At 37.3% G+C, this 144,179-nt stretch overlaps 1 protein-coding gene across 1 annotated transcript; it reads left to right on the forward strand.

The window, feature by feature from the left end:
* Window positions 1–31,796: 31,796 nt before the first annotated feature.
* Window positions 31,797–97,221, forward strand: LOC145679799 (uncharacterized). Its single transcript, XM_081750339.1, has 6 exons — window positions 31,797–32,252; window positions 68,877–69,019; window positions 71,974–72,177; window positions 85,569–85,761; window positions 89,178–89,258; window positions 96,936–97,221. Exons 1-6 carry the CDS (start codon window positions 32,050–32,052, stop codon window positions 97,204–97,206), a joined length of 1,095 nt encoding a protein of 364 aa, XP_081606465.1. The 5' UTR covers window positions 31,797–32,049; the 3' UTR covers window positions 97,207–97,221.
* The last annotated feature ends 46,958 nt before the right edge of the window (window positions 97,222–144,179 follow it).

Raw genomic sequence — 144,179 nt, forward strand, 5'->3', positions numbered from 1 at the left:
ATTCTAATAGTAATGGGAAAAAGATAGTATCCCACGGAAAACATGCATTTTCTTATGTGACAGAGAATATATCACTTGGTAGCAGGGGCGTAGCCAGGATTTGAATTCAGGAGGACCGCTGGCTAAATGTTCATTTGGGATGTGTCCGGGGGTTCACCCCGGGAAAAAGTTTAAATAAAACCGCAATCTTAGGCCTTATATTAACAACTTCTACAAATGTCGGGCGTTCGAGACCTCCTGCAGGCACGTAGCCAGGATTTCGTGAAGGGGGGGTCCGTGACATGAAATATTGTGGTCATCACAAAAGGGTCTCGATCATTCTAAACTATTTTACTGGAACATATATTGGTTCGTTAAGCCAGGATTTCGTAACGGGGGGGGGGGGGAGTGACATGAAATTCTGAAGGCCCACAAGCTCGATCAATCTAAATTACTTTACTATCAACATATATTGGATTGTTAGCACAATAAAATGAGGATATGTTGGCAAGTATTTTAAGAACAAACTATGAAGAAATTTCGAGCAAAATAATAAAAAAAAGTATTGAAAAAGATTTTACAATATTTACGTCCTTCTCCTGTTTATTCAAATATAACAATTTTTCTTTCGTTATGACCTCAATTTAGAAAAAGTACATACTCAATACTGTCTTGTAAACTATCTTCTAATATAAATAAAATAAAGAGTTTGTTTGTGTGTTTGTCTGTCTGTGTGCGCCCTGGGGACCAGACGAGTGGACCGAGAGTTACCAAATTTTAGTCACGAATACCTTGCTCCAGGCTCCAGACCAGAGTTAAACGTTTTTGTCGAAATTCGAACCAGGCGGGGTCTCAGGGGGGCGTTTACCGGGACATGTAAAAGTAGTAGAAAATGACCTATATTTATTTATTTAAGAATCACCACATACAGCTCAGAGGCCATTTTACACTGGATATCCAACAACATTAACAATGGAAAGAATTTAGGAATTTATCGGCCAGGGCTTGTTTAGTAGGTGCCATCCCGGCATTTGCCTGGTAGGACTGAGGGAAACCCTGGAAAATCTCACTCAGGATGGTCGGCAGCGGGATTCGAAGCCACGACCTCCCGAATGCGAAACCAACGCTCTACCACTTGAGCTATTTGGGTCGAATTCATATTTTCGCGGTCGCTGAAATCAATGGTGAAACTCGGATCGCATTAACTTCCAAATTCACGCTATTCGGCTCCGGGCTTTGGGTCACCGGAGGGGGTGAGATACCAAGACATATAAAAGTAATCCAAAATGACCTATATTAGTGTCAAATCCATAGTTTTCGCGGTCGCAGAAATCAATGGTGACACTTCCATTAGCGATGACTTGCAAGTTTAGTTACAATTGTATACGGGCCAGGAGTCAGCGGGGGGTGGATACCGAGACATGTAAAAATTGCCCAAAATGACCGATATTAGTATCAAATTCATAGTTTTCGCCGTCGCTGAGATCCATGGTGATACTCCCACAGGCGTTGACTTCCAAATACAGCCCCTGTGCGAAGCATGTGTATGTTCAACTAGTTTTACAATATATATGTTCCTTTCTCTGTTGAATCAAATGCTAACAGAACTTTCTTTCAACATAAATTTTTGTTTTTATTATTCCGTGAACTATTGTCGGCTCCAAATGACAGGTTAAAGGAGCAATAGAAAATTGTCCTTGAAATAACATGTTTGATACTGCAAGGATGCGATGACGAAAAATTATGATTTAAAATGTCCACGCTGTTACACAACGGCACTTATGCTTTCATAAGCTTGAAATCTCCCTGGCTAGTAGCAGAAATTCTGAGAATTCCATAACTTTTCTTGAAATTTCAAATTCCCTGACTCTTCCAGAATATCTCGCTTACTTCGTCACCATATTGCAAGTAATACAAATCTCCTCATAAGAAAGAGTAAGCACAAGCTTCGTGTAGTTTTCTTTTTAATTTTTAACGCTGATCCTTCTTTTCGTCATTTCATTATGTTTTATCCTTCCTTAATTTTTTTCATTTCTGGTCTCGAAGGGAGGGTCCGAACCCCCGGACCCCCCCCCTTGGCTACGTGCCTGCCTCCTGGCTACGCCATTGCTTGGTAGCGTCCATTGTTCCTGATCATAATCAGTCTGATGATCAGTGATCATGATCATAATCACTTCCACCTTCAGCCATAATTTTATTCTTCCAAACAAAAAAGAATGCCTTCGTTCTACGCATTTGGAGTTCTTAAAAGTAAAATTATAGCATAATTAAACGTGTGATTTTGCCATTTGAATGTAAATTTATGTCCCTTACTGACCAAAACAAATCTTATGGGCGCAATCTGCTTCCTAAGCCCCGCGTGTGTGCTTCTCCCTGTTCCCAATAGAAAATTTAGTTTAGGTATTTTCTGCAAAACTATTCGCGAGATATAGAATTTCATACTCAGTTCTTCTGTTTACTTGGTACGGGAATTCATAGAATTGGAAATAATTCCTTTGTGTAAGTATAATTATGCAGAACAGCGATGAATAAATGTTTTGTGTTGCTTAAAATGTATGCAAATTGTTAGGAAATTTTCTAGAGAGGTGGAAAATATTCTTCTCAGGCTGGGACAACAGTAATTAAGTTAGTGCCAAGGAAAGAAAAACTAGAGACGGAGAATTTCCCTAGCTTCCCCCTACAAATAAATCACTGGTCATAACGAACACTTTTCCTGACGTATGACCGTCTCTCACTCTGTGTGGCTCCGTGGATGAGTGAGCAAAGGCGTGGCATGGTAATCATGTGGTTTAGGGTTCGAGTCCGGTTGAGGCCAGTTGGTATTTTTTTCCATTGTTCGTTCCCCATATCTTAAGATGTTTCTCTTCCTCCCTAATCATCTGATGCTCTCAACTGACAAGTAAACCTTACGTTTGGGTGAATCGAGTTGCTGACTGAGACACATATGAAAAAGTAGTACTAAATGTGGTCAGTATTTCAGTGAAGTTTTAGGTGCGAAGCTCCAGGGGTTTAGGAGATACAGCTACCAGAAGATCACATAGAAGTACAGAATAGTCTTCATACAGTTGGAGGTAAAAGCTCTGTAAGACCTCTTGTAACGACAAAAGATGAATAACAAATATATGGGTACATATTAGGACTAGGGGGAAGTCATATAGTAAGGGTATACCTGACGGCGGCCATCTTGAAATCCGCCATTTTGAATTAAGGTTAAGTTTTTAAAATAGGAATAGGGTCATGTGATACATGATTTTAGGCGCAAATTTAATCAGAAGAACAATGGTGACGTTAATTTTGATTTACGCGCAATTGGTAAAAAGTTACAGGGAAATTAAATATTGTTGCAGCATATGTATTAGTCCCCTTTTACCCCACCTTGTAAATTTTGTGTTAATGATAATAATTAAATAAAAAGCAGATGGATAAATATTAGGTCTATTGTAAGAGTTGCCTTGATGGCGGCCATGTTCAAATCCGCCATTTTCAATCAGACAAAAGTTTTAAACAAAACGCATAACAGTGACACCTTATTAATAGCAAATTTTACCATAACTCCAACGGTATAACCATTTTTGCTCTATCATTAACCAGCACAAAATTAAATGGATCGCTCCTTACGACTACTGCTTTGACGGAATTGTTAACGACAAATGTGTCAAGTGTAACTCGATTGCCTTTGTCAGGTGTGCTCACTGTGAGCAGAGCATTTGTGCAAGTCATGCACTCTTTTCTGAACTACATATTGATTGTACTAATTGAGGACTTTCCTGGAAGAAAGACCCAAGTTCAATTATGACTCAATTCCACTTTGGTCATTTTTCCATAAATTAGCAACTTGTTTATGCGATAACAAGTGCTGGTTAATGATAAAGCAAAAATGATTATACCGTTGGATCTATGGTAAAAATTGCTATTAATAAGGTGTCACTGTTATGCGTTTTGTTTAAAACTTTTGTCTGATTCAAAATGTCGGATTTGAACAGGGCCGCCATCAAGGCAACTCTTACCATAGACCTAATATTTATCCATCTGCTTTTTATTTAATTATTATCATTAACACAAAATTTACAAGGTGGGGTAAAAGGGGACTAATACATATGCTGCAACAATATTTAATTTCCCTGTAACTTTTTACCAATTGCGCGTAAATCAAAATTAACGTCACCATTGTTCTTCTGATTAAATTTGCGCCTAAAATCATGTATCACATGACCCTATTCCTATTTTAAAAACTTAACCTTAATTCAAAATGGCGGATTTCAAGATGGCCGCCGTCAGGTATACCCTTACTATATGACTTCCCCCTAGTCCTAATATGTACCCATATATTTGTTATTCATCTTTTGTCGTTATTAGAGGTCTTACAGAGCGTTTACCTCCAACTGTATGAAGACTATTCTGTACTTCTTTGTGATGTTCTGGTAGCTGTATCTCCTAAACCCCTGGAGCTTCGCACCTAAAACTTCACTGAAATACTGGCTACATTTAGTACTACTGTTTCATATGTGTCTCAGTCAGCAACTCGATTCACCCAAACGTAAGGTTTACTTGTGAGTTCTCCACTTGAATTCAACAACTGGTAATGGGATGCTCTCAAGTTCGGGTGAGCTTTTACATGTCTACTTACAAAATCAAAATTTTCGACAAAATATGGATGCTATCCGAACATTTTGTCTCCAATTCTGAATTGTGCACATGTGAGTGTATTTCTCCTTCATCATATTTGCATCTCCCGTTCTCCTATGTTGTCAGTTATGAGAAAAGATGGCTTGGGAGCAAGATTTCAAATCATAAAAGCGCTATACCAATGGGCTCATTCTCGCTAAGCATTTGATTAAAAGTATATGTTTTTATACTGTAGGAGGGGAGCATTCGCTCTTCCTACCCCCCCCCTCCTGAAGTGACAGAATATTTATTTAGGTTCTGCAAAGTCATTTCAGATCAAACGACTTAAAGAGAGTTCATTCCAACAGCAACAGGATTGGGCTTTCATTTGTTGTTGCACTTTATCTTCACAAATAGGACAAATATCAAGTAGTATGTTTGGAATAAGAACTAAACGTCTAAGATTCATCTCATTTTGGAAAAATGATGCTGTAGACGGTAGTGGGAATTTCACCCAAGTGTATGGGAATTTTCAGTGTCTGGCGATTATGCCACCCGTCTTCTTTTTAAGTTAATTCGGTTGCAATACTTCCCGGCAAATACTTTGGACTCAACTGGTGGAGCACTCTTGCCGTAAATCTCCATATGGCTGTACCATCCAGAAGTGTCCCCCGCTGTACAACCTGGGGTTTAAAACCGTTAACAGTACTTCATACATATAAAGCATTTATGCGCAGTACATTAACATACGGTCACACTGCCTGGACATCTGCACCGCCCAAATTCTATCAGAAGTTGGCTATCCTAGAGCGCCATGCTCTACGCCTAGCACATCGCATCAGCTTACCGCATCCGACACGGTTACTTTACGAGCTGATTGACTTTCCACCTTTATTGCACCATCTCGAACAGCTTCGTACTCGGTACGTTTGCAAGCGAATTGACCAGCAGCATCCCATGTTACTTGATATCCTACGGTACGATCGGGATCACGACGCACCCTCAGCTTACGTTGATACTCCCCTACAGTACTTCATGACTCTTTATCATTTGCAACTCGATGATGGTGTAGTGGCTCCCGAAATCTTTCACATCTACGAACCACGTGAGCTTTCATCATTCATATATCCATCACACGCACCGTAACCACCTATTAACATGGGCTTCCTCTGTCTCCATCAGTTCTTGAATCGCCCCAGGAACAGAACATAACTCGCATTCGTCTGTACTACCAAATACCTTGTGATGTGGCGTTCAGAGCACTTCATTTCATCTTCATCTACTTCTCTCAATATTGCCTCCTGTACCATATTCATTCCAGTTTTGCACTCGTCTTAACTCCGCACTACATGGTAATAAACTTATTATTTTCAACAATATTGCTGTCTCATGCTTATAGTATGCTTGTACTTCATTAGATGTTATTGTCACCCTTCCATCTCCTCTCTGTTTATATGTATTTAATAAATAAATAAATATTATATACTTGTGCACCTCTTAGACCGACCACATTAAACTGCAAACTACATTTTATATAAAGCACTTACCCGAAGAAAGGGCAAAACCCTTTAGCGGGACGACGGACATAAAAAAAGGAGCTTTTAACCGAACTGGCCACCTGGAATCTCTAACCAGGTAAAAAAAAATAGGGTATCCGTAGCTGGCGGAGAAAAATAAGCAAGTCCTTTAGTATTTCCATTCCCTTTGGTTAAATCGCGAACATCTATATACGGTTGGATTACTTGCCTCTTTGAGGTCAAGGAAACAACCGTCGAGTTGATTTGAAGCCTCCACGGAAGCTAACACGCCTAACTGATATTACCTATAGACGACTTTGCTATCCTTCTTGGTTTTACGGTTTATTTGGTATCATCTCATACTTGGGCTTAGCCCACCAGGCAGTTTTCACTATGGCGGACAATGGCATCGATCATGGCAAACGCACAATCAGCAAACACGCTTTACCAAGTATCATCCCTGGTCCTCCAGGTTGCTCCACTAAGGTGGAAAAACGCAAGGTACAGTCACAAACCACTTCTGGTCGTACCAGAAGCTCATCTCAAAGCTCTATTGCGTCTGTGGCTTCCCGGTCTTCGATAAAGCAAAGTTATTCTAACCGCTTGCAATTCTCACCACCTGCAAAGAAAGCACACACTACACAAGATAGAGTAGACAACCCTACGGACATGGAAACAGATTCTACTGCGGCTCCAGCTTTATCTCAATCAATTTACTCGTTTCTGTTGACCAATTTCGATTCACGCTTCTCGACTGAGAAACAAGTTGCTCTACAACTACGCAAGTACCTTCCTCGTGCCTCACTCAAAGAAATAGTCAAGACTAGGAACGGCTTTATTTTCAAAACAGAAGATGCAAACTTGCTCAGTACTATAAGGAACAAAGTACATATAGATACCTTTGGCAAAGATGCTAAACTCACCAATCTCAATGCATCTTAACGCAAGCAAATACCACCACCTCGACGTCCTCCTCTCCTTTCCGTGGTGATTCGCGGTGTTGATCCTTCTTATAGCGATGAAGAGATTCAGGAGGAACTTACATGCGAAGGACACACACTCCAGAAGGTTATACGAATTAGAAATGCTGCAGGCCCCACGTACATTGTTCGAGTACTAACACCTTCTCAAACCACCATTGATTCTCTTCTGACTAATGGGGCATACATTTATAACAGAAGACACAGAGTTGAACCTTCACGGTCACCAGCACCCCTACCACTTCGATGCAAAAAATGCCAGACATATAATCAACACTCTACCGCAACATGCCCAAATACCACTATCTGCGGCTACTGTTCTGGTGATCACTCAACTTGTTCATGTCCCAATCTACAACAACCACCGAATTGTCACACTTGCCATGAACAACACCCGACATATAGTTACAAGTGCAAGGGCAAACCCGCCCCTACCGAAGCTCACCCTGAGTACGTGGCACCACTACGTATATATAACTATTCTACAGACGTTCCACATTCACTGGACTCTCCTATAACAGTGCGCAATATGCTTGCCTTTCTAACGCTTACTCTTCAAGATATTCAACCACTTCATCGTTCGCATGTCTTAAAGCAAATCACCCATGCAGCAAAAGAAATATTCCATGTTACATTTCATGCTACTTATTCTGGTCAAAATGTCTATTTTCATACAGCACCTTTGGAAACTACTGTCTAACCTACTGATTATGGATATAGTATTTATATTTCTCAATATTAGATCCATTCGTCAGAATAAAGCTTTATTCGAAGCGCTGTTACTGGAAGAAAGAGCGGCAGCGTTTATCCTTAACGAAACCTTCCTCACTCCCTCCCTCACTTGTCATTTTTCTGGATATACACTAATTAGACAGGATAGCACCCTTCCTAGGAGGCGCGCAAATGGAGGAACAGCCGTCGGATTTTCTCCACGTATTCCATCACGTTGACACTTTTGTAGGCTGCCAGATTTTCCTGAATATCTCATCATTACTTTATACTTCCGTAATATAGCCATAACCGTTGCTACAGTTTATATCAGACCTGGAAAGCCTCTACCTAGTGCATTCGTGCAACACATTTCCGATAATTATAAGAGATTCATAATTATGGCCGACTTCAACATGCACAGCAGATCAGAAAGAGACAGGTCTACCTTTCAAACCTTTGTCACAACTCACACGACTGGTATCATTCATGATCTTCCAAAACCCACTAGGCCTGTATCACAAAGCACACCAGATATTGTCATTACTTCTGCTAATCTCGTTTCACAAATCCATATTGATGTTCTCGATCCATTAGGAAGTGACCATGTTCCGATCAAATTACAACTCAGTAATCGTCATACGTCTTAATCTACAGAATTTCAAAGAACTAGCCTCCGTTTTGACAAAGCCAACTGGGAACAATCCAGAACATATCTCTCGGCAGCAGTAGAGCCTTTGCAACCTCCTACATCAGAGGACGAACTGTATCATGACATCCATACCATCACAACTTCAATCCAAGAAGCTAGTTCACTTTACATACCAGTAACTACATCAACGCCTTATCGACCAACATTGCCACCAGAATATCTCACATTTATCACTCGCTCTCGACAGTTTTATCGTGACTATCAACGTACAAAAAATCCAGAATCACTCCGTCATCACCGGCAACTTCAGAGGATGGTCAAGAATTACATTCGTGCTTACAAGCTACGGTGTTGGGTTAAAACCTGTAATTCACTCTATGACGTCACTCATCCTAGCAAGTACTGGAAACGTTTTAATGCTCTGTGCGGTAAACATACTAAAACACCATATCCATTATTAAATGGTTACTTACCTATACAAACAGACTCCGCCAAAGCTGACGCTTTTGCTGATTTTCTCCAAGACATCTTCACACCACTCAGTTCCACATATTTATATAGACATCCAGCTGACACAGTCAATCCATCTCTCCTTCATTACAACCTCATGCCCTTCATACTCTTCCGCAAAATGAACCTCTAACAGAGTCAATCACAGTTCAAGATATCAGTACAGTTGTTCGCAAGAAAAGAAATAGTGCACCTGGCTTTGATACAATAACCTATCGCCATATAAAAGAAAGCCCGCTTATATTGCTTAATTTGTTAGCCACGATTTTTACTTTTATTCTGCGAACTGGCTGTCACCTGGAAAACTTCTAAGACGTTAATGTTTCCAAAACCAAAGAAACCTCCTGCCAACTTATCATCCTACCGCCCAATTCAATTAACCTCTACTTTTAGTAAAATCCTAGAACGTATTCTAGTAAGACGACTACGTGCATACATAGAAAGACGCCAGATACTTCCCATACACCAAGCAGGATTTCGCCCAGGTTATTCGATCAACGATCAACTACTTCGTTTAACCACCATGGTTACACAACACTATAACTCGGTCAAACCATCATGTCTTGTATTATTTGACCTCGAGAAAGCATTTGACAGGGTATGGCACATCGCACTTATATAAAAATTAACTCATCTTCGATTTCCTGTTCCATATATAAGACTGATATACAACTTTTTAATCGGCCGTCTGTCATATGTGTCAATAAATAACTGCCTCTCACATCCTATTTTCCTTCACTGTGGAGTACCTCAAGGATCGGCTCTGTCACCACTCCTCTATCTTCTCTATATTGCCGATATGCCTCCACTTCCTGATAAAATTCACCTCTTTCAATATGCCGACGACACTGCCTTTCTTGCCCTAGGATCTACTATCCAATCCATCAACACTGCTCTACAGTTAGCAATTAACAATTTTCTTCGCTGGTGCGGCAAATGGCAGCTAACGATCAACGCCACAAAAACGCAGGCAATTGTCTTCATTCCACCGAAACGAACATCAAGAGTCAGAAGAAATCCTAACCACCTTTCACTACAAGTAGACCAAACTCCCATCCAGGCACGTTCAACTGTAACTTACTTGGGGCTCACATTCGATAAACATCTCACTTGGAAACAACATCTTCAAACAGTCACAGCTAAAGCTTACAATAGACTTAACTTATTAAAAAGGCTCACCGGAACGTCCTGGGGACTAAAACCAAACACAATTCTGAACACATACAAGGCCTTTCTACGGCCTGTGCTGACTTACGGACACGTTGCGTGGATTGCGGCCACCCGAAAAATTTACGAAAAGTTACTAGTGTTAGAACGACATGCTTTCCGCATTGCATATCGAGTCAAACTGCCTAGTCCCACAGCAGATTTGTACGACCGGATTCAGTTTCCTACACTTCAGTTTCATCTTGAAACTTTACGTCTGACATACATATGCTCTCGTTATAAAACCCAACACCCTTTACTTCTGAATACTATGCACCACTTAGCTCTCCATCCTTCTCTATCTCGATATTACCCCCCACCGCTATCGTTACTCTATACTCTCTACTGTTACACTCTACCCCCTGACGCATTAGACCAGGAGCTCCTCACAGACTATCAAGTTCATGATCATCTTCCACTCATATTTCCATCATTTGCACGCTGAATCCATCTGCTACCAACAGGGCTCCCATTATCTACGTCGAAACCTCGATAAGCCCATAGGCGAGAAGATATCTTCGTCTGTCTGACCAACACTTATAGTGTTGCGATGTGAAGACACACCTCGCCTCATTCTTCATGCTCATCATTCACACTCTGTATAAATATGATATGCCTTGCCACTAGGTACCCATTCTTACTATCATATTCTAGGAGACCGTCACAAAATCCCTCAAATCGTCCATTTACGTAATACTCTTCCCTAAGAGAGGGCGTAACCCTCTAAAAAGGTGTTAGTCATTATGACTAGCTAAGAACGAACGAACGAACGAACGAGCTTTTAACAACTGAAATTAATGCAGCAATTCAAACTTTTCTCACCTGGTGTACGAAGTGGCGTCTGAAACTCAACCCAGATAAAACACAAGCAATAGTCTTTCTCCCGCCAAAACGCAGATCACGGGTACATCGAAATCCTTCACTTCTGAATATCCAAGTAGATAACATGCGGGTTCATCCAGCTAAACATGTAACGTATCTGGGAATTATTTTTGACCACCACCTCACTTGGCGCCCTCACCTTCAGAATGTAATACAGAAAGCATATAACAGGATTAACCTCCTCAAACGCCTCACGGGTACTACTTGGGGACCACGAGCAAATACCATTCTTAATACCTACAAAGTATTCTTACGATCAGTCCTGACCTACGGATTCACTGCATGGATAGCCACATTCCAGCGTCATTATGAAAAACTGAAAATACTAGAACGACATGCCATACGAATAGCCTACAGAATAAAACCTCCTAGTCCTACTCAAGATCTTTACGACATTATGTCCTTTCCACATCTTCTGTTCCATCTTGAAGCTTTACGGACGAAGTATATTACTAACCGATTCGAGTCCCGGCATCCGTTACTCCTCACCACAATGCAAGCAGACATCCCGTTCAATCCACCTCGCCAATTACAGGATATACTTTTGTCGCTACTCTTTGCACTTTACCGCTATACCCTACCTCCTGATCATCCGGATTTAGACGCAGTTGCAGCTTTTTCATCATCCGTCGTTCCTCATTACATAGCCCCTTCATCCTCTGCACAATAACAACCTCATGTCTTACCAGGGCACCGTTGGTCTTCATCACGTCCAAAGTTGGACAGAACATAACATTCATCTGGTACACTATCACGTCTGTGTTGTGTTGAGACAGTGCACTTCATGTTCCTCTTTTCATTTACTTTTTCTACTTTTCTTTTTTACCATGATCAAATAAAATAGAACCTGAATAAAAAGATGATTAACTCCCCGTGTAACCAAATTGCACTTAGACCATCTATTGTACTTGTATTAGCAACACCAATACGTATTGTAACCTATGCCAAAGAGAGGGCGTAGCCCTCTAATGGCTGGGAGTAGTAACTTATATTATAAGGATAAAACAATCAGATGAATAAAGATTTCAATATTACCCTATTCCCGTAACAAAAAAAAAGCTTTTAACATACTTTCCCAGAGCTTAGCTTTGCTCTGCTCTGAAGCGCCACTAGAGCATAGTGACGATTTTTGTAAGCTCCTCTCCTCTATCCTGGTCACTGAAGCTTGATATCTGTGTGTATCGGTTGAGAGACTGATCTAGCCCAACTCATCAGATACCCACGCAGGTTGATAGCCTCTTTGGCCCACCTAGACCACTATCCAAACGGGTGGTCTTCAAACCTGTAACCTAGACGACCTTCGCTATGGCTTCTGGACAAGGTACTGGTCATACTGGACTACCTCCTTTTGTTGCTCAGGGTCCTTCTCTGACGGCGGCAAAGATCGACAAACGTAAAGCCCGCCAAGAGTCAGAGCCGAGCAGGCCGATAGCTCACTCTACAACAGCTGCTACCTTTTCTGCTGCACTCCAGATGACGCCTCCAACAAAACGTCATCATACACTGAGTGAGTCCTCGTCTGCGTCTACTAATATGGATATCGAGATTCAAGGAAAATCATCCAAACCAGTAGTCCATTCTTTTCTTCTTACCAACTACGACGCTAAATACCATGATTTAAAGCAGATTTACTTACGTCTACTCAAGTACGTGCCACGATCGGATGTCAAGCAGCTAATACCTACCAAGAATGGTATTATCATCCGATCGACAGATCCTAACATGGCAGCCACTCTCCGTAACACCTACTCCTTCGAGATCTTTGGCACCTCGGCAAACCTACAAAAGCTTTCATCCAACCAGGCGAAGCAGCCTCCACCTCCTCGCTAGCCTCCAGCTCTATCTGTTGTAATACGAGGAGTAGATCCCCAGTTCACGGATGCCGAGGTCGCTGATGAACTTAAACTGGAGGGTCATTCAATCCTGAAATGTCTTCGTATAAAGAACGCATCCGGACCCACTTATATGTTCCGAGTTCTCACAAACAGTCAAGAGACCGTGGATGACCTTCTTAGCAATGGGGCCTACATATACCTGAAACGACATCGGGTGGAACCGTCTCACTCACCTTCGCCTCTTACTGTACGTTGTGAGCGATGTCAAACTTATAACTCCCATCACACTAACGACTGCAGGAACCCTTTCAAATGCGGGTACTGTGCAGGTCCCAATCTACCAAGTCTTGCCCCAATCTCAGTAATCCACCGCAATGCTCGACCTGCCCAGATCAGCATCCTACATACAGCTATAAATGTAAGGCCAAACCCGCTGCAGAGATGCTTAAACCAGAGCTCACTGTACCTATCCGCATTCATAAAACCGATTCTACTACTCCGCCTCCTAGTTCTGCACAACAACCCATCACCATCGACAAATTTTTGTCATTTCTCACTGTTACCCTGCAGAACATACATCCATTTCTTCCTCAACATATCCTCCAACAAGTACAACTCGCTGCTAAAACTATCCTGCATGTCAACTTCACCGGCACTTATTCCAACAACTACGCTCATTTTCATTCTACAGTCCATGAATCTGCAATCTAACTTCTCTCTCCATCTATTCTCGTTATTTTTCATTATGGCAGTTCATTTTCTCTTTCTGAACATTCGATCTCTACAAAAAAACAAGCCTTTGTTTGAGCAGCTACTTCTGGAGGAACACGTTCATTGTTTTCTTCTCAACGAAACATTTCTTACTCCTAAAATTTCATGCAAACTCTCACCTTATCTCCTTCTTCGACACGATAATACCATTCCCACTCGACGTGCTAATGGTGGCGTCGCTATTGGTTTCCCACACTCTATTTCACATAGAGTACACGCTACTGGAGATACATCGCTGCCTGAACATCTTATCGCTACTTTATATTTCAAACAATGCTACGTCACTGTTGCTACCATTTATGTACGACCAGGCCATCCTATTCCTCTACGTTTCTTTCAATATATTTCTGACAATTTCCGGACCTACATCATAATGGCCGATATTAATTACCATAGCCGCTCAGATAATCAAAAACGCACCTTTTGCAATTATATTCAGACTCAAACGACGGGATTCATACATCCCATTCCTAAACCAACTCGACCGGCTTCGAATACAACTCCCGATATAGTCATAACATCGCCCAATATTCTCTCCAAGCTAACTCTTTCTGTGCTTGACCCGCTTGAGAGTGATCATATCCCAATTAAAGCTACTCTTCAAAATCCAGGTACATCTCAACCCGCTCCGCCTACAACTCCTCGCACAGTGGCTCGTTTCGACCCTGCCCGTTGGCCTAACTATAGGGAATACCTTTCCAACAGGTTAACACCTTTATCAGCTCCAACTTCAGTCTGAACTATACGACACTATTGATGAGATCACTGATAGTATTCATCAGGCGTCCTCGCAGTATATTCCTCAGACTACAATTGATCCCTATAGACCAACATTTCCACCACAATACTTACCTTTAATACGTCGTTCCCGTCAGCTGTATCGTGATTTTACTCGCACGGGCAATCTGGAATCTCTTCGGCAACATCGGCAATACCAGCGGGCGGTGCATAACTATCTCGTTGCCTATAAGACCAGAAGCTGGATTAAAACCTGTAACACTCTCTCTGATACAGCACATCCCACTAAGTACTGGAAACGCTTTCATCAGCTCACTGGTAAAACTTCTCGCCCTTCATATCCACTCATTCTCAACGATACGCCCTTACACACTGACATGGACAAAGCCAATGCCTTTGCTGATCAACTTCAAGATGTCTTCACTCCACTTGGACCTGCTCTATCTGCTCGCACTCATCCTACTAACCGGCTCAATCTCAACTCGCCTTCATCTTCTACCCGCCAATTCTCCTTTGACAGCTCCTGTCACCGTTACAGAAATCGCCTCCACCGTCTCTGGTAAACGCAACACCGCTCCAGGACTAGATTCCATTACGTATCACCATATCAAGGAAGGACCATACATTCTCCATTATCTTCTGTCTCTCATCTTCACGTTCATCCTCCGTACTGGTTTTATCCCTAGCGATTGGAAAACATCCAAAACTTTAATGTTCCTGAAACCGAACAAACCGGCTTCGTATGTGTCTTCCTATCGTCCAATTCAACTCACCCTCGTCTTCAGTAAGATACTTGAACGGATACTGGTCTCTCGCCTCCACACACATCTTGCCGATCACAACCTAATTCCACTTCATCAGGCTGGATTCCGCCCAAACTACAGTATCAATGATCAACTTCTCCGTCTGACCACGTACATCACTGCTCAGTTTAATCAATCTAAGCCTTCCTGTCTCGTCCTTTTCGATTTAGAAAAGGCTTTCGATAAAGTGTGGCATCTTGGCCTTCTGTACAAACTCTTTTCTTTCCGACTTCCAATCTGTTACATTCGCTTCATTTACCACTTTCTCTCTAGCCGCCTGACCTACGTTTCTATCAATAATGTTCTATCTCACCCTGTGTTTATCCACTCTGGAGTTCCTCAAGGCTCTGCCCTGTCCCCGCTTCTTTACTTATTGTATGTTGCTGACTTTCCTGCTCTTCCTCCAAACGTCAGTCTTTTTCAGTATGCGGACGATACGGCATTCTTGGCAACGGCGACAACTATTCATAATATCAACCACATCCTTCAAACTGCCATCGACGCAATCATCCAATTGTGTGATATGTGGCGCCTTAAACTTAACGCCAATAAAACTCAACCAATTATCTTTCTACCACCAGGGAAACGAAGTCGTGTCCATCGCAATCCGGCCAACCTCAGAATCGAGATTGCAGGTACTCCCCTTGCTGCAAGTCCCACTGTGACATACCTGGGCATTGTCTTCGACTCCCACCTAAAATGGTCTGCTCATCTTAAGAGTCTTGCTCTTAAAGCGACAAACCGTCTGAACCTACTCCGAGGCCTAACTGGGACTAGCTGGGGATTAAAACCTCACACCCTTCTTAACACCTACAAAGCCTTTTTACGACCTGTCTTAACATATGGATTTACAGCTTGGCTTTCTGCACCCGAATCATACTACCGGAGACTCCAAATTCTTGAGCGCCACGCCCTCCGCCTCGCCTTCCGCATTAGATTACCAAGCCCAACCAGAGACTTGTACGAGCAAACGCCTTTTCCGCATATCCTTTACCACCTGGAAGATCTCAGACTCCGATGCGTTACGAAGCTATTCCAGACTCACCATCCGCTACTGTTTGATGCTATGCACCACGAATTCACTCTCAGCAAACCCTCTTCTATTATACAGCCTTCCCCACTTTCTCTACTGTTGACTCTATACCATTACGTTCTTTCGCCAAATAGCCCGGACATGCAACTTCTTGATGATTTTCTCATTGCCATCCCCCCACCATACATCACTCCATCTTATGTTGCACAGTAACCCTACCGTACTAATTGGGCTCCCGTCGTCCTCATTGCGTCCAGAGCAGCCCCTGGACAGAAGATAACACTCATTCGTCTCTCTAACTTCCTATCTGTGTTGTGTTGTGATGTGAAGTGCACCTCATAGTTTCATTTTATCACCATTATTCAGCTCTTATCACTCTCCTGATGTATTGTTAAATAGTGTTCCTATCCTTACCTATGCTTATGATTATGATTAAAGGCCATAATGTCCTGCAATATGGAAAACATGGTTATAATAAAGTTTATGAAATCTCCTTTGCCTCCCGACAATTGCCTTCCACATATAGTTCCTCCTTCATTCTCCTCCCAAATAAAGGGCGTAACCCTTTGGGTGGGTGCTAGCCTCGGCTAGCAAAAAAAAGAGCTTTTAACATACTTCGCTGGTTTCCAGCTTTCTCACTGGAGGCACTGCTTGCATTGTCAAGTCTAGGCTAGGATTATTACGTGCTTGTGGACGCAAGCACGGCATGTCTTAGTTACGGGCGAGAGAGTGAGAGAGACTAAGGGTTTTACCCAAGTGGATACTGCCTTACCGTACACACCAGTGTACAAGATTTTTGGAAGCTTAGCTTCATCATTCATACATCATTTCGTCATCATCATCATCATTATCATCATAATTTCCACTACACCTTACTACAGTACGAAGATTATCATCAACCGAGACGTGCCTTATGGCATCTCAACCTGTGAGTGGCCAACACTCCGATTTTCCACCAGTTGTACCGCAACCCTCTTGTTCTTCCGGGAAATCGGTGCGCCGGAGATGTCATTCATTGGAACGAATCTCTACTAGCCAGGGCTCTTCAGCTCGCTCCCGTTCACCAATAGCTTCAACAAAACTGCCGCCTGCTAAACGACAGCATAAAATCAGTGACTCCAGTTCTGAATCTTCCATGAATATTGATATTCGAGACGATAACCAGTTTCCTAATCTACCTCCCCCGGGTCGACGTACTATCTATTCTTATTTACTTCAGAACTTTGACCCGAAATTCACAAATACAAAACTTCTTTTCGTTCAGATTACTAAATACCTGCCTCGTGTCAATATCACTCAAATGATAAAGACCAGGAACGGAATGATTATCAAGACACCTGATCCAGAGTTTCTCCCTACAATTCGGAACAAGTTCAGTTTCGAGATTTTCGGAAAACAATCTACAATGACCAAGCTCAGTGACCAACGTACCAAACAGCCACCTCCGCCGAAGAAATCACCTACTCTTTCTGTAGTTATTCGCGGGGTAGATCCGAGTTATACCGACGATGAGATCCTCGAAGAACTCAAGTTAGAGGGCTACCTTATCATCAAATGCATCCGGATCAAAGGCGACCATGGTCCGACATACATGGTGCGGGTACTTACAAATTCACAGCAGACCATTGATGACCTGCTAACTCGTGGTGCATATATCTACAAACAGCGCCATCGCGTGGAACCATCCAGGACTTCTTCTCCATTACCTCTTCGCTGTGAGCGCTGTCAGGTCTATGGACAACACTCTACATCTCAGTGCAGAAACCCATTTAAGTGTGGTTACTGTTCCGGCCCACATCCTACACGTAGTTGTACTAATTTGAAATCACCTCCGACGTGCTCCACATGTCAAGAAAATTCACACCCAACATATAGTTACAAATGCCGATCCAAACCAGCTCCTCAGCCATCAAAACCAGAGACAGTAGTGCCACTGCGCATACCTGAACAAATCCAACCACCTACAAATCCCGCTCTTCAACAGCCTGTAACTGTCCATCAGATTTTAACATTTCTTACTCTGTCTTTACAAAACATTCACCCATTGTTACGTAACCACATCGCTCAACAAATTCAGTATGCAGCCAAGGCAATTTTCAACGTTAACATCTCTCTCACATATTCTGGCAATAATGCTTACTATCATTCAAATATACTGGAAACCGAGGTTTAAAAGCCACCATGTCTCTCTTCATTGCATTATGGCGCTCTCCTTCTTGTTTTTGAACATACGTTCTCTGTCACAGCACAAGCCGCTCTTTGAAGCGCTTTTGCTTGAAGAAAAGATCCATGCCTCTCTGCTTAATGAGACTCATCTCTCACACAACATGACATGTCGCATACCTCGATTTCAATTGTTACGGCAGGATAGCACCATAGCAGCCAGGCGAGCCAACGGGGAAGTAGCGATTGGGTTTTCTCCTTCCATCTCATTTCGCAGTCATTTACCCGTTTTACAAAATATTCCTGAACATCTTATCACATCTTTATACTATAAAGAACTCTATGTAACAGTTGCAACTTTGTATATCCGTCCTGGTCATGATATTCCATACAGTTTCTTCCAATACATCTCTAATAATTTTCGCACCTATATAATCATGGCAGACGTGAATTTACATAGCCGTCCGGCGACTCAGCGAGACCAGTTTCTCAATTATATCACTAGCCATACTACCGGTGTGACACTACCACTGCCGAAACCTACCAGGCCTTCTAGCTAGACTACCCCGGATATAGTTATTGTGTCGAGCAACATCTTTCATCGTAGCTCTGTTGAGGTACTTGATCTCATTGGCAGCGACCATGCTCCTATCAAACTCCTTATTACAACTCGTTCAGCTACTTCTAAGGATATACCTCCACGAACTACCTATCGTTATGATAAGGCAAATTGGACTGCATACCGATCGCATCTCACAGAAAATCTTTCTGATCTATCGCCACCAAGTACCGAATCAGACCTCTATCATTGTCTCGAATCTCTGACTACTGTCATGCAAAATGTTACTGCCAAATACATTCCTACATCTACTACTTCAGCCTTTCGACCATCTTTGCCTCCACAATACCTGCCGTTGATAAAACGTTCTCGTCAGTTTTACAGGGATTTCGTCGCTACTGGCAACCTCGACTCCCTGCATCACCACCGACAACTTCAACGCACCGTTCACAACTATCTCAGAGCTTACAAACTACGGAGCTGGATCAAAACTTGCAACCATCTCGGTTCTCTTTCTCATCCAACGCAGTATTGGAAGCGTTTTCGGCAACTCACTGGGCAAAATACTCGAACAACTTACCCTCTTATTGACAATAATGCGCCTCTTCATACCGATACTGACAAGGCTAATGCTTTTGCACAGTACCTTCAGGAAATATTTACACCACTGACACCTGATTTACCTCATCGTCCTCATCCCGTCGACAGACTCTATCTGGACTCTCCACATTTACAACCAAATATTCAACATACCCTTCCCGAGAACAACTCTCTTACTGAGCCAGTCTTGATATCTGACATTACTTCTATTGTTGCTCATAGGCGTAACACAGCTCCTGGTATAGACTCTATTACATACAGGCACGTTCGAGAAAGCCCCTATACTGTTTTATATTTGCTTTATCTTATATATACATTTATTCTTCGTACTGGCTATGTCCCTGTCGACTGGAAAACATCCAAGACTCTCATGTTTCTCAAACCAGGCAAACCTGCTCACACTGTCAGCTCTTATCGTCCCATTCAATTAACATCAACATTTTGCGAAATTCTAGAGCGTATCATTGTCAAACGTCTTCACTGTTATCTGGCACTACACAACAGCCTTCCTCTTGAACAAGCTGGGTTAAGACCCTCTTTCAGCATCAACGACCAACTACTTCGCCTTACTAATTCCATCTACAACCATTTTAACACAGGACATCCATCTTACTTGGTCCTGTTTGACTTGGAAAAGGCATTCGATAAGGTCTGGCATCCAGCTCTTATTTATAAACTGAAGCAACTCAGATTGCCTATTGCCTATCTCCGCTTCATTTTTAATTTTCTCACTTGTCGCCTGGCCTACGTCTATATTAATTTCAGTTACTCCTTTCCATTTTTTCTTCATTCTGGGGTTCCACAAGGATCGGCTTTGTCACTCTTACTGTACATTCTATATGTTGCCGACTTTCCTGCTGTTCCAGCTACAATACAATTCTTTCAGTATGCAGACGACACTGCACTGCTCGCCACTGGTAAAACTATCCACCAACTTAATTTGGCCTTACAAGATGCTATCAATACCTTTGTCGATTGGTGCTCTCACTGGCGCTTGAAAATAAATCCGACGAAAACGCAAGCTATTGTATTCCTATCACCGAAATGCCGTTCTCGTATTCACCGTAATCCTCGTCTCTTGAATCTTACTGTTCAAGATGTACCTCTCAAACCTTCTCGCACTGTCAAATATCTTGGCCTTACTTTCGATCACCGCCTTACGTGGTCGGCCCATTTACAAGCTATCGCGAAAAAGGCATATGGTCGTCTCAATTTGCTGAAAAGTCTTACTGGAACAACCTGGGGACTCTCTGTGACTACTATCCTGAACACCTATAAAGTTTTTCTGCGACCTATACTTGTTTATGGTTTCACCGCCTGGTTATCTGCACCACCATCATACTATGAGAAACTACGAATTCTTGAACGACATGCCTTGCGCATAGCTTTTCGAATTAAGTTGCCCAGTAAAACTCGGGACCTCTATGCTCGGCTTACATTTCCACACATCCTCTATCATCTGGAAACACTTCGCACAAAATATATTACCCGCCGTCTGCAGTCCAACCATCCACTTTTACAGCAAACATTTGAAGAACACGCCCGTAATCTCTCCCCCTCTGCTGCTTTCATTCCTCCGCTTTCATTACTGCTTACTCTCTACCGCTACACTATTCCACCTGACCACCCAGACAGTCGTTACTACGAACCATATTCTTCAGATGCTCATCTCCCACATATCTGGCCATCATATGCACCGTAACACCTACCGTTTTAACAGGGCACCCTTGTTTTCATCAATGCCTAGCGTCGCCCCTAGGCAAGAAGATAACACGCATTTGTCATACTAACAAAACCTATGTGTTGTGATGTGAACTGCACTTCAATCTCATCTGCTCTCATCCATCTGCTTTGATGCTCTTTCACATCTAAACCTTAAACCAACCTCATGATTATGGTTATTAAAACCATAATGACCTGAATTGCTTGTTAATAAAAATGCTTCTTTAACCACCCATAGCCCATCTATTGTTTCCATATTTTGCAATAGTACAACTACCTCTCTTCCTCTACAGAGGGCGTAACCCTCTTAGCAGGCAAAAAAAAGCTTTTAACATCCCTACTACCAAGCTTACTTCTCCATGCCGTCCTCCGTTACCTCCGCAATACTTACCTCTCATACGACGTTCCAGAGCCCTTTACAACGAATATATCCATACCAGAAACGAAGAAGCTCTTCGTCATCATCGTCAACTTCAACGCACCGTCTCCAATTACCTTAAAGCTTATAAATTACGCAACTGGATAAAAGCCTGTAATTCCTTAGCCGAAACAGCTCATCCAACATAATACTGGAAGCGCTTCCATAAGCTCACAGGACAATCCACTCGTACTTCATATCCGTTAATAGATAAAGATTCCCCACTACAAGGTGACAAGGATAAAGCCGACGCTTTTGCAACATATCTCCAGGGAATCTTTACTCCGTTACCACCTGCATACTCTCAGCGTCTTCATCCGGTTGAGAAAGTTAATTTCGACACCTTTCGTCTTCAACCTAACATCTATCACACTCTCTCGCACAAGGCTGCTCTTACACAACCAATTACAGTAACGGATATAACTCGAACTGTCCAGAACAAGAAAAATACTGCACCTGGTTTCGATGGGATTACTTATCGACATATTAAAGAAGCGCCTTATCAGTTGCTTTACCTTCTTTCTCTCATTTATACATTCATCCTTCGGACAGGCTTTGTTCCTTGTAAGTGGAAGACTTCCAAAACACTGATGTTCCTAAAACCACACAAACCACCTAATACTGTTTCTTCTTACCGGCCTATTCAACTTACTTCTGTGTATTGCAAAATTCTTGAAAGAATCCTTGTTCGACGCCTTCATTCTTATCTAACAGAACGTAATATAATCCCTCTGCATCAGGCTGGTTTCCGCCCCGGTTTTAGTATCAATGATCAGTTGCTTCGTCTGTCTAATATTATTACCAATCAGTTTAATACACAATTTCCATCTTGTATAGTGCTCTTCGACCTGGAAAAGGCATTCGATAAGATATGGCATGAAGCTCTCATATATAAACTTATCCGTCTGACACTTCCCATATCATATATCAGGTTTATCTATAATTTTCTTCACAACCGTATTGCTTATGTTGCTCTTAATGACACTCTCTCGCACCCGATATTTATTCTCTCTGGAGTACCACAAGGGTCTGCCTTATCACCTTTGCTGTATCTTCTATATGTAGCAGATATGCCACCATTGCCGCCAAACACACATATCTTTCAGTATGCAGACGACACTGCATTTCTTACATTAGGCCGGACTATTCACCGTATAAGTACTGAAATTAATGCAGCAATTCAAACTTTCCTCACCTGGTGTACGAAGTGGCGTCTGAAACTCAACCCAGATAAAACACAAGCAATAGTCTTTCTCCCGCCAAAACGCAGATCACGGGTACATCGAAATCCTTCACTTCTGAATATCCAAGTAGATAACATGCGGGTTCATCCAGCTAAACATGTAACGTATCTGGGAATTATTTTTGACCACCACCTCACTTGGCGCCCTCACCTTCAAATGTAATACAGAAAGGATATAACAGGATTAACCTCCTCAAACGCCTCACGGGTACTATTTGGGGACCACGAGCAAATACCATTCTTAATACCTACAAAGTATTCTTACGACCAGTCCTGACCTACGGATTCACTGCATGGATAGCCACATTCCAGCGTCATTATGAAAAACTGAAAATACTAGAACGACATGCCATACGAATAGCCTACAGAATAAAACCTCCTAGTCCTACTCAAGATCTTTACGACATTATGTCTTTTCCACATCTTCTGTTCCATCTTGAAGCTTTACGGACGAAGTATATTACTAACCGATTCGAGTCCCGGCATCCGTTACTCCTCACCACAATGCAAGCAGACATCACGTTCAATCCACCTCGCCAATTACAGGATATACTTTTGTCGCTACTCTTTGCACTTTACCGCTATACCCTACCTCCTGATCATCCGGATTTAGACGCAGTTGCAGCTTTTTCATCATCCGTCGTTCCTCATTACATAGCCCCTTCATCCTCTGCACAATAACAACCTCATGTCTTACCAGGGCACCGTTGGTCTTCATCACGTCCAAAGTTGGACAGAACATAACATTCATCTGGTACACTATCACGTCTGTGTTGTGTTGAGACAGTGCACTTCATGTTCCTCTTTTCATTTACTTTTTCTACTTTTCTTTTTTACCATGATCAAATAAAATAGAACCTGAATAAAAAGATGATTAACTCCCCGTGTAACCAAATTGCACTTAGACCATCTATTAAACGTAATAGACAATATTTGGCTGACCTTGTCAGTGCCTAAGGCAGAAGACAAAATCTATGAAAATGTTTTCAACATAACATTTTCGATTTATGTTTATCTCCTATCCAATTTTATTACGACTGCCTCCTTTAGAAATTACAGCTCTCTGTTTTGGTCCGTATCAAGGAATTCTATTCCTGTTTCTTCAACGTTCAATATTTTTGGCAAAATTAACACTTTCCAATAAAGCTAAACAAGCATCTGTTTCACAGAGAAAACAATATGTAAAGTTCTACTTTCCAGTTTAAAATTTAATATATTTTTCCACTGCTATGCGTGCTATACAGTCAGGGGCGTAACTACTATGGCGCGAAACCCTCCAATGCGGGGGGGCCATACTCGAAGGGGGCCCTTCTAATAGACCGAATCAACATGCTTTTCAGTTTTGTAGTAGTCTACAATATTCTTCCACCCTTCCCTTTTTCGGGATGGGCCAAAATAGATTAAGTAATCTAGCACTATTTTCAATAAATGCGGACAAAGCTGAAAAGATGGATGTACGGGAGTTAGTACAGGATTTTGCTGACATGAAAGCAAGAAAGAAACCATTCAATTAATTCCTCCTACTTTTTCATGAAGACTGACGTCACTGACTGCAAAGAAGTGAGTCCATCTTCCATTCTGAAGCTTATTGAATAAATTATATGTATAACAAAGTGGTTTGCATTTATGAATATTTAGGCTTAGTAGTTGCATGCATTTAACTCATTATTTAGAGATACAGGGAAATGTGGTTATTTATTATGTTATCTATTATTCCACAAAAAAAAATTGTTAAGGCGGGGGCCCTGGGTGTTACCCTTGTGGGGAGCCCATAAAACGTAGCTACGATACTGAATACACTGCTTTAAATTTATTTGTAGAGGGTAAGAGGAATTCACGTAATTACTGCTTTCGCAGGGTGGGAAGAGTAATTTCCACAACTTTAGAAACCTAACAATTCTGATAGGGATTTTCAGTTAGGCAACATTCTGCAACTATAGTTTGCATCTCAAGTAATATGTAACATAATAATAATAATAATAATAATAATAATAATAATAATAATAATAATAATAATAATAATAATAATAATAATAATAATAATAATAATATCTTAGTATCAGACTTTAAGGGATTTTTATTTGATGCATATATTCATGAAAATAGTCACTACTTGATAGGTAATCATTTGGTGCTCCCCTAGGGTTACTAGCAATTGAAATCAGGATCTCTCACTCCGCAGTCCAATATGCTAACCGTATGAGCACAGAGCACGGGTCTGACAAACCACACTTTCATAACATTTTGGTACCCCTCCTTTTCCCGTATCGATTAAAGTGCCATCCGTGAAGGAATTGTTTTAAATTCTGGGTGAATCAGTCACTTTTTTCTGGAGAATCCAAATGTGCAATAAGAAATGGGGGTCCCACTTTAAATTTTAAAGTTACACCCAACGCCGAAGGGATGCGGATAGGGGGTTGAGTTTGGTATCATTGAACTATACATTTAAAGCAGAAACATATATTCTCATTTTAGGCGTGTGGTATCAATTTGATATTAACTTGGAAATCTATTTGAACTTTGGTAGTGCTAGCATTTCCATAGCGTCATCTTCGTATACAAACAGATGGTGAATAAAAGTGACAGAGGTTTGAAAGCTAATAGACTGATTTTGTTTTTATAACCAGTTCAAATGTTAACAATATAACGTTATATTTAGAAAAAATCAAATATTCTTACATGAAAAAAAAACGGACTGAGAACCGAACCGTCAATCATCATTACTGTAATTTCAAGCGCCTCGCTAATCCCACTTATATTATTTTTAAGTTACGTCGCGAAAGCCGGCCCTGAAATTCACTTACCAAAGTCTGCTTTTCCCTTGTCAGTAATTTATGTATATTTCGTACTCGATTATACACGTTTTAGTTATTTCCAGTAACCTTGAATGACAGGGCACAAACATAGACACATCGAGAACATTTAAAATTCCAAAAGTTCTCCCACTGGGAATCGAACCCGAGACCCTGTATACCACAGACGCACATACTAGACCACATAGCCAAGTTGTAAAGTTAGTGCGTTTTGATAATTCTACTGGAAATGCTCGAGATATGCACTTGTAATACATTGAGTGATTTATTCGAGAGAGGCAAAGCACTTTACTTTGAATCCTTTTCCTTGTTTCGTTTTTATTGTGTTAATTTTTGTATTTTTCGTACAGTGCTTGAAAAAGCAAATACATTTTTCGCTACGGTGTCCAGAAATGCTATTTTAACTGATCATAAAACAGAAATCGGTCGGTGAAGTAATATGGGGGTAATGTGTGGTATTTTAGTTTCATACCGAGTTCCTTCGTAGCTAAGCGGTTAGCGTACGCACCTTTGGCATAAGAGAGCTGGTTCGATTCCCGGTGTGAGTTCATGTGGTTCAGATTCCACGCTAATAAGTAGGTAAACGTCTCATATAGCTTGCTGCTGGAAGGGATGTTCAAATCAACTCAACATTATTTTTATACCATCAATAGAAGCAAAAGGTAGACGATACTATCCTGCTAGAAACATGCATTTATTTCTTTGGCACATATTACAAAGTATCGGACTATTTGCGACATTAATTACAAAAATTTCAAGAAAAAGAAGCTTTATGAACATTAAGTCGCTTCAAGCGTTCAAATCGCTTTATAAAAATCTAGATTATGAATTACAATAACTTTTACGTTGTAATTAAAAAGGGTAACACCCAGGGCCCCCGCCTTAACAATTTTTTTGTGGAATAATAGATAACATAATAAATAACCACATTTCCCTGTATCTCTAAATAATGAGTTAAATGCATGCAACTACTAAGCCTAAATATTCATAAATGCAAACCACTTTGTTATACATATAATTTATTCAATAAGCTTCAGAATGGAAGATGGACTCACTTCTTTGCAGTCAGTGACGTCAGTCTTCATGAAAAAGTAGGAGGAATTAATTGAATGGTTTCTTTCTTGCTTTCATGTCAGCAAAATCCTGTACTAACTCCCGTACATCCATCTTTTCAGCTTTGTCCGCATTTATTGAAAATAGTGCTAGATTACTTAATCTATTTTGGCCCATCCCGAAAAAGGGAAGGGTGGAAGAATATTGTAGACTACTACAAAACTGAAAAGCATGTTGATTCGGTCTATTAGAAGGGCCCCCTTCGAGTATGGGCCCCCCGCATTGGAGGGTTTCGCGCCATAGTAGTTACGCCCCTGACTGTATAGCACGCATAGCAGTGGAAAAATATATTAAATTTTAAACTGGAAAGTAGAACTTTACATATTGTTTTCTCTGTGAAACAGATGCTTGTTTAGCTTTATTGGAAAGTGTTAATTTTGCCAAAAATATTGAACGTTGAAGAAACAGCAATAGAATTCCCTGATACGGACCAAAACAGAGAGCTGTAATTTCTAAAGGAGGCAGTCGTAATAAAATTGGATAGGAGATAAACATAAATCGAAAATGTTATGTTGAAAACATTTTCATAGATTTTGTCTTCTGCCTTAGGCACTGACAAGGTCAGCCAAATATTGTCTATTACGTTTAAAATTGCCTGAAGGAAAGTTGAACAGAATACCACGGATCTAACACTCAGTAAAGTGCTCGCTTGAAGTCAAACAACATATATCGAAATAAGAAGTGTTTTCTGACTGATGGCAAATAAAAACTACTATCTTACTAGCTCTTGGGGCAACCAACTGCGCATGCCGTTTGATAGCTTCAACTAAGAAGAGGACTCATTCAACGTGCAGCTCGTGAAAAGGGTAGAAGTCAGAAATGGCTGAGAATAGAAAAGAGCGTGTTCTCGCTTTAGTGCAAGAAGGCTATTGCGCTTCACAAGCCGCTGAAAGGTGTGAAGTTTTACCAAGAACAGCACAGAAGTGGATAAAGCGTTTTCGAGAGACTGGAGAAACTATGCGGCGCCGAGGTAGTGGTAGGCGTCGTGTGACGACACCAGAAAGGACGCGCAGCTTGTTGCTGCAGAGCGATTTAATCCCAACATGACCACCAGACAATTTCGGCACGCATCAGCTTTTCCAGGCTCTCGAGATACTGCTGTACGGCGTCTTAGGGAAGCTAATCTTCACTCCCGTCGTGCTGCTGTGAAAGAATTCCTCTCGGAAGAGCATATAAGACGACGGCTTCAATTTACGGAAGAAAATGTGAATCGTGATTGGAGAAATGTTGACTTCACAGACAAATGCACATTTTCTTCCTCAAATAACGGCCCAGTAGTCGTGTATCGTCCGAGAGGCTCCAGGCATGATCCCAGATACGTTTTCCACAAACGTCACTGTGGACGCATATCTGTATCTGCTTGGGGTTTCATGACATCACAGTACCTTGGAGTACTCCATAGGGTAGAAGGACGTCTTACAGGTGAGTAATATTTACATATCCTTCGAGATGTTATGTTGCCATCTGTACGTTTTCTCTACCCCGATAGAGTAATCAAATTTCAGCAAGACAAGTCTCCGGTTCATGTGTGTCAATTAGTTCAGAATTGGCTCTCGCAGCAGGCTGATTTAGAGGTCTAAATTGACCACCGCGTGGAGCCGATATGAATATAATTGAGACAGTATGGGCAGAGGTCAAAAGGGTGATGAAGGAGAACTGGCCTAATCCGCCTCCATCCACAAAAAATGGACTATGGGAAATCGTTGCAGACACCTGAGAGGAAGTCGTCGCCCTTAGTGAACGCTTTCTCCGCAGACTTGCAGAGAGCATACCCAGAAGGCTCCAGGCAGTCGTCGATGAAGTAGGTTATTGGACCTCCGATTAAATACTTAGACTATATACAAAGAGCCCTTTTCAGGGCTACGTATTCACCTCCATGTTTTTTTTTTCTGAATGCCAATGGAAATGTATCTACGTCACTTTCACCGTTAAACAATGAAAATGGAAAAAACATAATAACAGTGGACAAGACTCGATCTTGAGCTCCTTCGTGGCTAAGCGGTTAGCGTACGCGCCTTTGGCGTGGGAGACCCGGGTTCGATTCCCGGCGGGAGCTCATGTGGTTCGGATTCCACGTTAATCAGTAGGTCCACGTCTCATATAGCCTCGCTGCTGAACGGGACGCTAAACTAAAATCAACAACAACAACAAGACTCGATCTTGCGAATTTGTGTATTATAATCTCTCACTTATCCCCTGAGCCGCGGAGTAATACGTGGAAATCTTTCTTGCAGAAGATATTAGTAGTTCATAACAACACACTCTCTTTTATATAATTCCTATGCTATCAATGGCGTGGAAAAAAATGCTACACATTACCCCATATCATTTCATCAGTAGATTGCTGTTTTTCTGATCAGTTAAAACGGTATTCCTGGATACCTAAGCAAAAAACATTTCTTTTTCATGTATTCTACGAAAAACTTAATGAGCAAAGAAAATAAAAACGGAACAAGCAAAAAGATTCGATGTAAAGAGCTTTACCTTTTTCGAACAAACCATTCAATGTATCAGTGTCATTGCAAACAATGTCCCCTTGATGTAATGAATAACAACATGTAGTAAAGATCATGAGGTCTCCAGATCGAATCCGGCTTGTCATATGTTTTTTTAATTATTCAGTCATGTGAGAAAAGTAAATTTTGCAGAAATATAACATTTTGTTTTGACAGGTATATTAGCACGAAGAAATAGTTTTATTTCTTGCAACCCAAACCGTGAAGAATGAGGTAATGAATAGCGTTTATGGTCTTCCGATAAGCACCATCCACGGTGTTCTCGTCGGCAACGTTACGGATTTTTATTATTATTTATTTATTTTATTCGTTTGCGCGCATCACATTCTGTTTTTCAATGACTTCTAATGCTAAATTTTAATCCGCTATTACTTCTTTCGTCGTGTTCACTTTCACCTGCAATGTTAGATTTAGGCATAGTTGACTATCCTCTAGATTGTAATCCCATTTCCCCCTCAAAAGTAGATTTTTAAGGACAACGGAAGATGGGCTCACATATTTTAAAATAAGATGTTTATGTTCATCTTTTCCTCTTATGATATATGTGTTATTGAATGATAAAAACCCGACTGGACCAAATGCTAAATAACGTATATTAAAAAGGTAATTTCAAGTGCTTCATCCGTTTCGCTGTGAAGACAAGACACAAACTCGATGTCATCATTCTTAAATATTGAGCAAAAATTATACAAATTGCCCCTCTTCTCCACTTAGTAGGCCTACCGAAATTTCTAAATACGGTCGGACACGTGCACACTGGTTTTAAATAAGGAATTTATGGATCAAATTTCATCTTACAAACGTGAGAGATTCTATTTTTGGCATACATTTTTAACCCCCTCTTCTCTGTTAGGATACGTATTTCAATAAAAATGGCGTGACAACAACCCAGTCCGAGGTAGGTGTTCACTATGTTAGGGTCTGTTCGAACCCGAACGGATAAAAACTGACTGTGTGGTCAGATACATTTTTTTCTAAAAACGGAGTTCGATTTTCGGCGGGAGTCCATGCGTTTCGGATCCCACGTTCAGCTGTAAGTCTATGTCTCATACGGCTTCGCTGCTGAATGGGACGCTAAAATCAAGTCAGCTACTACAACTAATAACAGACATTCTAAAAAGACCTCTGCAGACCATTTTCTTCATGAATTTTCTTTTCATATCAAACAGAACAAACATATATGTATAATAACAAACATTGTATAAAACCTTCCGAAGTATTCAAACACCCCAAAAAACATGATATAGGAACTTCCACCAAAAATATGTTCTTGTAAGCAAAGTAGGCTATTTTTGGCATTATTCAATTTGATCAGTTGCTACATTTGCTAGTGAAATGTTGACGTTAATGTTCTCACTGAAATATATGCAAAGGAAACATACAGTATCTTTTCACAAAAAATTCATTATTAGATACGTTAATTTATTTTTAAAAAATCGGAAAACAGGAGCTACGAAATAGGAACATTGGAAGATTTTACAACTGATTTGAATATTTCTATTGGTTTAATTAATTATAATTAATTATTATCCCGTGTAAAAACATGCATTTTTATGTGACAGTAATACGCGCCTTTGGCGTGGGAGACCCGGGGGTCATTCCCGATGTGAGCTCATATGGTTCGGATTCCACGTTAATTAGTAGGCCCACGTCTCATATAGTCTCCCTCTTGAAAGGGACGTTAAACTCAAAATCAACTCAATACTATTTTTATACCACCAATAGCAGCAAGGAGCAGAGGATACTATCCCGAAAAACATGCATTTATTTCTTTGACACACATTACAAAGCATCCGACGATTTGCAACATTAATTACAAAAGCTTGAAGAGAGAGAATCTTTATGGACAATAAGTTTCTTACATACAATATTCAATTATATAGGGCCTACTACTTATATTTCTTATTTAATTTGTGGGGTCCAATGAGTCACTGGTAGAGCGCCTACCTTTGGTGAGTGCGGTCTCTGGTTTTATTCCGTCCAAGTAAGTTTGTGGTGGACAACATCATGTTCGTGAGTTTTCTCAAAGCATTTCCTTTTCTTCCCTCTTTCTCATTCCACCAATTCTTATATCATTATTCTTACTTTAATCATCTCCCTTAGCCTAAAGTGGCAGGGTTCTAGAACAGAGGTCCGTATACCAATTGAGTAGTCGCAAAGAAAGCAATCAACCTGGTTAGTAATATGCCTTCACTCGCTATCGCTCGTTCGGTATTACTATATACACTGTGTATTGAGAGTTGATAAAAAAAAAAGAACCAAACTGGTATTTTCGAGTGCATATTATGTTGTAGTGGTGAAGTACAGGAAGATGTTAAGTTCAACCTTCTTCACATATACACTACTCACGTCTCTCTTCTTTGAACATTTTCTCGTTTATAATTTACTTTTTTTTTTTTTTTGCACTTTTTCATTCCAAAAAATCTCAATTTTTCCGACCCTTTTGGTCATGTCCATCCGAGTATTAAGTCCGACTTCACTGTCTGAACTTCTATCTTAATTTTGCCCTTTTCCCAATATTAACGTTCCATTCCTGATTGTGATTTGTAGTTTTCAATTTAAAAATTCTTTTTATTACACATAAGACAATTTTAAGTTTGTAGTCTACAGAAATTATAACCGAGGCACAATTTTACCAATATTGGTTTCGGAGCAGAAGAGTGTAACAGGTGATTTTGTGAACATGGAACATAAAACAATATCATTGTGCAAATTTGAGCCAGAATTGAAAACTATCTCATGTAACTGTTCAGTGTATATATCACCAAATTTAAGAAGCTTATGTATTCTAACAGAGACAAAGCAAGTATATTATTATATTTTGTCAAGTGATGTTAATTCTGGAGAAAGAAGAATAGATACATCGGAATTACCGACTGTAAACAGGTACAATACACATTATAATACGCTTATTACTAAATGACGAGCAATTATGATAAAATACACTATAAGAAGTTGTAATTGACAAAGTACATACTATCTTATTTCAGTATAACATAGTGACAGTTATGAAATACGACATTCTGTCATTACGAAACGGGTACTAATTAAGAATAGTCCATCGTCATAGAAATGGTAATTTTGCGGTTAAAATGAGTGAGTGCACAAGGAAGAGGATTGTTTAGGATATTAAATTCAGATGGTATATAGTACCTTCCCCAAAACGTTTCATAGCTTTAGAACCGAGTACCTTGTATTTGTCTAAATTGTGATAAAAGGAGAAAAAACGCGCCCCCTTTGCTCGCTCAGCTATATTTTGTGAAGTAATTGACACTGGAAATTTTATATGTGAAAGATTGGAGGAGATACTTAATGTCAGCCTTAATTTCCACTAGCGGAGGATTTTTCTTCACAATGTAGGAATCCAGTATTTCACGTTTACAAACTATTACAAGAGCAGTACTACGGTTATAATAAATAAGACAGCTGACAACATACTAATTATTTGGGTTAGTGCTATATCGCAGAATCAATTTTAGGAAATTTACCGTTTTTTTCCGTTTGTGACGGAGAGTGAGTGAAAATCAGATTAAGGGGATTGTTGAAGTTAAGATAGTGGTTGTTGTTTATTGTTTTTAATGTTGGGGTAAACTTTACAAAACACGCTCCAGCTGCGCATCGATCAGTAAGGCCCTTTTAAAAAGTATAGTAGAGTAGGGTAGGGTAAAGTAGAGTAAGAAATAAATCAGTAGGATAGGACTTAGGAACGGGTTAGCTTAAGGTTAAGTAAGTTTTGATCCATTTTCATAAAATTATTAGTGTGTAATTTCTCGTTTCTGAGTGAGTATAAATGCTGGAGCGGGCGTTGTAAAGTTAACCCTAATGTTGTAAGTAGCACTGTATGTGGAGGCGGAGAGGTACGCTTACATGTCAAGGTTGTGACATAGCATGTTTGAATTCTATAGAATTATACAAAAATAACGAGCGTGTACCCTAACAAACCTAACCTGGTAGGTGGCCACTATGGCGGTGTATTTCTGTACAGTATATGGAAGATGTATTTCCAAGTGGATCGTTTCTAGTATGATACCTTAGAAGTGCTGTTGAAAATCGTTTCATTGCCAAAACCCACTTGCTTTCACCACCCTCGCTACGTACATACCCATCGTCGCTAACGTGTCTGCTCCCTTCAGGTGCAACCCTGCGCTTTTTTTTTTCTTTCTTCGATTTTATTGTCTGGCGATACAGCACAAATGTCCTGATTTTCGTAAATATTTCCGCACGATGTAGTAAACGTATATTTTATGTTTACAAGTATAGTTATATGTGTGAAAACATTAGACGTCTCTAACGTACGTAATTTTACGTATTATCGATTTTTTCTCCACAATTCTAGTTTTTGCATCTTCGCTTGCAGACACGGTGTCGCACGTGACCCTGATACGCTCCTGCCCTAAGTCGATTAGATAGCATAAGTTCGTTTGTGTTCCTTGCACATTCTTTTAAGGCACGTTCGAACGCGTATTTATACACGTAGGGGGAGTAGAGGGACTTGTTAAGTGAATCTGCATACATCAATGCAACATCTACTCTAAGAAACAACTTCTAAGTCACAGTGAGTGAATGTCAGGCTTGGGGGACTCCCTTGCGCGAGAATGTCAGGCTTGCTGCATAGGCATACTTTGCCGTCTTAGCTCTGCATTCAGGATAGTGGAGATATGGGGCTCTCAAGTTACTATTCCCAATTTTCGGCGCCCTGTTGTGCCCAAATTATTGATCGGCTAGCATCTGCTCCCAAGACTTTTTACTCGTACAGGTGTCCGGAATCACCTGCTGAAGTTTGTCCACGTAGTTATCATTCACCGTATGTATATATGTCAATCCCATAAATTCTGATTTTTATTAGTGTGATTAGTACCATACAGTGGTACATTCCCTGAAATAGAGAATTTTCGCGTTTAAGTTCAACAGAGTTTGAAAACAAAAATGTTGCTATATATTAAGCCTGTTTCCGTTACCACATTCTCAGATGTTGATCTCATGAAAACAAAATATAATCTTTGACATGACATTTTAATTCTGCATATAGATAAGTAACAGACACAACTCTTAAACATATTACGGATTTCAAAGTATGCAACTTCTGTACACACTGCTTAGAATTGAAATTACCAATTCAAAGAACAAAAATGTGTTCAACTACATCAGTATCTTTCTTTGATATTGAATAATGTGTTTCTGTCGGACCAATTGAAACTATGCAATCTACAATATTTAAAACATCGCGGATTGGAATTGAGCACTTGTTTGCATGTGGAAATCTATATATAACAGCCAGTCCTTGTGGTAGCATAAAGATCACGACTTAAGTTTACCCTGTAGCAAAGGGTGATAGTTTCGAGAGGGTAGGCCCAATGTTCTACAGTGAAACCTGTTAACTTGGCCACCTCTCTAAGTTGACCACCTGCTTATCTTGGCCTAGTTCGTCTTGAACCTGCATTTTCCCATAAGACATTCGTTACTTAGTACTCTATAAGTTGGCCACCTGTCTATCCTGGAAGTTGGCCACGCTAAAGCAATGTTTATCCTATGATAATGATAAATTTACCTTCGTATCTTGGCCACTCAAAACACAGTTTTATTATTTTTCTTAACTCTTTCGAATTTCCATATGAGAGGCAGATGTTCTGTATTTGTGACTGGAGAAAAGAACCAAGGATTCCTGCGATTTGCTCTCGGAGGTCAAAAGCCAGAATACTACCCTGTTAAAGGGGTGGTGAAGGAAAATGTGAATAAGAAATAGCACGTACAGGAATTCAGGAAATGATTGTACGTATTTGTTTACCCTGTCTGTTTTGGTAAAAACTATTAGCTATATCAGCTCCTCTCATCAGTGGGGAGCTTTAGTAATTCCGGAAAATTCTCAAGGTTAAAACTAACCATCTCAATTGTCAACTATTGACACCTGTCAGCTTGTCAAAAGATAGCGGAGTTTTTGAGATATGAATTCCCTCAAGATTTCCTCAAAACATCTTTTGCTCCGATGGAAACACTTGTAGCTCATTAATAAGAGGTACTTACGTACAATATTAGAATGTGCATATCTGCCAAAAAGAATAAAACAAATACGTCTAGAATAAACCACCATTCAGTAATAACTGAAAAGAAGTCATATAAATTGCATATGAAATTCTCAATTTATAACTTAGCTTTTCTTGTTTTCAATCTGAATAACTCAGTGTGCTATAATATCAATTTCAATAAACTGCATACATACATTTCTATTTCATGGTTGTTTGTGTTATTGTGTTCTCAATCCGAATAATCCAATGTACCAGACTAGTTTTCAGGAAGAGAAAGGTATGCATATATATTAAACATACTATCAAGAGAGCCGATCCTGGGGGGACCGAGGGGGCCAGGACCCCCAAAGCTCATGTGGCCCCTCTTTTACTTATGAGTATACAATATTTGGTATAACTTGAGTGCAATTTGTCTTAAAATCTTCATATATATACCTTCTGCATCTGAATGCACCCCCCCCCCCCAAAATTTACAGAGAAATCGGCGCTCTTGCATACTATAGTAATATTTTCTAGTACTGTATATTTTTATGATTACTCTATATACATTATTTATAAGTAGCTGTCGTGCCACTGCTTATTTTCTGTAAGTTGGCCACCTGTCTAAGTTCGAGTGGGGAAGATGGACTATCATATTATCTGCACTTCACAAGAAAAATATGTTGTATAGTCTACTTGTACCGAAACAAACTCTGCTTGTAATATTTCGTCTTTAATTATATTATTCAAAACACGTGACAAGCATTCAATCAAGTTATTTTGTGTGTCACTTAATTCCCCTTTAAAAAAGAATCAGACTTAAATATTTTTTCATACGCTGCTCTTTATTTCAAACTACTATTTTTTTTTTTTTTTTTTTAATCAATGCATGCAGAACTCTCTCTTGCCTTCTGTTTGTTCTATTTTCAACATAGGAGTTGGTCTTCGTTTCTTAATAACACATTAATCTTCAAGACCACTGACATAGATGATTCTTTAATAGGAATTATATTATGTTCATATTCTCCACTTACTGACATTTTTTCTCATTTACTTTTGCAAATGTAAGAAAAAAATGCCACAATATCTCAAAAACACACATTCTCTACTCAATTGTAATTAACTCAGAGTCTGATTTCGTACAGGTTTGTGCCAACGTAACGGAATAATACCGGAATAAAGGGGCATTAGTTTGCGATAATAGGCGTAGCACCTTTAGAATAGCTTGTTCCAGCTTTTGCGTTGCGTTAGAGTCTGCAAAATTAAGCAAAATTGGTACAGAATGGGGTCCTACGTTCTCTTGCTTTTTATTTGTTTGACATATCGAATCGAAATCGAAGGTGTCGAGAGAAACGCTTTATGTAGAAACGAAAGTCGATAAGCGCTGAGGTCTCCTTCGCAGGTTATTACCAACACGTTCTTTCGCGGGATTTTCTGAGTAGCTTGGCAGTAGTTCTACTGTCGCTTGAGACACTGCTCGGTGAGCCTCCCAGCAGTGGTGCGAATCACTATTTCTTTATGGAACAATTTTTTTTTCAACTTAGAAACTATCATACATTCTGTGCAAGGAAAGTGAATTAATTATAAATTATAATTTTTGAAAATAAATGTTTAGGCCAGGCCTCAGGGCCTCTTACTACCCTTCGCCACTGCTCACAACTGTTATCTATAACGTCCGCGAGCCACTAGTCATAGTCATACACACAGACCGCAAACGTCCCTCTTTGTAGGTTATGAATATGACTATTATCCTGCCGCTTCTGAGATCTTGGTTGGACAAATGGAATTTCTTCTTTCTTGCTCTTTATAGTTAGTGCAATATGAGTTCATTATGAATTGAAACATGTGACTCCTGAATTCCTTTCACAGGGAAGTTTGCTTTAATCCAGGGTGGAAAAAAATCATGTTTTTTTTTTTAAAAAAAAATCATTTTTGTTGATTTTTTTTTGGATTTAAATCGATTTTTTTGATTTAAATAAAATCTTTCTCCTCGTAAATTACAAGTCGCGAACTGAAGAAAAAGCATTAGGAATTAGTATTAAATGCTATTTATGCCATTTAAGTGAAAGTATTAGGGTTGAATTTTGAATTAATCCCCAATTGTTAATCTCTGTTAATCCCAAACAATGTTTCTTAACCCTTTTAAATTATGACTTTTTTAAAAAGGAAAATTATGGACTTTCAGTCAAGCAGCTATATCATCATCCCTATTTATCCTAGGATCACGGTTCATACCTCATTCTCTTCAGAATAGAACAGCCTTTGAAACGGTAACATTCACATTTCCCTATCATGTCCTTGAAGCGGGAAGTTTTGAGAAAAAATGGGATTTTTCTGATTTTTTTTTTTTTTCAAATTTTGATCCCCTCTGGATTCCCTTGTGTGAACGCACATATCTCAAAATCAACTGAGAAATACTAAGGGGTGTACTAAATCTGTGTATAAAATTTCAAGCTATCTTGAATAGTAAGGGCGGGGAAATATTTAACAATGAGCTAAGAACATCCCCACAATGCCCCAGATAACCCGCATGTAATATAAAAATTTCCTCAGATATCTCTATTTATCCTAGGGTTGTCATTTGTATATTATTCTCTTCAGAATAAAAAAAGATTTTCAAATCGTATTATTAAAATGTCTCCATCGTGTATCTGGGGCGGAAAAATCACGAAAAAAGGGATTTTCTGTTAAAAATACCATTTCTTACTTTCTACCCCTCTGGACCAACCCCGTGTTTTAAGGTAGAGATCTGAAACACTGAAGAATACTAAGGGGTACATTAAATAAATCTGCAAAATTTCAATCTTCTAGGTGCAAAAGTAAGCCCGCGAAAAACAATATCCCCCAAATACCCCAGATTCCCTTATAAAACAGTATCTCAGGTAACAGTTTCCTGAAACATCCCTATTTATCCTAGGATCATGGCTCGTACGTCATTCTCTTCAGAATAGAGCAGCCTTTCAAACGGTACCATTCATATGTCTCCATCTGAATCGTGGAAAAAGCTATTTCGTTAAAAATATCTCTTTTTACATTTTCCCTTCTGGACCCCCGTTTTCACGCAGAGATCTGAAAACATCTAAAAAGAAAAAACACTAAGGGATGCACTGAACGAGTGTGCAAAATTTCAGTCTTTTGAATGCAAAATGTAAGCCTGCCAAATAATAATAATAATTATAATAATAATAGGCATAACAAAAAATATCTTTTTAAATTTATGATGTCATCACACACTATGTCTCGACGCAGAAAGGCGTGAAAGCATATGTAACATGTTCTACAATGCCTTCAGTCCTGAAAAAAAAAAACGAAGTAAAGAGGTTTATTGGTACTTTTTTAATCGAATAATGAAGATTCGATTTTTAATAGAATAAAAACAGGTAATATAATTTTAAAAAATTAAGCATTAAGGAAAAAGTATAGCAACGTTTATCAAAATGTCACTTTTTTCACAAAAGTTACTGATATTTGGTAGGGGCATATTTTTAAAAAATTGGAACTAGCTTGAGGCAGGAAATACATAAATTTCGCCTAAAGTTATAAATCTTAAAAAAAAAATCTCAGAGGGGATAGGACCCCTCTATATACGCCCTATTATCCGGGAACAAACAAGCAGACGCGCACGCGAAAGAATTTTCGTCTTAAATGTCGATGGTGATTTCCCCGTTGGAATAGTTCTGATTTGAAAGCCCAAACCCATTGTTACGAAGAGAAGAAAGCAGCATTGCTCCGTTACCCGTTGAAAACGGGATTTTCCCTAATCATCCAGTGCATGGCACTTGTTTTCATACTATGCTGTACATACTGTACATTTGAGTCTCATTGTATTATGATTATTAACTTCCGTAACCGAAATAACAGAACAGAAACGGGATTTTACTTATTTTCACTTTAAATTATTTTATTTCGGAATTTTGATTTAAATCACCGATTTTTATTTAAAAAATCAAGTGATTTAAATCAGACTGATTTAAATCAATCCACCCTGCTTTAATCATTGTTCTGTTTTCTGTTGGCGGAATTCTGCAGCTTCCTGTTTTGGCAACAGGACGAGGGATGTTGATGTGTATGATTTTACCACTCTTATAAAATACTCGGTACTCTGCATTGCAGTTCTACCTGGGCTAGAAAGACTGCAGGCCCCCAACACCATCGCAAAGTCCGTCCTATGATCGGTACTTTCCTATACCGACTCCATTGACGCAAGCGACTTCGTCAATTCAGCGATTTATGAAGTGACTAGGGGCACCATCAGAAATAATGATAATCTTTTTTGTGTATGATTGCAGCTATTAAAGAAGTTTGCATATTGCCAATAATTCATGCGCTGAGCCATGTTCTCGTCATCACTTGTAACTGCGATACTTGTGGTCTTGTTTTGAAAATAAGTGGCTCCTGTACTTATTGTGGCAGAATGACGGACCGGTTTTCAGCAGAACTACAGTGAAACACTAAACATAGTTGTTCAGACCTACACCTCTCTTTACTTTTGCAGTGTGTTGTCGCAATTTCTTAAGGTGTTGGTGTGTTACTGCTTTCACTGTCCATTTCCCAAGTTCGTCAATGAAAGTATCAATGGCAAATGTTTTGCTAATGATTTTATTTTCCTTTCATGTTACATATGTAACCTCAGAAGAGTTATCTGCCTTGTTTTCCAGACCAATTGTCTGTAAGATGAGTTCTTCCTTTTCAGGGCAGTCAGCGGATACCTGAAACATACAGGTCTCACGTTGTACATTCCGCATCAAAAAAATTTCGATAGCTAACACCGTGCAGCTAGGCCACCCAATATACACCTTATCCCATACTCGTGTCTGGTAAAGAGACCCCCTCTCTCTCCTCCTTTCTGCTTTCCCGTACTAAAATTAGCCAACAACATGAACGCAATTCTAATTCAAACTACACATATATTAGTATCGATAAAATGAAATAAAACCGAGACGAAACAAGATTCATAAGTTGATTTACGGATAAACTGAAACACACACAATGGAAAATTGAAACCAATGGATGTCTATTACACACAGGTTCAGAAATGAGGCAGAGAGAGAGAGAGAGAGAGAAGGCGAGAGAAGAAGAAAAAGAAAAGGAAGAACAGATAAAAATGTGGAATTTTAAACTTAGTAAGGAAAGAACCTAACATTATAAAATTCCGTTACCAGAAATCCAACAGTAATATAGAAATAACGTTTGTTTTTGTATGTTTTTTTCAGGACTGTTCGAATATATAGAGGATGCTTGAAACATTCATCAAGTCTCTTTCATAAAAAATAGCATACTCAATTTCCAGTAGAATTGTAGATCTCACAGACACATCTAAGATAATGTCAACAGTTTAACACACATGCTTTGTTTTCGCGTGGTTCGGTTGTAAATTCGGTAGTGTTCATTGGACGTACTGATGCAAACTACTAATAAACCCAGTAGGTAGCGTAGGTCATATCTTCCATTCCAGACTACTAATGCAAAAGGAACAAAAAGAAAAGAAAAAGGAAGAAAGAAAAAATTGAATGAATGCTATTTTACTGGTAAATATCAGAAATATCTTATATTAAAAGTCCAAACCGTATCATAATGAAAAGTTACAAACGTTCAAATGAAAAATTGGATGTTCCTTATAGATGTAGCAGACCTTGCATGTTTCAAATTTGAACATGAATAAACATATTGAACTAGTATAAATAAAATTTTGTTTCCAAATAACCAAAGAGGTTGCCATTTTCTAGTCTTTTCCGAAGATTTATCTGTACCGAACATCAAGCATCACTTTCATCTCTTGCGAATTTAAGGTTGTAATTTGCACAGATAGAATGAACACGCTAGAGCTCAAACGGATCATAGTGTTAGTCGGATGTTGTTGGTTAGCTTATGGACCACCACTGGGTCGAGGATTCAAACCGGTAGTGACCGGTAATTCGACTGAGACTCGGTAACTCAGATAATAAAAAAGATGTTTTGCTTATTCCGTTGCGTTTAAACAGTATTTCTTTCAGAGATCACCAAGACTGGAGATGTTATCCTCAGAGCACGAAAAACTCGACGCTGAAGTTGCCAGTTAATTACATTCTCCAGACCAGGTCTATCGCTCTCTTGCTCCGTTTTAACTTTGGAACATGCACATGCACATGAAATGCGTGTGTACTTGAGAGAGATGGGGGAGAAGTGAAAGATGCAACGACAGGATAGGGAAACGTCAAGAAACAGAGAGACAGAGAGAGAGACGAATATAAATATGAAACATACTTATTATTACAGTGTATGATGAAGAACGCACACACTGTTTATTCGAATTCTCGCCAGTGATGATTTGTAACTTCTCCAACAGAAGATTAATCTCTGTTTGCAGCCATTATTTTATGCGAAGAAGTTATATTACCTGGCGGGGAATCGAACCGAGATTTTCCGCTTGGAAGTCTGGTACTTTACCACTACACCACCGATTGCTTTACCCAAACTTTGTTCAACAAATGCTGTAACATTTCTTTCTGAGAACGATAACACGAAAAGTGTTTACTGCAGATCAATTATGTGTTTCGAATATCCTGGTAAATCCCTTGCCCTTTCCCAACCAACATTCATGATAAAGGTGTTTGCTTCCACATTCTTAAGCATTGCATGTCGAATATTAGAAATCGATTCGTCACTATCACTTTGTAATAGAAGGTGTCCTGGTTTGTTTTTAGTAATCTTCGAAATAATTCAAACGTTTTATCACTTTCTTAGCTGATTTTTAATACTCAACCATGAAAAGCGTACATAATCAACTTTCTGCATATCCAACAAGATGTCTACCTACCTACACACTTATTTATTCAACGAGATGTCTACATACATGCACAGTTATTTACTACGTTGCCATAGCAACAACTCTCTTTTTAGTTAACGATTACAAAATAATCTCTCGATATCTGTATGTGTCTTTCTTTTCTTTATACATAATACTGCTCAAATAATTCGCCTCTGATCCCTTTTTATAAACTGGCACAGATTGCTAATATTATATACAACGTTATCGTTGTAGATGTCGTCCGGACGGGACTTCCGTAATAGTTCTACTATGAAGGAAAGAACCCTGGGTTGAAGATTATAAAGCATCTACCTTTTGAATAGCCCTCGTGTATATTTAATATTACCTTTAATACAAATATTTTTACTCTTCCACTTGTATATAATATATTATAACGTTACACATTTTTATATTTATCAATTTATCTCAATACTAAGAACGACGATTTACAATTATCATGGATGAGGCTATTCAAAAATTAAACCTAACTGATAGTTTCCTTCATGTTCAAATTACAAATAAAGATCTTTATAATATTAAATATTAGTAGGATCAGAAGGCAACAAAATTAGAACATATAAACACATTGAGGATTATCATTTAATACATTAATTAACCTTGAAAAATTAAGAGATTCGATATTCATTATTCTTATTCGTTCCATATTATAAATTGCACCTATTTTATATAAATCTGTCATTACCTTCATACGTTTACATTAAAATTATGATCTTTTATTTTTAAATATTTATAATATTCGCATGAAATTCGCATAGAATAAAAACACGAAAACAAGAATAGCTTAAATATATGTTTCTTGGAGAAAACATAAATTGCCAAATTCAGTATATTCTTGTATTACAATAAAGCTTTTAGATAATTTCTTATCATGAAACACAAATTAACATTTCCTCAATTAAAGCTATAAAAGGAAATTGCAACAAAACTATAAGGAACAAATTCAATAATATTTTCAGTTGTCTGCCATAAATTAACTTCGTCAATATTCCGTAAATGATTTTCTTTTTACATAAACAAGATATTTCATAATTACATATGCTTTCAACATACTTTTTTATAATAAATCGACTGAAGAACATATTAACCATAGACGTAAGCAAAGGTCAATTTAATACAAATCCATCGGACGCCTTTTTGACAGTTCAAGTTATACGTTCGAAGGGTTCATTTAAGCAACATTGTATAGCACTATCTTGTGTACATGCTTGTCTTTCATAGGATGATGCCATATTTTGATTCCTATTTACAAAATTCCTGCCATCTGCAAATTCATTTAGTGAAAATCGGCGATAATTATTACTTGTATTGAAATTCCTGTTGCTATTTCTAAAATTCCTAGCTCCATTTCTGTGATTAGGTTGCGTTTGATTTCCGGTACCATTATAACTATTCATTCTATTATTAAAACTACGGACATTAGAATCATTTCCAGGTTGTATATTTACACTACGAACAGAAGCATATTGTGTCTGATTACGTGCATAATTACCCTGACCTCTATCATGCATTTTATTATTATTCTGTATTGCCGACTGACTTTCATAATTCTGAATAAGCATAATTAAATGGTTGAAGTTAATGCACTGCGCCGACATTAACAACTGCTGTAGTCGAAATGGCAATAAGATTCTAATGGAAGCTATAATTCGGGATTCCGGATGATTTGGATTTAGTGATCTTAACTCATTATATGTAGATACTACAAATTCTGTAATACTCCTGTGTAATTTTGGATTAAAATGTTTCGTTCGCAGGACGGCATCTCTATTCGCTATCATAAAATCATTTTCATAATTTGATAGGAGAGCATTCTTAAAATCTGAATATGTACGAAGACTACCTCTGATAGTTTTGAACCATGTTAAGCAGGGTGGTAATAAGATATGGGGCAACAATTTTAAAAACTGAGACTCATCTACACCCATGAGCTCACGTTCATCCTGAAATTTTTCGAGAAATGCCCTAGCGGAGATATCTTCCGGCACACCACTAAATTTAGTAAGCGACTTAACTTCGCTGAATCGCAACTGTTTACCTGTATTTGTCTTCATACCTCTATTGGAGATGTGTTTACGCCTGGATGTTTGCCTCACTCTTCTTTCTCTTTCAGTACTCTCTTCACAACTCGAAGATCCGTCAAGTTCCAAAATTGGTCTGGGAGGACGATTAGGTACCCAACCTCTAGATGTAGGGTGATTCATGCATCCATTATCCTGAAATGGAGTTTCGGGAATACATCTCTCCTTGATAAAATTTACTTCGTCTTGCAGTAATTTGATGTGATTTTCATGAGCATTAATCGTTGACTCTAGAACATCTATTGACTCTTGAATTTCCGTGCTCCTTTGTGTTACTTTTTCCATTTTCTCATCGTACTGCTCAAATTTTTCTACTACATGTTGGTTCATCTGACTTAATTGACGTTGAACAAGATCCCATCTGTTTTCATTGCATTGTTCCAACCTCGCTATCTTTTCATCAAAATCATTAGCTAGCTGGGTTATTTTCTGGTCCAATTGTTCATCAAAGTGTTGAATTTGCTCAGACTGGTTCCTAATTTCCTCAGACTGGTTCCTTATTTGTTGGGCTAATTCATCACTTTTTCGTACTTGATCCTTAGTTTGCTCGGACTGGTTCCTTATTTGTTGGGCTAATTCATCACTTTTTCGTACTTGATCCTTAATTTGCTGAGATTGGTTCCTTATTTGTTGGGCTAAGTCTTTTAAAATGTCAGTCAAATTTTCATTAGGATTCATTTCTGGATACACACTCTGATCACCGGTTATATTACTACTTGTACTCATAGCCATATTTCGGTGAATCACTTTGCCACTTCTCAATATGGTAACACTAAGGTCACGTTGAAAGCTTACAGTTTTTACTATTCTTCAAAACGATACTTTTATATTTCCCGGCGTTGAGGCACCAATTTGTAGAAGGAGGTGTCTGGTTCGTTTTTAGTAATCTTCGAAATAATTCAAACGTTTTATCACTTTCTTAGCTGATTTTTAATACTCAACCATGAGAAGCGTACATAATCAACTTTCTGCATATCCAACAAGATGTCTACCTACCTACACACTTATTTACTCAATGAGATGTCTACATACATGCACAGTTATTTACTACGTTGCCATAGCAACAACTCTCTTTTTAGTTAACGATTACAAAATAATCTCTCGATATCTGTATGTGTCTTTCTTTTCTTTATACATAATACTGCTCAAATAATTCGCCACTGATCCCTTTATATAAGCTGGCACAGATTGCTAATATTATATACAACGTTATCGTTGTAGTAAAAATGCAACTTTGTCGTGAACAGGATTTGAACCTATGCTGGACAGCTTTATTAATCATAACTCCATTACGTTACCTCTACACTATCATGCCACCTGAAACTAGAACCCAAATATTACTTACTTTAGCCTTGATCATCGGAACGATCAAGCTTCTTCCTGTCAGGTTATTTGCATGTAAGTGCACAACGAAATTCATTTATTCGAGGACCTAGAGATAAATTAGTGCCCACTAATAAAGGAAACCACATTCAATCCAGGAAAAATTACAGAATTAAAACCATTATGAGTTAATTTCGCCCTGCAAGTTCAAAAGTACGCCAATAATAATAATAATAATAATAATAATAATAATTATTATTATTATTATTATTATTAGTAGTAGTAGTAGTAGTAGTAGCATTAATTGGCCGCTTTGCTGGGAAATTGAAAAAAAAATAATATGCTCTGTTATTCAGTCACTTTTTACTACTACTAAAGCGCTCTTTGATATCGGTCATTTTGAGTTTTATATATCGCCTCCCCATCCTATGTTGTGGAGCACGGCATATTCAGTGTCATTGTTCATCTCAGCCACCCGGAAAGCTATGAATTCAACAATGATATTGGTTATTTTGATCATTTTTATGTCTCCCCCTCCTCCATGTTGCGGGCTGAATTGGATTTAAACGGCATCAGATGCGTCACTGTTCATGTCAGCGACTCCAAAAATTATAGATTCGATACTAATATCGGTCATTTTTCGTTCTCTTTTAAATGTTGCCATCCTTCCTCCTTCCTTTAGTTACACCATCAAAATGATATGAGGAAAACCATCTCGAATTCGAACTTCATCTAGGTTGAAAATTTTATCGAGATTGGTACGGTGGTTCGAGACTTATTAAATTTTATTTATGTTTATATATATATATATATATATATTCCTTTCCCATTCCCCTTCTCTAAGTTCTAGCGTCAAAGTGAAATAATAAAAACCATATCATGCCCGAACCTCATCTATGTTAAAAATTTGATCGAGATAGATCGCGTGGTTCAAGAGTTATTAAGTTTTATTTATTTTATATATCTTTCCCCTCCTCTCCACTCTCCTAAGTTTTACCATCAAAGTGATATGATGAAGACCACTCCAGGCTCGAACTTCATCCATGTTGAAAATTTGATGCAGATCTGTCCGGCGGTTCAAGACTTATTAACTCATTAACATAGTCACTTTTATTTTTATTTATTAACTCATTAACATAGTCACTTTTATTTTTATTCACATTGATTTTTGTATATCTCCCCGTCCTCCCCCAACCCTACATTCCACCATCAAAGTGAAATAATTAAAAGCATTCCACTGCACAAACGTTATCTGTTTTGAAAATTTCATCCAGATTGGTCATTTGATTCAAGACTTATTAAGTTTTCTTTACTTTTTATATTTTTCCATCCTCCCCCTCCACTAAGTAACACCAAAACGAATAGATAAAACAAATCCCAGGTACGAACATTATCAATGTTGAATATTTGATCGAGATCGGTCGGGTGGTTCAAGAGACTATAAGTCAGTCACTTTCAATTTTATAATATAGGTTATTATTATTATTATTATTATTATTATTATTATTATTATTATTATTATTATTATTATTATTATTATTATTATTATTCGCGTACTTTTGAATTTGCAGGGCCAAATTACTGCATAATATGTTCTTATTTCCGTATTTTTTCCTGGATTGAATGTGGTTTCCTTTATTAGTGGGCACTAATTTATCTCTGGGTCGTCGAATAAATGAATTTCGTTGTGCACTTAGGTGCAAATAACCTTAGGAGTGGAGGGGAGGAGAAAGATATATAAAATAAATAAAACTTAATAACTCTTGAACCACGCGATCTATCTCGATCAAATTTTTAACATAGATGAGGTTCGGGCATGATATGGTTTTTATTATTTCACTTTGACGCTAGAACTTAGAGAAGGGGAATGGGAAATGAATATATATATATATATAAACATAAATAAAATTTAATAAGTCTCGAACCACCGTACCAATCTCGATAAAATTTTCAACCTAGATGAAGTTCGAATTCGAGATGGTTTTCCTCATATCATTTTGATGGTGTAACTAAAGGAAGGGGGAAGGATGGCAACATTTAAAAGAGAACGAAAAATGACCGATATTAGTATCGAATCTATAATTTTTGGAGTCGCTGACATGAACAGTGACGCATCTGATGCCGTTTAAATCCAATTCAGCCTGCAACATGGAGGAGGGGGAGACATAAAAATGATCAAAATAACCAATATCATTGTTGAATTCATAGCTTTCCGGGTGGCTGAAATGAACAATGACACTGAATATGCCGTGCTCCACAACATAGGATGGGGAGGCGATATATAAAACTCAAAATGACCGATATCAAAGAGCGCTTTAGTAATAGTAAAAAGTGACTGAATAACAGAGCATATTATTTTTTTTTTCAATTTCCCAGCAAAGCGGCCAATTAATGCTACTACTACTACTACTACTACTACAACAACAACAACAACAACAACAACAACAACAACAACAACAACAACAACAACAACAACTACTACTACTACTACTACTACTACTACTACTACTACTACTACTACTACTAATAATAATAATAATAATAATAATAATAATAATAATAATAATAATTATTATTATTATTATTATTATTATTATTATTATTATTGGCGTACTTTTGAACTTGCAGGGCGAAATTAACTCATAATGGTTTTAATTCTGTAATTTTTCCTGGATTGAATGTGGTTTCCTTTATTAGTGGGCACTAATTTATCTCTAGGTCCTCGAATAAATGAATTTCATTGTGCACTTAGGTGCAAATAACCTTACAGGAAGAAGCTTGATCGTTCCGATGATCAAGGCTAAAGTAAGTAATATTTGGGTTCTAGTTTCAGGTGGCATGATAGTGTAGAGGTAAAGTAATGGAGCTATGATTAATAAAGCTGTCCAGCATAGGTTCAAATCCTGTTCACGCCAAAGTTGCATTTTTACAAAGTGATAGTGAAGAATCGATTTCTAATATTCGAAATGCAATGCTTAAGAATGTGGAAGCAAACACCTTTATCATGAATGTTGGTTGGGAAAGGGCAAGGGATTTACCAGGATATTCGAAACACATAAGTGATCTGCAGTAAACACTTTTCGTGTTATCGTTCTCAGAAAGAAATGTTACAGCATTTGTTGAACAAAGTTTGGGTAAAGCAATCGGTGGTGTAGTGGTAAAGTACCAGACTTCCAAGCGGAAAATCTCGGTTTGATTCCCCGCCAGGTAATATAACTTCTTCGCATAAAATAATGGCTGCAAACAGAGATTAATCTTCTGTTGGAGAAGTTACAAATCATCATTGGCGAGAATTCGAATAAACAGTGTGTGCGTTCTTCATCATACACTGTAATAATAAGTATGTTTCATATTTATATTCGTCTCTCTCTCTCTCTCTCTCTGTTTCTTGACGTTTCCCTATCCTGTAGTTGCATCTTTCACTTCTCCCTCATCTCTCAAAAGTACACACGCATTTCATGTGCATGTGCATGTTCCAAAGTTAAAACGGAGCAAGAGAGCGATAGACCTGGTCTGGAGAATGTAATTAACTGGCAACTTCAGCGTCGAGTTTTTCGTGCTCTGAGGATAACATCTCCAGTCTTGGTGATCTCTGAAAAAATACTGTTTAAACGCAACGGAATAAGCAAAATATCTTTTTAATCAACTGAGTTACCGAGTCTCAGTCGAATTACCGGGTCACGACGGATTTGAATCCTCGACCCAGTGGTGGTCCATAAGCTAACCAACATCATCCGACTGACACTATGATCCGTTTGAGCTCTAGCGTGTTCATTCCATCTGTGCAAATTACAACGTTATATTCGCAAGAGATGAAAGTGATGCTTGATGTTCGGAACAGATAAATCTTCGGAAAAGACTAGAAAATTGCAACCTCTTTGGTTATTTGGAAACAAAAATTTATTTATACTAGTTCGACACAAATTTGTTTCCATCTTACAATTCAATGTGATTTATTCACGTTGAAATTTGAAACATGCAAGGTCTGCTACATCTATAAGGAACATCTAATTTTCCATTTGAACGTTTGTAACTTTTCATTATGATACCTTTTGGACTTTTAATATATGATATTTCTTATAAATATTTACCAGTAAAATAGCACTCATTCAATTTTTTCTTTCTTCCTTTTTCTTTTCTTTTTGTTCCTTTTGCATTAGTAGTCTGGAATGGAAGATATGACCTACGCTGCCTACTGGGTTTATTAGTAGTTTGCATCAGTACGTCCAATGAACACTACCGAATTTACAACCGAACCACGCGAAAACAAAGCATGTGTTAAGCTGTTGACATTATCTTAGATGTGTCTGTGAGATTACAGTTTTACTGGAAATTGAGTATGCTATCTTTTTTGAAAGTGACATAATGAATGTTTCAAGCATCCTCTATATATTCGAACAGTCCTGGAAAAATATATAAAAACAAATGTTATTTCTATATTACTGTTGGATTTCTGGTAACGGAACTTTATAATGTTAGGTTCTTTTCTTACTAACAAGCAAGGGGCGCGATATCGAGACTCGAATTTCGCAATAAGAGTTACATATACTGAAAGAGCATCAGGTAGTTAGTAAGTTACCAAATTATTAGCTGCAGTCCGCCAGTAGGGGAAAAGTTATGGGAATGTAAAGTTCAGAGCCTGGCGTACGAAAACCACACAAAATGTAGCATTTGGCTTGTTCCTCTTTGTATTGACAAGAGATAATGAACTCTAACGTATTCCCATCACAGAACATGATGTTTGACATAAGAAAATCTGTATGAGAAAAATTGTCAGTGTTGCCATCCATAGAAATTACAGTGTTGCCCAAATAAGAATACCGCGAAAACCTTGGTTTGCAGCGAATGAAAGAGTGAACACAACGGTGTTTTGTGACATCATGTTTTCGTGGTTCGCACGGAACTACGTTTTACATAATTCGTTATTTAGTTTGTAAGAATCAAAGTAGTTATAATATACTTGTATTAACATTCCAGAATATTATTTAAACAGAAGTGCAAAAGCTACCAAGATAATATGTCGAAAGCGCAGATGTCGGAGTTTTATAACAAAGTGTTCTGGAATAGCATTCCCAAAAACAGGGAGAACATCTATCTCTTGCTGGGCTCGAGGAACCCAAGTTCGTCACTGACACAATTGTCTTGTCGCAGGAAACGAACATCTGGAAAAGTGACAATTTCCTGCGTCTCCAGTCGTTCACGCTGTACCAATTCTGTGCTCCCCTGTTCCGCAACATAATTCGCTTTGCTTTCTATAAAGCGGGATATCTGAACATCGCACCGGAAGCATTCCAGACACCAATTCAGTACTGTTTTGATTCCCTTACCACAGAAATAAGTTATCACTGCGCGTCGCTGGCTATCGTCCGATGTGCATATTGTACTAACTGTTTTTGTTTGGATCACTCCATACTTTCTGCTCTTCATATCAATTATGTGGCTTAACACTGTCATTTACATAGCTATCTCCCCTTCCCAAACAAATACCATTTGCTATTGCACAGACAAACAGGTTATTCCTTCTGTCTGTCATAGTTTCTCATGTTCACTTTGCAGCCCCATAATTATGCCCTACTGGCGGACTGCAGCTAATAACGTGGTCACTTCATGATTGATGCTCTTTCAGAATATACTTTATAACCCGTATTGTGCAACGCAAGTCCCGATCACGTATTATTTGCTTGCAAGCTTTTCGAGGTATTCTTATTTGGGCAACACTGTAATTTCTATGGATGGCAACACTGACAATTCTTCTCATACAGATTTTCTTATGTCAAACATCATATTCTGTGATGGGAATACGTTAAAGTTCATTATATCTTGTCAATACAAAGAAGAATAAGCAAAATGCTACGTTTTGTGTGGTTTTCGTACGCCAGGCTTTGAACTTCACAGTCCCATAACTTTTCCCCTACTGGCGGACTGCAGCTAATAATTTAATAACTTACTAACTACCTGATGCTCTTTCAGTATATGTAACTCTTATTGCGAAATTCGAGTCTCGATATCGCGCCCCTTGCTTGTAAGTTTAAAATTCCACATTTTTATCTTTTTTCCCCTTTCTTTTTTTTCTTCTCACACCTTCTCTCTGTCTCTCTCTCTCTCTCTGCCTCATTTCTGAACCTCTGTGTAATAGACATCCATTAGTTTCAATTTTTTAGTGTGTGTGTTTCAATTTCTCCCTATATTAACTTATGAATCTTGTTTCGTCTCGGTTTTGTTATTCCATTTTAACGATACTAATACATGTGTAGTTTGAAATTAGAATTGCGTTCATTTTGTTAGCTAATTTTAGTATGGGAGAGAGAAAGGAGGAGAGAGAGGGAGTCTCTTTACCAGACACGATTATGGAATAAGAAGGTGTGTATTGGGTGGCCTAGCTGCACGGCGTTAGCTGTCGCAATTTTTTTGATGCGGATTGTACATCACAGATGATTGACAACTTCACACGTCTAATCAAAAATGAACAGAGATCATTTAGGTCGCAGAGCATAAGATTTTGATGTTCAGTTTAAAATAGTGAATATTTCTTCTTATGTATGGTGAAAGTTTCTTTAATAATGCCGGTCATGTATCTTTTCACTTTCACCACTTTTTCTCCCGCAACTGTTGTAGTGAGTATGTCTTTTTTGTTGGCGCTCTGGCGACAACAGTTCCAATTATTTTTCAGATTAAATGAGTGTGCATTTTTAACATGTACTTAATTCACAGGATAACTATAATAGGGATTTGGGTTCTATCGCACACCTTACATTTCTTGTTTTGTCTACCATGTATTTTATTGCAGATAGAATGTGATGCAAAATTGAACCTTTGAAAGGAACTCTGGGATAATTGTTAGAACTCAAAGCCTTTTGTTGTAGGATTCATGCGTTTCAACAGCTGAATTGATGTTTGGTATAAGTTCCCGACAAGTTACATGAGCTTCTTTTGGTTCTCTTTTTTCTGAAGATGGAATTTCTACTTTGAAGAGTTTGGTCGGTTTTGATTTAGTGTACTCACTCATAGTTGCGTTAATTTCACTGTGCTTTCTTGATACATACAGTTTACTTGACTTGACTTCAGTAATCATGGTCCCTTAAAAGGACTATCACCAACCTTTACAGCTGTCTGATTCAGGGAATGTAATTGGGGCCGCGGTGGCTCAGTGGTAGAGCGTTCACCTCTGGTTCTAGGGGTCTCGGGTTCAAACCCTGCTACCGCCAAGTGAACTTTGTGCTGGACAAACACCGTGTGCGTGGGTTTTCTTGGGGCTCTCCCGTTTCCTCCCACTTTCTTCATTCCACCATTTCATTCATATCTCATCATCACCGTCTCCTTTAGCCTAACCGGCATACCCGTGGGACGTAAAACTCAAAAATTTAATTTTTCAGGGAATGTAATTCTTCTGCAGGTACAATATCTTTACCATCCATGGCATGAGAGGCTTCTTGTTCAGTTGGTGTCAGTTAATATTCTGTCAAAGCATTTAGAACACAGAAAGTCACTACTGGGAACATCTTGACTTTGAAATAAAGTCTTGAAATGAGCACTCCTATTCTCAGCCTGAATATTTTTCCCGCTACTCTTTTATATATATATATACAGACTGTCCCATATAATTCGTGTGTAAACTTTAATTTCATAGTACTCAGAACTCGTGAAAGCTAGAACTGTGAAATTTGCAGGAATTTTAGAGGAAGGTCAGAAGATTTGTTTGATAATAAAACGATATCACGGGTGTTATTGTGTGCAGAGTTACAGGGTCAAAGGTCAAAATGCGATTTTTTCCTTATGGGATTTCAATGTTAAATAGTAGTCTCACATGCCATTTTTTGAATATCCATCTCCGGCAGCAAAAATTGGTATATCGACATAAACTCTGATCCGAAACAATGTAATAACGAGAAATGTGGGTAATCGTGACCCGATGACCTCTAGCAGGTCATCTGTGACCCTTGAGGAAAAAGCTCCCTTTTCAACAGCTTATTGTACACAACTGATTCAGGTGAAGATAATGTTAAAAAAAAGATATGCACAAAGGATCTACAGAACATCCTTTTTAGCAAAACGAAGAGGTCAACAATATCATCAGAGGTCAAAGGTCACATAGTTAAAATGTCATATTTGATGTGTTAGCAAATAAGAAACTGTGACATTCGAAGTAATGTTTTGAAGTGCCATAGAATACATGCATAAAGGTCCTTCCAACGAGTGTGTATGGGCTTAGGGAAAAGGTCATCATAAGAGGTCAAAGGTCACGCAGTTAAAATTTCATGTTTGATGTGTTAGCAACTATGAAACTGCGACGTTTGAAAAATGATTTGAGCTACCATGGAACACATGTATATAGGTCCTTTGAGTTGGTGTGTATGGGCATAGAAAAAGGTCAATGATGTCATATAAGGTCAAAGGTCACGCAGTTAAAATGTCATATTTGAAGTGTTAACAAGTGTGAAACTGCGATTTTGGAAATAAGGATTTAAGCTGCCACTGGACACATGCAGAAAGGATCTTCCAATTGGTGTGTTTGAGGTCAACAATATCGTAAAAGGTCAAAGGTCACACAGGTAAAATTTCATGTTTGATGAGTTAGCAAGTATGAAACTGAGACGTTTGAAAAGATGATTTGAGCTGTCGCAGGACACAGGTCCTTCCAATTGGTGTGTATGGGGATAGGAAAAAGGTCAACAATGTTCTAAAAGTTCAAAGGTCACGTAGTTAAAATATCATTGTTTGATGTGTTAGAAAATATGGAACGGCGACGTGTAAAAAATGATTTGACGTGCCACAGAATACATCCAGAAAGGTCCTTCCAACGGATGTGTATGGGGAAAGGAGAAAGATCCAGAATGTCCTTAAAGGTCAAATGTCACTCAGTTAAAACATTAGAGTTGATGTATTAGCAAATATGAAAGTGTGACGTTTGAAAAATGATTTGACCTGCTATAGAATACATACAGAAAGGTGGCCATGGTATATATGCATAATTAATGGTCAACAATGTCATAAAAGGTCAAAGGTCATGAAATAAGAAGTTCATTGTTCGTATATTATCAAATATGAAACGGCAATTTTGAGAACTAATTTAGTTGTTATGGCATTTAAAATTAAGAATGTTTATTTGGGCTCTCGGAAATATTTTCTTTTAAATAACAAGAATACTTAATTTTAGGAAGTCATTATAGAATGCGCACTATTGTGTGCAGGACATTCTAGGGCATAGCGGCATAGTGGGTGCACGATTTTCTTTCGTCTAATAGATTCTAACAAAACATATTATTTGGGTAGCATTTTCTAATGAAAATGTCACATATAAATCCAAATCACTCAGGAGACCCCCCACAAAAAAAATCCTGAGAACAGACTGTACTACAGATTGTTCGTTATTTCTTTGTATCCATATCAAAAAGAAAAATGCATTGAAAATAAACTGTTTCCAAGCAATGCATTGTGTTGTGAAGTTTGAGGAGAAAACAAAGATGTCCCGTATTCTCATGAAAAATAAATATGGCAGCCTTAATATTGCCTTGATGCTTACCCAGGAAATTGAGAAGAAAATAAAAATAATTCCACTGGAAAAAAATTGCTTCCCCATATGTAGAAAGAGACGCACTCTTATCGTTTATTTATACACTTTCGTGACTGAAACATAAACACAATTTGTTTATGTTTTGGGCTCACGTCAAATAATCAGTATGTTTCGTTCACAAGTGTGTCTTGGTGTTACTAGAATGATAATCTGGTTGGACAGAGACAGTGTGGCAGTAGTGTGAAGTTGAGCTTAAAATTAAATGAGTTTGTGAATCTTGTGTGTTTGTAAGTGTGTAAGAAAATAAAAACTGTTGTATTTCTTATTTTCCCTATACTCATAGGCCTACCTGTTTGGAAGTGTGTGGGTATGTGTGTGTGTGTAATTGTGTAAGTCACAATGGATATTCTAACAAAGGAACAACGTGCCGATTTGCCTCAGTTCTTAGTAGGAAGTAGGTTACAAAAACGCGGAGAAAGGCGTTTGCACAGTGGAGTGTGAAAGTAAGCAATACCCAAATTCTTCATCTTTACAAACAGTATCGGAACTGTTTTAGCAAGGAACATCTTTCTCAGCGACAACGAAAGGCAGGACCACCTGTAAGGATCTCTACCGAGGATACTAAACGCAAAGTGGTTCGTTCTGTGCTTAGTTCACAAAGAAAATCAATCCGTCGCCGGAGTGTTGTACCCAACGATAAAAGAAGTTCGCTGAGTAGGATATTGCGTGTGCTTGAGGTTAAGGCGTCCAGTATGAAGATTGTACATAAATTTCGGTGCCAGAATTTTATTTTGTAACTGGTTGATGGACAAATTAAATGAAAGTTTTTATTTCCAATTATAATGTCAGATGAAGCTGTTTTTTTTAATGGAATGGTGTCTTCGTCACATGAACGGTTCTTGGGACCCAGTCCACCGGCGGAAAGAATTGAAAGCTGTGCAGATCAAAGGGATATTATGGTGTGGATGGGACTAACAGCAACTGGTGTAATAGGGCCGTTTTTCTTCGAAGGAAATGTTAATCAACTTACATACCAAAATATGTTGAGAGAATTTCTTTTCCCTGAACTTGATCGCTTAAATCTTGATCCACACAATGATATGTGGTTTCAACAGGATGGTGCTCCAGCACATCGTACTAGGGCAACATTACAAATTTTAAGAGGGAGGTTTGGAAACCGTTTAATAAGTATGGTTTCTGATTTGAGTGGCCAGCTAGAAGTCCTGATCTAACCCCATACGACTTCTTTCTATAGGGCTTTCTTAAGCAAGAAGTTGATAAAAATCCTTTAACAACACTTGAAGAACTTCGACAATCGATACAGCGTGCCATTGAACAGATAACTCCAGACAGTCTTGAAAAAATCTTCACAAAGACCCTTATACATAGAGTGAACTTACATTTAGCACATCACGGAGGTCACGTGGAATAAATTGCAATATACTAAAAATATTTATAGTCTACAAGGACGTCAGCGTTTCTTGTACAGGTAAGACAATATATTTCTAATATTTCTTTCTAGTAAATAGCTATTAATATATTTCAATAAGAAAAACACATTTTGAATGCAGTTTTGCAAAACTAAGTAATTAACAAAAGATAGAACTCACACTATTTTCTATTCATTGTTTTAAACATCACAGAAAGAGATACATACCATTGTCTGCAGTACCTGAATTAGGCTTCTTCACCTTATGGTAATGTTGACCTTTTCTTTATGGTCATGTGCACCCCTTGAAAGGACCTTTCTGCATGTGTTCTATGGAATCTCAAATCCTTATTTAAAACGTCACAGGTTCATATTTGCTAACACATCAAACATGAAATTTTAACTGCGTGACCTTTGAACTTTTAGTACATTGTTGACCTTTTTCCTATCCCCATACACACCAATTGGAAGGACCTGTGTCCTGTGACAGCTCAAATCATCTTTTCAAACGTCTCAGTTTCATACTTGCTAACTCATCAAACATGAAATTTTACCTGTGTGACCTTTGACCTTTTACGATATTGTTGACCTCAGACACAAACCAATTGGAAGATCCTTTCTGCATGTGTCCAGTGGCAGCTCAAATCCTTATTTCCAAAATCGCAGTTTCACACTTGTTAACACTTCAAATATGACATTTTAACTGCGTGACCTTTGACCTTATATGACATCGTTGACCTTTTTCTATGCCCATACACACCAATTCAAAGGACCTATATACATGTGTTCCATGGTAGCTCAAATCATTTTTCAAACGTCGCAGTTTCATAGTTGCTAACACATCAAACATGAAATTTTAACTGCGTGACCTTTGACCTCTTATGATGACCTTTTCCCTAAGCCCATACACACTCGTTGGAAGGATCTTTATGCATGTGTTCTATGGCACTTCAAAACATTATTTCGAATGTCACAGTTTCTTATTTGCTAACACATCAAATATGACATTTTAACTACGTGACCTTTGACCTCTGATGATATTGTTGACCTCTTCGTTTTGCTAAAAAGGATGTTCTGTAGATCCTTTGTGCATATCTTTTTTTAACATTATCTTCACCTGAATCAGTTGTGTACAATAAGCTGTTGAAAAGGGAGCTTTTTCCTCAAGGGTCACAGATGACCTGCTAGAGGTCATCGGGTCACGATTACCCACATTTCTCGTTATTACATTGTTTCGGATCAGAGTTTATGTCGATATACCAATTTTTGCTGCCGGAGATGGATATTCAAAAAATGGCATGTGAGACTACTATTTAACACTGAAATCCCATAAGGAAAAAATCGCATTTTGACCTTTGACCCTGTAACTCCGCACACAATAACACCCGTGTTGTCGTTTTATTATCAAACAAATCTTCTGACCTTCCTCTAAAATTCCTGCAAATTTCACAGTTCTAGCTTTTACGAGTTCTGAGTACTATGAAATTAAAGTTTACACACGAATTATGGGACAGTCTGTATATATATATATATATATATATATATATATATATATATATATATATATAGTCATCAAACTTCACTCTCCTATGGCTCCAGTCAGAAGACATTTCAAACTCAGTTCTTTCCATGAAACATCCTACAACTCAATCAGCATGAATCATCCTTCAACTCACAAAAGGTTCTGTTGGACTGCAAATTTGTGAATTATTCTGTTTGTTTACCTGTTGACAATTGAACTGTGAATTCATGTATTCTCCCTTTTATATGCTGGTCCAAACACAGAATTATGTAGGTTAGTCCAGAATGTTCTGGAAGGTTCTGTTACATTCTGGAATAATGTAACATTATTCCATACTAGTAGATGTTTCCACATTTTTCCAGAAGACCCTTAATGATTTAGAAGATTCTGGGTAAAGGAAATCCAGAAGAATGTAATACCTTTAGAGGTACAACTCTTGTACAGTTCTCAGAACTCTTGAGGTTGGTGTTTCTGAGAGAGAGAGAGAGAAATTTTCAATTAAGACATTAGTAAGGAAGTTAAATCATGAACATTGTTTATAGAACCTGTTAATCTTAAAAAATCAAATTTCTCCTTTTGAAATGATATAGTACAGTATGGCACTGATCAACCTTTAAAAAGGATTATCATGTTTTTTTTTTTTAAAAAAAAAAGTATATTTTATTTTTAATCACAAGGCTACAGCAAGAGAACTTGAATATATATTTCCAAACGGATGATACCATTTGAATCAATAAATTACCTTTCATATAAAACAAAAAGCAACAAAATATCATGAACAGTTTCTGAGATATAGCATTTTAATATTTTGTCGAAACTCGCATGTGAGAAATAGCGCTCGAGGTGCCATCTTTGGCTGTCTGTATCTCGTGCCAGAATTTTTTTTTTCTGGACAAAACAAGACTATAGTCTTCTTATTTCGTCCTGAATTTTAACATTTGTTAAACTCAATACCATCCAAGGCTATCAAGGTAACGCTCCTACCTGAATTGTAACGTCCGTAGCGAGAGGTTTGGGTACATGACCCCAGTAAATATTTTCACTGTTGATACTTCAAGCTGTAGCTAAAACGTTTCACTACTAACGTTCTACAGGTGGAAGAGTAGGGGTGAACCCCTAACAGTAATACATTTCCTTCCTTAAGTGTACTTTACGTAAGGTAGCTTTTGTTAATTTTGTTTAACTATAGCTTAGGTTAGTTTCACGTATTTAGGTTTAGCTTCGCTTCTCGCATACCACAGACATTCCTCAGTCGTCCAAGGGATGTCCATATTTTAATTATACCTTACTTAAACTTGGCTTATATAAGCGAAGCTTTCGTAATTATAGGTTACGTTCGTTTCCCTTGCGTAAGTGGAGTTCAGGTTAGGTTTAACTTTCCTTCTCTTCCAATATATCACAAACGTCCAAGGAATTTACTTCTATGTATAACGGATGTCCATGAATCATCCCAGGTACGTCCATTTCTACTAGTGGACATCCTTTGGAAATCCATACGTCTGGTTTTGCTCAGGTAATGTGACTTTTAGTGGGATTCTGTGGGACATTTCTTGGTTCTTTGTAGAATAACCCAAGGATAGCTTTGGATATCCTAATATTGTCCCATGAGAGGCATATTTCATTGCATCATAGTAAAGTAAATCTAAACCATACTTAGTATCGTGTCACTATTTTCTACTTTGCAAGTATCGCACTTCCACTGTTCTCCTCTAGTTCCCAGTTTACTAATGTTTTCGGCTAATTTTGATATAGTACACTTTGTAGGTGTGTTCCGGATTCCGGAATACTTCGGAATGAAAATCTTAATTCCGGAATCGGAATTAAAAATTTAGTTATTCCGGAATTCCGAAATCTCGGAATTCCGTAATTTCGGAATCTCGGAATTCCGTAATTTCGGAATCTCGGAATTCCGTAATTTCGGAATCTCGGAATTCCGTAATTTCGGAATCTCGGAATTCCGTAATTTCGGAATCTCGGAATTCCGTAATCTCGGAATTTCGTAATTTCGGAATCCAGGAAGTTCATTCCGAAATTTCGAAATCTCTAAATTTCGGAATTCCGAAAGTTCACCTCGAAATATCGGAATTCAGGAATCTCGGAATTCCGGAACTTCAGTCAGAAATTTCGGAATTTCCAAAACTCGGAATTCCGGAATCTCGAAACTTCAGCTAGAAATTTATGAATTCCAGAATATGAGGACTTCGGTTCAGCACTTCTGAATCTTTGAAATTCGAAATTCCCAATAACGGTACGTCGATCCAGCATATCGGAATCTCGGAATGCTGAAATGTCAGCATCTGAAATCTTCAAGTAACATGATTATGAGATAGACATCAACACTCAGACAATGTAATGATGAAACTTACTCTTGTTTACTCATTGTCAGTGGCGGCAATACTCCGTCTTTCTGCAGAACGAAAAGAGCTGAGCAGAAGGACTCATTGAACAAAGTGTAAAGACTTCATTTACTGGTTCTTGTCTTGTTCTAATGTTCTACCCAAAGGCAGGCTCTAACATGTTTATACATCGTTGCTAGCTGGGTCACTAGTGCAATACGGATAGAGTATCGACCAGTTTCTTCCCTGCGTGGCTTCAAAATGACATATAGAAAATGAAAAACTTAGAAACAGGGTGAAGCCATAGATTGCGAGTTTCGTATTCATTACTTATATATTTACTTGCACACTTGAGCCGATATTCACCCTCGTACTCCTTAATGTTTAGAAGCCAGGTTCTGGATACCTAGCTGAAATGCTCGTTCTGCGCACGAAGAGATTTTAGATTTTAGAAAGGCATACGACTCGGTTAGGAGACATATTATACACCGTTCTTACAGAACTTGGAATACCGAGAAAGCTAATTAGATTAATTAAGATATGTTTATATGAATCCCAAAGTAAAGTCCGGGCAGGAAAATTTTTGTCCACGAGCTTTCACGTCAAAAATGGCCTGAAACAAGGAGATGCGTTGTCGCCATTATTATTTAACTTTGTTCTGGAATACGCTATAAGGAAAATCAAAGATAGCAACCAGGGCCTACAGTTAAACGGTATTCACCAGGTTATGGCATATGCTGATGATGTAAATTTAATAGAGGATGATAAGAGAACAATAGAAAGAAATGCAGAGATCTTATTAAACGCTTACAGGGACATTGATTTAGAAGTAAATGCAGAGAAAACTAAATACATGGAAGTGTGTCGGGACCGTAATACGGAAAATTGTGGATGCGTTAAAATATTAAATAATACTTTTGATAAAGTGGATAGTTTCAAATATCTAGGATCAATATTAACCGAGGAAAATCATATTCACGAAGACATTAAATGTCGACTAAAAGCAGGGAATTCGTGTTACTATTCGGCGCAAAGTCTCTTGTCCTCGCGAATTCTGTGGAGGAATTTGAAGCTTAAAATATATAAATCGATAATCATCCCTGTTGTTCTGAAAGTATTTGAGAACAAGATCGTGAGACGAATATTCGGACCCAAGAGGAATGGGAATGGGGAATGGCGGAAACTTCATAACGAGGAACTACATAGTTTATATGGTCTACCCAACATTGTTAGGGTCGTCAAGTCTAGGAGGCTTAGGTGGGCAGGTCATGTAGCTAGAATGGTAGAAAGTAGAAACGCTTTCAAAATCTTGACTGGAAGACCAATCGGAAAACGACCATTAGGAAGACTTAGGCGCAGATGGGAGGACACTATTAAGGTGGATCTCGCAGAGATAGGAATACAAAGTAGAAACTGGATGCAGTTAGCTAAGGATAGAAGTCAGTGGAGAGCTTTTGTGAACGCGGCATTGAACCTCCGGGTTCCATAGGCCATAGAATTAGTTAGTTAGTTTAGTCATATGTGTACCAAGTTTGGTTGAAATTGCTTCAGGTGTTCCAGAATTATGCTGGAACAAACATACATCCATTTTTATAAGACAAAGCATCTAGCTCTTCTCCCTCATAGTTTTCTTAGTTTTTATTTTCTTGTATTAGGAATACAACTTTTCAACGAAAACATGTGGTTCGGAGCTCTCATACGTAATCGGTCCCGTAACTAGCTGATAGCAAATAGTTTTTCATAACGTAGGTTTTGCATAATGCTATAACATAATTATATAATTTTTGTAGATAGCATGGCACAAAAATTAATTCAATTATACCATGATACCTTTTTTAATAGACAAAATGAAAACTTTCCTTAATGTCAAATGTATTTTTCGTTAATATAAAGAAAAAATAAAAATATGATAGATCTGAACTGCGGAAGTTCGGAAATACAATGTAATATATTTGTAATAACTGTATTTAATATTTGTAAAAGCAGTGGAAAAATATACAATCAATCTAGCTTTCAACATAAAGTAATAATGAAATGCCATATCAATAGAATGTTAATCCTCTCAAATTTCTTTAATTTAAAGGAAACCTATAATTTTAGTTTCTACCGTAATTTTTTCTATCAGAGCTTTACATAATAGCGGATTCTTACTCTTATAAGTTTGTCTACCTGTTCATAAGATCAATAAAATAAACAAACAAAAAAATACCTTATTATGTTTAAAGATGTTGGTTGATGCAATATAAATTTCGTATAAATTTTCATAGATTAGAATATACATTATTACAATTAATTTACAAAAACTAAAAAAATACACATTACCTCAAATCCAATACTATCATTGTACAACATTTTAATACTTTTCTGAACACTGTACGCGCGGTTATAGAACAAACTTTATTTCGTCGGACTCTGATGTATAAAATCAGTTCTTCGATCCCGACTCGTGAGAGGATAGTTATGTTCGCGACAATTTTCAAAAGAATAAATGTTTTAAAAATTAGAAATAATATCCTATATATTTGATGGATGCCATTAAACCTGATTGTATCTGTAAATTATTTCTACTACAAAATGTTACTTTTGAAAATTCTTTTATCCTTTCATAGCGTTTTCAGTCTGGTTAGTTTTACCTAGGACATATGTAAAAGGCAGAATGGAAATGTACATTAACTACAAATTAAAATAAAAAGTACTTATCATGATGAAACATAAGGAAATGTTATACAAATAACATAATAACAATATATATTACGCATATTTAATACGTAACACTAGAAAACTAAGAAAATGTTATGCTGTACAAACAACATTTTAAATACGAAATATTATGAAACTTAAGAAATATATTAATTGAAATATTATATTGAAATAATGTATTAACATTATGAAATCAAAGGGAATGTTATTTGAATAATATACAGATACATCTATGCAGTGATAATGACACTGGTAGCTATGCCCTTCTCAATAGCTTAAATTTACCGTACCTTTGAAAATAAGAAAAAACAGATACAGAGACCGACAGAAGTATTGGAATAATATAATTATTACTTTATTTACATTGTATGAATTATAAACAACATACATCATATTTGCTTAGTAGTGTTGAATTTGTAAACATATAAACGTTACCATTATGTGTCTCCGAAACTATATTTAAAATATCATAATGCATGTATTTAGCACACAATATATAGAGTCTACTATATTTCTCCTGCAGTCTCACTTATAGGACGACATAACGTCTCCAAACGAGTAGACACATGACTGGATGCATGTTTTATGCCCCCACCACACAGTCGTTGATTTCATACTGTGCCTCGCAACAGCAGCTCGCAATTGTAGTGTAAAGCTAAGCATTCAGAAGTGACATGGGGTGTAAAGGTAAGGAGACAACAGTCGAAGAGAGAAATGTTGTAATTAATCTGTACAAACAACACAAACCCCTCTCCGAAATTAATAGTACAGTCAACAGAAGCAAAATCATGGTGTTCTCCATCATTCAGCGCTTCAAACAGAGTAATAGTGTTGTGAACAAGCAGAGATACGCCGCTCCTTCTAAACTTACTACTAGAGACAGGAGCCAAACAAGCAGAATCCGGCATCTGAGATTAGAGGAAGCCTTGAACAATATTCTGGCACTGTGATGCACACAGGAACAGTTGGACGGGTTTTACATAGTGCCGGTTACAATGTCAGTTTTCCTACGAGGAAACCATATGTCAATTGTGTGAATCAGAAAAAGAGTCTAAAATTTGTTAACCTGTATAGGGGAAGCCAACAGAATTCTGGGATCACGTTCTGTGGTCGGATAAAAACAAATTCTGCTTATACAAGGGTGATGGACGTGTTACAGTGTGAAGGCTATCAAATACAGCTAAGAACATGGTAGCTACAGTGAAACATGGAGGCAACAGTGTGATGGTATGGGGATGTATGGCTTCATCAGGCGTTGGAGAACTGGTGCTCATAGATGGAAGGAATCATGGAAAAGTTTGAATACAAGAGAATTATTGAAAACAATCTTAAGAGGAGTGCACAGAAGCTAGAATTGGGAAATGGTTATTACTTCCATCAGGACAATGATCCAAAGTACACTGCGGAAATTATGAGGCTTTGGATGATGTATAACACTCCTCACACTTTGAAGATACCGACCAAATCACCAGATTTAAATCCTACAGAGAACATCTCGAACGAGCTCGAAGATCGTGTTAGGAAACATCACATTAGAAGTAAGGACCATCTGAAAGAACTTCTTCAGAGTGGAGAAATATGAACTCTGCAGTCAGCACAAAAAAGTACAGTCATGTTAAAAAATTATCGTAGTAATCCATAGAAAGGGGAACATAACTAATTACTAGCTGTTCTCTGTTGAATGCTGATATCCAGATGTAAACAAACTATTTTCATCCTTTCTGGTAGTGGAAATAAGTATCCGATGCTTTTCATGAGTTTATATATTTAGTAGAAGACTCAAATTTATTTTTAGCAGTTGTAATTTTGTCTACTTTCTTTGCATACCTATAGAAATGATAAATCTAGTAAACATGTTTATGTTAGAATAATTATGTCGGAGTCTGTACTTCGTGTTGATTTATGAATCCCCTGTTATACTAAGCCAGAAATGTGAAACAATGAGAAAATTTAGCTTATATTCAATAGTATTTTAAAATGTTTTTGGGACAATAGCTTTGTTCATGGACAGAAATATTAACTGCCCAGCATGCACAGCGGTAAGATTATTTGTGTACACAAATATTTTCTCGCTAATTTTGTTAATCTTGAAAGATGGTGGGAATGATTATTCCACCAAAGTAGTGGCTCTTCCTCCAAATCTGCATCCTTAAGGCTTAGGTACAGGTTCAATTATTCTATGTGACTGCCTTCTTTATCCTGTCACCAAATGTCCTTCGTTTTAGGCAACTGTCTAATCTTTTAGTACCAACATTCCCTCGATTATCTTTTTTAGGATTTCCTGCTGGAATAAGTCTCAACTTATACAGTACTCTACCTTTTGTTATCTCAATATTTTTACCCAAATTATCTTCTTTAAACCTGAGATCTAAGAAAGCACAAATTTTCTACAGAATTCTGCTTCTTTCATCCTTCTCGAATCGCGATTTCAGAAGAGACAAAATTTCCATTTTCATGCTTCTTTCATCTTCTTTGAGGCTGCTTCTAAGATCTGTTCACTATCTCCCTCTTCAGTCAAAAAGTCATAGAATAAAAGATGTGTTTCCTGCGTACTTGGTTCATCTTGTTATGATATATCGTCTATCAGTTGAGATTCTTCGACTTGAAAATCTTTTGAAATTTGTTCATATGATGGCCATATGTCCGACGCTGTAACAGATGTTTCTGCTGACATACTGTCACAAAGCATTTGTAAGGACGATAATAGTTAATACAGTGAAACCTCTCTAAAGCGGACAGCCGTGGGGAATCAAAAATTGTCCGCTATAGAGAGGTGTCCGCCTTAAAGAGGTTTCAATATTTTCATACGTCAGTTAGTAAACAAAGTAATATTCAATTAGAAAAAATATTGAATCATGTATTTACGAATATTACAGAAATGTTACTGTACCTGCATTATTCTCCGCCATCTAATACTCTATGTTCGAGGCACAACATGTAAATAAGATGTTATAGCTCTCTGCACTTACACTTATCACTACTTTGTACGTCTTCAGTATGTCGCTTTAATTTGTGGGTTAATTGCAGTCCAGAGTGTCCTTTTTGGAACAATATGCATATCTGCGGGAAAAAAAATACTAAACTTGCCTTCTGGTTGGTTAGAGATTCCAACGGGACAATAGCATAACGTCTCATCCCAAACGACAGGCAACTGTAAATAACTTTTGTGTCTAAAACAGCTTGGGTGGGAGTGGGATAAAAGAAAAGGACATAAGTGTTGTTAAACAGAGACGTTTTGTCTGGGTTGCTGAGCAGACAATCGAGGGGGCAAAATGTTGTCACATTGCTTCCTTGGTGACACATGTATGAATTACTAAAAATGTATTTTTCCTACACTTTCCAACCTGCCTCTAAAGAAAGTGTCCGTAATACGGAGGTAAATAATACCTATAAAAGACAGAAAAGAGTGTCCGTGTTCGTACTAGAGAGTGTCCGCTTTAGAGAGGGTTGACCATATGTTTTTTCCTATTACAGCGTTTAGGGATTACAAAATATGTCCATTATGGGAGGTGTCCGCTTTATAGAGGTGTCCGTTAGTAGAGGTTTCACTGTAATTCTAATTAATAATCATAGTTAATAATTCTGTTTCTTCGTTCTGAAGGATAAGATTTTTATATATTGTTTGAGACAGAGCTTTTGCTATTTCTTCTTGGCGTGTTAAAACTACCAGCATCAAAAGGAAAGTAAACAATCATCTTGTTGGCGTGCATGACGGAAGTATTTTACGCAGAAGGCCTAATGCATCTTACTCTTCTTGCAGCGCATGTCTCATTTTCCTGCTTTGACTCATAATTTGTCTGTTTCCGAAGGTCCCTGTAGCTCAAGGGCTTTGTTTACTCTAATACTCAAAGTATGGCCGAAACAACTCAAATGTTGGAAATCGCTCAAGTCAACAATGGCCTTTACAATATTGGCACTACTGTTGTTACACAACGAACATTTTCAGTTGGTATTTCCCACATATCTATACTAAAATATAAAGCCTCTAACAGATTTGATTTCGGAAAATCGGAATTCCGGAACTTCATCGCAAATATCGGAAGTTCGGAATTCCGGAATCTCGAAACAAGATCTGAAATTTCGGAAGATCGGAATTCCGGAATCCAGAACACGATACTAAATTTCGGAATTCCGAGATTCCGAAAAACGGAATTCCGAAAAATTCCGGAATTATCGACATTCCGAATTCCGGAATTGAAATCTCAATTCCGAACACCCCTAACACTTTGCATGGAAGTAATTTTCACATCCACCAGTACAAAAATCGTTTCCTTTAGATTGTTAGCAGATATTTCTTTCTTACAAGCTCTGCATAGATCAGACAGGGTTAATATGTATAACGATTATTTCAACGTTTTCAACAAACCTCTTACTTTCACAACAGCTTATGATAGAATCTAGGTGTGGTTTAGCTATTTAGAATTATCTCAGAACCGGCTACTTATTCTGTAAGTGCGGTTAGGAAGGTAGATCCATTCCTGAGTCTCTTCATTATAGGAGGCACAGACTGATAAGTTTCTTCGGAAGATATTTCAAAGGCAATGGTCAAGAAGAGAGTGATCCTTTCCTCACAAGCAAGGGCTGCATTTATACACTCAACTTTCAAACAGATCAAGCTACCACACGTTCCAAAGAACGATTTAAAAAAAAAAAGTATATAAATAAATAAATACCACACAAGTCTCCAGACTTTGGGTAAATTTCAAACTAAAGCAAAACAAATAAAGCAAATGTTATATACAAATGTATATAATTAAACATTTCAGAACCTTTAATTTAATATATATATATATATATATATATATATATATATATATATATATATAATTAGCTGTATAGGTATCAGTTATTAAAAAATATATAATGGTTGGTTCCTGATACCAAGGGTTGTATTATTTCACACATTCCACCGATGATAATTCCAAATTTAATAGAACTCCATTACTCATCACAAGAGGAAAATTAAGTCTCACTAGATTTTATGCTGGGATACAACAGTTGTATTTTACTTGGTAATGAATTTAACTTGTGATTCATTGTTTAGTTTCTGATTCCAGGACTCTCACGCTGTACAGTTGAAGCTTAAGTTACATTTACTATCAACAGATATCTGTACTCATGTTTCACACATTGTGATGGTTATCTCGCCAACACCCATCACTTGATAATGAGGTTCAGCGAAATATCTCAGTTTACAGATCACCACTAGTTCTTACACTAGTTTGACAATTCTAGTTTGTTTTATGTCCCATGCATACACCCTTGAGGCTAGAGACGGATACTTCATGAAAATGTATCATGAAATCTGAAATCCCCGAGAAAATCCACGGATGCGATGTTGTCCACCATTAACGACCTGAAATCGAAACAAGAACTCCTTGTACAAGAGATGGACGCTCTAACACTGAGCCACCGTGAAATATTTACTACTTTTATGTATGTCCTAGGCTGTATATTTGCCAAAAGTGTCTTAAGTCCGGTTAGTAGGTATGAAGGTTTTTGAAGAAAACGAACAATATTTATAAAATATTGACGTTTGGAAAAGCAAAAAAAATATACGTAAAGAAAATTCACTTCAGTAAACTGCTTCTTGTATCCTAATTATCTCAGATTCATGGATCAGGCTTTCGAATGACATTATGTGCATATCTATAAATTCGGGAGAATATAAATTTTCACCATGTACCCTGTCCCTTGATGCTGGAAAGGGACATTAAACGACAAATAAATAGAGCAAAAGCACTTTTTCTTTTTAAATTTTACTATATTCTTTTAAGACTTGAAACTGATCTTAATTTCAGATTAATATATTCCGAAGATGGAAGCCGAATATTGCTTCTAATGGCATCAAGAAGTATCCAGATCTTTGTCATTGCAGAACTTAAGATAGAACCAGAAATCGCTGTTAATTTGATAGATGCTGCATTTGCGGAGAGTGGTATAGGTAATATTTTTGTTTTTCTTTGTTATTTTATTTTTAAATACTTTTGTTAGAAAAATAAGATACTGTGCTTTATTCTAATTTCTTAGTTTCACTCTTCCAACGTACCAGAGGATGCTGATAATTTTTGCCTCCAGGGTCATAAAAAAACTACAAATAACAGAGCCAAGTATGTAGTATCCAATGAAAGCTTATACAGTTCTCAACAAGATTGTGTACTCATTTTTTTATATAGTCTTGCCATTTACTACAATACATTTGCGCCAACGATAAACAAGTCGTTTCATTCCGTCGGCATAGAATTCAGGATCACGTGATCATAACGAAGAGCGAACAGCAGTCTCACTTAAAAGCTTTTTATTGAATATTGAGTATTGTTTAAAATTTTTTAGTTTGAAAATATTAGATTGAAAATTTTTGTTTTAAAAATTTTGGTTTGAAACAACCAAAAAAAGTTAAAAATTTTTTGTTTAAATTTGAAAATTTTTATTTTAAAAATTATTTTAAGTTTTTAGTTCGAAAATTTTCGTTTATTTTATATATTTATTTATTTGTTTATTTTTTGAACTAACTGAAAAATTGAAATTTTTAGAGTCTATTGTCATTGGTACAATCTGAATGGAATACTTTAAATCTTTTGATTTTACAGTCATAACGCATAGTCTGAGATCATAGATATAGTCGCAGAATTGAAAACCATTTATTTCTTAATTGAATAAATGAAAACCGGATAAAGTTTGACGGTTAACCGTCAAACATGGAGTTATTCTTCGTACAATCTGATTGACTCAACAGTGGAAAATTGTTCTTGGCTGATCAGTTTTCAAATCTTTAAAATTTTTAAAACGTTTCAAAGAAAATTTTTCGGTCACTGATTGATTTTTCAATTTTGTTTCTAACATTTTCGTTTGAGAATTTTGTTTAAGATTTTTTTAGTTTAAAAATTTTGGTTTGAAACTTTTTAGTTTAAAATATTTTACATCGAAAATTTTGTTTGAAAGTTTGGTTGGGAATACTTTTAATTTGAAAAGCTTTGTTTGATAAATTTTAGTAGAAATTTTAAATTTGAAAATTCTTTCACACCTAGAAAACAAAATGTTCGTTTGAATGTTCATGAATATTATCATTCAACATTTAAAATTACAGAAAACGTAACTAATTCAAATTTTCTTGCCAAAATAATATCACATGTTGCCTCTGCATGTTTTTTTCCTTTTTTTTTGAGGAAAGCGAACATAACCAATATTACAAAAGTTGGTATTAATGTCGAGAACTTTTTTTTTTTTTTTTTTTTTTTTTTTTTTGAGGATACTTCATTTAAAAAGTTGGTCCTATGTATCTTCTTAAAATTTAAGAAGAGTGCTCCATGATCCCTATGTCCTGTCCGTATATTCACACACATACTCACATTATGAGACATCGTAGTCTAGTAGTTAGAGCGTTGGAGTCATGTCCGCGTGGTCCCGGGTTCGATTCCTTGCCGGTGATTCCACAATTTTCGGCGTCCACCCAGTGTCGTGAGGCAAACTGGGGAGTTACGTGAATAAAAAACGTGACGGCCACTAGGTGTAGAAAGCTCCCGATACACCGGTTAGCGACAGGGCGACACGGCACGCTGACCACGTGTTCGTCGCTAGGCTGAACGTAGTTCAACCAGTCGCTAATAGATGGCGTGGAGCGGCTCAGGCCCACAAATCGGGCCGTTTTGCCAAGTGGTTGGTTTGTTTTAGTTATAATCACATTATGTAATAAAGCTTATCAAAGAGGATAAATTAGATCAATAACCTATCACGTGACAAGACTAATATTTTTTTTTTTTATCCACAGAAGGGGATAAGCAGACCAACCAAGTATATATATGAGTTCTAGAGAACATTTATTAAATTTTGTTTTTTGACAGTTCCCAAATTTAAGTAGTGGGCCAATGTACTCCACCCAAAATTTAGAGGAGTACATCTATGTACCTATGTCTTATAAAAGAAAATGAACTCCTATACTCAGCTGTGTAACCATATAACATGATAAACTTTCACCAAAGGGTATAAACTAGGTCAAAACCTTCAAATTTGAAATCTTTGGCAATTCTATGCCCATAAAAGAGAACAAGATAGAGCACCCAAATTTACAGTGGTATATATTTGGGTCCTTCTTATCATTTACCAATTTTTTTTTTTTTTTGACAATTCCTAAATTAAGGGGTTGATCCTATGTACCTCTCCTAAATTTTAAGACGGCAGCATCAATGTACATATGAAAGAGAATGGACCCCTGTATACACCCATGTAACCATATAAGGTAGTAATCGCTCAGCGGAGAGGATAAATAGGTGAAAGACGTGCGAAATTTACAATTTTGAAAGTTTTTACCCATGAAAGAAGACGAGATGGACCATTCCAAACTTACAGAGGTACATACACTGAGCCTGTGCTACCATACCAAATTTTTAAATTTGGCAGTTCCAAAATTTAAGGGGATAGGCCAAGGTAGCTCTGCCAGAACCAAGAAACCATTAACCCCATGACGTCATACCACGTGATCAGGTCACGTGACGTCCCTCAGCCAGTCTAATAAAAGTGTGTTCAACTGTCCGCAGACTGCTTCTACTTAACCTAACCGTGTCGCGATGTCATGGGCGGTGCATCACCAGTCAAATGAAGTTGAGAGTCACTGTCTTAATCAGTAGTGTGAATCAGGTAATGGTAATGTATATATTCTGAGAGTTACGATGTTTAATTAAGGGTCTTAAGGAGATTTATTGATGTAAAGATCTGTGTACAGAATTTGACTTGGTAATTTTTGACAATTTTTCTTGTACATTAGAATTTAATAAAATTTCTTTGTCAGGTGAGATTTATGTTTTCAAGGTGTTTACCATCTGAAACCGATTTAGTCGTATTATTTGATTATAGTGCAGTCTAAAATAATTATAACAAATTATTATGTTTGTACATTTCCAGGTTACAGTGTTGCCTGCGATGTTCAACTATTGAGATTTCAGCGAACGACTTTGGCAGTCTTGATTGACAGTAAGTGGCTTGCTGTATTACGACTCATTTCTGCAAAGGAGGTGAAAGTCATGTATGCTACAGAGATTTCACAAGGAGAATGTACTTGTACATCTAGTGATACGTTATATTGTTTAAATATTGACGGAATGTTGTGTATCCTTTTATTTTAAGAATAGACGAACTATGATAGAGAAAATGATAGTTGTTTATGTGACCGTTCGATATTGCTGGTGATTATATATTTACTTGAATGAATACCTATCAGGTAGTGCAGTACTACACTTCTAAGAATTCCGTTTGAACATGGGTATGTGTATGGAGATGCTGCTCTCACATAGTTTGAACTTTACATTCTGTACATGTAGGTTCGTAAGTAAACGATACATTTATTCACCTTATGTTCCAAATCTTGTATTGAGATGTCAGATTTTTCCCGAAAAGTCCAATCACCCTAACAACTGTTACTTAAGACTTTAGCGAACGAAATACGAGGGTCGGTCAATAACTTTTTGTCCTTACTATGAAGAGGTTTACGGTAGAAGGGTGAACTTCACACATATTGTTATTATTCGTTTTCCACATAGTCACCGCTCAAAGTAACACATTTCTGCAACCAGTCTTTCAGATTGAACAGCCCTTCATTGTAAAACTTGTCAAAGTGTCCAGCAAAAGTGCTCTACGTTGAAAATGACTTCACATCTAAAGAAAAACGCCTTCCTTTCAGCAATTACTTCATTCTGGGAAACAGGAAGTTGACAATGCAAGGTCAGAAGAATATGATGGAATAGTAATTGATAGCTGAAATTTATCACAAAATTTATGGTTTTCAGTGCTTTGTGAGTGGGAGCATTGTTCACTAAGAGGCGAACATCTTTGGTGAGGATGTCATGGCTCTTCAGGGCATCGCGAAGTTTTTCCATCAGATCCCTGTAATATGTATGAGTCACACTGTACCCATAAGTTAGGTAAACAGCAAGAATAACGCTCTTGCTACCCCCAAAATCGCTGAACAAGGTAGGGCTCTCATTTCTCAGTTCGTTCTCCAAACTCATTCGTCCACCTATCAGCTGTCTCTTCCATGTTTTAATGGTGCTTAAGATTGGGGACATACTATAAACAGCTTTCACCTTTTCATAAATCTCCTTGGCTTTTATCCCTTTAAGATATGCTCTATATTTCATTTTTGGCAGTTTCGACACTTTCAAACCAGTATCAGTACGATATTCCGCCGCTGGATGTCTCGAGGTTCATGTATTGGCTATTGCATTATGAAGTTGCGTCATCTTTGCCGCATTCAGTTGTGAGTTGTAGTTGTGCGTGTGAGGAGGTGTCTCAGTGCTTCTGTGATTTGTCAAATGGCTGACGTTAAGAAGCAACATATTTGTATCAAGTTCTGTGCCAAGTTAAAGAAAACCTCGGCCAAAGCCCACCGCATGCTGAAAGAGGCATTTGGTGAGAGTGCACTGAGTCAAACAAGAACATTTGAGTGGATCGAGCGTTTCAAAGAAGTCCGCGAATCTGTGGAAGATGACAAACATTCTGGTAAACCGTAAACATGCACAACACCAGAAATGATCATGAAAATGTGTGATGTGATCAGGGTTGGCTGGTTTAAACCAGCTGGTTTTTTCAAAAAAACCAACTGGTTTAAACCAAAAAACGAAAAATGTTCGTAAAAGTGTAACTATTCGTAAAATCTTGATGAACACACATTTGTGGGTTATCACGTTTCACTCCCATATATTATTCGTACTATATTCAGACCTAAATTCCCCATTCTTTACTCAAAGAGATTATATTACAAAAGCAACTTTTTTATAACTTTATGGTCGTTTTTTTTTTTTTTTTTTTTTTTTAGTTTATTATTGTTATGCAACCAAAGGAAAATTCTAAATATTGTTTCGTTTTAATAATGTTTACTATTGATAAAATACATTAAATTGACGTTCTTTTTTTGGGGGGGGGGGGGGTCATACAAACCTCACGAGAGGCAATTATTGAAATAAGAATCTTTGGTAACTATTTATGTATAAATGGGTCAAAGCCAAAGTGGACTCAAATAATTCGTATCTTTATTCACTTTTCTTACTGATATGCAAAGTAAGTTGTTATATTTCTTTAACTTGGACTAATAAAAGTCGTAGTGAACTGACTTGGACTAAATTAGTTCTTCTGCACTCTGTAGTACTTTGAAATTGTCCATATGTAATTCTGTATGATGGTTCCACTTGTGCAATTGTTTATCTTTTTGTCCTTTTGTCCTAATGACTCTTGACGATTATATTAACAAATATGTAAAGATCAGTCAACGTATTTTTATCAGGAGTCCTTCGTGAGTGAGTCGGCAGACGTATCGCATTTGTGGCCAATTAGTTCCGGTTTCGAGTTCAAATGGAGGACAATTTCTCTTGGATGTAAGCCGAGAAGCGGTTTGGATTCCGCTTTAAGCTTATGTGACCCCTTCCAGCATAACTCGGTTGTTGCATACTAACATCAAGGCGAAACAAGCTAATTTCTGTCCATATGTGATATAAATACATGGAGCAAATTATTTAAACCAAGAAAACCTGGTTTAAACCCAAAAAAACCTGGTTTTTTGTTGTTTTTTTTAAATAAAAACCATGGTTTTTGCCAACCTTGGATGTGATTCACGAAGACAGGAGGCAGACAATTCACGATGTTTGTAACAGACTTGGACTGTCATACGGTACATGTCAACGAATTCTATCCGATGAACTGAACATGAGACGAATTGCAGCGAAATTTGTCCCTCGCCTTGTCAGCATCGAAAAAAAAAAAAAAAAAAAAAAAAAAAAAAAAAAAAAAAAAAAAAAAAAAAAAAACAGGATTCAGACGCGCACTGAGCTGCAACAAAGAGCTTGGAGCCTTATCACTGTCCAGCTTGTGGAGATCAGCTTAAACAACATCACCTGCATAGCCTTTCATGCATGAAGATCGCTAGTAGACGCCGGACACTCCTCCGTTAATGATAGAATACTATGAGCCCTAAACACTGTTCGAATTCCTTCAATATGGGAACCTTCTGGCTGCTGGCGTTCGGATGCAAGCGACTGGTGGCATAACATTGGTTCCATGGATGAGATCATCATATATATTCTGCCAGTATTGGTAGGTACTTTCCGCAACTGAGAAGTTTCTATGCTCCACGGTCTTCCGTTAACCTCTTTGTTTTCGCGTATGACTTTTCTGTTTTGAATCCGTCCATTAGTTGTCTCCTTCGCCCTCCCTCTCTCTTTCCTACCACCATACCATCTAGCACGTCCCTCATGATACAGTTTCTTCGTAGCCAATGTCCCAACCAGTTACTCTCCCTCTTCTTAGTAATGTATAAAATTGTTCTTTTCTCCCCCACCATTTCTAACGCCCTCTCATTCGTTTCCTGCTCGACCCATCTAATTCTCTTCATTTTCCTTCACACTCACATTTCGAAAGCTTCCAGTCGTTCTCCATCATTTCTGAGTAATGTTCATGTTTTTTGACTCATACAGAACAATACTCCACACGAAGAATTTTATGAATCTTTTTCTCAACCTTTTATTCAAGGTCCCATAAAATAATGCTTTGTTCCTTCTAATGTAAAATTTCCGGAAATTTTGAACCGTCTGGTAAAAAACCGTTTTTTCCGGTTTCTTTCCAGAAAAATTGGGAAAATAACAAAAATCTTTGTATTAGGTTAGTTTTACTAGTAATGGAACCGTTTTTCTTTTCGAACCGTGAAAAATATAAGTTGAGAAATTTCAATATTGTGAATATTTAAAAAAAGGAGCATTCGAAAATAACACTGTTGTAATTATTCGCGAAAATTAATAGTCTGCACTCATTTCCTTTATATGTCTTTTAGACGTTTACTTCTGGTTGTGCATTAATTACAGAAATTTTACGATTGTATACACATCTACCATCATGAAGCGTTTCTGTTGCAACACAAATAGGGCTCTTGAATGAAACTGAGTTCTTAATGTGCTCTTTGATCTGGTGAAATTTTGTTAATTTTAACCAAATTGCTTCTTAAAGGAAAGAGCAGTAGGCAAATTTCACTAATACTCATGTACTAAGACATATAATTACTATTATTTAATATTCAAAATACATGTACAATATTTTGTATGTAAACAAATACCTGTTTTCTAATGCAACAAATTATTTACGCATATAAAATAACAGTGACTATATTTGTAACTTAACAACTCTTGAACCACCAGATTGATCTCGATAAAAATTTTCAACATAGATGAGGTTCGGGCTTGGGATGGATTTTACCATTTCACTTTGAAAGTGCAACTTGGAGGAAGGAAGTGTGGATATATATTGAAAATTACTGATCTTAGTGTCGAACTCATAGTTTTCGGAGTTGCTGAGATGAACAGTGACATTTCGGATGAAGCTTAAATTCAAATTCAGCACTGCGACTTGGGGGAAGAAAAGGAAGATACATAAAATGATCAAAAATGACCGATATTAGTGTAAAATCCATAGTTTTCGTGGTTGCTGAGATGAACAGTAACACATCTGATGCTGTTTAAATAAAAATTCAGGCCCGCAAGTTAGGGGAGGGAGAAGAGATATATAAAAATGATCGAAAATAGCCGATATCAGTTTCGAATCCATAGTTTTCGGGGTCACTGAGGTGAACAGTGACACTTTCGATGGCGTTTAAATCCAAATATATCCCCGCAAAGTGGGGGAGGAGGGAGATACATAAAAATGATACAAAATGATCGATATTAGTGCGAATCCATAGTTTTCAGGGCCGCTGAGATGAACAGTGACATTTCCGATGCCGTTTAAATCCAAATTCAACAGCCATTAGTTACTTCTAAAAGGGAAAAGTGACATGTAAAAGTAATTGAAAATGACCGATACTAGTGTCGAATTCATAGTTTTGGGGGTCCCTAAGTTCATTGGTGACAGTTTTGGTGCCCTTTATACCCAAAATAAAACTTAATCTCCCCTTGCAAAGAACGGGTATTCTGTTAGTCTTTAATAATAAGGAACGGAAATTTCACATGTTAAATTCTTTAATATATTGGTCGCTGCTCAAATTTACGCACTTGTGCCGTGTATGTGTGTATATGTAAATAAGATCATTTCTCTTTTTGAGTTGTTCGAAAAATATACAAATAATAAAGAGGAATTTTTACCAGAAATCAGAAAACTAAAAAGTAATATTAAAACCTGTTGCTTTAAGTATTTTTCCTGCTAGCGAAATACGTTGTATATATAATGGTAACACGTTACTGCACAAATAAGATTAGTATCAGGTGAAGAATTAGTATTTAAATTATATTTTCCGGGTTTTACCAATATTTCCGAACAAAAGACTTTTTCTAATGAGTTCAAAATTTCCGGAAATTTTATATAGCACAAAGACAATACGTATCTCCATAAAATATATATTTGATTTTAACATACTAGTATAAACTAAAATGATTCTAGGTCTGTTATTTAACACTTCCCTGCTATAAAACGGTAACTTTATAAGAATACTTAAGATAATTTAAATGCGTCTATATTAATTAATCTAACTAGGATTATATTTTAGGATCTTTTGTAGCCATAATTCCATTCTATCACGGTGCTAACTTTAAAAGAGTGGCACAAATATATTTGTTGCCACAAAATTTCCGTATGCTAATACAAGAAACATAACTACGCAATGATCTTAACTGTAAACTAGTAAATATAAAATAGTTTTCATTTTAAAAGCATAATGTAGTAAAATATTCGAAAATTTTAATTTTTCCCAATTTTTCCGTTTTTTTCCAAGCTCGGGAAAAAACGGTAAAAAACTTTTTTACCCAAAATTTCCGTTTTTTTTTTTTCAGGCCTTTACAACACTAGTTCCTCCTAAAGGCTTTTTCGTCATTCTGTTCTTTCTTTTATTTAACGTTCACACTTAGTATCATTACTAATAATACTATCTAGGTACGGAAAACTAGTCACCTGTTCTATTTTCTCCCCTTCTATTTGTTTTATTTGATACCGATAGTTTCGTTCCAATCATCATGGCTTTTGTCTTTCTAACATTTATTTTCATCCCATATTCTTCACAGCCCTTCCTCATGTTTTCTAATATCTTATTGATTTTCTCGTCAGATTCCACAACAAGCGCCATAACATCTGCAAACAGAATACAATATAATTTCTCTTCATTATACCTGCTACTCAAATGCCATCTTCGGTTTGTAGGCTTTTTTTCACTATCTCTTCTAGATAGTTATTAAACAATGCTGGCAGAGACAGCATCCCTGTCGAACTCCTTTTCCAATTGCAATCTTCTTTTTCATTCCTTCCCCTATTCTAACACTTACTTGTTGGTTTATATATAAGTTTCTTAAGAGTCTTCGATCTTTCCATTCCAACTCACCCTTCTTTAGAACTTCCAACAACAATTCTCAATTCACGCGGTCAAAAGCCTTTTCTAGATTAAAAAAGAAAAAAAATACAACGTACACTTCTTTCCTTTTCTATAAACCTTTCGCGGCTCACCCTTAATCCAATTGCATCGCTTGTGCTCTTACCTCTCCTGAACCCGAACTGTTCCTCCTCAACTTTTTCATTTGTTCTTCCGTACAACTTTCTCTTCAGTATTCGAAGCAAAATTTTTGCTGTGTGTGATATGAGATTAATAGTTCTATAATCCCCACATTTCTTTGGGTTCGATTTCTTAGCCATCGGTATCATGATCGTCTTCAGGATTTCTTTTGGCCTTGTCCTGTTTCATATATTTCATTGCAGAGTCGGAACAATTCTTTCTTGCCTTTGTTTCCCATATTCTTAATGAATTCGAATGGTATATTATCTATCCCGGTTGCTTTTCCATTCCTAATCTTGGATATAGCTTTTTCAAACTCATTCCATGAAATACTAAACCCTTTATCATCCCGACCTACTTCATTTTCTACTTCAACATCTAGGCCACATGATCTATCCCTACTCTCATATAAGTCCTCAACATATTTCTTCCATCTTCCTAAGACCACTTCTGTCGCTGACTACCTTTCCATTCTTATTTTTTACTGCCATCGCAATACCCCCTTATTTTCTCCGAAGTTCTGTAGATTTCACTTCCTTGTACATTCCTTCATATTTCGCAACTCTTTCTAATTCTTCAATATCCTCTCATTTTCTTTTGTAGAACTTTTTCCTTGTTCAGTCTGTTTCCCTTCGCAACTCGTTTTTTAACTTTCTGTATTTCTTTCTGCCCTCTTCCGTATCAACCTGTTACTGCGTCTTCTTTTTCCTCATTTTCTGCAACATCTGTTCTGTATGGATCAAATGTAAATGCTTGTTATGGGACTTTACATACGCTCATTCAAGTCTTCCTCTATCTGTAATGAACTCTGGAACTGTTCCAATCCCAGAGAAACTGGAAAGCAAAGAAAATAAACAACCTTCTCGAAAATTTTGTTTTCACTCCAATTGCTATTAAGAGTAGTGACGCTTGGGGTGAAAGAAGTCTTGAATTTATTAGGGAAGTTGGAAGATGCATTTATTTCGTTTCCAGCGAATTTCGTTCCACACCTTTTCTAATACAACGCATAGCTATTCCTATCCAAAGTGGCAACATCTCATCCATCTTTGGCACTTTACCACTTGGAAAGGAACTGATATCTATTACTCCCTGGACAATAGTTTTTCTTTTAAATCACTCTCAGGTAATATGAAATTCCTTGTGGTGAATACCTTTTTGTGTAGGTAGGGAAGTGAATTATTTATTTGATATTTTAAACTTTTGTACATTTGTTTAAATTATATATATTTCGATGTTTTGATAATTATATGTATTCTCTAAATCTTCTAAATTGTTACGTCAAACAATACATTGTTCGATATAAATTCAAATCAAATAATTTGACTGTCGAATGTTAGAGAAATAATGTAATGTTTAAATATCTGAGTATTTAATTATTAAAATTTTAGAAGTTTGTGCAATATTATTATTATTATTATTATTATTATTATTATTATTATTATTATTATTATTATTATTATTATTATTATTATTATTATTATTATTATTATTATTATTCACTTTAATTAATGATTCAAGTCTTTCAGCCTAAAAGACATAAGAGTGAGACAAAGTAAAAAAAGAAATCATTTTTCATTTAAAGTTATGAACCCCTCGCACAAGAAATGAGCGTTTTACCACTAAGCCACGGTGTCCCTAGCAAAAATATGAATTTCGAAGGAATCATTTAGGAAAAGAATATTTTTTAGGGGTTGTTACATAGCGAAAATGGCTCATCAATGCTTCGTGCGGAATATTGTTCTACATGAGACAGAAACATAAGCACTATGAGAGATCAGTGAAAATCAGTGGAAGTGTTAAATATGAATATAGAGAAGATGAAGAAAATTAGCAAGATGAAACGAAAAGTTAATGAGAAAATGTTAGAGTAAATTGGAGAGAGAAGAAAAATAATGGATATCGTTAAGAAAAATGTAAGAAACGGTTTAGAAATATGTGAAAAGAAATTATAGCTGTTAATAATGTAAAAGAAGTAAAAGTAGGAGGAAAAGATGAAGATAGCAATTCACGATGATATTAATGTGAGCTTATGCCAGAACAAGATTCTAGGAAGATATCCTGCTGCATTGAAGTTTCTCCAGTTTGGCAGGTGATTGGCCAGCGATGGTAGAACACTTACCATGATGAAGATAATCACTTTTTTACCTCCCAGCTTTTGTTCCTGCATATTTATTGTATATTCAGATCATCGAAATACCACTTCAACCTATTCAAAACGTTTCCGGGATCAGCTGTTTACGTTCTCATTTTATACTAAATATATTCATCCAGGTTTGAGGTTCTTTTAGAATTCACTTACACCTTTGTACAGATCCTCTGGGTTTAGTTTCGTATTTCTTATTCGTATCTTTGTGTATTTACGGTTCTGGGATTTATTCTAAACACTTGTTTTAATATCATGGAATGCAAAGATTACCCGAGATTTCTGTGTAGTGTGTTAGAACCACACCTAGTTTTCGTGTGGTTTGTGGGTTTTCAGCGGAAAAAGTAAGGTTAGATTTTAAAACTAATAAGAAAAAAACAGCATATGTAGGAAATAAACAAATTATCAAAATAAACTTGTTTTCTGTCAAAGTTAGATTCCGACTCTTAACATTTTCCCTATGTGCTAATTGTTACCATATAGTACATTTTAAATTTTCATATGTATTTTTACTAAGACTTACGGTGTTTATTAAAATTTTCTATAATAGTATATTTTTAAAATTGTCTATAAGATCTATTTAAATTGGCTTGGAATGTTGGACTAAAAGTTGTAACAGTCAGTTTCCGTAAAATGGCTAGTGGAAAGGTATTTGATATTAGTTTCGCGAAACAGAGTCTGTTAAAATCGTTTACTGTGCTTTTTGTGTATAGTATTGTAAGGAGGTGGCTTCAGGAAGTTCTGTACGACGATGATATGTTCAGTTTCGCCACAGTGCAACATTCCTCACGAAATATTGAAATAAAATGAAATGAAATCTTTAAGTTTTACGTCCCACGCTTATGCCGGTTAGGCTAAAGGAGACGATGATGATGAAAAATGAGTGAAAATGGTAGAATGAAGAAAGTAGGAGGGAACGGGTGAACCCCGAGAAAACCCACGAGCACGGTGTTTGTCTATCACAAAGTCCACACGGCGCGAACTGGGATCGAACCAGAGACTCCAAGTACCAGAGGTGAACGCTCTACCACTGAGCTACCGCGCCCCCCACACGAAATATTGAGGAGTCTTCTCTGTTATATAATAATCCATAAAATACATTTTTCCTTTCCTTTTCTAAACGATTCCTTCACCATTTCTGTTCTTGTTGGGGTCCAGTGATAGAGCGCTTAACTCTGGTGCTAGATGTTTCTGGTTTGATCGAATGTCTGCAAAAGGAAAGTTGTGATAGAACATTATTTCAATATGTATATGAGTCATGCGAACGGAGTTCGAAACATTTTTTTCTCTACCACTTAATGAAAAATTTGTGTTCCACAAAGATCATTGCTGCATTAGATCTTTGTTGAAGATAGTGAAAAGAAGTGAAAGTTTTGCCCAATTAATTTGAAAATCTTCAATACATTACAAATTAAACTAGTCTGTGACAAACTTGTTATGTAATTGCAGAGACAAAGTTGTAATAATAGGTTTGAATTCTGATTCTGATTTAAGGTCTGGTGATTCTTAAGGAAAGAATTGGATATGTAAGAAAGAAACAAAATGTTGTATCCAAAGTCAACTTGCGCATTATTTACAGCCAGCAAATTTTTTGAAGACATAATAATGGAACCTTTTATGTTATATCATATGTAGAACTTAAGAACGTTTGGAGAAACTATGTGAAGTAGAAACAAACATAGAAAATTAAAACTTAAGTACAAAATGAAAAAGAAAGGAGAATGGCATAAAGGGTACAAAAACGTCTAAAAATATAACGGGAAAACAAAAGTTAATGCAACGCAAATATCTATTTTATCTAAAAGTCTTATTTTCGCAATCATTTCAAGTAATCTACTGGCGAAGGCACATTGTAGAAATTAAATCGTTCTTATGCCATTTGAGACAGGAAGAAGCCGTAGAAGTGCATGACACCTAAAAATAAAGAAAAGGATAAGAAAATGAATCCAGATAATTATAAAAATGAGAAAGTTTTACTTTCTAGATTTCCACATTAAATAAATGTTGTTACTTAAATTGTAGAATCGTACCGTAATTGCGGGCTACTTGGACCCTTAAGGGGCTACTTGGACCCATAGCAAAATCTCGTTTAAAGTCCCATATGCAATGCAATAATGAGTTGGTTTACAGTTAGATCCGTTAGATGGGATCATAATGCAGGCGTACACACATTGAAACTAGTTCTGTGGTAGGCTACGATTGAGCAGCATTGGTGAGAAAGGTCGTTGACGAAAAGAGTGTATTTATTGAGCGCCAAACTTTTATGTGTGGACACTATTTGCAAGGAAGTGGAACCAATGCTAAGTAAACACATAAGTAGTTACATATAGGTTAATGAAACTGACATGGTAAACTTTCTCATATACAATAAGATGTGTGCGTAATTGCATTATACAATATATGAAGTGTTGTCATATGACCTGGAAAACATGGATATTTTGTCCCACATCTTTTGTTATCTTTATCCCACCTCATCCTTTGTTATCTTTATCAATGAAAAATAAGGGTCTGTTGTCACGTGTCACACAAGTAAGGACTTTTCATTGTTTCCTTAAGGATACCGGTACAAAATGGTACATCAATATAAAAGATTGCTTGCAGGTCGAAAATATGCTGATTTTTCATAACAGCTTGAAGAATGTTTACCAGCAATTCAGTCGGGGAAAATGTCGCAAATAGAAACAGAAGTTCACTTCAAGATAAGTCGTTCCACCATAGAAAGAATATTAAAGAATAGGTCAAGGCAGAATCCAGGCCATCTGAAAGTGTTCACTGAAGAAGAAGAATTAGCCTTCGCTAGTCATCTTGATAAAGTTTGTGATTTCGGATTCCTCGTTAATTAACTTGATTTCAGATTTATTCTGAAGTCCTATTTAGCAATGCATGGGAGAACTGTCATTGCTTTCTAAGACAATCTTCCCAGTCCAGATTGAGTGAAGTTATTTTAGAAAATGCAGCTCCAGTCAACGACTAGATTCGCTGCTAATATAGATAGGGCTCGTGCTGCTGTAGAAGGAAACGTAATCAGCTATTACAATCATTATATTTGATAGTATCTCTTAACATGTTCTCTTTGTAGTTTGCAGTAAATAAAAAGTGTTATTCTTGGAACACCTACGTCCTACTTAGTCTCAGAACAGATTTCAATGGTTTTCTGTAGGAAAATATAGGGGTGGGTTCAAGTAGCCCGAACGCGAGTCTTACTTGGACCCATTTTTTACAATAATCGCCTGTGCTTTGTTTTCAATACATGTAACTAAAACTGTCCTCGATATGTGCAATAAAGCCTGTAGTTCCACTTAATATAGGTTATGACAATAACTTTTAAGTTTTCGTGGATGAAAACAGGCCGAAAGAACGAATTTGTTGCAAAATTGGGTCCAAGTAGCCCGCATCTACGGTACTTAAATTACAACATTGTATCCCTTCCCGCCGGTCTAGTGATTATGGGCGCGCCTAGGATGCACGGGGTCCTAGGTTCGACTCTCGGTGGGACAGTCTTCAAATTTGAACGCATTGCAGTGATGGTTCGAATTCCATGAACACATTACAGTGGTGGTTTGAATTCCACCTTAAGCTGTAAGTACACATCTTATATACCCACAGTGCTGAAAGGGACGCTAAACCACACCTATATGCTAAAGCTCAAAATTTTTCATTATACTTCATTCGCTGTTTTCTTTTCTTTTCTTAATTTTTTTTTAAAAAAATCAATGTAACCAACGAATTGCAACATTGAATATTTCTAATCACGAACACATGGACAACCTTCAGAAAAATTAACGTAGATCTTTCCGAATTTCCTTAGGTGTGCTTACATAAATTGTTTACTTAATCTAACTCAAACTATCTCGCACACTGCTTTATTGTTAGCTAATGAGTTCAACTATACTCTCCATCATTGTTGGGGCACTTCTTGGCGTTGTTCGGAAATACGACTGCCACTGACAATTGTTTTGAGACCGTCTTTATATATTGCCTCCACGCGGTCTGCGTTGTGCTTTAACTTTTTTATTTACTTTTTTATTCAATTCCAAAATTCAGGTATTTTTTCTTTTTTTTTTTTTTAGTTTAACGTCCCATGATCATGCACCGAGGCTAACGAAGACGGTGATCAGATGGATAATAATGGGAAACGGCAAACGGGAAAGCCCCCGAGAAAACCACTCACGCGGTGTTTGTCCATCGCAAAGATCACTTGGGGGAACTGGACTCGAAAACACTAATGAGCGTTCTATCAGCCATCTCATCCTAGCTAGTGCGTAGTTTTCCTTCCTTCTTAATGTATTCTTCCTTATAGGCACCTTTTGATACCAGTTAAAAAAATTGTATTGTCCTGAAACGTAATACAAATCACATGAAGTTCTGAATGATAAGTGTGAATGCACTTACTAAATACTGCTAAGCACTAGCAAAATACTGCTAATAATTATTAGCAAAATACTGCTAATAATTATTATAATTCCTAAAATTGATAATAGATAAATTCTTATCAATTATTCGAATAGTTAATACACTACATATGAATTTGCTTCAGAAATTGTCATAGTAAATAAGCTTTTAATTTGTATAAGGTGAAAAAATGTAAAATGTGTTATTGGCACAAATACTCGGCTTAACTTATTGATATGGCTTGAGATTGACTACTTTTTGATGCCTCTCTGTTGGAAGGAGAGAGATTATAGTTACAAAAAATATTATAGTAAAAAAGAAGAAAACCACTCCATTGTCTCGGCAACTATATTCAATCCTGTTCTCAATAGAACAAAGTAGGGGTATAAAAATGAAAATATAACAAGTTCCTTATATTCTAAATAAAGTATTTTCCTTAACATCGAATTACAGACACATATTCTTTAGATGATGCCCGACATTGTGCAACGTATAATCTGCGGTCAATTATTTCAGTCAACACACAACTGCTTCTCTCAGGCTTATTCAAGATGATAACTGTTGCGAAAAATAATTCTATCGTTGTTACGTGCGATGAGAACCAAGTCATATATTGTATTAATATGAACAGTAAATATGTAAGAAGGTAAGTGAAACGAACAATTTTTGTATATTAATTATAAAGTGAATAATGTTGTAAATGTATAGTACTCGTACATGTGCCAGTAAGAAAGAAAAAAGAAGTTGAACAAATACAACAATAAAGTTGACATTTCAGACAGAGCCCTGCAAACCCAGGCCCAAAGACGGCCCGGCCCGGCCCGGATGGATCTGAATTCTGTGCCCGGCTCGACCCGGCCCGGCCCGACGGGCCGGGCTCTAACCGGGCCGAACCGGGCCGGGCACATTTCGGGCCGAACCGGGCTGGGCACATTTCGGGCCGAGCCGGGCCGAACCAGGCCGGGCACATTTCGGGCCGAGCCGGGCCGAACCGGGCCGGGCACATTTCGGGCCGAGCCGGGTCGAACCGGGCCGGGCACTTTTCGGGCCGAGCCGGGCCGAACCGGGCCGGGCACATTTCGGGCCGAGCCGGGCCGGCCCGGCTCGGCCCGAACACTGTGAAAGATGGATCGGAAACTAATATTGGCAGCCTGTGTTAATCGTAATGTGTTTGGGAAATTAACTCTTTATTCAAGACTGTAAAGTACTATACTTCTACTACTCTTATTATTACTACTACTGCTACTGCTATTATTATTATTATTATTATTATTATTACTAATACTATTACTGCTATTACTATTGTTACTACTACTATTACTTCTACTACTACAACTGCTACGACTTCGCGTCAGAGTTGACCCGCCGGGGCGGATCCAGGACCGACTTCTGGGGAGGGGGCGGTGGGTTGTCATACTGCTACTTTTAAGGGCTCCAAACTTTGGGATGAGTTTTATTTATATATATAAAATAAGAAAGTTTCCTCTTCTGGGGGGGCGATCGCCCCGATCGCCCCCCCTGGATCCACCCCTGATGTCTAGTGGTACATACTTTACAATCTAAGTACAGAAAAAATCGAATAAATACTAGTTATTATGGGCGGTCTGCGTAGAATGCGAACCGATGCTTGACGAGGGACAACGGTGGCTCAGTAGGTAAAGCACTCACATCTGGTGCTAGAGGTCATCGGATCGATCCCTCCTCGTGTTATGTGAGCTTTGTGGTGGACAAACAAACGTGAGCGTGGGTTTCTTCGGGTTCTACCGTTTCCTTCCACTTTTTCATTCCACCATTTCATTCATTTCTCATCATCAGCGTCTCCTTTAGCCTAACCGGCATAAGCATGGGACGTAAAACTGTAAGATTTTATTGTTTTCGCTACTATACTAATACGTTAGCGAATACCACTACTGCTATTACTAGTAATACGAAAACAAAACAATGGAAATGAAATCTTTGAGCTTTTTTTACGTCTCATAGTTATGCCGACTATCCTAAAGGAGACGGTGATGATGAGAAATAAATGAAATAGTGGAATGAATAAAGTGGAAGGAAACAGGAGAACGCCGCGAACCCCCCACACGGTGTTTGTACACCACAAAGTTCACTTGGCGAGAACTCGGATCGAACCAGGGACCCCATACACCAGAGGTGAACGCTCAACCACTGAGCCACCGTCCCAGGAACACCTAATCGACTCTGGAGACTTGGTGATTTATTTGATCATGATATTTTGTTATATTTCTAGCATCATACTATATGTAAACAATACATGAACATGTGACACCATTCGATATTTGCCTTCCTAATTGAACATTACTACAAATTGCACTGATCTTATGACCACGCCAGTTTATGGTTTTGGCATCCGTGGTCTAATGGTAGCGTACCAAATTCTACTTACTAGGTCAAGTACTTGACTTTATCATACGTTCTTTAGGTAACTACGGCTCAGGCTGTACGGATAATGATGGGATGAATTGGTGGAAAGAAAATAGTGGGAGGAAGCGGGACCACCCCAGATACTCCCATGCACACGGTATATGTCCACCACAAAGCTCACATAGCATGAGCAGGGATTGATCTAACGACCTCTAGCACCAGATGTGAGTGTTTTTTCTACTGAGCCACTGCTGTCCCTCGTAGATCAAGCATCGGTTCACATTCTACGCAGACCGGCCATAATAACTAGCATTTCTTCATTTTATTCTGTACTTAGAAGGTAAATTCGGTACCACCACACATGTCAACTCTGACGCGAAGTCTTAGCACTTGTAGTAGTATTAGCAGTGGTCGTAGTAGTAATAGTAGAAGTAGTAATAGTAGTAGTAGAAGTAGTAATAGTAATAGTATTACCAGTACATCGCAGTCTTGAATAAAGAGTCAGTTTCCCAAACACATTACGATTAACATATTCTGACAGTAAGACCGTACAAACACGGCAAAAATAGAGGTAGTGAAGGACATTAAAAAAACAAATAGGCTGACAACATTAGTTTCCGAACTGTAATTCAGAGTATCCGGGCCGAGCCGGGCCGGCCCGGCTCGGCCCGGTTCGGCCCGAAATGTGCCCGGCCCGGTTCGGCCCGATTCGACCCGAAATGTGCCCGGCCCGGTTCGGCCCGGCTCGGCCCGGAATGTGCCCGGCCCGGTTAGGACCCGGTCCAGTTTGATATTACTTGAAACGGGTCGGGCCGGGTCGGGTCGGGCCGGGCACCGGGCCGAACCGGGCGCGCCCGGCCCGTGCAGGGCTCTGATTTCAGAGCAGTGTGATTACAGTGAAAATATAACTTTGTGTGTCATATCTGTCACAATTTACATCAAACTATGGAATGATTAGTTTGTAGTCGAAGAGTGTATATATAAAACTAAGTTAGGAAGTATAATATTTATATTTTTTCTGTTTTATTGTTTTTATTTTAGCACTTTGATTTCAGCTACATTTATTAAAAGAGTTTTGTTTTGAATTTTTAATGTGAATTTTTAATATAGATCACTGATCTTATCGTGACGGGGCCAAATAGCGTCGCTGTTGACGCTCCCCATTAAATCATTCATTCGTTCATTAATGGGTTTGGAAGGTTATTGTTCACTGACATTATTTGCTAAATTAACTATTTTATATATAAACATGGAATACAGTTTTTAGAATATATTAAATTGTTTCTGATATATTTCAGTAAACGAATTGCGTAATGCAATTAGTAGTCGTTGATAAGAAAATAAAATTCACTAAAAAAAAAAAAAAAAAAAAAAGGTATTACCATAATTGCCATTTCTGGATTTTTTTTCGGCTGGTACGATATCTATGTGTAGAATAGATAATGATCATTTTGGTGAAAGTTGTGAGTTATTTCATCTTTAAAAATTCTTATATCACTCAATTGTTTTAATTAAGCTTTCATTTACGCAATTACATTGAAACTGGTTCTAGTTCTCTGATAACCTATCAGTCTTGACTTTAATATTTAAGTAAATAGAAATATTTGGAGTATACAAAGAAGCAGTTTTAAAAGTGACTATTTTTCAAATATTTAGAGTTTTATATAAATGTATTTTTAGAGTCCATTCCGTGAGCAGTACTGTGTCAGTCAGTTCTGGAGTCTCGTTTTCATCTTGTCAAAGTAGCAGCACAATGAAAAGGTGAGTTCTGTTTCTGGCATTGTTTGTAATTTTAGGTTATAATTTAGCACGTTTTCATATATAAGATTAAAAAAAATAAATAAATAAAATAAGTGATAATTATCTTAATGTGTATTTTACTTTATTATTCAACATGTTCTTTAGAGAGCGGACAATAATATCGTTCTATGTGTATGAGACATTCTATCAGCGCCTTTGCCGATTTTTCCAACTCTTACGTGAAAACAGAGGTGGTAGTAGTAGATATGAAATCAAATGTCTAAGGTACGCTTTTGACCCATGTTCATTAGACATTTATTTTCATGTATAGTATAATTTCTTCCAGATTGTCGCTGACCACTCTGTACTTTGATTGCAGAAAAACTGAATATAAGCATATTAAATTAATATAACTTTTAGTGTCACAGTCTCTTTACATAGTAACTATACACGCAGTACCATCTTAACAGATTTATAGTTCTCTGGTCAAATCAGTGTACTGGTGCCGCTACAACTAAAGCGTAATACATGTTACCCTGATTGTGGCGTCCTTGGACAAGGACCATCAGGTCCATGCGTTAAGACGGCCCTGTGTACGCATGATTTACGTGGACTTGGTTTCTAGTTAGGTGAAGACATGAAGTTTCTACCCCATCTTGAAACGCTTTTTCCCCATATACCTCCCCGATAAACACCACCTTTACGAAGACACGTATGTCGGGTGGGGAGGATTACGTGCTACAGTGAAATTTAGAGCTATGTCGGTGGTAGTTCACTACCAGAAGGGCCACCCCTACCGAATTTGTCTAAATGGAGTTCTGGAAGAAGGCAGCAGTTCTCAAGTAGCCAAGTTGTCGGAAATCATAGTGATTGGTATGGCAACTTGGACATTAGTCCCAGGCGTGGTCAGAGTGACTTTAATGGCTGGAACACTGCGGGGTGGAAGGCAACGAGAAGCCACCACTCTATTTTTCCCTAGTTTACTGACAGCAAAAAGAGAACATATGTACAATGGTCTTTAATAGCCAGAAGACTTTCTGAAGACGATTATGATACCAATGGCTAAGAAATCGAACCCAAAGAGATGTGAGGATTATAGAAGTATTAGTCTCATATTTCCTGCAGCTAAAATTCTGCTCTGAATACTGAACAGAAGGTTATATGGAAGAACAAATGAAAAAGTTGAGGAGGAGCAGTTCGTGTTCAGAAGAGGCTAGGGACAAGAGACGCAATTGGATTATTAAGGGCGATCGGTGAAAGATTTATAGAAAAAGGGAAAGAGGCCTACGTTGTATTTATTGATCTAGAAAAGGCTTTTGACCGCGTGAATTGGGAATTTTTGTTGGGAGTTCTAACGAAGATAGGGTTAAAATGGAAAGATAGAAGACTCATAAGAAACTTATACATGAACCAACAAGTAAGTGTTAGGATAGGGGAAGAACTGACGGAAGAAAGTGCAATTGGAAGGGGAGTTCGGCAAGGATGCTGCCTCTCGCCAACACTATTTAATGTCTATCTAGAGGAGATAGTGAAAAAGAGTTTACATGATGATGACGGCATTTCGGTAGGAGGTAGAATGATTAGATGCATAAGATTTGCAGACGATATGACGCTTGTTGCAGAATCTGAAAAGAAAATAAAATGTTAGAAAAAATGAGGAAGGGCTTTGAAGAATATGGGATGAAAATAAATGCTAGAAAGACAAAAGCCATGGTGATTGGAACGAAGGGGTCTGTGTCAAATATAAAAGTGGTAGGGGAGAAAATAGAACAGGTGAATAGTTTTCGATATCTGAGTAGTATTCTTAGTAATGACATGAAGTGCGAACGTGAAATAAAAGCAAGGATAGGAATGGCGAAAGAAGCCTTTAGGAGAAAGAAAAGTCTGTTTTGTGGAACCTTGAATAAAGAGTTGAGAAAAAGACTCATAAAATAGAGTGTTGTACTGTGTGGGGCGGAAACGTGGACATTACGTAAAAGTGATGAAAATCGACTGGAAGCCTTCGAAATGCGGGTATTGAGAAGAATGGAAAGAATTAGTTGGGTCGAACGGGAAACGAATAAGAGGGTGTTAGAAATAGTGGAGGAGAAAAGAACATTTTTAGATAGTATTAAGAAAAGGAAGAGAAACTGGTTAAGATATTGCCTAAGAAGAAATTGTATCATGAGGGACGTCCTAGAAGATATGGTGGTGGGAAAAAGAGGGAGGGGGCGAAAGAGACTACAATTAATGGGTGATATAAAAATAGAAAGATTATATGTGAAGACGAAGAGATTAGCGGAGGGCCTTGAGCATGGAAGCTTCTCAGCTGCGGCAAGTGACCTGCCAATAGGGGCAGAATGCCTATGATGATGAAACGGTTGGTTCTCTCAGTCAGGAGCTTGCTCATGGCTAAGCGGTTAGCGTACGTGCCTTAGACGTGGGAGACCCGGGTTAAATTTCCGGCTAGAGGTCATGTGATTCGTATCGTACATCCATATCTTATATAGTATTGCTACTGAAAGAGACAATAAACTATAAATCAAATCAAATATTTTCAGCCTTGGTGGATATGCTAATCCTGTCATATTGTTCTTATTCTTGGCCAATCATTCCTCCATCAGTCACACACTGTTGATCTCCGTGTAGCGTTTCCAAATTTTTGAAACCGCCTCTTGCCTGTTTCGGCTTAAAGGTGAATTGCGTCGTAACTAAACGTTGTATAAAGGGCTGCCCCAACTTATATTTTACCTGTTTAAAATTCAACTCACGCCAAGGAAAACGGGTATGAAAGCCGAAGTATTGTTTAGAAGGGAATCACGCAGTGTGATGTCACCAGGCACTCTGTATAAGGTTGCCCTAACTTGGATTGTACAGTGTACTCCTTTAAAAGTGACTCCGTGGTGGTTAGTGCGTTAATCAGGCACTTTCGTAGGGTTGCTCTCATCTGAATTTTACGTTTGAATGGTTAACTTCCAAGGCACTCTGTTAGTGCAGTGTAACCAGGCACTCTTTATAGGATTGTACTAACCTGAATTTTACGGTATATACGTTATAAACAGAGATCCGAAGTCAGATAAAAGGAAGAGTGAAATTGACCGCCAGATTTTTAAGGGAGCAGATTTTAGGAGCGAGCGCAGGCTGAAGCTATGATTTCAGAAGCAGATTACCAAGTTTGGTGGAAAGCTAACTTCAACCTAAGTTTAAATTAGTCACCAGTTTCTCTTGCGATCCCTGGGTGAAGCCAAGCTTTTAGAAATCGATTGTCGATTATGCCGAGAGGATGAGGTAGGATAACTTCAACAAGAACTCGAACAGAATGGGGAATAGTAAGGAATTGTCAGATACTTTAGCTCAGGATTAAAGTCAGCGTAACATGGGCTATTCGTTTATATGAGCGACTCTGGAAGTGATACTAAGAATGAAAAACAGACCCAAAACATGAGTTTGTAAAGGGCTTAAAATGTGTCTTACACAAAAATATCCACTACAAAACAATTTAAGCCTGTGTGCTAATGTGAGCAAAACTGCACTTGACACAAATGTGTAAACGTCAACCATTTGTAATAAAAGCTCTTCCGTGTGCAACGAAGAAGGCGTTACAATCTTTACAAGAGGTATGATTGGTTTGCACACGGCACGAGAGTTAAATGTTGGGCATACGTGCAACATAGATGTTAATTATCTTTAGGAGAAATGTGATTGAAACACATAACTTGAGATAAGCAAAAAGCGTGGGCGAAGTTGTGTGGATAAGCAAATAGTTGGCGAAGTAGCGTAAAGAAGGTATGAACCATTGTGCACATGTGTAGTTTTAGGTAGAAGGGAGCAGTGTCTTTGAAAATATATGTATATGTGTGTTCACTCATACTTGGGAAAGTAATATATATATTTTATGTTACACTGTTTATTAATGTTGTAAATAAAAAAAGTTCGTATTTTTTCAGAAATGTACGTTTTTTTTAGAAAAAAAAATTGCCTCGTTTTTTTCTAAATTTCGTTTCTTTTTCAAATAGTCATTTGTAATGCATCTTAAATCTATTTAAATATGAAATATTTTTATGTACGTAATCACCGTAAAATGCAACATAAATTAAACGCTAGATACTGATACGCTACAAATATTTTACAATTTATATGAATAGCATACCTACTAACAATTCGGGTTTCAGCAGTTTTCATCAATATCAACTAAGAAATAAAAGTAGAAATGATTTTTTTTTTTTTTCGTGAAAGCAGGCCTTTAATAAGTACGAAAATAATGTCACGAACAGTATATAATTCAAATAAGTTGTCTGAAGGTAAAAAATAATACTAATTTGCCTACTAGTATTTTTCTAAATATCATAACTAACTAACTCTATAGCCTATGAAACTCGGAGATTTAATGCCGCGTTCACAAAAGCTCTCCACTGATTTCTATCCTTAGCTAACTGCATCCAGTTTCTACTTTGTATTCCTATCTCTGCGAGATCCATCTTAATATTGTCCTCCCATCTGCGCCTAGGTCTTCCTAATGGTCGTTTTCTGATTGGTCTTCTAGTCAAGACTTTGAAAGCGTTTGTACTTTCTTCCATTCTAGCTACATGACCCGCCCACCTAAGCCTCCTAGACTTGACGACCCTAACAATGTTGGGTAAACCATATAAACTATGTAGTTCCTCGTTATGAAGTTTCCGCCATTCCCCATTCCCGTTCCTCTTGGGTCCGAATATTCGTCTCAGAATCTTGTTCTCAAATACTTTTAGTCTATGTTCTTCCCTCAGAGTAAGTGATCATGTTTCGCAGCCATACAAAACAACAGGCATGATTATCGTTTTATATATTTTCGCGACGACAAGAGATTTTGAACCGAATAGTAACAACGAATTCCCTGCTTTTAGTCGACATTTAATTTCTCCGTAAATATGATTTTCCTTTGTTAATATTGATCCTAGATATGATATTTGAAAATATCCACTTTATCAAAAGTATTATTTAATATTTTAACGCATCCATAATTTGCCGTATTACGGTCCCGACGCACTTCCATGTATTTAGTTTTCTCTGCATGTACTTCCAGTGATGTAATGCTAATTTTTTAGGTGGGTATACGCTCCATCCCTTGTCACACACACACATTATATATATATATATATATATATATATATATATATATATATATATGTGTGTGTGTGTGTGTGTGTGTGTAGAAGTGTTATATAACAACGAATGAATGAAAAAACCTAAATTATTAAACAAGCGAGAAACAAATACAGAGGTTATTCAGTCTACATTTGGCCAATTTCGACTTAACTAAAAATTTAGAAGAATCCATGGCGTCAGGTTCGTAAGTGCTCGATGTGTTTCCCTTGGTTCCTAACAATAGCCCGACAGCGTAATTTTCACTGTAATAAGCTTCTCTGAAGAACTAGGAGGGGAATCTTGTCCCATTCCCTTTGCACAGCTTTCCAAAGTCCTTCCACAGTTGTTACACGCAGTTTTCCCAAAGCCTGCTTAAGCAATCCAAATCCACAATAGTCCATAGGACTTGCATCTGGAGATTTAACAGGTACCTCGTTGAAATTTATTTTGCAGTTCTTCGCCACCCTACGAATGTTCAGTTTACCTCGATAACAGTAGCCAGTAACGACCATGAACCCATTTGGAAAGGATTCTTTACAGGCACGGACCCACCGTCTGAAGTTCTTAGCGCCTTTCACTCGGTACATGATGGCTCTCGGTTTGCTGCAGTCGGAAAGGTAAATCCATGCTTCATCGAGCGTTACGACGTACATTCATCTTTGTTTTGCCAGATGCCGTTCGTACAGCTTCCGGGCGTTACACTTTCGTTCCTTTTGGTGGGCATCCGTGAGAAGATGGCCTGGAGCTTTCATGACTTTTTCCAGCTTGAGTTGATGGTGTAACGTTCGGCTCACAGTCCCCAAAGACACGTCAAGACGATTAGCTATACACCTTTGTGTTGGCGGATTTTCTTGCATTGCCATTTTGCGAAGTTTCCTCTGCATGGTGGAGGTGGCCTTGGTGCATTCCCGCTTCCTAGGCAACTTCGTTGCTGATCCAAATGGTGGAGCTTCGTTGCCCTTGTACTTCTTATTAACATTTTTTATTCCACTTAAACTGATGTTGCAACCATTCTTCTTGCACTGTTTTCTAATGACAGAAACATTAAAGTGGGCGTCATAAAGAGCCGCAACATAGCCTTCCCAAAACCGGCTTAGTTTGGGCGACATTTTGGTCACATAGCGGAAACCCACACACTTGGAAACAAATTTAACACAACACTCACAACAATGGTTATGTTTTGTGCGTTATTGTCGTCCGCGCGGAAAAACAACTCCGTTCCCAGGAAGCCACTGCACAACACTGCAGGACGCCACGAGCCAGGTCGGGTGAGTCCATTCTGCCCGGGAGGGGGAAGGAACGAAATCGGCCAAACGTAGGCTAAACAACCTCTGTACCAACACTTTTCCTTTAAAAAAAAAAAAAAAAAAAAAAAAAAAAAAAAAAAAAAATATATATAAGGGACTTCGTCCTCGGTGAATTCCGAAAAAAATATATAAAACAATCTAAAAATACATTTATTGTAGAAATAGTCTCAAATGAAGAAATGGAGAGACTTGTGAGAAATAGAGAACTCAACTATATGAGAGAGTCAAAGTTGAAAGGCCAAAGAAGCAAAAGCTCTACTGATAGTATATAATGTTCGAGCTAACTTTGAAGACGAACTAGTAAAAACTCTTGGAGCAGAACTTCATTTAGAGTACAACAGGCAAAGAAGGGAATCAAACCATGTTTTCAAATTGATCTAAGGAAGAAATAGAGATTTCACCTACTGCTCAAAACGACCGCAGAAATGAGAAGAAAAAAGACAGAAGATAGAATATCCATAATGTATTAGGTACACGGTATAAAAGATGTCTAGACGATCTCCAAATCCCTTACATGCGGAAATTACTTCCGTGTAAGCAAGAACTGTAAGGAGGAAGAGAAAGTTCGTTTGTATGGCAAAAATAAGGATTGTGAGAAGGCAAACTGTGAGGAGAAAAACAACAAAGAATTATGTTTACCGTGCACAAAAAGAAAGAAAAAATGTGAGGCTAAAACTGAAGAAGACCGTGCTACAATACAAAATGCTCTACAAGAGAACTATTTTTAGAATATACCTTCAATTGATAAGTATCTATTTAAAAAAAAAGAGTTGAGCTGAGTTGATTTTGAGTTTAACGTCTCTTTCAGCAGCGAGGCTATATGAGGTGAGACCTACTGATTAACATGGAATCCGAACCACATGAGCTTTCGCCGGGAATCGAACCCTGGTCTCGCACGTCAAAGGCGCGTACGCTAACCGCTCAGTCATTTTTTAAAGAAAAGAATAGAATGTAGGGTCAATATAAACCAGAGAAAAAAAAAGTAAAAAGCCAGTCGAAAAAAAAAAGTACAATAGTACATTTATTGTAACTTGAGTTTTAGATTCTTACGATTGTTCTTGCAATACATCTACCTGTTCAAATTTTATATTCATTTGAAGCTCGCTTAACACATTTTGTATCGAGATTTACACGAAGTAGTGTAATGTGTTAATGTGTTATGTGTCAAAATTTTTTGTAGCATTTGTTAGCCCTTATGCTGCACATTGCGCTATATTTATTCACATCTTATTTGCAGAAAAGATCGAGCTATTGTTCACGTAATCATTGTTAATTTCTTTATTTTAAGCTCCTATTTGGACTCAGTATCGATAGCTGCTTCCACATCTTCGACGTCTTCTCGTAAGGCGAAACCTGTTTCTCATATTGCCACATGGAATACTCATGTTGAAAACTTGCAAAGCAAAATTTTCTCCAAACGAGAACGAACAGGTATTTGGTATTATTATTATTTATCTTCATTCAATGTTTTCCTTAGTTTTGCAGTATTTCTGATGTGGTTACAGTATAGCCTTTTGTGTGATCTGACACATAGAAATATTTACAACAACACATTTTAGTACGTAGGAATTCGTTAGTTCAGATATTTTTTTCTCATACTTAGAGGGTATGTGCATATTTACTTACTAGAATCATTCCGGAAGATCTACTTACTAGAATCAGGCGGAGGGTTTCGCATAGCAACTAATGAACCTTTCTATTAGCATATTTTTCTTTGTTGATTTATGATTTGTTAAAGTAGCTCCATTTGTTTTATGTATTGAAAAAGCGAGTTTCTAATACTCGTTGGAAGACAGCAGATGTTAAAGATGTATCCTTTGTGAGAAATTATTTGGAAAATCCGTCATTTTTGCACCCAAATTAGTAGTCATAATACAGTGGAAGTAACATTATTGATAGTATTTTCAGTAATCCCGTTGGCTTAAATTAATTATCTAACTTCAGTTTTGAAAGTACGAGCAATGACCCCAAGAGTGAGAGATGTGTGACTGTGCAGGAGGCGGACTGATAACGTGGTGATACGGTAAGCCAAAAACCCGGTTCGATTCCTGTCTCAGTATTGCACAGGTTTTACTCTTTGCATTTGCGATAACTTCCATTTTGTTGCTTAAAGTAACACATATTGGCTGCTAAAATTTAGTTCAGTTTGAGCAAATAATATAAAAGATACAGTATGTTTTCGTTAAACAGGATGTTCTTTACCACGGGCGTCTTTGGCGGAAAGGGTAGGGAATGTGTCTCCCAAATATTGTAAAGAGGAAATCAATAAATGCTGAAAACATGAAGGAAGTAAGAGAATGGGAATAATAAAGTAATCTTCTACCAGGTGTTAAATGGTAGTAATACAGTAATTATGCAGTAATGAAATATACAACATTCCATTGAAAGCAGCCACCATGGACGAAGATTTTGGCATTTAAGAAAATTTGAGTAACATTTTCTTTCAAAGAAGAAGAAGAATTCTTTTCCTCGTTTGAAATTAATTTCTGTCTATCGTGCCTGGATACTAAATACTAAGAAGGAAGAGGACTTAAGACAATTAGCACATGGTACACGAAGTGAAGTGTCCAAAACGTAGATAATTTTCTAAACATAGGCGGTTCGAAATTCCACTTGAATCAGCAAAACACTGTTTTTTGATGCATATATCCTCTTCACCACTTATTACCTCAACGTATGTAGTCATTCGACACTACATAAGGGCATGGGCGAAAGTTAACACACAAGGTTGTTATCGCTGTGCCTAGGTCACATAGAGCAGCCAAGTCAGTCTTGGATATCAAAAGTCCATAGATAGTGTGTTTCGTACTGGACAAGCAGGTCCGAGCCCGAGCAGTATGCGGATGAAAGAAGAAGAGAGAATTGGTTTACGACGACGTATGCATCACTTTCGTGGAGAATTCTCTGTGGTTAATTCCATTTTGAGAAAGAGAATTTTTCATGTTACACGATATATACCATCAGAAAATACTATCAAAATGATCTCTCGGTTTAAGGTTTGCTAATGTGTGGCCGCTGTCCTGTCAAACTGACCCATAGTAACAAAAGGAAACCGAAGAAACCTGATGAAAACCGTGTTGGAACAAGTGGTCAAAATCTGGCTGGAAAATTGCTTGTCTGCAGAAGAACAATTTCTCGGAATTTCCAGAAAATGAGTACGAAATGTCGTAACGTCAAAAAGCGCCCAAATATACAGAAAAGCAACTCCCTTCAATAGCAGGCAAGTGTAGAAAACTTTGTTGCAATAACTTGCATCCTGACTCAGTGATCATCATGGGCGATGAAAAATAGTTTCCATTTGCCAGAGATGAAATGCCAGGAAACGATGGATATTATACTTCTGATATTATGGGGACTCCAGTCACTGTACATTACAAAAACAAGGAAAAATTTCAGGAGGAAGTACTGGTATGGGTGGCCATTTCCTGAAATGTCATACAACCATCAATACAATTAGTGGTCGAGGAATCACAGCCAACATCTACACCAAGAGATGCCTACCGAAGTTGCTTCAGTTAATTAACACACATCATCATGGGGATAACTATATATTTTTGCCAGACTTCGCAACCAGCCATTATGCCAAGAAAACAGTTGACTAGTTGACGGCGCACTCAGTACCATTCGTACCACGGAACTCCAATCCACCAAGTGTTCCACAGGCACGCCCTATAGAGCGTTTCTGGTCTCTGCTAGCTGAGGATGCCTGTGGTGGGGGATGGGAAGACAAAACTGCACCCCAGATTGTCCATTGCATCAAGATCAAATTAAGGAACTTAGATTTCAGGCACGTCCAATGTATGCTGAAGAGAGCATGCCACAAATTATGACAAATTAAAAACCACGGACTAGATGCTAACAATATCTCCATCATTGCGTTGGTATTTGGAATGAATAAACACCTTTGCCTGGTAATAGCATCTTTCTTTCTTTGTGTATTAACTTTCACCCATGCCCTTATTGCGAATTTTTGGATTTCAGTTTCGAACAAGAGATTTGCCGTTATGTTCCTACAATGTTAAAATCAATATATCTGATAGGAAACTCGCTAGGACAGCACCCCATTTTCTCAAAGTATGTTTCTCGTTTTAGAAGAAGAAAAATAACAATCAACTCAACGATGGTCGTAATAATTTTTTGTTTCTTATCAGTGATTAAATTTTACGTAGTTACTTCTTAAAAATTGTGACAAGAACTTTATAACATAGGGGTGAGTGAGTTAAAAAAAAACCCGACCAAAGCTTAAAACCCACTTTATTTTAAATTATAATTTAAAATAAAGTGGATTTTAAGCTTTGGTCAGTGTTTGTTTTGTTAAAATAATCAAACAAAAGCCATGGATAGTCTTACTAAGGGGTGAGTTAACTCGTTAGAAGAGCCCTGAAGTTTTCATTCTGTCGTATAAACAAATAACAACGTGAGAAGTGCAACTGCCGTTCTTGAGAACAACTAATTCGCTTCCCCTTCTCCATGGTACTACTAGTAGGACAACAAAGAAAGGAAAGACTATCAGTCAGCTTCCGGGAAGGGGGTGGAAACTGACAACCAGACTAAATTGGATAGCAACTTCACCTATTGTTGTTACCTAGGTGCTATGACAAATAATGACCAGAAAATTATACAATAGGTATATAGCAAATGCACAAAATTGTACTAATAAAATTTTTATTTTAAAAATTATAAATAAAATAATAACAAAAGTTATATAAATTAAAAAATTAAAAACTCATCTCAATATACCGCAACTAGTTTTATGTACATACACACATTCTTTTTCGGTTAGTGTCTGATTGTGAATTTTTTCTTTCATATGTGACGAAACTTTCATTAGGTTCTGGAGAAGATACTTCGTGCAGACATTTTTATTAGGCCAGTCTAAATAAAATACGTTGTATGTATTATCCATTATTCTAGTTAATCAGGGAAAAGTGTATTACTATGTATGATGGTTGTTATGTCTTCTTGGTCTTGTTTTTCCATCAACATGTGAAAATCTGTGACTAATTACGTATCAGGGAAAATTAAAAAAAAAAAATCTAGAAAATCGGGAAAAGTCCAGAGAATTCTTCTCCTTAATTAACATAGTACTGAATTCGTTTCAAGACTCAATAGGTGAAGCATACTTGTTGTGTGTCCATGCAGAGCTGTGAGTGTTCCGCGAAGTTATAAAGAAAATAGAACCAATTAAAACATTGTGATATAAATGGTAGCAATATTTTAAGGAACGTACGGAACAATAAATACAAGAACTGAGGATTATTTCGAATCTCTAAATGTGTAAGATTTATTTAGAAGAGATTAAATATATGAACAAGTTACAGCTGCATTCAGAAGAGAAGTAAGTGAATTTTACCAAAATTGCAAGAATGACCTTAAAAAAATGAGCCTTACACTCAGTACACTGGAAGCCTTTATGTATATGAAGTTGAAGGAAAAACCTCAATGAGAACACGTTGGGACAACATTACACTATTTAACGAGAAAAGGAATATCTTCAATAATGATTCTTTCTTCTTTGATAAAGTGGAGACTTTGATAAATCCTTATGAGAAAAATAAAGAAGAATGAAATAAAATGTGTCATTTAAAGTGGGTGGAGTTATCTAAGAAATGTGATTGCACAAATCAGAATGCAGAACTTCTCAAATTGTGTGAGTACTTGTTTTCTATTCCCTCCGTCAGTGGTAGCGCTTCGTGGAAAGAATGCTTTCGTTGAAGAAGACACAGTTGACAGACGTGAGAAGGCTGGAAGTTATATTTTATGTTGAGATGATCAACGAGACAGGAAGTTCGGGAAATATCCTTGACTATGAACATCATCAACCTATGCCCCTGCTCGTCCTCTTCCTTCTTCTATTTCGTCATTATCACGTTTAGTGAAAGTGACTGCTAATGTACTAACTAGGTTTATATGCATGTTTGTAGTGATAAATACTGGTACTCGTAATTTTCCTATGTGTATTTAGTCTGTTCACATTTTATTCTGTAGGGTAGTAAATCACAGGTGCTAGAAAGACCAGGTATTAATTACACTCCTCACATAAAAAGACAGAAGTCGTTCAAGACATTAAAAACAGTTATTGAATTAACACGTTTCCCACTTTCAAAGGAGGGAAAAGAAAGTATAATTCCTGGTTAGTCAAAGTAGTCTCGGGTGCAGCACTACATACTTTTGCCATCGCTCAAGCAGCGACTGGATTTCATTACGAAAGAAGACTGAAGAAGGAACATAAATGTATAGAAAGTTGACATGCGAATTAAGAAAAAGAAATTACACAAACAAGAAAATATACAGAGATGTAAAGCTGACGAGAAGAGTCAAAAAAGGATTCGGAAATTTACAGAATCTGTATAGAAATAAATTTCATAAAAATAGAAAAGTATCAAGGGAGAACTACTATGACAGCATAGAAACTAAAAGTGGAAATGAGTCTTTAGTTTTAAAACATGGAATTCGTTAAATTTTGATACTAAACTTAGGAAATAATTTTCATCTGTTAGAGTTCAATTAACGCTTTTCAGGCTAAAAACAAAAGTAAAGAACAGAAAATACTGAAGAAAATGGTGTTCGTTGCAATGTTTTTGAATAATCCATTACTAAGATATACAAGTTTACGGTAACGTCTGCGAAGTCACTAATTGGTACGCGGTGCTCAAAAATGGCCCCACTTACAAACGAGCTTGGATTAGAATTTTTTAAAATCAGTTTAGTTCTGGCAATTAATATGGAAATAGCATATAATATATATAAGAATTAAAAATGGTCAAGCAACCAAAAAAATTTGCTGGATCAGTTCATATGGATTGACCAAGTAAGATACATAGAATCAATACCTATAATAAATATTATGTTTGAAAAAGAATCTCGTCTTTACTGAGTTCTTTATATCTTAAAATATATCGATCCAATAATATATTGCCTACGAAAATCTATAGTAACATTTCATCAGGTAACCTCAGTTAACAGAATCAGGTATTAAGAAGTAGGTGAATGCATGTATCTAACATATGAAGATGGAAAAGGGAGACCTACGAAAATGAAAATAAAATACCTAATGTGTTGGGAAACAGATTTTTCGAAAAAAAAAATGGATAAGATAATCTGTGCTTAAGTGAATTTTAAGAAGACGAACTATTAAAATGTTTTGTTAGAATAACTTGGCCTAAGGGACAAGATTAACAAATGAACAAGACCTCTTAATTGTTTAAAGCGTGATAAAGGTGGGAATATAAGGAGGATCCAGGCTGGCTACGGGGAAACGGAGGCAGCCATGAACAAGTGGAGAAGTTATTCAGCCATGTGGGTAAAAGGATTCCACACACTCATGTAAGATCATTTCCTATTTGTAAAACTTAGCTGAAAAAGACTCTGAGCAAAGAAAGTTAGGTCTCCTTGCGAAATCAGTTTTGTGACCAGAATTTATATTTTGTGAATGTTCTCTCTCTCTTTTTTTTTTTTTTCAATATCTTAATCATTCATTCTGTGTGAATAAAATTTAGAGACTAAATATTATTTAGGTTCTTTTACTGACTTCCATAGAGAAGAGATTAGAACAAATCCCCAATAATTATGACAGCGGAGGATACTGTCTACCAATACTCAAGAATTTTGTATTATCATTTTTATTAATCATGGCTCCCCTGGCGACATGCTAATGCTCAAATTCTTTTTCGGCTAGAGTTTACATCTTTTTATACCACATTCTATTTTTTGTTTTAATTTTTTTCTCTATTTCTTGGTTACGGCTGATGGTTTTTCTCAGTGCAATTATTTTTATAACTTTAATATCCTTATATATATATATATATTTTTTTTTTGGTTGAGTGATTCCGTATGCCGTTAACACGCAGTGCAGTTCAATCACGGAAATTAGGTGTAAACTTCACCGAGATGCAGTATGTTACTAACGATCTTACTAATTCCTGGTTATATTCTAACCTCCCAGTCGCACCAGCTGCCACCTCACAACCTTTCTCTCATCAGATTAACAATGTTACATCAAATCATCAAGTTACTGGGTCGCCCTTAGCAAATATCACAAACCAGTCTGTTGTTCTTTCACAAACTCAGGGCTCAGAGCTGACATTGTCGGCTACTTCCCCACCCATACAAGGAACTTCAGCTGATATCACCATTCCCATTCATCCAAATTCACTCAGCATATTTTCGGCTACCCCTTTAAAACGGGCAGACCTATTCATTACTAACTTTGAGCGCACAGGCAATATTGCAGGTTGGAGTGAAGACAAAATGCGTTCTATCTTCCCGTTATGTCTTGCAGACATTCCTCTATATTGGTACAAAAGTACCGATTCACTTTCCACCCTGCCATGGAATACACTTAAAGATAAATTCCTAAAGCAAGTTTGGCCAAATAATTTACCTCTCTCCGCAGCTGAAAAATACAGATTAAGAGTTCAGGAACCTACAGAATCACTCCTCCATTATTTATATACAAAAAAATTCTTGTCCACCCAACTAGATCACCCACCCTCCTTTGAAGATTTTCTGTTGGATTCAATTACGGGGCTATTGCCCCACTTTATTGTAGAATTTTCTCAAAAGACTATCAAGTCATTTGACGAACTTATCGAACTAGCAGCTACAAGGGAGAGGGCAGACAGGTTAGCCCAGCGGCGCCTAGCCAGCTTAACCACCCCTACCCCTCCACCACAAACCAATCAGCAAGACCCTTTAAACAATATAATTTCTCGTTTAGATTCCCTTCAAGTACAACTTAATACCCATCTTAATGCTCAACCTGTACAACATACTTTTGCATTCATGGAACATAGTCAACCGAAGTACAGGCAGCGAAACTCAGATCGTTCAACTTCTCCTTCCTACTCCCGAAATTCCTCCCGGGGGCGGAATGACCACACACATTGTCCAAGGCAACGATCACACAGTAGGGAACGGAATTATAGGAATCCACCTCAATCCCCACCCCCTACTCCCACACCATCCTCAGATAACACCCATAAATGTTGTTCTTGCCTAACTCCAAGGCAATAACAAAATTCTAACAATACCACACAGACCTCCCCCCAGAAGAATGTTAATAGAAAAAGTCGTCCTCCTTTTAGAAAAGGTGGGAAAAATCGAAAGGGAGCAAACTATAACGAGGCTGCCTTGACTACTATATATCCTATGCCTTACCCACAGTTTTACCCTTCACCATACCAATCTCCCTTTCCTTTTCCACTACCTACAACTTCCCAAACTCCTTGTGGTCCCACCCCTTTTGTTCCAACTTTACCTTCGTTACCCTCAACAGACCCTCCTCCTCCACCTCCAACTCACCCTTCCCTCAATGACTTACATCACAACAAACATCCAACCCACACAAGAACACACAGCTCCAGCAACCTTCTCCCGTTGCTGAAAATAATTATATTCCTTCTACCGTAATAACAGACGAGCATATTAACCAGTCAGGTAAACAGTGTGCATTGACCGTCCCATTGATTTTTAAAAGGCCTTTAGCTTACGTTGAGGGGTCTATTGCTTCAAAACGACATTTAGTAATCCTTGACTTAGGAGCAGAGCTAAATTTAATTCCTAGCTATTTAGTTCCTCAAAAAGCGCGGCCTTTTCCTTTGGCCACGGTTCTTCACGATGTCTCTAACCTCCTGTTTACCATTACCCACGCAGTCACATTACCAATTACAATAGCAGGACGTACATTTTCGGTTCTTTTTCGCACTTCACTCCTCCAGTCATTCCCCACCATTTTAGAAAACCAATTCGTCAAACAGCATCTGGCCAAACTTGATTACGAAACAGGCACACTAAGGTTAACATATTTCGGGCGCAAACCGGCACAACCCATATCTCACAAACCTGAGGAGGTTCGTTTTCTTTCAAATTTACTGGCAGTTAAGAAAAACCACAAATTTGTTTTTCAAATTGCTAAAACACAAACCATTCCGGCAAATAGCGTTGGCGTGCTAAGATTAACAATTCCTCTAAAAACAAACATACAACATTTTTACATAATTTCCCCTATTCATGCCAATCTTAAAGGGTGTTACACGGACACGGCAACCTCAATTGACAACCTTCAAATACCAATTATTAACCTCTCTCCCTACGATCAAACTCTTTTCAAGGGCCTACCCGTTGCCTCGGGCACAATCTTCCCTACAGAGCCTAGTACCTACAAGGCATACTCTGTTAGGCAACTTTTTAAACCGACAGAAGAACATGCGGAACAAAATAGAAAAAAAGGATGGGAAAAATTAAGGATCACATTGATCTCACTAAATTCAACATTAAGCCTGCACTTTCTCCATCCCAGAGGCAACAATTGTTGGAAATTTTAGAAAAGCGGGTCACTACCTTTAAATAGACAAAAACTGATTTTAGTAAAATAAAAACCTTTGAAGTTTCTTTGGACTTAATCGATGATAAACCCTTTGTTATGCCCCAATTTGTCATTCCACATCGCCTTAGGCCTATGGTGGAAGAAAAAATCTTACAGTTTCTTGAACAGGGCATAATCCAACCATCTAACAGTCAGTATAGAAATAATATTATTGCAGTGCTGAAACCAAACAGTAAATCGGACATTCGTCTAGTTTTGGATCTCAGAACTTTGTCTAGCAAATGCCAAACATTAGCAGATCCCATACAGCCCATGACAGACGTTTTGGATAACATGTCGGCTGCTCGCTGGATTATTCATCTTGACCTAGCACAATCTTTCTATCAGTGTCCTTTAGCTCCTGAAGATCGCAAGGCCACGGCATTTTCGATTCGGGATCTTAATTTGCCCCACACGCAATTTGAACTTACAGTGCAACCGCAAGGACATAAATCTAGTACGCTTAACTTGCAACGCTTACTACGCACTATCTATCGCGATATACCAGCTCAAAATTTCTCCCTACATGTTGATGACTTTTTTCTGTATTCTTCTTCATACACGCATTTATTGGAAATCTTGGACCAAGTCTTAGCTATTGCTGAAGAACATTCACTTTTATTTAATGTTGACAAATCTGAATTTGGGGTCACTTCTATTAAATGTCTAGGGCACGTAATAGAAAACGGAACAATTAGGCCAGACCCTCAAAAAATAGCTGCCATTACTAAAATACCAAAACCTAAAACCATAAAACAATTCCGTAGTTGGCTAGCAAGTGTAAATTTTTTTCGTAACTTCTTTCCATATATTTCCCTAACTTTAGAACCACTGCACAAAGCACTTAGGGGAAATCCAAAAACATTAACCTGGAATTCTGATATGGATAAAGCATTTGAAAAAATGAGATCAGCTATGGTAAATCCCCCAATCCTACAATTATACAGTACACAAAACACAGAACATATGTTAATGACAGATGCTTCGGCAGAAGACGTAGGAGCGTGTCTCTTTCAGAGAAAAGTAGGCGAAAAAAATTATCATCCGGTATGCTACGTCTCAGCTCGTCATCCCCAAAGAATTAGACCTCTGCCAATTCACAATCTAGAACTTTTTGCAATTTTCTACTCGCTAATGAAGTTAAAGAAATATCTACTGGGTAAACATTTTACATTGGTAACGGATAATAAGAGTCGGCTAGCATTAAAGACTACTACCCAATTAACTCCTAAACTTACGAGGTGGTTGGAACAGATACAAAACTTTGATTTCACAGTAGTTTACGTAAGGTCTAATCAAAACTCACTGTCTGACCTATTAAGTCGGAACCCTTGCCTTTTGATAAACAAGACATGGAACTTCTCGACACCGAAGTTCATCCCTTTCATCTCTTGGTATTAGATGGAAACACTGACATTGCGCAACTCCAAAGGGATGATCCCTTCTTCTCTAGAATAGTGCGAACCTTACTAACGGAAAATAAAGACGATAAAAACTACAAAACATGGCAAAAGCAATATGTTTTCAGAAAGAATTTACTGTACCGTAACATGTATTCACCAACCCAACCACACATCTTGTTATGCATACCGAGGGTACTGCGTGATATGGTATTTAACGAGTTTCACAATAACTCTTTAGTTCATCCTGGATACTTGAAATTATACTACCTCATTCGTAGCAAGTATTATATACCGAATCTGAAAAATTGGTTACATCACAAAGTTAACTCATGCTTAGATTGTGGCTACTTTAAACGGAGTTGCCAACAAAACATTGACACAGTTCAAAGAATACCGTCGGGTGACCTCTTCGACTGCTGGACCATAGATATATATGTGGCAAACTTATGCCATCACAGGGTGACGAATACACACACTTTTACGTAGGTGTGGAACAAGTATCATCATTTACGGTCACTAAACCTATAAAATCTCCTACTGCAGATGCATTCATAGATTTCATTACAACTGACATAATTATACCTACGGCGTAATGAGAAATCTGCGTTTAGACCAGCAAAGTAGTCACATGAGCTCCAAATCAAAAGCATTTCTCAATTCTCTAGGCATTAAGGCCATATACGCGTTCCCGAATTTGCATAAATCTATAGGACAAGTTGAATCAAGAATTTCCAATTTACAAACAGCCCTCAAATTTCTTACCAGACAGGACCACAAACAGTGGCCCTTGCATTTACACAAAGCTACGGCTCCATTAACACAGTTTGGGGTTTCACCGTTTCACATTTTATTTGGAAAGGAAGTGAGATTCCCAATTCAAAACTTTCTTCATGATGATACACCTCCCACTGACATGGGTCTAGGACAAATCTGCCAATGACCAAATGCGCCAATCGTGAAAATGGACAAATCTGCCAATTACCAAATGCGCCAAACGCGAAAATGACCAAATGCGCCAATTGTGAAAGTGGACAAATCTGCCAATTACCAAATGCGCCAAAAGCGAAAATGACCAAATGTGCCAATTGCGAAAATGGACAAATCAGCCAATTGGCAAATCTGCCAATTACCAAATGCGCCAAACGCGAAAATGACCAAATGCGCCAAACGCGAAAATGACCAAATGCACCAATCGTGAGAATGGACTAATCTGCCAATTGACAAATCCGCCAATTACCAAATGCGAAAATGACCAAATGCGCCAATTGTGAAAATGGACAAATCTGCCAATTGACAAATCCGCCAATTACCAAATCTGCCAATGGACAAATCTACCAATGGATAAGTCACCGAACTATCATTTTATTTTAGATGTATTCTTCAATTATCGTCCCACAGTATTACAAAGAAGAAGAAGAAGGAGAATTTATGAAAGAGCGGAAAAGGGTATTTTAATTTTAATGTGTGTTACTTTTATAAATTCGCAATTATGTTTCAAAATGAATGTTTACTGATGTTGGTTGTTGAAGTTTAGTATCCCATTGCTGTACTTAGGTTGTATGAGACGTGACGTAACAGCTTTGAATTTTAATGCCCTCTCACTGGGAATCGAACCAGAAAAGACTAATGTTTGTTGTAATTATTGGGTAGCCAACAAGCCTATTTGGTCTTTCATTTAAGTAGCTATTGCTTCAATTCTGTTCATCCGATTATCTTGGTTCATATGCCATTCACCAGAATAAACCAAGCTTGCAGATGGTACTATGCGCATGTGTACATGATGTATAAGAAGAAGGAAATTCAAGGTAAAATTGGGAATTTCCCGTCCAAATGTCCCTTTGTTCAAATGTAACACCCCCTGGTACGGCCCCAACTAAAGGCACCCAAATATAATATACCTTTAAAACGACTGTAGTTTATAAGTAATATATGTGCCAAGTTTCATTGTAATACCTACAATAGTTGTGACGGAAAAATATTTCTCAGTTCTGCTAGACAATACCAAATTTCATATAGGAAGAAAGTGAGATAACTATAAAATCAAATGAATCCGAACATTATTTTTTATTTGAAATGAAATGAAATCTGGGCTTTACGTCCAACTGTTATGCCAGTAAGACTAAAGGAGACGGTGATGATGAGTAATGAATAAATGGTAGAATGAAGAAAGTGGGAGGAAACGAGAGAAACCCGAGGAAACCCACGCACACGGTGTTTGTCCACCAGAAAGTTCACTTGGCGGGGACAGGGATAGAACTCGGGACCCCAAGCACCAGAGGTGAACGCTCCACCACTGAGCCACCACGGCCCTATTATTTATTTGAGTATCATGACTTATACGTCATTCTCTTTAGAATGAAACAGGCTTTCAAATGGTATCATGATAATATATATATATATATATATATATATATGTGTGTGTGTGTGTGTGTTGTACGAGAAAAGGGGAAATTAGGGTAAAATTGGAAATTTTCCGTCCAAGAACAATCGGCAAGAGCAGAGTTGCTCCAGTAGCCCTGATATCGTTTCTCCATCATAGATATAACTTGGTAGAAATGTTTCCCATGTTCATCAATGACTGCTCCGCAATTTTCTGAGAAGAAACCTATGTGGGAGTGCAACATATGTATTTTTAGTGATACATTACACCCTATTGCTTGGTAGAAGGTATTAGGTGCAACTCTACTTTCTTATAGTTCTGAGACCGCTCGTTTTCCAAAACATTCGTCACCACTTTTCGGAAACACTAGCGGATCCAGAAGAATCATTTGGAGGGGGCGGTTTGCTTCCTGGAAGATGAGCGTACCCTCAAAGTGACCAGAATTTCAATTTGCAAAAAGACGACACATATGAATCCGGGACTGGAGGGGAGTGTGTAAACTTGATTCCCAGATTATATTTTATGACACGAATTTGTAAGTTTTTTTAAAAAATGAAATTATATTCTTTCTCTAGATTTAAATTAAATACTCACTTCCGTTTCAGAGGTGTGGCGGTATCATGTCACTTCACACTTAGTCACCGCGATTTATCAGATGCGCTGTATTGGACAGTACTTACACAAAAGAAAGTGCTATATTGACGATGGTAGTTACTCTGTCATCTGTTATCTGCCACGAAGCCTGTCCCATTTGTCCTCTGTGTATATAAATATAGCTTCCCTTTGTTTCACTAAGGTGATCATAAGAAAACATGAAGCTTGACAAATCTATCAATTTCATTATCCAATAGAATGCGAGGATATGTTCCGATCGTCGATCCGTATCCATGACATTTTTTTCCAGTGCCTCTCTGAGAGGGACATTATCTTTGATCTCTGGCGCTATGCGAAGAACATCTCCTGAGGGCAAGATGTTAAATTTCCGTTACGTTTCGTTTTTCACCATGATTTCAGTTTGTCAACATTGTTGACATTTTCTTAATTGCGCGTTAAGATTGCGGCTACATAAATCGTACCAAGATCTTCTGATGTATCAAAGGTGAAGAAAACATTTCTATGATTGGTATAGAACCCAGGATTCACGAGAAGTTGGGGAGTCACTGACTAATAAACTTTGACACAAATGGAATTGTTCATTTCTCAAGCAAAGCTCCCAATTGTACTCAATTGATGTATTTAAAGAAGAATGTGTAAGGAATTCAATTTCTGGTACATCCAGGAATTTTTCACTTAAACAGGAGAGAGCAAGAAGACAAATATAGGACATCATTACAAAAGTTTAGACATCTGTACATAGGGTATTTTGATTTGTTGGTTGAGTTTAACGTTCCACGGTAATGACATGACGGCTGAAGAAGACGTGCACTTACTGATTATAGTGGAATTCGAACCACCTTTTTCGTTAAAATGTACTCTCACCGGGAATCGAACCCGAGACCATGAGCACCGTATAGGGTATTTTGTACAAATACACCTCTTTTGCAGTGGTATAATTGGGTACGTAACGAAAAAAAAAAAAAAACGCATTAGACCAGATTAGGAACAGGGGGTTGGAAATTGGCTCTATTAGGTAATTTCTTAAAAGCAGAATTTAGAAACATGTATAATTATAGTTATGCTTACAACAATAAAAGTATATTATAGTAGCCTTCGCTTAGATGGGATTTTGATCCCAGACCCCCAATTTGTTCGGACATTACAGTTCTTTGTTGATGTAGCATCTAGTGAGAGCACCTTTGATCATCAGGTTCTGTGGTTTGATACCCAGTGAGTGAACATCGAACACACTACGGTGGTTCAGATCCAACTTTAAACTCTAGTCCTCGTTCTGTAAAGCATCACTTTTGACGAACGACGTAAATACATATCAATCAATCAACCAAACTAAAAGTCTCATCTCAGATTCAGAAAGCTTTACAGTAAGGAGCGCTGAATATTCTATATTTCTCTTTATTCAAGGTAAAGGTAATTGAAGTTTCAGGATTTGAATTCCATCCCCACATCTTTTTTTTTCTAGGACACAATTTTAAAATATATATTTTTAGTTCACAGAGTGAGCCGTCTTTCCTTCTTCTTACAGCTGTTTGTTCAACGTATGAATCTTTCTCTCTCGTTTGCGGCTTATGGTAACCGTCCCAAGGAACTAGGGACAGAAGTACCATTAAGTACCACACATTTTTATTAGACTCTATTATTCTTGTTACGCAGATTGGATCGGCCGGGAAAAGACAATATTTGTATTTCCGAACGATACATGCTGGAAGTAGAAGTTCTTTGGGGGGGGGCGGTCGCCCCCTCCGCCCCCCACGTGGATACACCAGTGTTCGGAAAGAATCTCATGCAATCCGCTCTTCATTTTCTAACACTGCATCAAATTCAGGATCATTGAGGAGTTAGCGAATTTGAGTGCCAATAAGAATTCATACCTGATTTTAGTTTCAGCAATTTGTGGAAGTTTACGCAGAATATATTTGAAGAATGTTTTGATGCGTCTATGAATAGCCGCCATTCATTGAGATTATCGTCTATGTTCAGTTTACTCATAAGACCAGTTAGGCCTACATAGTGACAACGTAATGTAATGTGCGCAGATTCGCACATTCTTTTTTTCCTTTATTTTTTCTTTTTTTCTTTTTTTTTTTTTTTTTGCATTTTTAAAACTGCAACAGAATTCGTATTTCATTTACTTCTTTTAAAATACAAATTCGTGTTAAGTGTTCTTTTTTTTTCTTAGTTAGAACGAAAGACTTCTTGTCTTCCTGTTCTGAGTAACCGAGTTCCCCCTTCTTGACCTCAGGGTCAACCGTCTGGTAGATAACGACATTCCCTCTGTAACAGGGAGATGTCTGGCTCTGTGTCTGACATATATGTAGTCTAGTATTGGTTATATTATTATTATTATTATTATTATTATTATTATTATTATTAATATTATTATTATTATTAGTGGTAGAAGACTTTTAACAAAGTCCATGTAATCTGTATGTTTTAAAATCTTTTCATTTTTGCTTCTAAAAAGAAGATTATTTTTCTGTCCTCAAACTGCAGATGATTATATATGTTATCTTAGAAGGATCTACAGAATAAATTATAGTAAGATGATCCTTGGTTCAAACATATATAAAATCTTTGTTTCTTAGTATTTAAAACCATTTATGTTTTACATTTTAAGTAACTCAATATATGAATTTTAAATGATTCAATGTATGAATATTGTAATATCTCGATGTATACCATACTGCCAGAGTTTGGGGATAACACGTACAAAAACACGGAGTACGCATGCGCACCAACAAAATCTTCTCTCCTCATGTGGCGCCGCCCAGGCAATCTATTGTAAACCAATCTTGATGTTAGAAGCATGACGTGTTCCAATGGCTTTTCTCTCCGCCCCTCGGAGAAGCACTTTTCTTAGCTGACTTTGCCCTTAGTGTCGTGTGCAAACCAATCAGCTTTCTTTTCAGGCTGCTGGCTACTCTCGGGTTCCTCCCCAGGGAACTTTTGGACTACCACGCATGTCCAACCTCTGACCTCACGGTCCGAGTGCAATGTTTGCACGCGTTACAATCATGCACACGAGACATAAATTGGTGCCGTGTGCACAGCTGATCGAGGCCTTTAAAAACTCATGTTTTTGGCTCGATCGTCGGACAACGTCCCTTTCCTGAGGCCCCTCAGAGTCGTGCTATCTAGACGGAGTCCGCAATGTCTTAGGCACGATTCAGCCCAGGATTTCCGAGTAAGTTCCTAGTTGTCCAAGCCGTCATTCTGCCTCTTACTCTCTCGGCTTCTCCGGAGGCCAACCTACACTCTTGGTTCCATCCATACCTTATCCTAGTGGCTAACTTGGCACTGTTTCTGAAAGCTTGACGACAGCCAGGGGTCTGCCCATAATTGCTGGTCGGCTTAGGAAACTGACGGTCAAAGTTACCTCCTTCGAACTTGGCAATCTACTTCTGAAAGCTAGCTCCAGCCGGGACCTGTGCGCCCAGAAACTGCTGGCGAGCTTAGGAAGTTGACGGTCGAAGTTCTGTCGCTCCCCTATTTGATGTTTGTTTTGACAGACTCTAGGTTCATTGCCTAGCTGGCCTAAAACAGTCGAAAATCAAATAGTTACACCTTTTGCACCTAACCCTCTACTAGGACTGGCTCGTGCCCTCCCAGTCTAGTGAAGTTTTATTTTATTTTGTGTTTCTCAGGGCAGTGAGTAACGATTGGAACCCGTCACGTAAGTTACACTTTTTATATCAACACATAACCACACTTAGCGCCCCAAGCTCGTGGACTTGTAAACATTAGGAACAATAAACTGCAGGCTTACTGCAAGAACTTTATTTCTGAGTTTTGCTTTAAGTGATATCCCACTGGTTGGTAGCTAACAAGTTTTCGTCGAGATAACGACTCCACCGTTCTCTAGTTAGAAGTTAAGTCTTGGCCGAGGCCATCGCTACCTTGTAAGAGCTAAGATCTTCAGATTGGTTGTTAGCTGAGTTCCTGTTCCAGTATAACTTTGCCGCTCGAGTTATAATTGGTAATTTGCAGAAACTTTGGTGACCAGTTAGGAGTATTTTAGTTAATTACTAAACTCTCTTGTGTGGGTGCCGGTCTACGCAAACGCATACCGCCGGCCCGCCACAGTAATATGTCACTTTCCACTGAAAATACTGTTTGGAGATTCTGACGTGTTCAAAGCATGAACACTTTTAGATCTTCAGAATAAGCTCCCCACTTCTTGAGTTTGGATGCCAGCAGTTCTGCGTCACTTTTTGAAAACCCCAGGTAATTTAATTCAGGTTGAGTATCATATGGTGAATAGATAATGATATTTTGGTTTTGTGAGGTTAGGATCGTTGGAATACAATGAATTTGCAGCAGAATTTGACAATGTAGGTCAACATTGTTCACCTTTTGCTCTTCATTGGGTAAAACAATGGAATAAGGTGCGAGAAGTTGTGGAACCTTTAGTTCTTCAGAGTGTGGCACAGTGACGAACATTTCAAGGAATATTTGAATTGAATAAGTAGCAGTCCACTTTTTTCTTTTTTGGATATACCTTTAATTGGAAGAACTATGCAAAAATAGCAGTTTGAAGTATGATCTGCCGGTTCTCTCCATATCATTGGAACTGCAAATGGCACGCATGGCCTTTTTCCGTGTATTCAGTCCCGCAAATTTGTTGAACAAGTATTACAACATATATGTGGTGCTCAGTTCTTCTCCACATCTACTTTACAGCCAAAGTACAAGTGATAGGCTTTCTTTATGATAGGAGCGAAATACCACTTTTCGCTTCACTTCGTTAAAAACAACAATTTGCTCTTCACTGCAAACACATTTACGCGACATGTTTCTGCTTAGTATAGTCATAGAAAGATTAATAATAATAATAATAATAATAATAATAATAATAATAATAATAGCAGCACCCGCCCAATATCTCACCACCGAGATGGCAAATTGTAACTACAAAATAACGTTACACAACATGTTTTCTCTGGCAAACTCTTCAATACAAACTAAACCGTGAAGTGGTTGATATTTCTTTGTCAGCGATAAAGTGCGAGCAATATGGATAGCCAGAGACTTCGCAGGAATTTATTTCGGGAGAGGCCCTAAGCTTTTCGGGGGTCCAAATACAATTTGAAGCTAAATTATATTAAAATTTGTAAAATTTCACCTGAAATTAGACTAAATTTACAAACAAGTCGGGGTGTCAAGACCTTCAGGACCCACTCCTGCGTATGTCCCTGAGGATAGCAATGAAACTAATCGTCAAACAATGGAAGTTGATTGAAATAAGTAGACACCTCCTGTTGCCACGAACCCTTAATTTGCCCAGCAGAGCACATCGAGTGATAATGTATTTCTTTGAAACCCGAACCAATCTTCAAAAACTAATTTCATATTCGTTATCAGCACCCTAAAATTAGTAAGAATTGATTAGTTTTATCTCCAAAGCATTTCACTGTTGACCAGTGTTTTCAGAGCAAGTTTCTCTTTATGTAGTTAATACGTTTAATGTTAATTAAATATGATCCAAGATTAGTTGATATAAAAGGAAAATTAGTATAATTGAGTTCACTTTTCATCTAATAGTAAATACACATTAGTAACTAGTGTTTTGTAACTTGTATGCTTAGTGCATAAAATAATTTTGTGATCTTGATAACAGATTCCTAAAGTGAAAAATATTAACTGTTAACAATCGGATTGTAGCTTTTGTTGCTTGATTTCTCTTAACACTGACACACATATTTCCAAGAATGATACGCGTAGTCCTAACAGTCTTCCAATGACGAGACATATATCATTCCATTGATAATATTGAGGTAAACAAAATGCCATGCAAAAACCCGTGTAAACTTTTCTAGAACATGTAGTAAAATATCCTATTCGTAGATATGAAAATTGATGCTTTGTTACAGCTACTTACTGATATAAAAGTGAAACTGAATTATATCGTCATTAACCATGCGCGCTGATCTTGGGGATCGGCCTCCCTGGATGTAGATATCTTTATTCGAATTTGTGACAAGGAACTACACATATTTCAATGCCTCCCCAAAGTTATATAGAAGTCGTCGTCGCTGTCATTAAGATCTTTATTACACCAATTCTAAGACTACATTACTCAGTTAATGAGATATAGTCCAAAATGTTGAATGCATTTTTTTCCGCTCATTGAATCACTTAAGTTACATTCTTGTACCTGGCAAATTGATGTAAGTTAATTCCCAATAAAAACGGATTTCCAGTTCAAAGTTTAGAAGACATGTTTCACAAAGTTGTTCATGACAGGGAGGCTTATGTTCACTTACGAATTTATGTCAGAAATATAATATTCACATTGCAGGAAACGTATATCTGAGCGTACATACAATGGATGGGCGTAAGTTGCATTCAGATCCGTATTAAAGCAATTGCGACTTCAAAATAAGCCACCTTACGTTATATATTTTTTCTCCAATGCTTTATTGTAGGCGGTGAATAAGTAAACTAAATAATGTTGCAGTTTATGGCATTATTGGCCTTTCTTTAGTTTTGCAGTGTGTATGGATCTTGTAGAGTTGAGATGAAGAGAGTGATCAGGATGGACGGTGTTTCGCTATCTGATTAGGAAATATCCAGGTTTTTGTAGACAGACGACTCTGGACACTCCGTTACTGATATTAGACAATCGTACGATAGCGATGCCGACTTGGATTTTGAGGTGGACAAAGATGAAAGTACTTCAAATGATGAAATACTAATAGAAATAAATGTGGCCACAAAATCATCACATGCATCCAAAGCAAGGAACATACCATCGAATCCCATGAACTGGAAGAAGAAGAAAGTCAAACTTAATCGTAATTTGTGTAAGAAATATGTTACCAGTGCTGGCAAAATTCGTGATTCGCGCAGAGTACCCAATATTTCATGTAGATGCGTGTAAAGTTGGTAACAAATTATCAAAGAAAAAAACGGAAATTTGTGCATCGTTTATACTGGAAACTAGGAGACATACATAGACAGAGAGATTATCTTCTGCGTCACATGAAGCGAAGGTTAAAGTTCGCGAAAAATATAACACCGCGTCCAGAAGGCAATACACAGTTGACTATTATTTAACTATCGATGGGAAAATGATACAAGTTTGCAAGCAGTTTTTTTCTTTGTACTCTTGACGTTAGTGATAAAGTGTGTCGTTTCGTTTTGCAGAAAGGGCTTTCTTCGGGAAGTACAGGCCACGAGCTTCGAGGGAAACACAAACCGAAACACAGTCTAACATTAGCAGTCAAAAATATTGTAAAAGAGCATGTGCTATCGATGTCCCGAGTTGACTCTCATTATTGTCGATCTTCAACCTGCTATTGCTATGTTGAGGCAGGACTGTCTTATGTGAAGCTTTACAACCTTTATAAGGAATACTGCAAGGAGAAGAAAGTCTCACCTTGAAATGTAATAGGGCTTACTTCATACTGAAAAATTCTGAAAGAAATGAATATCAAGATACACAAGCCAAAGAAAGATCAATATAAAACTTGTTAGTTTTAAAAATTTGTCTTCTGAGGAAAAAGAAGGAGAGAAATTGGTTTATGAATAACATTTGAAAAGAAAAGAAGCAAGGTAAGAAGAGCAAAAAGACAAAGAAGAAGCAACAAAGGACGATACTCATGTAGCTATCTGTTTTGATCTCCAACAAGTCTTGACAACGTCATTACGTAAAACGGGTGTTATGTATTATGTTCGTAAACTTAATGTTTACCCCCTCACCATCTACAATCTAGCCACGCGCGAAGGGGTTTGTTACATATGGGATGAAACAAGGGGTAAGAGAGGTCCTGATAAAATTGCCTCCTGCATTCTACTCTACTTGCGAAATTTACCTCCTTGAGTAAACAAGTGACGATGTATTCAGACTGTTGTGGTGGACAGAATTTGAACAAGAAAAATGCAACAATGTGTATATATGCAGCCATAATACAAGTGTAACCTGTATTGACCACAAGTTTCTTGAACCAGAACACACACAGACGGAAGCTGATTCCATACATAGCGTCATAGAACGCGCAAAGAAGAACATAGATAATATACACCTTCTGATTAGTGTATAGTTGCTAAGATGGCAAGACGAAAGCTGTAGCCATTCACGGAACAACAGAAGATTTCTATAATTTTGATGCCGCAAAAAGCTATTATAAGTTAGCTACATTCAAAGATCAGAACGGTGTTACTTTTCTATGGCAAAAGTTAAGATGGCTGAGATTTACAAAATACGAAAATAAGATTCTCTTCAAGGAAAGGATGACAGAGCCTTTCAGAGAATCCTCACATTCAAGATCCTTCCGAACACCTAGAAAGAAATACAATCCTTTTCATCTGTACTCAGGACTGCTACCAATTTCCAAGGAAATGAAGAATGATTTAATGCAACTCTGTAACACTAAAGTAATACTGCAAGAGTATCACAGCTTTTCCATAAGTCCTGTTACATTAGATTACGCTAAGGACTACTTAGAGATTTCCTACTCGGGCACTCAGTAAAAGTACTTGTGCGTAATCTGAAATAGCTAATGAAGATTGGAATTAGTCTTGTTATGGGTAAAAATTAATCAGCACTATTGAATCTCACTATTGCATCTCTATGTATGAGAAAAAAGTATTGAATATTCTTTTTCGTTATCTTGGTTGTGTAAATAGAACGTGGTAAAGTCCAATCTAGAAAAATTACTATTCCTCTGATAGAAAGAAGTACTGACGGAAAGGACTACTGTTATAATTGTGTTTTTAATTCATTGTGTATAATCTGTAACTATTTTTATACTGTTTTATTATTGCGTAAGTAAACAACAGCGGTATGTAGAAATTCATTTAAGTACTTTGTTGGAAATAAATTGTTTATGACATAAGGGCGTATGTACGACACTAACATGTAGAAATTCAATAAAAATGTTATGTATGAAAATGCACATGATAAAAGGCATAATAAATAAACTTTGACCTCAAATATCAAAGTAACAAAAAAGATTTGAGTTTGCTTCTAATCTGAGAGAGTACCGAGAGATTCAAATCAAGCACAATCTTTTTTCCACTCTCCTGTAAAAAATTAAAAATGCAACTTACGCCCCTCTGCCATGTGGCCGACGAACATAACACATATTTATCTTCATATTCTCTTGTATTTCTTTCATTATAATATATTCATGGGCATGTTCAGTTTCGTCCTTTGGAACAAATGCTATAACTTCAATAAAAGTATCACAAATTGCCTACTTCATCATCATCATAGGTATTCTGCCTTTATTGGCAGGTCACTTGCCGCAGCTTTGATATGTGAAAAAAAGACGATAATAGTGAAATGAAGAAAGCGAGAGGAGCCGGAAATAACTAGAGAAAACTACACGATGTTTGTCCACAAGGCGCACTTGCTGGAAGCTTGGATCATAGCAGCAGGGCACTTCGCGTATGATCTTTCTGTTTTAATATCATCCATTAATTGTAGTCTCTTTCGCCCCCTCCCTCTCTTTCCCGCCACCATACCCTCTAGTATATATATATTCTTATATACTTATATATACTTATAAATATACTTATAATACAGTATATATAAAGTATATATATTCTCTTATTATTTGGGTAAGTGTTATTCTCTTACAATTTTCACTTTATGGTTTTCAATGAATTAGGTTCTCTAGATTCTCTAAAATAAAGATGTGTATGACATGTTCCTTTTTCTGTACTTATAAATTTATTTATAACTATAAACTTATTTACACAAAACTTAACATTTCGACTCATATTTCTTTGATTTACATAACTACTGTAGTTATATATTTTTCATTAGTCATTTCGATAACCTGAGAATAGATATAAACTATAAATTTATAAAGTAAGTAGCCGTAACTTCGAAATCAACATGTATTCTTCTTCCATTTCTCATTCAGTCACCTTCTTTTAGATATAAAATGTACTTTTTTTTTTTTTTTTTTTTTTTTTTTTTTTTTTTTTTACAATTGCAAACATAATATAGAGTCACAATTACACAATTTAATGGCATGTATAAATATTATAATGTCTTACGTATGTTCGTTAAAATGTCATACATTAAAGCTTATACATACCACGTTCTTGATAAAGTTATTAGAACCCATTACATGTCAATAGAGGCGTCTTAGGAAGAAGGGCAATGCATTATACGACATTATATTAGTAGAATCCCTTTTGGTGTTCTTTTAGAAACCTCATTGCAATCACAACATTGGCCTACACCACGGGATGTAGAAAGAGTAGAAACAACATTTTGAAATTTTTTCCGGTGATTATGTAACAAATTTAAGAAAAAAGACGATAATAGTGAAATGAAGAAAGCGAGAGGAGCCGGAAATAACTAGAGAAAACTACACGATGTTTGTCCACAAGGCGCACTTGCTGGAAGCTTGGATCATAGCAGGGTCCTCCCCCCCCCCCAAAAAAAAAACCTAGATAAGTGTGTTTAAGTCTGATAAAGATAGTGTTATAGTATTGAAACTTCACATTTTATACAGTGTTTTTACTAAAATGTGTTGTACCTTGTTACGACTATTGAGTTAAATATAAAATATGTTGACAAGGTCTACAGGTGGTTTATTTAACGTTAGAAATATTCTTTGAACATATCGTTGTGCATGTTAAGAAGATGCAAAGAATTTTCACCTATACTAAATTAAACGTCACTTTCATTACTGCTTACAGTAACTGTATACACATACGTAATTTTCAACTTAACCGGTGGTTTTCATTTGATAATCAGACAAAAGTGTCTAGGATAAGCGAATATTATAATTACACATGAGACTGGATTTGAGACAGGTCTAGTGCCTAGGAGATATCTGTCACACAGGAAGTCCTGGGTTCGATTCCCAGTGAGAGAGATTTTAAGTTTAAGCGCATTGCGGTGGTTCGGATCCCATCTCAAACTGTAGGTCCAAGTTATATATACCCTCGGTGCTGGAAAGAAACGCTAAACACTAATAATTAACTAATTAGATGGGTGCATCTAGGATCAAACATTTATAGAGGATTTTTTGATAGGCGTTCAGCACCCGTAGAATTTTTCGCTGGAATTTATTTCGAAATTTATCCACTCTGATGCCGATCGATGCAGAGGAGAAAATGATTGTCACCTAAATTGAGCTTAACCAATGAATATCACTATTTAATTGCACGAATCACTCTTAAAACGGTAGTTACAATCAATCCAACCCACTTTCCCTCTACTGTTTTTATCAGGCACATACGCAGCAATTTCCTTCTAGAGGGGGGTCCAATTTCAATTTGAGAATAAAGAATTTTAAAATTTGTTAAATCGCTCCTAAAATAAGACTAAATTTACAGAAAAGCAGCTTTGAGGGGGGGGGGGGGAAGCTGAGTCCAGACCACCAGAACCTATCACCTGTGTATGTCCCTGGTTTATATTTTATTGGTTAAACTAGCTGAAATGCCCGTCCTTCGAACCAGATCAGGTTTATAAAAATATTTGAACTCCCAACTACCCTAACAATATACATTTCAGTAATTGATTACATGGTTCATCCCGACTATGTATGTCACCCCCCATGTGACCCCGGAGGGTTGATAGGGGTTTATTAGCCACATTTGGACAGAAACGTCATCGGGTATGGCACCATTCATCTCCACAACACCGAAAACCATGGATTCCAAACAAATATCACTCATTTTCGATTATTTGTACGTCATTCCCCCTGTGAGCCCCCTAGAGATGGTATGGGTATCTGACCTCCACTGAGACTGAAACGCTATCTGGATTGTCACCATTTATCTCCGTGACCCCGAAAACTGAGAATTCGACACTAATACTAGTCATTTTCGATTATTTGTATATGTGATCCCCTGTGACTCTTGGGGATGGTAGGTATATCTCACCACTACAACATTTTGTCCTGGTTATGAGTAATATGTGTACCAAATTTCGTTAAAATTGCTCCGGGCGTTCCAGAGTTATGCTAGACAATATATAGATACATACAGACACACCTACATACATTATTTTTGTACATATCATCCTCCTGCGACCTCCTAGAGATAAAAGGGGTATCTTTCGCCCATAGTGTTTGTTTCCTCACTGTAAGTAATACTTGTACCAAGTTTGGTTGAAATTGCTCCAGGCATTCGAGAGTTATGCTCGAACATAGATACATACACACATACATGCATCCTTTTTATATGTATAGATAATGCTTTAACAAGTTTGAAAGTTGTTAATCTACGTACAGTACAACCTCGTTTATCCGGCCCTCGTTCACCCGGATCTCCGGATAATCCAAACCGGATTTGTAGAAACTCTTTAAAATTTAATGTTCACATAGATAATAATTTTTAACTATGATAGCAAGAACGTAACCATAAGTACGACAAACATTTTCTTTTTGTTCTGATTAAATGTACAGTTCGTGTACAGATTTCACAGTAAATTATGGTAATACTGTACATAAAATGATTCTTATCGAGTTTTAGAAAGCTTTACTCACAAGACGTTGAAATGAATTGAGTCAGGATTTGTTTTGCTTATTATCCATATTATCAGGATTATTCGGATTTTCGATTTTCCAGATTGCCTTTGCTCCCAGATAGTCTGGATAAACATGGATGTACTGTATATAAAAAAGACGTATGTATGAACGTATGTGGACCCTATGTGTATGTGTGTATATGTTCTAGCATAACTCTGGAATGCCTTGAGCAATTTCAACCAAACTTGGTACACGTATTACTTACAGTGAGACTGTAAGTAACACTATGGGCGAAAGATACCCCTTTCATCCCTAGGAGGGTCACAGGAGGATGATATGTAAAAAAAAAAAAAAAAAAAAAATGTATGTAGGTGTGTCTCTATGTATCTATATATTGTCTAGCATAACTCTGGAACGCCCGGAGAAATTTTAACGAAACGTTGTACACATGTTACTTATAACCAGGAAAAAATGTTGTAGGGGTGAGATACATCTATCATCCCCAAGAGGGTCACAGAGGGATCACATATACAAATAATCGAAAATAAATGGTATTAGTGTCGAATTCTTATGTTAGTGTTCGGGGTTACGGAGATGAATGGTGACTCCCAATGCCATTACCGTAAAATATTGCCTCCACTGGTATGGGAAATGATGGGGGAGTTAAAAATAAAAAGTCACGGTGAGTATGACATGAACAAAGAATAGATTCAGTCGCGATAAACCGGGTAATCAATCTTTGAAATGAACATCATATGGGGAGTTGGGGGATTCAAATATTTTTCACAAACTTCGTCATACTGTGTGAAGAACTAGCATTTTAGCTAATGTATGTAGTGAAACTTGTATAAAACGGAAGGCGGTGGGTCCGAATTTTACTCGAAGGAATAACAGCGATAAGGACTGTGAGGAGTTTCCGTTATAGACAGATTTCCGTTTTATTCAAGTTCCGGTTTCTACAAGTTTCAATATATATATATATATATATATATATATATATAAATCATAGTCAACCATTGCCAATACACTGCTGGATGAAGGTCTTTACAACTCTTTTCCACAACAACCTATCTTCCATTTCCACTTCCTCTTGTGAATGGCTTGTAGTAGGTGCATACACTTGAATCACTTGTAGTGTATATCTCTGGGAGAGTTTGACTACAAGCCTTGCTACTCGACTAGATATACTATCTACCTCAAGGACCTTGTTTTTCAATTTTTCGTTGATAAGAAATCTCACTCCGACAGTCTTGCCACATTCTGATCCTCTGTAGCAGAATAAGTGTCCTTTCTTCAATTCGATTAATTCTTCTCCTTTTCTTCTTACTTCGCTCAATCCGACGATGTCCCAGTTGACTTTCTGTAGCTCTTCTTTCAGCACCTGGAATCTTTCTTCTGAAGCCAGGGATTTTGCATTGTATGTAGCCATGGTCAGTTTTAAATATCAACCTAGTCCGTAACTCCGGGGATTCTTAACACCCTCTGCCTGCATGTGATTCTGAACGTTGCCTTGCCCAGACACAATTCGGCTTTCGGAGAATGAAGGTCTTGGCTTGTGTCCTATCATGATTGTTTAAACAAGTTAAAGGTATTTGGCAAAAATCACCGTGCCGACCAGGCATGTTGGTGATAGCCCTCCGTGTTCGCCTTCCTATCATTAGGGAAACCTGTAAGTTTCACAGTGGACAGGAAGTTACCAGTCTGCGCCACTAGGAGGTACGGATAGGACATAAGTGGCTAGCCCAGCCGGTTCCATACGTTGTCGACTAATTCTCAGCGTGCGGGTCTCCTTCTGGTTTACTACTAGACACCATTTTGCATATATATACCTGGTGATTGAATAAGAACCTGCCAGGCCTATATCGCAGCAAATACTGCACGTAGAGCCTTCAAACAAAAAATTGCATCACCAAATCGTATGTGTAGAATGCAATAAAAATAGTAGCGAGACCAGTGGCTTCTCGTGAATACCTCCAACGGGGGCAACTTCGTAATTTGCAATGGAAAGTGGTATAACTGTTGAAATCGTTCAAAAGGACATTAAATGAGGACAAACTTTTTTTTTATATCCCTTCCCATTTAACCGCTAGAGGCGTTGTTGCAGACTTGTATCTGACTACCCGTAGACTACTTTTATCTGACTACCTTTATCTAAGCTAATAATGCACATAGAGCCGTCAAACAAAAAATTGAACTACCAAATCGTATGTGTAGAATGCAGTAAAAATAGTAGCGACACCAGTGGCGTATCGTGAATATCTCCAACGGGGTTCATCTGCAAAATTTGACATGGAAATAGGGGTTGGTTGTGCCTCCATTGAAACAAGCGCACAATGGGAGAAACGTCGAGAGGAAACATCCTCGCACCATCTGACTTTCACCTAGTAATGCGACCGTGTTGCTGCCAACGAGGAAGAAATACGCCAAGGTGTTTCCTCTCGACGTTTCTTCCATTGTGATTAGAGAAAAACAAAACGAGGGAAGGATGCGGAACCTTGCATAAAGCAACTGTAGGAAGGGGGACACCTAGCCACGTATTGGTTAACATCACCGGATTTAAAGTGTTGCCAACTCAACACAAAGTTGTATTTTTTGAATAGCACTACGTTAAGTTATTACAAATTTTAAGTCTACATACAAATCAAAAACAAACAATACCACTTTTATTGTACAGTGTTGCAAACTAATTACGCTATAATATCACAAAAATCCAGAAACATCCCAATTTTGGAGGTCTCTATAACAGTGATGACGCAAGTGAGACGAATGGTGCATCGCACATCGAAAGCACCTTAGTGTCGAATACTATGGTCAGCATATGATGTACTTCTATCAAACAGAAGAAAAAAGCTACAAGGAATTCAAAATTTGACTTCTTGCAAAGGGCTTTATTTCGAAAAAGAGCTGAGATAAGTATCACATCTAATTACGTAGATTATTTTCAAAAGATGTTATGACCATAATGCCGTTTACAGCAATTTGATATTTTACATCGTTTAGGAGATTTGATAATGAATGTTAAAGTTGGCAATACTGCTAAAAGTCGTGAAATTAGGAGAATATGTGGTAATCACAACTACCAAAACTGTTGGTCAAGTGTCAAAGGTGCGAAAACAAGCAACGATCGCTTTATAAATTTCTTGCAACTGTCACATTTTAAAAAGTATTGCCAACTGTAACATGTATATATGATAATGTCTAGTGATGGATAAATTCCCGGGAAGATTTCCCAAAATGGGAATTTTCCGGGAATTTATCTACAATCACAAATAAAATTGCATTCTATTACTTTTGTCCTCAGAGGAGTCTTTAAAATGTATATTCTGAACGATGTTATTTTATTATATTTAGAGAGTACGCATAAATCTATATTTATTTACAATATGTTCTACGAAAGTAAATATGTTTCAAAAATGGTATAGTAAGTCCATATACTTTTAAACCGCTAAAAAGTTTAAATTCACATGTAAGTGGATTATCTGAACTTGACTCTACTACTGATATAAACATATTAAATTTTTAAGTGTTATAAACAAATTAGGTTGGGTAACTGCCAGAAGATACATGTCCCACCATTTTGTCAACATTTGCGCTTGCAAGATACTTTCTTATCTTTATAATTTTACATGTAATATTGCCATGCACGACCTTTTTCCCTGCCCATTTCTCGAAATTTCATGCTTTAATTCACATGTAAGAGAAGTCCGAGTACCTCTTCAGAAATTCGAGTCAGAGACAGGAGACAGACTGACGTCTATTACTGACGGTGGTTCAGGGTTTATTAATAGTACTTCATCTGTATTTCTACATAATTCTACATTACTTTACAAAATGGATTCTTTTCATCATTTGTAAATTAGTACTTTGCTACTTTTGGCTATTGTTTAGTTTGGTGGGTCCAGATTTTGCACCTACTTTTTTGCAACATTCTATTCCGATGCGGTTGTTTTATGGTCTCATACGTTAAATTACGTTACCAACATTAAATTCAGACATCATTGCCGGGCGAGAGTTAGCAAATGAAGTCGGGGTAGAGCCCCGCAGGGCACGTTTTCTGTCTTCGTTACCAACAATTCACTTTCTTTTCTCACATAAATCACTACCACTTACCTTTGCGGTTTGTACAAATCCCCTACTGCCCTAAACAAAATTGTGTTCAATACTTTCTTGACTACTTGAACACCACTATCAACTCATTTCTTCCGTAAATCGTCCTACTTTTTGCTAGTTTTGGGCCCCCAATAATAAACAGTTACCCTACCTTTTAGTGCAAATGGAAATGGTACTTAAAATCTCATATTATTAGTTATGTCAAGTACAGTCAAAAAAAAAAAAAAAAAAATTAACCTCGAAATTCTTTAAAAATCTAGAAGTAAATCATAATATATTAAAATAATATAATTAGTCATACGGTTCTTATAATTGGGAAGATAAAGTAAAGAAATGGAAATAAATTCCTTCCCGGGAATTTATAGGCCAAGGAAAAACCCGGGAATATTCCCATTTTATAAATCCCTTCCCACCGGGAGTATTCCCACTGCCCATCACTAGTAATGTCCAAGAGCTGGGCGCCCCAAAATATAGCCTCAGTGCAGAAAGTGGCCAATCACTTCAGCAAATAACAAAAACATTCATTTTTAACAGTTATAAATTCATCAAAATTAACACATAATTACAAGCAAATTATCTCTCATTGCCTTAGAGCATGTACGATTTATTGAACTTTTACATCATATGTCTCTCCGGTCTTCACAAAATAACCAACTTTTTAAACATATAGGGGAGACCGGGGCTAGTTGGCGAACTTTTCATTCTTTATTTTTTTATGAGCAGATTGTGCACTATATTGCAATGTAATGAATGTGTACGGACAGACCAATGTTTCCTCTAATAAATTCCATTTTTGTTTTTGTTTTGTTGCTTACAGTTTTTGAGAAATAATTTTTCTTTCTTTTAAAACGGAGTATGCCAACCGACCCCTACTAAGGGTCTGGTTGGCTGATATTGTGGGGCTAGTTGGCATTCTTTTTAAATATAGCAAAACACAAACAAAAAATGGATTTATTAGAAATAAACGTTATTTTTCTAAATTCTATTATATATATTGCAATGAAGTAGGCTATTTGAAGCTTGAAATTACTTTTATTCACAACATTTAAAAGAATCAGCATTATAAAATATGAAAACTTCTTTCTTTCATTCTAGCTTGGTTGTCATGACATTGAAAGCTACAAGATTATCAAACCGCATCAGTTTCAAACTACATCATGATTTGGTGTAGGTTAATTCTTCATATTATTTCAAAATGTAATTAAAATAACTGAATTATCAAGAAAAGATGTTTATTTCCCGCTGTTCACAAAGTAGCTAAGGGAAACTAAGATATGTTTTAGCTGAATTATCGAGAAATGCAGTTTATGTCCTACTTTCCACAAAGAAAGAAAAAGCAATAGCTAGGCCTCTATTTTTGTAACAAATGAGCACATGCAAAATATTTTTGATCCTGAGAAGTAGGCCTATTCAGAAAATTCAGAGTCCGGCATACAGTCTTATCTCGATTTCTAAATTTTGACAGCAATCCAATACGTGCATGCTATTCTATAACATTGAAGTAAAAGATTGGTAAAATTGTAAACTATATAACAATAAAACAAACAATGTAACAATAGAAATAAAATGAAATAAAATTTCACACGAGGTTGTTTGGCGCACTTGCCAACCAACCCCAAATGCTATACGCCAACTAACCCCAAGCCCATTTTGTGCAACAAAGTCGTAATTACTCAGCAATTGTTTGGCATTTACGTTTTATTGTTTGAATATCCATAAAAACACAGTTTAGATCTAACTAATGCTATATTATTTACCTTTATACTCCAAGTAGTGACGATTCTGTGATGTAACAGAGAACTGAAAAAAATACTTCAGACTGGCAAAAACACTCTTTATCTAATAGACATCATAATCCGCAAGTTACAAATTCCATATAAAGGTGGCAGCTGCATCCATAGGCCGCTCTTTTATGACAGCAGCAACAGCACATTATGTTAATTAATGAAGGAGTTATATGCAGTTTGTCAACCAGCCTCGGTCTCCCCCAATAAGTAAATGTTAATGCTATTGTAAATGGTTACCTCGTTCAAACCCTCAAATATTTCGGCGATGATTTGATTACTTTCTATTAATTACTCTTAGTTTCTTGCTTGTTATTCATAAATACTTTTTTTCTGTATGATTTTTACTAGATTATCCAGTTATTTGATGATAATACAAACAGAGTTGGGCGTTTTCCGTTTGGCAGAATTGTCAATTGGAAGATTTGTCCATTTTCACGATTGGCGCATTTGGTCATTTTCACGTTTGGCGCATTTGGTAATTGGCGGATTTGTCAATTGGCAGATTTGTCCATTGGCAGATTTGGTAATTGGCTTATTTGTTCATTCTCACGATTGGCGCATTTGGTCATTTTCGCGTTTGGCAGATTTGGTAATTGGCAGGTTTGGTAATTGGCGGATTTGTCAATTGGCAGATTTGTCCATTCTCGCGATTGGCGCATTTAGTCATTTTCGCGTTTGGCAGATTTGGTAATTGGCAGATTTGGTATTTGGCAGATTTGGTAATTGGCAGATTTGTCAATTGGCAGATTTGTCCATTGGCTGATTTGTCCATTTTCACAATTGGCACATTTGGTCATTTTCGCGTTTGGCGCATTTGGTATTGGCAGATTTGTCCGGGTCCCACTGACATCAGTGACAGGCTAGTTATGCTCAAAGAACTACGGGACCTAATAGAATTCAGGAGGGAACAATTTTTTCAAAAGCAGAAAGAAAAAGAGGAAGCCAAAAACACCCCTACCCAATTCATTCCCGGTTCCCAAGTTCTTTTGAAAAGACTCAACACAAAAAAGGATGAAAGTGGACCTTTGAGACAACTTTATACAGGCCCGCACACAGTTCTGAATAAACTCGATGAAAATTCATATCAGATTGATGTTGGAGAGAAAATAATTAATGTTGCAAAGAACAGACTTAAACTATACATTCCAGACACAGAGAAAAATACAGGTTTTGAAACTAAATATAACAAATACCTACGCGGCATCAAGGCATAGGCAGCAGACATGGCATACAACCCCACTCAAATCAAACTTATAGCCCAATCCACTCCCACAAAGCACTCAATCTCCGTTGCAGACAACTTATATAACTTCATTGCATCATTTGCACGCGTTTTATTTCAACCAAATTGCTAAGCACATATTGTGATTATCTAAAACAGTAGTGCTCAACCAGTGTGTCGCTACCTATGTTGTCTCGTGCAGCAATAATTATAGTTTCACCATATTAAAGCATCATAGATGAGGTACAAAGGCACACGCTGTATGTATCTTTTGACGACCTTTAGGTGCATGGTATAAAAGCGTATAGTCAGTCACAAAAATTGAGCACCACTAGTCTAGAACAAGCTCATTGCCATTCATTAAGTGTCCCTTCTTAGCCCATGTTAATTGTTAACTAGCATCCCTAAGTAGATTTAATATCCCAAACAGTCATGATTTTTTTCCCCTATCCAAACGGTCCAGAAATAGGATTAGTGATTTTCATTCACTCTATCGTTCATTCACATTTGATCCTCATCCTTTTCCTTTCTATTCATTAACAGTCACACTCATGCAAGTTTGCCGCCTTTGTCTCCCACTCGCATGATTTACTTAATGCTCCTATGAAACTAGATTCAAAACAGTCCTCGTCATGAATGGCGTATCGTGACACGCACACACACACATAAAAAAAAAAGAAAAAGAAAAAAAACAGACGACATAGGCCGTCACGAATATATAGGCCCACCCAGCGGGTCCACACTCGCGACCACCTCACAATTTTTAGACTCATCTCATTAGGATAATTGACTTATTGGATGCTACTAATCAACACTTTTCACAACTTTCCTTTTCATAATAGTACAAGACTATTAAATAACAGTCATTTTCCACATTAGCACCATACTGCATGGCGTAATGTACCACAAGTAACGTCGCGATTGGGACCATAAGTACCAACTTAGGAACTGGGATAGATCAATGATAGAGGTTAAGCCCCACGTACCTGACGTTTATGAATTGATCCAGCCTGAAAACAGACATATGCATTACGGTGGCTTTCAGGCATAAGTCATTCAATCCGCAATTGATCACATTTTCAAAGAACAATGATAAAAACCAATAATACTTTTAACTGGGGAAAAACGCACCTCCCTTTCACCCGACGAACGCAAATTGATAAAAGAGAATGTGCAAAGAAGAGGAAATGACTCTCATTGATTGGTCCGAAAGTCCCCTCTCCAAATTGAACACCGATTCCTATCAACAGTTGTTTCACTTCAACTTACAAAAAAAAAAAAAAAAAAAAAAAAAAAATCTCTTAAGAAGCTCTAATTGTAACGTCATCACTAACATTTATGCATCCATCCTTCTTTATCAAATATCACATGGACAAAATATTCGCGGTCATTTTGAACAACGACTTCTTCCTTCTAACCATCTCGAACATCATTAACCATACATTAAAACTTATTACAATTCAATTGAAGACATCTGTTCTTAGTGACAAACATCACAAAAGAAATATGAAATTCAGCTGTAATTAGATAGGAGAAATGCGTTATTAACTACACCAGTTCATTAACAAAATGGCAATCCTATATCGTTTCTGAACGACTGTTTATTAAGACCTACTAGGAACGGCTGAAACGTCACAATCTCATTGTGGGTCATGTCGCCTTCAAGGCATCCGCTCCTTTCGTTTTTCCTGTGCCTGAAACCTAAAGTCTCTTTTTAGAAAGATTTGGCCATGTCGATTTCCTAAGCGAAATCATGCACAGGAAGCTAATGAAATTCATGCAATATTGATCAAGTCACGTTCCAACATTAACTCCAATTCTCATAATGAAACCATAAAATTCAAATTTAACAAAAGAAGAAAACACCTATTATCTTCTAAATGATGTCGATGCTTTACACAAATTCCTAATTGATACTGATATATTCTCACGGAGCTGTGTCCTTTTATCAAGGCAATTTTGGACGCATTAACTCCGCATATACGCCCTCGGCAACAAAAAAGACGAACAAATCAATAACCCAATACATGCACGACATTAGGTCGACAAGGTAAAAATAACATCAAAATCAGCGCAACTATTTTTTCTTCGTATGCAGTACATTGCTCCAGCATTCCGTTTTAGATTACACCAATCTCCAAATTTCAGTGATAAGGCAGGAAAGTAGGCTCCGAATGTCACACGTTTCCACTTCATTCCTTTTTTACAAACAGCTCTAAGGATGTATTTTTAACTAATCGTTCACTAACAATTCAGTTCCGTTTATCTGATACTTACTCAAACTTGGCATTAAAAAAAAAAAGAAAAAAAAAAGAACCAGAAAAATAGTGAAAGTCACAATTTGGATAATGATCTTCAGTTAATCAGATAACAAGGAAGTTTCGTTTGCAGTACTAAACTTAACATCTCTCATGTCTTTCGGGCGAAAAGAGAAATTCCATAGTGTTGCATATTACTTTAAAAACATTGATGAATAATACAGAAATATTTAACAATTTACCCCACAGCTAATACTCAGATCTGTTTTGTTCACCCACTTTTCCGTCAACGAAAAACAATACAGAAAGCAAGAAAAGTTCACCAACACATTTCCTCGCTAGAACTACATAACACCCTGGTATAGCGAACACACACACAATATGAAGCATTTCAGTCTCTAACCTTACCCGGAGGTCATTTTCACTGTAACATCCCAGTATTAGCAACAAGCAACTAATGCTGCCACACAAGAGGAAATAGAACACCACAATCTTCTAAATATACAGAACATGCATAATAATAATAATAATAATGTGACGATGTGCAGGTCTCATTTTAATCATTTAGCTCGTTTTATTTCACCATAAAGATGAGATCTGCTCGCGCTATAAGTTAGCGGGTGTCACAAAAGAAGTGTACTTAAATTACACCATACTTTTCATGGGAAACGTGATTAACCTAGGGGAAGTGACAACATAAATTGTAAGATTTTTAGTTTACTACATAACTAATTTTGAATATACAACAACATTTAGTTGAATTATTCAACAAAAGTGATCTGATATCTGCTTCTTCATTGATAGTTAAGTACATTAATATAGATTGATTAACTGGTTGGACATTCAAGTATTTAAGTTATTAAAGATGGAAGATGAAATACGAATATGCGACTTTCAGTTCAGTTCTCACTCTTGAAAGTTTTACGATACGATAATCATTTTATAGTACTGCATGACATCTCTTTACTTGAAATTAATATAGCAACAAGTGCTTGTACATACCTTGTATTAGAAGTCTTCTAACACTTTGCAACTTGGCGTCCCGAATGTCTGGATTTCGATGCTCCTAATCTCTGCGTCTTTGGGCGTCCGAATCAATCATTGAGACCTTGAGGTCCCTTTTTATTATTTTACGAGGGACACACCCAATTCTCATATCAGTCAGCATATTCTTTTCGTCAGATCCACAAATATGGAAACTTGTTGCTGTTTTGCATTCTGATTGGCTATTAGCAAGGAACCGCACCCAGATTACATGGCGTGATTCAACACACACGTGGGTAGCGTGACTGTTACCGCCGGAAGATTTCAATAACAGGGTTTCTAGACTTATCCACATCTATCTATGACTTGTCCATAGATTCTTAACTATTAAGCAAAATTTCCGCAAATGCGGTGTCACGTTGTCAAAATCGTGATGGTTTATCCTGTTAGTAACCAAGCATAACCTTCAACAAGTAAACATCCTACGAATTTTTGCGCAGTAAAGCAACCACAGTCACCTTCGAGGTTTTGCGTATTTCCTTTCTCTGTTGCTAGTTTGTGACAAGCTATAAGAGAAAACTGTCTTGTAAAATGCACATTAATCCAAAATAGCCTTTTTCAATTCCTTCAATAAAGAGCAATGTAACCATATTTTTGAATCCAGCGTCACAATAATAATAAGGAATCACTCTCCCTTTCAACATTCCTTTAGTTGGTCCATTCGTTAACCTCTACGAGTTACTTTCTCCGCACCATGTCACCGTATTCAACCATTGCATTATTCACAATATACAGGCAGGATAGGTACTGTTAACAAACTACTAAGATTTTCAAGTTTATTGAGAACGAATAACTATTTACTTCCTTCTTCGTTCTTTGCTTGCAGGATACGAATCCTTATTATCCTTAAAAATCCAACTCGCTCTACAACGTTGGATCCGCAAGGAGTAGAAGTAACGATTGGGTTAGATTTCGTAAAACTACACCACGCAATTACATATACCTCCTTAGCACCCCCTAATTTACACCTTTGATATCTCTGTCATTGAAACCAATCAAGTTCATATAGATTGTTCTCCTGTCAATGGCTCAAAATTTTGTTTGCCTTTACTCCAGATCATGCAAGCTGCTAATAACTTTTCACAAGATTTAATGCAGGCTACATATAATTCGAAGTATGGGTTTATACCCAAACACAATAAACAAAAAAGAGCTTTACTTCCGCTCTTAGGTAGTTTTTAAAATGGAGTACAGGAGTAGCAACTGAATCAGATCTAGCACGATTTCATTCCAATGAAGAAGAACTTAAGAAACACGTTCAAAATCTGGAACAGAGAGAAATATCAGTGCATTCCCAGTTACAAAACGTGTCGAAACTCGTGTCCCGTTTGTCAAAAGCAACTAAGCAGGGATTCCAGGATGTCCAAAATGCTTTTACCGAATCATTCGGGATGAAAAAAACTATCCAGAACGACATTCTTTCGAATAGGCAACAAATGATCTCTTTTTTTCGAATTATTTTTTAACTTAGATACATTACTTTTGAATAGTGTCCATCATTTACTAGAAGCAAGTATCTTTAATGACATTTATACAGGATGTAATGATAATAGGATCCCGCCTCAATTATTACCACTTACCATGTTGGAATCCGACCTTAAAAACCTAAATACCAAATTAGCGGAAAAAAATAGGCAAATTAACCCCTTATTCACGGCTCACGCAGCTTATCAAATGATGGTGGCTTATTGTAAAATCTTCCTATCGAAAGTATATCTCACCATCAATGTCCCGATTATACCCACAAATACACTTCATACGTTACACAAATTGTTTATATATCCTATTGGATTAGCTAACGAAACATGTACTATATACAGATATCAAATATGCCTTATTTACCACATCCCACACTATCTCCATGACAGAAGAAGCAATGCTGGATTGCAGTATCACTAGTAAACCATTCCTTTGCAGAGTACCCTCAATTTTACAGACTAATAATCCCATAACCACGTGCCTACATAATTTTAGTTTTCCTAAGGTAACAGGCATATACAGGCAGGTCTGTCCTTTTCTTTGTACACAAAATCAAACATTCGTTATCAATCAATTTTCCAACAATGAATATGTACTCACAAATTCATCGCATCCACTAATAGTTGAAACCCCAGAAGGCATGCAACATGAACTAAATACGCCAAGTACACATACTATTAGTACACATACTAACTTTACCCTGCGAACATAAATTATTCTCGAAAGGAACACTACTTATTACACGAGATGATCTATGTGGTACTAATGAAATCATTATGAGACTCATCTTAATGCATCACGCGTTGTCAATCAACGATTCTCTTTTTCAGCTCACCCCAGACAGACTCTTTGAGTATACGACAAATCTAACCAATATCCCAATAAATTTTACTGACAATATTTCCACAATAAACACCATAGATGCAACAGACAATAATCTCTCCTGGAATAACAGGATACCTCCAGAGCTCACCGATCCTATAACCACTAGTTTAACGACACTTTAATTTCTTTTAACCGTGACTAATTCCATTTTCCTCTTCCGGTTATATAACAAATTCAAACACCTGCAAACAGTATCCACTACTACAGCTCCAGAACTAATCCCATTACAAAACATAAACTAACAGTTCGTTCTTATTTTTTTTTTCTTTCAGAATATGGGTTGCAGTGCTCACCCAACTTCCTCATCCTGTCTTTGCACCCCTCTCTTATTCTGATTTCACATTAATTACAGTTACTACTCTCTCATTCTTACTGCTAATCATTTTAGGGCTATGCTGTTACAAAAAATACCTAGCCCACAAAACCTACCAACAAGTTAGACAGCATGTGGCTATCCCCCTTCAACCGGTGATAGAACCCCCATTTTTTCAATCCCCTCTTCCCATCGCTAATCCGTACTATACTCCACAAAGAATTAGTAATTGTGTTTTATAACAAGTACCTATCCCCAGGTACCAGGAACACAGTACTGGCGAATCCATTCCTTAATAATAATAATAATAAAAAAAATCCAGAAACTTCAACATTTATTTTTTTTATTTTATTTTTTTTATACATTTGTTCTTTATGAACCTACCTTTAATCCACATATTAACCTTCTCTTCGCCCACAGATCTGTAATTTGCTGCATCTAATTATAATCCTTCTATATAACCCCTTCACACGCATACCGACAAAATATATAAATATATACAATTAAAATTGCACTGGGAAGTTGCTGTCATGTCTCTGCCTTGGATTGAGAAAAGCATGTATTTTTTCTATCGAACAAATCTGGTATAAAAACACAACCCCACCCAACTACACAACAAACAAAAATAAAAGCCTCTCCTTTATCTCCTTCCTTTTACGTCATTTATCATCACTCTCATCCATTGATCCACTCAAGTAACAATGCCCCCACAAGTAATATAGAGGACCGCACAGGATGGAGCACATTGGTTCGATTCTCCATGCTGGATTCTACTTCCGTTGAACGACGCAGACGTCTCCTCCAAGATTACAATGAAGAAGATGGTTACCACCCCAATTCAAATTACTGCCAACCTAGGGTGGTGATTTCTCATCGAAACAAACTTGCCAATGAGCGATCATGGTGTTTCAAGACAACAACAGGTTGTTGTACTCCTTCCCCCGGCAGATTGTCTTCCGGATGAGGCAGCCCAGGTAGAAGCATCCGGATATTTATCACATCCCATGGGTGACAATAAATCCCCCTTAACAGGACTGGCGGACCGTGTCATGCCATACTCTTGTGTTCATAGAATTTGTGTTGTAGTGTGGAACATCAGTTATGTTGTGCTTCAGTGGGATGCTGTGAGTGTGAATTGTGCTTTTACAAGTTCATATTTTTATTCAACATGATACACAGATTTTTTGAAAAAAAAAAAAAAAAATGAATAAGACAGACATACACAAAACGGTGTTATTCAAATCATATACTATTTCAGTGGGGGAATGTGTTGGGAAACAGATTTTTTGAAAAAAAAAAAAATGGATAAGATAATCTGTGCTTAAGTGAATTTTAAGAAGACGAACTATTAAAATGTTTTGTTAGAATAACTTGGCCTAAGGGACAAGATTAACAAATGAACAAGACCTCTTAATTGTTTAAAGCCTGATAAAGTTGGGAATATAAGGAGGATCCAGGCTGGCTACGGGGAAACGGAGGCAGCCATGAACAAGTGGAGAAGTTATTCAGCCATGTGGGTAAAAGGATTCCACACACTCATGTAAGATCATTTCCTATTTGTAAAACTTAGCTGAAAAAGACTCTGAGCAAAGAAAGTTAGGTCTCCTTGCGAAATCAGTTTTGTGACCAGAATTTATATTTTGTGAATGGTCTCTCTCTCTCTCTCTCTCTTTTTTTTTTTAATATCTTAATCATTCATTCTGTGTGAATAAAATTTAGAGACTAAATATTATTTAGGTTCTTTTACTGACTTCCATAGAGAAGAGATTAGAACAAATCCCCAATAATTATATGACAGCGTAGGATACTGTCTACCAATACTCAAGAATTTTGTATTATCATTTTTATTAATCACTAAAAATTCATAAGAGGGAAGGTTTTCCTAGCATTTTTGACAGTTTGCTGTAGTTATGGAAGATAAAAATGACAGCGAAAATACACAGGTTAAAATTAGGTGATTCCATGAAGAATTAGTTAAATAATCATAATCTAAACAAGTGAATTTCGTTTCACAGTGTGAAACTACCGTAGACTTACAAAACTATGGGAGGTCAATACTGAAACCTAAAGTGGTGTCTGTAACTACTAATTGCAATAGATTAAAAAGATCAAAGATGCAACCTGTTCTTCGGACGCTTAACTCATATCAGAAAGACATAACTCGCTATGCCTTATTGTTTTTTCTTTCTTTTTATTTGTTCTGACGATGAAAGTTGAAATCGGAAATAGTTAATTTGAACCATTTTCGGTTTGAATAGATGGTTCGAGGAGGAGACAGAATCTACTCTTGGGAACTGTAGTGTATCATACATGCCCCACCGGAAGTCAAGGAAGGAACCGTACCACTAGTTAGATAATTTAATAATAAGCAATATTTCCTCGCATCATAGCAGCAGCATATACAACACATACATAACGGCACGCTATTAGATTGGATACCCCCCTTAGGCAGATATAGTAGAAACCAGAGGCTTTTCAAAATCAAAACATTATCCTCAATTAAAAGGTATACCAATGAACAATTTATTAACGAAATCATATAGAACAAGTAACCAACAAATATATATATAAGTGAAGCTCATATGGAACAAGATTTAAATATATAGTATATATTCTCAAATTTCAATTTACCTCTCTATATATATATGTAACACGGTAGTAACAGTAGATTAATATCAAATTGTCAAAAAATAATTGAATTTAATTATACATTAACACTATTTTTACCTGTATATGAAAAAGGGCAACTTCCAATGGTCAACTCGGGAACAAACGATGGCAGGAAGTTTCACAAACACAAAATATCATATATTAAAAAAAAGAGAAAACACTGGAGGAAAAAAAACTATAATAAAAAAATCACAAACTACAGAACTAAATAACTGAACACTTCCGTCTTCGATCCTTTCCCTCGCTGTCCATGGAATTGCAATTCACAATTTTACACTAAAAAAAATCCAACCGATACGCACCCGATTTGAAGTCAATCTGACAAACGGCAGAAGGAATTCAAATCACGGAGCCAGACATGACGTCATGTTCTATACAATAGTACCAGAACAATTAACCAATAGAACACCAAATGAAAGAACATTTTTTTAGAGATATTAAAGTAGAATACACTACATGGTGGTGTCCCCCCGGAATTCAAAAAATGTAAGAAACATTTTTTGAATTACCAGAAATATGAAACACTTATGGAAATGAAAACGATTTTGTTAGTAAGGGTGATAGATGAATATGAAGTATGAAAAGACAAAACAACAAACCATAAATAATGAAAGGGACCACCATATAATAAAACCAAATTGACAAAATATATTCAAGCATATCATTAAATATAATTTAGTTTTGGTAAAACACAAAACCAGAGTATAGTACTAAATACAAAAAACAATAGAGTTATACCATATTATAGAATGTAATCATAACATAGGCTTGAATAAACCTTAAATATCCATAGACGATGAGATTCATATCCATAAAGCACAGAATGATATATATATCTCAAATAAAAGTGTAGACTGGCCAGTCTTTACAAATTGGAACAAACATGGATTTTTTTTTTTTATAAATCAAACAGCTCCCTTACACCTGAAAAAGAAATAAGTGTAAGAACCTCACAAATATTACAGCAAAATTTACAATTCGGGTTCAGGAGTTTCACGCATTTCATACTTTTTTAATTGGCTAACATGTGAAGAAAATTTTCGGTTTTTATTTTCGTCTAAAAGAATTACAGAATTCGGACCCGCAAAGGAGTCGATGCGGTAAGGACCAAGCCACAGAGGCGACAAGGATTTACTAACTTTATCTGTTATAGACGACTTAAAGTGAGATTTCCAAAGAACTAATTGGCCTATCTGGAAAGTAACTGGATTATTACGCTGCAGGAAAAGATGCTTTCTATCTTCCCAAGCTCTATGCATATTTTTTAAAGCATCGGACCATACCTCAACTGAATTATGTAAGTTCAGGTCGGAATCCTTTACAGACCATTTAACTAATAAAGGATCTAGGGCTTCACGTCCCAAATAAAGCTCAAATGGTGATGCCTTTAATTCACAATGTTCAGAAACGTTAAGAGAAAATTGGATCGGATATAGGAAATTGCTCCATACCGTCTGATTCTCAGAGCAATAACATCTTAATGCATTCTTTACCGTTTGAACATATTTTTCAGCTGCGTTTCCAGACGCAAAGTAAGCTGAACTACGTATATGTTTGATCCCTAGTCCAAAGAGAAAACGACGAAACTCCTCGCTACAAAAATAACTAGCCCGATCCGTGGATAAAGCAAAACAATGACCAAAACGACAAAATATCTCCTTCATTGCTTTAATAATAATTCTACTGGTCGCATTACGTAATGGAACTAAGTGCAAAAAACGGGAGGCGTTATCCACAAGTAACATTATGTACCTATAGCCATTGCTTGGGATTAACGGACCAGCCAAATCACAGTATAAATGTCCCTGGGGTTGTGTTACATATTTAGAAGACAAAAGACCTTGGGGCTTTTCAAAACGTGGTTTCGAGATCTGACATTCATGACATGAGCGCACGTACTGATGCACATCACGAATCAAAGAAGGCCACGTAAAATAACGTTTAATTTTACTAAGTGTTTTAAAATTTCCCGTATGAGTTCCCACCAAAGTTCCAGAGTGATAATATTCCAATACCAAAGGTCGTAAAGACTTTCTTTCCAGACATTTCCTGCAGCTTCAGTCTTCTTATAAATATCAGAGATATCCGGATCCTTTATTTGCTCTTCTTTTACATTATAAAATGCTAAAGGAGTATTCAACAGGCTTGAAGCCAAAAATTCACGTTGGTATACCTCCTCATCTATAGGTTCATCTATAAGGTCATACAAACTTGAATCATATATTCGACTCAAAAAATCTGCGTTAATCATCTTGTTGCTAGGTACATGTAAGATATCGAATTTAAATTCTAACAATCTATGAATCATAGTACTATATCGTGTAAATTTTTTAGGGTTACGCAACACGCAAGCTAAAGCATGGTTATCAGTTAATATTGTAAATCTTGAAACAAGATAGTGCTGAAAACGAGTAATAGTATTGTACAAGCTAGCCAACTCCAAGGCAAAGATAGGACGATTATAGTCCGAAGGTTTCAGTTTTCTGCTATAGAACGCAACAGGTTGATAGAAACCACTGGAATCCTTCTGTAGGATCACACTCCCGAACCCTCGCAAACTAGAATCTGCTTCTATAAAAAACCTTTTACTCATATCCGGAATCTTCAAGATAACCTGCTCTTCAAAAGCGTCCTTAATACGAGCTAATGCCTCAGATTGTTCTTTACCCCAAACAAAGGGAATTTTAGGTGATTTTAAGTCGGTTATGGGACGCATAATCTCAGCAAAATTACTAATAAATCGACTATAGAAAGACAAAAATCCAACAAGAGATTTGACACCCTTCCTATTACGAGGAGCAGGTAAATTTCGTATCGCTTCAAGTCGATCCGGAATCATTTGCATAGTTCCTCCACCTACACGAAATCCCAAATAATCTATCTCCGTTTGAAATAAGGAACATTTTTCTGGTGAAATTGTAAGACCTCGTGATCGAAGTCGATCAAGCACCGTCTTAAGTAATGTTTTATGTTGTTCAATTGTATCAGAATAGAGTACAATATCATCAGCATATACTTCGACACCTTGTTCCTTCAAATCACCTAATACAGTATCAATAGCACGCGCTAAAGCCGCCGTCCCAGTACAGAGTCCCATAGGATGTACCTGAAAATGATAACTTTTATTGTCAAAAGAAAAGCCCGTATATTTCTGACAGGATTCATCCAATACTATCTGAAAAAATCCCCTTTTACAATCGAATCTCGACATAATACGAGCATTAGCCAGTGTAGCAATAGATTCTTCCATGTTAGGGGTGACTATATTATCGGCTTCCACAAGCTTAGATAATTTACCAAAGTTTAGAACTAGCCGTCCTCTACCTGCACTATTTTTGACAATAAAGCAAGGGGAACGAAACTCACTAGTACTTTCCACGATAACCCCGTTATCCAAAAGTTCTTTTAAAATTACACGCATTTCTTGCTTTTGTTTACTAGACATAGGGTATTGTTTTTCACGAAACACCGTATCCTCCTTAACCCGAAACTTGTACTTAAAATCTTTAATTCTGCCGATATTTGATGTAATCACATCAATATAATCATTTATAATATCCTGTACAAATATAGGTAAGGTACTATCTTCCTTAATAAGTTCATTATCAATGTTTTCTACAATTAATTTTCTATTTGTATTATCTAGTTGATTAACAGACGATTTGTTATTTAAATTATACATAACTCTATTGTCAATCGCTAATATCTCATTGCTGTTCGAAGGTACTTCTGAAACACCCTGTACAACATTACATTCAACAGGTGATTTAAGTTGTAGCTCTTTTTTAAATTCTATTACTTTTTTATTTTGAAAAAAATCTTTATTAGTAGCCTGTGGCGTTAAAGACCAAGAATTTAAAAAAGAATTATAGTCATTAAATTGATTTAAAGCAGAACAAGCATTTTTAAAAATAACAGGTTCTTCAGATAAAGCAAAGTTTTGTTTATATTTAGTAACACACTCTTTACCTTGCTGTAGTACTGCTTCCTTATCTCCAACAGGTTGTTGACCGGCTGGCAAGGCTGCATTACGTGGCACCTGGTCTAGTGAGAACTCGCTCGTTGTATCAGGAATGCAACAGGTGTTATGACCTTGACCATGAAAAAAGCTCTTATCTTCGCTGCCCAGCTGATTTTGAACATTTGGTTTGTCGCAGGATGTGCGGTTCCTTGTAAGATAACCCATCAAATATGATGTAGAATAAGGACCCGTCTTCCTGCAACCAAAAGGAAAAGGGCCAGAATATTGTCCACCAAAAGAAGGCTTGGAAACATACGTAATGTTGAAATTGTGATCAGGAAAGAATATACTTCGTTCCTTAACATCCAATTTAAAGGCAGTCTGCTCAATAAAGGGCATTCCTAAAGTAATATGTTGGCCACTGGGACAATGTTCGTTTATATACGCACAAACAGTTAACTCTTGCTTATTAATTCTCAACGGGAGCAAACAATATTTGTGTAGCACTAAACGATAGTTTGTAGCAGTACGACCCACAAAGTTCTTAACATGTATTTTTAGGTTCGAATCCCGTTGTAGTAAATACTGTAACACTTCGTTACTTATAAAATTAACACTTGAAGCACTGTCCAAACAGGCAAAGTATTTTTTATCATACAAATCGACTTCAATAAATATACCACCTTTCCCAACTAATGGAGGTAAGGTTCGTACACCACAGTCCGAGGTTCGAGTCTGCTGAGTATCAGAATCCTTTTGAAAATTAGACACCTGTCCTTTGTGGAAATTACCCGATCTGTTTCGTACATGAGGATGAACTACACTACGCGATCTAAAGTCACTGCTTTTACGATTTATATCGAATGATGATCCACCAACAGTTGTTTGATGCTGCTTCGTAAAAAGTTCTAACTGTGAGTAAGCCTTTAAAGAGTTCATAAGTTCATCACGCGTTTGAGGATGCTCACTATAAAATACATGCGATCTAACATCCGGTCTACAACCACTAGCCACCGTTAAGATGTACGTTTCATCACAGATTTGAATATCCAAAATACGTGATACTTGATCAAGTCTACGTGAATATTGTAAGACCCCTTCACTTTCGCCCTGAGGTTTATAAAAATATCTCGTGGTAAGTTGCTGTATAGCCACGTCAGAAAGCAACTCAGTCATCACATATTTACATAAATCTCCCCAGTTCCTCGTTGCTTTAACACTATCCTTAAGACACTGTAGTAATGGATTTCTAGTTTTTGTTTGTAAAACGTATACCACACAACGAATTGGAAATTCATTACCACTTAAAAAATCGTCAATTTTACATATAAAATTGAACAACTTGTCAGGGTCATTACCATCACAAATTGGAAGATTTTCAACAAATCTATTTAACACCGTCAAAGCAGTATTATCCTCCAAACGGGAAGAATTGGTACGGAGATAAGCGTCATCACCTATGTCCTTTGTATAATCACTATGGCATCTATTACCAGATACTTTACTAGTACGTTTAGGAATAGCACCCGTTGACCTATCAAATCCCGTGCCATCCTTATTAACAGGTATCCTAGAAGACATCGGACCCACTTTTCCAGCTAT

This window comes from Thermobia domestica, chromosome 2 (genome assembly GCF_964235325.1).
Source record: "Thermobia domestica chromosome 2, izTheDome1.hap1.1, whole genome shotgun sequence".
NCBI lineage: Eukaryota > Metazoa > Arthropoda > Insecta > Zygentoma > Lepismatidae > Thermobia > Thermobia domestica.

Bases quoted from the DNA above. Each gene is read 5' to 3' on its own strand.
- LOC145679799 (XM_081750339.1), top strand. From the start codon at position 32,050: ATGGAACATAAAACAATATCATTGTGCAAATTTGAGCCAGAATTGAAA. The intron at 69,020-71,973 runs GTAATATTTTTG...GTACATTTCCAG, and splicing joins ATTTGCGGAGAGTGGTATAG to GTTACAGTGTTGCCTGCGAT. The intron at 72,178-85,568 runs GTATCCTTTTAT...ATCGAATTACAG, and splicing joins AAATATTGACGGAATGTTGT to ACACATATTCTTTAGATGAT.